Genomic DNA, 111263 nt, shown 5'->3' on the forward strand with positions numbered 1-111263 from the left:
CTTTCTTTTCTTTTTTTACATTTCCCTCATACAACCCGAGGAAATCAATCATACAAGAGCCTTGTGAAAACCACTGTTTAGACTCATGCAATGCATGTATTTCATTTCAGCAACTTTCAAACATTTATGTGGATAAACCCAATGCAAGGCAACACCAACATTCAATCATGGCAAGTCTTTTATTCCAACGTTAAAAAAAAACCAAAAACCTGCACAACAACAGATAAATGTCTTGCCTATTCAAATAATCATGTTTTATTAATCAAGGCTTCAACTTACAAACAACTACTTTCTGATCATTTTGGACTTTTGGGGGCCAGCAGAATTCATGTTCAGGCAAGTGTTTTGCAACAAATGAAAATCTGCTTGCCCAACCAGGCAAGTGGTTCAAAAAAAAAAAAAATGTATCACCCTGAAGATAAACATTGTAAACATGTTTTTGATGTGTACTGTATGAGTATTTCTCTCTCTCTCTCTCTCTCTCTCTCTCTTGTTCTTTCCAGAAAAAAACAAAACAAACAAACTATAAGGTAAGGCTCCTACGAACTACAGCTAAAGCACAGCTTTCAAAGTCACTGATCATACTGTACATACAGTGTAAGTATGTAAATGAGGTCTTAAAATGGAAATGTTCTTTTAGTGTGTTACAGTGCATGGATATCAAACTATTACAAACAGACTGGTTTTGTAATACAAATATTCAGATTTTTATATGCATGATTTGTTTTAAAAAGCTGCACTTGCCAACCACAAAGCTTGTCCTATAGTAATTGTTGTACCAAGCAACAACTACACGAAACAGTGAATTCCTTCCTATGGGAGGGAGCTGGTGAATATAATTCATGCTCTGTACGAGGCTGTAGTAAACTGAATATCCATAAATTCAATACCTTACAGAATCTGTGAACTGAGCCCATTTCATCCAAATGAATTGTGTATTATGCACCATATTGTATTTCCTATTACACTTGAATACATTTGTCTTTGCAGACAGATGTACAATGTACATGTACATTGATCAGGTTTTCTTCATAGATGGCAAAGTATTACACGACTTCACCTCTTTAATACAGAATTGGCTTTCATTTAAAAAAAAAAATAATAATAATAATAACCTCATTGTCCAGATCAAAATACGAGTACATTGTAGATTGCACCTTGCATCAGCTGGCACTCCTGCAAATTATTAGATGACTAATAATGGCCTGATCATCAAATTGCAAATTTCATTCTTGCAGTGATCAAAAGCCAAATTGACCATTCAAGTAGATACACAGTACAATTGCACAATAAATTTAGTGTAGTTTGATCTCATACACTGTATGACCTACAAAATACAAAAAATAAATGTACAGCTGTACTACAACATTGTATTTAAAGAGACATGTATACACATGTATCAAACCCAATGATATAGCATTGGCACATAGTATCGACTGTATGATGTAAACTACAAGTTTCAGTTTGATCAAGAAGAATTCATTATTGCAACACTAGTTTGAACATCTGCCAGTTTCCCTCGGATCTGAACTTCAAATCTACTTAGTGTACTGTGAGCTTCTTTATTATCATCTAACACCAAAAAAATAGTACATGTACATGATGTACACTGACTATACAGGACCCCGCAGGCTAATCTGCTTTGTTTGTGGGTACAGAACAAGATGGTGTCTGAAATCCAGTTCCTCACTGGACATTGCCCTAAAACATTATCAAACGCACCTGTCTTTATTTACAAAAATAATGACAAGCTGAAAGCAAACCTTTCGAATTTATAGCAAATTATCAAAATGAACATGGTTTTATACACTACGTTGTATACCCCTTTCATATCAGGCATCCTTGGATGTCGACTCGAGTCTGGGATGAACAAGGCGTGACTGCCCTCCCAAATCCTTGTAAACACGAGGTACAGCTTGTGGTACGCTTTCATATTGATCTCGAACACGGCACGAACTCGGCACACGTTCCCATAGCAACCCGCTTGGGAAACGGTTCCGTGATAACTTGCAGCCAGCTTCCCGCGCTTTTTGTCATGAAAGCGACAGTCTGGCAGTCCACCAAAATGCCGAATTCACAAATTTTTCAAAATGCATTACAACAATACATTTTTACAACTGAGAGCAATCAGTACAGTGTATGCATAGCCACTGATGGCAGTCGTCAGTAATCATGTTAATTACTAGCGCAGACTGACCTAATTCTAAGCAGGCACAGTGGATGAACACAGCGTGAAGTTCGTGCTAGACGCTGCCCGGACACAGCATACAACCGGAACTGGAAATCTCAGATTTAACACAACTGCGAGCGCGCTAGTATGTGAACAGTTACACGTGTGTGCTTTGTCAACGTACATTGCCTTGTGAATTGAGTGTAGAAATTATTTAGATATTAATAAAGCATAAACTAATTATTTTGTAGTCGACACATATTTTATTTTTTGTATTATGTGATAATTCGTTGTTCTTACAAATTTGATACCTCTGCAAGTTGGCAAACAATTTGCCATGGCATATAATATACGATAAATAAACGATCATTGTACGTTGACAAAGCACACACGTGTAACTGTTCACATACTAGCGCGCTCGCAGTTGTGTTTATCTGAGATTTCCAGTTCCGGTTGTATGCTGTGTCCGGGCAGCGTCTAGCACGAACTTCACGCTGTGTTCATCCACTGTTCGTGCTGTTTTAAGGCTGAGTCGAGCTTTCATATTGACAGTGGTGTGGGATGAACACGGCACGTCCTCCGGAGAACGTGCTGTGTTTTTGGCAAATATGAAAGGGGTATAAGATACAGGTTTTCGAGGAAACAGAGTGGTTTACATTATGAAAGAAATACTGTAGGTTAGAATGATGATTAGAATAATGAACTGATTGTAATTCATTAATGATCACAATGAGCGGTCCATAGACACGGTACCCTGGAAACTGTGATTTGCATGGGAGTTCTAGCAAGCAGGCGAAGCCTTATTCTTTAACCCTAAAAAGACTGGGCTATTTTGGTAGCTTGAAAGACTGGGGGGGGGGGGGAGGGCCTAAAGGGCCCCCCCCCAAGATCTCAGCCGTGGATCGCGCGATCGGCGCGGAAATTTGCACAATGGTAGTGTGCAATGTAATCTACAAGATCGTATATTTAAATGTTACAAAATAGTCTTCTTTTATTTTATTTTGATTAATTATGCTAATTTATGCAAGAAATCAGACTCTTTGATCTAAATCAGTAAATAAAGCTCCAAAAGTGCTCATTTTTTCGTCTAATTATTCTTTGTGGCATTCCTAGCAAATGTACTTGAAAAAAAAATCGGTATCAAAATTAATTTCTTATTTATTTTATTGTATTATGAATTTCTTATATATTTCTTTGTTTTTTCGACCTTTTGTTTTTGTTGTTTTTTTTACAAAATTTGTGGCAGACACTTTTTGAAGCATAATACTCCTAAAACAAATTAATTTTAGCCATTGAGAGTGAAAATAAGCATATTTATATGAACCATGTGAAAAAACTCAATTTGCATCGACTTTGTACACAAAATCACATTTTTGAGCCATTTTCGGCCTCACGTGCATGTACAAAAATTATGTAACTTCAGAACCGTACCCCCTGGCGTCACAAATTTGGTGTCAAAATGTGCGGGAAACTCGAAAGAAAAAAGTCATAGAGCATCGCGGCGAGAGCATTGCATGTTGCAGAGTAATCGCGCGAAATATCGAGGGGGGCCTTTTAGCCCCCCCCCCCCCCCCAGTCTTTTTAGGGTTAAGCTTTGTTCCATGTCAATCAAACTTGTACAAAAGTGTATACTATTCACTTGCTATGCACCAACAAGCAGCTAAAGAATTCGTTGTCAGTTGTAAAACACCTTTCTAAAGACAGGTGGTGATGTATCCTTGCCATTAGACAATGAGACAGGCAATCATTTTCCTGCAAAACCCCACATCAATAGCCCCCCCCCCCATCTCCCTCCCCCTCCACTCTCAAGTAACAAGCTGTATCAACTTCCCCATTTTGCAAGCACAAACCCTTGCTGGTCGTAAAAGAGTTTGCGCCAAGATGATACTTATATGCATCACTGGCACTGCAGCCTCTCCTAATGTTGGGAGAGGTTTACACACAGTACAGTCCAGAGAGGAAGCAACCTGAACTGCGACCAACTCCAACACAGTTACACCTGTACGTTAATAGACTCTACATGTAGTGGATTGCACGTTTCACCAGAATTTAAGTTACATGTATTACGTACATTTTGAGATTTTAAAATGTGAAATCATGGTAGGATGTGTGTGACTTCGATAACATTCTAACTTTTAGTGCCAGTGTATTTTCGCACCCCTTCGTGAATTGATCTCCAAACATGCACAAGTTCACTCTTAATATCCAACAGGCACGAATAAAAATCTGCGTGAGACCAAAGTCCAATAGAAATGGAATATTCATGGTTTTAACACTTTTCATACACTCTTTCGTCTTCTTGCTTCTTCCAATCCAAGCAAGTGCAGTCAACCATCTGGTGTATTTTCGCACTGTTGGCAGGTCTGGTGTGGTGTACACATATACTGTAAAACGAGGAATTTTCGCGTGCATTTTAATTTCGCGAATTTTGCGAGCGCCAAAATTCGCGAAATTAAAATGCACGCGAAAGTTTTTGTCTACACTACATGCATTGAACGCCAGTGGCAATTCGCAAAAATTTCATGCCACGAAAAAGGCTGTCGGCTCCAATTCGCGAAAATTTCATGCCGCGAATATATCATGTTTTACAGTATGTAAAGACTAAAGTGCCATGTAAATAAACTTAAAATAACTAGTACAGTTCGACCTCGATTATCCGGCCTCCTTTTATCCGGAAATCTCTATTATCCGGACGCGTTCACGCAGTGAAGGACTTTTTTTTTTTTCATCCAAAAATTGAGCAAAAAACAGTGACTTTCATGGATCTATTTCACTAATTTCATAAGATGCGCATGATAGGTTTCTCAATATCTAATGAGGTAAAACATGTATGATTTTCACATAAAGATAAACTTTATTTTTGTGAAGAAGGGACTACAATTTTGCGCAGGCTAGCATTGTAGATTACACCACCGTTGCGGGGTACGCTACCTGCCTACATGTAGCTGCCAGTGCACTGGGACGGCAGCTTGGACGGCAGGTATATACATTAACATTGTGTCTCCCATATCCAGCCAATTCGCTTATCCGGATGAGCGCCGGTCCCGACATGGCCGGATAATCGAGGTCGAACTGTACTACGTACATCTACTCTGATCTACATGATAACTAAGTGAAGTCCAAATTGTCAATCAGTTGCAACTAAGTGAAGCTAAAACACAGCATTCAAAAATACCTGAATTCTACCCCAAGTGAGATATGTATGCTCAATACGAACGCTTGAAGAGAGGTGGCGTTTCGGACTTCAGCGGGGAGCTGATTCCAAATACATGATGCATAGTGTGAAAACGATTTTTTTCCTGCTTGAGTTTTATCTTGTGGAATTATGAGACCATTATAACTTGTGTTTCGCGCACGATATGAGTGTATGTCACCAAGGGGCGTGATGAGTTCTTGCACATATTCGGGCATGTTGCCATGAAGTGTCTAAAAGACTGCTTTACAAGTGTTCAAACGCCACCTCTCTTCAAGCGTCATCCAACGTAACCTTCCAAGCATCTGGTTGGTTGGCACTGTGTGATCCACTCTCCTTACCACTCTGGCCATTTTCTTGTGTTGTTTAAATAAATAAGCACATCTTTAAAGGGGATGGCTAGTAACTCACAACTGATCAGTGGGAATCAGTGGGAATGCTGGAGGATGGTTGTTCCAATCCTTGTGGGATTCATCTAAGGGTGCGTTCGAGCGCTCTAAAGCGAACCAAAGCGAACTGAACTAAAGCGTACCGTACCATGCCAATTTTGGTGCGTTCGAGCGCTCTGTGGAGAAAGCGTACCTCACGAGTTATTTTTAGAAAAGGTCACGCTTGTTTACGTTTACAGCAAGAATGTCATTCACCTCTCGCTTGAACTACTTAAGCTGTCCCGAACAAAGAGAATTATGTTTTTGCATTGTGACGTATGCGCTTGATACGCGCATGCTTTACAACAAACTTTTGGTACGCTTTGGTATGCTTTTGAGCACATCGGGAAGTGGTCCACTTTTGGCTCGGTACAGTACGGTACGGTACACTTTAGGAGCGTTCGAACGCTCCTCTGGCGCGGGTACGGTACGGTACAGTTCGCTTTAGGAGAGCGCTCGAACGCACCCTAAGAGTACACTACCGGTATATCTATTCTTGTGTGAAAATTGTTTGCTTCAGAATGGTCTCATTCAAGTAATGTGCAGTTTAATGTTTCCAGGTAAGCATCCCTGGTCAGTGACGGGGCATTAATCTGCACATTACTTGAATATGAGACCGTTCTGAAGCAAATAATTTTCACACAACAGTAGATAAATAATGTACTCTTAAATAAATCCCACAAGGATTGGAACAATCATCCCTCAGCATTCCCACTGATTCCCACTGATCGGTTAATAGCCATCCCCTTTAAGGGTTTGTGAGCAGTTTGACCATGCACAAGAACAATAATCAAAATACGGTAGGATTAATGCGTTTGCCAGGATTTTAGCGCTACTTTCGGCTAAGTACTTCCACAGGCGTCTCAGCAATGCTAGTTGTGTGGCAATTTTTTTACAACATTCTTCCACTTGTTATTATTAGGCCTAACTATAGCTAAAAATAATAACAGGCATGATTCATGCTGTGCATGCTGTGCTTGTGTGTATATCAGATCTAATATCTCTGGGTTCAAGTAAAAATTGATTAGCAGTGTCAGTCTACACTGCATAGCTTGTCATCAGCTTTGAGTTTAAGCCGGAAGGCTTACACTGATGGGGCTGATTATGTAACAAGGCATAATTTACCATTTGCAGATGAAATCATTAGTGCTTTAAAATTGTAGTTCTAAAATGTGAGTTAGGGATAGAAACAACCACTGTCAAAATTTGAATCCGTATAATTGATGTCAAGTGTTGTTAAATACACAAAATGTGAACAATAGTTATAATAAAAATGTTTCCAGACTAAACCGTATACAGTTACGGTTTGTTGAGAAAAACCCTGATATCTCCTTATATTTTAGGTTTTATTGCAAATAGGCCTATTTCATATGGTAGGATGTTTTATGATGCAACAGACCTAGGCCTACACATATGCATCAAATGTGATATCTTGAACATTTTTGAAATCACTGCTCCCAAAGGTAAACTGGACCTTTATGATGTCAGGGGGCAGTGAGTTCCAAGTCCGCATAACTATACACAGCCCAGTCGTTCAGCGTACAGCATCTGGTCGGGCTAAAGTTCGCCATTCTTTTACTTACATTGTAGATCTAACATTACCGGGTATGTTCCAGCAGTTGATGACTTGATTCTGTGGAATTTAAAAACACGCAAAGCCAAAACTCTTCTAATCCCGCCGAGCGCGAAAAATTAGTTGCACAAAATTTTGAGAACATTGCTAACATAGGTCTAACGTTAGCAGTAAATTCCTGAAAACATTTTAGATACGACTGTATAACTAGAAAATAACACAACAACAACCTGCAAGTAGTTCTTGACCTTGACCAAAAGATCGGTCTGTATGTTCCACGGAGACTGCGTCTGGCTTCACGGATCCCCTCCTTATTGACCTTACAGTATTTTTTACACAGAGGGGTAGAGTGATAACGTCCAAAAAATAAGACTCCTCCGCTCCGGACAGATGGATCTTTCTATCTTATTCTTGACCCAAAATTCTTGGTGAAACATCCCCTGCCCAGCCCGCCCCTGGCACTATATCTACTAGGCCCTACACGATTTACTAACATGTCATAACACATATCTAGACTCTAACAAGTTAGACAGAAAGATCCGTCTGTCCGGAGGAGTCTTTCATATTTTTAACGTTATCGCTCTCCTCTGCGGGATCCGTGGTCTCCGCGGAACATTCCCCGACGACCAGATACAGACCGATTTTTCATTTCAGTCAATTACACACCGCCACGGTTTTATTGTACAAAGCTCGGCCCGGCGCTCCGGCTGCCAATGGGCTTTAATACAATCACCCATCCACCTATCCACTCCTAAGCCCTGTCCACGTCCACATCATCAGTGTCAGCTTCCCTCTGAATAGCCCGAGCAGACACTGTTATGTTACGCTATGCGAAAACAGCCCATGTACAGCGACTGGGCTGTGTATAGTTACCCTCTGAAGTGAAGTGTGTGGGGCCAGGGGGACATTAACCCCGTCGCGGGGCGCTGTAACACTGGTTCACATGCAAACATACTAACCTCTTGTTATGTTGAGAGTCTCCAATGTAAGATCGAAGTAAATTACTGCACTAAACAAAAACGGTGGATCACCTCACCACCACGAAACAAAAACGGTGGATTACCTCATCTCACTGCACTGGACGTCTTCAAAGTTTCACTCGTCGATCGCGATGCGTATCGTACAAGCAGTACAGTAACACAGTACCACAAGCCCACGTACGTACATGCACAGCCATAAAGCCGGTAGCCAAGCGCACGACCTGCGAGCTAGCTGCGTGCAGGATGCGGTTTTTTTTTTTTTAAGACGGCACAGATTGGGGCATGGCGCGTGTTTAAACCTATGGGAAAAACGTTGGGTTAGGATTTTTGGTTAGGGTTAGGGTTAGGGTTAGGGTTGGGGTTAGGGCTTGATGGTTAGGGTTAGGATTAGGATTAGGGTTAGGTTTAGGGATAGGGTCCTCAATAGATTTTTAAGGTCCCCAATCTGCGCTGTCTAAAAAAAAAAAAAAAAAAACACGCGTGCAGGATACTGGTACTCAGTGCTAGTGTAGTGCAGCTAGATGGCGCTGGCCGCAAGCTGGCTATCTAATCAATGGAATTTTGTACATGGGGAAGGGCGCCGCCAATACGTTATGTAGGTGAAACAGACTGTATTTTGAGGTGAAATTGCTCACCGCATCCCGCTCGTTTTATTGAGTACATTTTGGGGGAATCCGAAAGCTTGTCGACACCACTGATATCTATAAAATTAATATTGAAATCAGGGATCGAGACTTTTTGTTTTTTTGAGTAATATATACACTTCCAATCAAATGATTGAAAAAAAAAATCAATTCTATTCACTCTGGTGTAAGTGGTATTGCTGTAAACATAAGAGAATTATTATTTTTTTTTTTAAATAACTGAATAACACTGATTAAACATTTTCATATTTCTATGATAGAAAAACATCAATTCTATTCACTTTGTTATTACTGTTCAACATAAGAGAATTATTCTTTCAAAATTACCTGAATAACTGATTAAGCCTTTTCATATTTCAATATAACAAATAAAAAAACACATCTATTCACTTATTCAAATATACAAAGAGAGAATAATTCTTTTAAGCCAGGCTTGAGTGTGGTCAAGTGGCCCTATCTTTCCCACTTCCCTCATTGACTTGCTTCAGGAAATTACTGAGAAGATGAAGAAGGATGAAGAAGAGGAGCTAGACACTTATTACGATGATCGTTTTGATAATGACTATACAGAAGTGTGAAATGAAAAGCAAATCTTTATTTGTATATTTAGACAGGATATGAATTCAAAATACTTTTGACAAAGTGAAGTCACATTGCGTTACTATGAGCATGATGAGTATTTTTTTTTCAATGTATACGTTAATTCCATATTTCATGGAAAACAATACATACACACCTCACACAATTTGTAAATAACCACTTTGTTATTTGATCATAGCTCAAAGATTATGTCTTGTAGCAAACAACACTCTAAGAAAAAAAGGTTCTCAAATGGTTCTCGTCGGCTCCAAAATGGTTCTCATCAGATGGTTCTCACAAAATGGTTCCGATGAGCACCTATAAATGGTTCCCAATCGAAATGGTTCCGTTCGTCACCATTTGCTAGTATGCGACCCAGTCCCCGAGTGTTATTTGTGGTACTCTTGCAGGTCAAACAATATCTTTAGGTCCACTTTCATTTTTCCCCTTGCTGTATATTCAAATGCCAGATGTAAGAATCACCAAAACTGTGGTACCGGTACAAAAATATTGTATGTGTTTCTACTGCTGTGATAATAAAAAGTTCATATTGTTTTTTATCGTAGACTAATGACTTCTCTTGGCTGCGTGCCAACTGACAGCTGCCACGATCCAATTTTAGCGCTCGATCAGATATGCGTACGCGTGCGCGTAAACGTACACATACTAGTACTGCACTGTAGGACTATGTAACCGCCGCGGCACGCGCCGCGGCTATATTTAGCCCTGTGCTGCCTGGCTGCGCCTATGCAAGCCACCACAGCGGCAGGAGAGTGCCAATGCAATACCATGCATGCAGCTAGCTATGTACGTGTGGCGGGCCCGGGTAGACACTTACACATTTAGGTCTATATGCATCACCAGTATCACACCCATAACGAACGGCACCTGGTAACGTTAACATTATAGACATTAATTTTGCCTGAAGTGGACTGGAAACGTGTCACTGTCAATTCCATTCTCGCCATGGCAGTCATCACAATTTAGGAGAATAGGTAAGATTTTTAGTTTTAATGTGGTTTTATCTCATTTTTAGATGATCGACAGTCGTTGGTACAAAATCAAATTAGATTCATCACTCAGTTTTCGTTTTCAGTCAGTGATTAACCTTTAACGGTTAGCTAGATCCTAACGTTAATGTTTTAGATCTAATTTGATCGAAGCTGCTATCTTGTGTAATGTTTACCAGGTACAGTAGATCCAGATCTAACAATAACATGTTAGGCCTAACACGTTTTACAATTAGAAATTTGGCATAGCAATAGCCCATGGGCTAGCCCGAACAGACGCCGTGCGGGGCCGGAGCAGGGCTGTCGCGTTTTTACAGCGACTGGGCCGGGCTAAGTTACTTGGCTAGGCCTGCATATGTAACGTGTATGCCTATTAAAAATAGAGTCTGCTAACTCCGAAACACAGCCCGAACGCCGAAGGCAAAGATAACTGTACAAGGAGCGCCCGGGGTAAGGTCTACTACCGGTAACCGTTCTACATGCAATAACTTTTGTTCTATAAGTTATAACTGTCATTGTTAACGTTAGAGCCAATACTAGCAATAGAGGTCTGTCTACAGCCCAGTAGGCCTAACTTTTAGGTCAAAATCTCTTCAATATGTTTTCAGGCTTGTTCTAAGTAAGGAGTCACGTCATGTAATGCCGTGTTCTGTTTATCGAATTATAGCATGACTTTGTTTTATTAACGCGGTGTAGGTCTATTGTTTCTTTCAATTCATATGTCAGGGAAGTGGACACACCAACATGCACAGAAACCACGGAACAAGAAACTCCGGCCGGGACGATGAAGCAGAACGTACGTGTTTGGGAAAAAGGTAGACTCTACATTGATCAGAGAGACAGCCTGTGACAGACCGTTGACAACATCGGCCAGAACCGTAGGCTTAACACTTGCCATGAATGAGCTGGGCGGCCACAAGAATTCATCGATCAGAATAAGAGCCCGGGATAGCCCATTTACAGCATCAGCCAGAAACCGGACCTAGGCTAGTCGAGAATGAGCTGTGTGGCTAAGACGATACATCGATCAGAATGACAGCCCGTGATAGCCCGTTGACAGCATCAAACAGAACCCTTGGCTAGTCAAGAATGATCTGGGTGACCAAAAGAATACATCGATCAGAATGACAATTTTAGCCCGATAGCCCGTTGACAGCATCGACCAGAAACCTACGCTAGCCAAGAGTGAGCTGAGTCAAAGAAAAAACGCTGATGCTGCCAGAGAAAACCTTTGAGAAATATGTAGATAGGGTATAGGTAAGTCCGTTTGCATTGACTTATAGTGTATTTTATAGCTGCTCTTTCAGAATCTGCCGTCAACCAAATATTCATGTCAGGCGACTTTTTGTTGGTTTGTGTGATGGAGGGTCACATATGTTTTGTTATGATCCCAATACAGTATTTGAAGAGTTTGTTCGCAAAAACCGATAAGTCCATTTTTGAAGATTTTGAAGTACGGTCTCTGTCATAAAGTACAAAATAATACCTTTTAAATGATATTTTGGTCACTACATATAAAGGTACATTTTTAAAGTTATGGTCAAAAGAAGCAAAGATTTTTTTTTATTATTCTCTTTATTTTTCTTGACCTTTAATCGCAAATATCTCCATTTGGCAACTATGGACTTATCGGTTTTTGCAAACAAACTCTTCATTTCCAACTTACAATGTACCAGTGATAATGTTTCACTATAATGTGCATTTAACAGCTTTGAATCAACTGTATTGGGGGGGGGGGGGGTAGACATAATGAGATCAGACCAGATGCCAATCTGAGAAGTGGAGTCATTCATAAACGGAAAATGCTCGTTATACTTCTCCAGTCATTGTGTGGTCGATTTCTGCACACTTTTAAAGTTTGCACATAGACTAGTAAAACGTATTGCATTTATACCCACGCAGGAATTACGTATTGTGTATAGAGAATTGAAGATTATGTAATTTATTTCAAAGCACTGATGCACCTCTTGTCACCAGTTTATATTGCTTTTGCAGACATACAAAATGTACATGTACGTGGTGGTGGTGTTTAAAAGACTGTTGGCAAATTTGGTGAACAAAATGACAAATGCTAACAACATATGAAGAGTTTGTTTGCAAAAACCGATAAGTCCATATTTGCCAAATGGAGATATTTGCGATTAAAGGTCGAGAAAAATAAAGAGAATAATAAGAAAATTTTTGCTTCTTTTGACCATAACTTCAAAAATGCATCTTTATATGTAGTGACCAATATATCATTTAAAAGGTATTATTTTGTATTTTATGACAGAGACCCTACTTCAAAATCTTCAAAAATGGACTTATCGGTTTTTGCGAACAAACTCTTCATATTATTGTCATAGGCAGGTTATAGGACAGCAAATTCAAACCTCAGCTTTAGGCCTGCATCATATATAGTTTACTCTAATGAATTTGTTGCTCTGCTTTAAAAAAAAAAAGTAATTTTTTATTGATTCCAAATGTTACATATTTTAGATCATGGTTGAGGAATTTTGTTCATTCATGCTTGTGAAACTGTGTGGGTGTGGTATCCTAACTCTTTTCCCCTTGGGATTCTTATTATCCTTCACATTATAAACAATGTGTTCTTTTCTTCTTTTTGGGTGTGTGTGTGTGTGTGTGTGTGTGTGTTTTCGTAGGATATGCTGTAAATTGTCAGAAGTCATGATTAACCTGAATTGATACTCTTCTTGTATTTACAGTTGTATAGATGAGTCTGTGGTGCTTTCAAATTGCAGAACAGCAACAAAAAAGGTCACTCGTATACAAACAAAGATAAGTTAATTCAAGTACTCGACGTTATGAATGTGAAGTGAAGAAGTGTAAAGCTTATCCTATCCCAAGTATCATACCAGCAATATAATGTATGTTTTCTGTGACAATACCAAAGGTCCTGTTTAATGGAATTTGGAATTGTTTTCCTGCCCTTTGTAGTTGCTTTTAGGACAAGCATGCTTTAAAAGAAAAACAGCAACAACAACACCGAACAAACTGGCAAACATGTGGAAAAAGTTCCTCATACTTCTTAAGTAATGTACTTGACTTCTGCCTATCTTAAGACTGACACAATTACTGTATCTCATCCATGCAGGAATTATTTCACAGAGAATTAGAAATTTTGTTATGTATTTCAAAAGCCTGATGCACCTCTTGCTATTTCATATCATCTGTACAGAGATGTGAGATGGTGTTTCAAGAACTGCTCGGTACACAAATGACAAATATTGTTGAAAAAGAATTAGTAAACAAATGAAAATATTTTGTTAAGAATATTTGACAGATTATAACATGACAAATACAAACCTCACCTTTAGATTGTAAAAGTTAAGGTGAATAAATACATTTCTGCGAATTTGTGAAAGAGCAAATTTCTATGGTTTTCAATTATTGAGTAATGTTTCATGAAAAAATATTGGTGAATGTCATGTACATGTATTCATGCTTGTGAAACTGCGTGTGCATGGGTGTGTTATCCTTGCTCTTTTTTTTCCAGTGTCAATGATAATGTATGACATGCTAATGTATTGCTAATGTACATGTTTTGAACGTATGTTTGACTGATGAGATGAAATTCAGATGAATTCATTTCATTTCAAATGAGTTTGTGATGCACATTTTCAATGCAGATAGGTAATGTACCTTTAAGAATGGTGCCAGTGAAGCACCTTACCAGCACTGCATGTGAAACACACCAAAAATACACAGACATCAATTCACATACTACATTCTAAGAAAAAAGAAAAAGGTTCTTTTGAGCACCATTAAATGGTTCTCAGCACTGTCACAATAGCGACACCTTTTTTGGAGCCTGTGAGAACCTTTTTTAAATGGTGCCTGTCAGCACCTTTTAACATTGGTGCCCATTAGAACCTTTTCCAATGAAATGGTTCCCGTGAGCACCTTTTGAAAAAGAGTCAAAAAGGTGCCCATCTTTAGTCAAAAAGGTGCCCATGAGCACCTTTTAAATGGTACTCACGAGCACCATTTCATCGGGAAAAAGGTTCTAATGGGCACCTTTTGCAAAAGGTGCCGACAAGCACCATTTCAAAAAGGTTCTCACGAGCACCTAAAAGGGTGTCGCTATTGTGACAGTACTGAGAACCATTTAATGGTGCTCAAAAGAACCTTTTTTTCTAAGAGTGAACTTTTAGCAGAATTTGAAAGAAAATTTAATTCCAATAATTTAAACTTCCTTTTGTTGAAATTCAATACAGAAATGTGAGCACAAAAGCGAATCATAACTATGATGCTAATATCCTTAAATAAACGTCGCAGTAATCCACATTATAATACTAGTCTTTATTCGCAGAGTGGATTCCTGGCTACAATCAAGTGCAATTCATCTCTTTGTTTTCCGACAAGGGTTTAAAAAATACATTTGAATGGACCACTTAAGTTTTGGGCACCTATTGTTGAAATCGACTGAATATTTTGACACAGTGATTGTTTTCATGAAAATACCCCCAAATTTGTTCGCAAAAACCGATAAGTCCATTTTTAAAGATTTTGAAGTACAGTCTCTGTCATGAAGTACAAAATTATAATACCTTTTAAATGGTCACTGCATATAAAGGTACATTTATGAAGTTATGGTCAAAAAGAAGCAGAATTTTTATTATTATTTTCTTTATTTTTCTTGACCTTTAATCGCAAATCTCCATTTGTCAAATATCATGGACTTATCTGTTTTTGCAAACAAACTCTTCAAATCTTTAAATACAAAATGACACACGGTAACAAAGTGTTCAATTTAATTTCAAATGCTATTTTTGTCCATTAGTCACTTTCACATGTTGTAACCAACATTAGTATCATATTTGACCTCTTTTGATCTTTTATTTTAAGGTATTATATGAATTACCATGTGCTTACATTCTTCATTCGATTTCACCAAGTGAGGCGTCAAAATGCTTGGAAATAATGTTGTAAATATAATAGGACAATGTGCTATAGACCCCCAGTATATACTTACCAGACTATACTAATCTAAAGACAAAGTCACTTTTGTGAGGTGTGTATTATAGTTTGTCATGTAGGTATACAGACTATTTGGGTACTTTACAGTGTAAACGACACTGAATTTTTCATATTTTTGGACATTTCTTGCATTAAACTTGATTCATGTATGTCAATAAGCATCTCAATCGATTCCTCGTGCCACAAATACTCTGACGAAATGTTTTATTTGTCCCTGTCCATATTGTGTATTGTTCAGAAGTTAAACTATTTAAGTATACTTTCCGGTGTAAGCGACGCTGAATTTTTCATATTTTTTTGACTTTTTTTTGCATCAAAATTGCTTTAATCATGTCAGTAACCATTTATATTTACATTGAAGAAATGTTTTCTTTGTCCCTGGATGTATAGTTCAAAAATGGGGGAAATTAATGATTTTCGTTCAAAGTCCAAAATGGTTGCCAGTGACCCCCATGGGACACGAGTTTTACTTGGTAACAAAAAAAAAAATAATAATTTACTAGACATCTATGAGTTACAAAGGTTACAAAAAAAAAAATGTGTTCGGAGGGTGCATATGCACCCCATTCCAATATATACCAGACTATATCGACCACTCGATTCTACATGCAATGGCAAACATTCTCAATGGTATAGGGCCTATATCGCCTTTTCCAAGCTTTTTTTTTGAGTGAACACGCCTGTTCTCCCATTATAGTGTTGCACGTTACGACTCAGGTATAATGCCAAACATACAGGCCTCCGATAGTGTGATAATGACCATGCCAAATTTATATACATTAATCATGCGCCCTCTTTTTCGCCTGTAGTCTAACTGAGAGATGTTAGGGATAGGCATAAAAAAGTGGTCTTTTATTATTCTTACAAGAAGGCTTGTCGCGTCTTCTTTGCTCCCCTATACAGTTTGAATGGTGACCATAATACCAGTGGTGAATCCAGAGGGGAGCGCACCGGGCGCACGCCTCCCCTTTTATTTATTATTACTATTATTTTTTTTTTTTTTTTGTCGAAACAGAAGAAATAAAAACAATGGGGGAGGGGCCCGCCCCTGCTGCATACACAGTCTGATCGTAATTGTTCATTGTCATTTATTTCATTTATTTCATTTCTAACAACATTTTCATACACAAAATAACACAACATCAATACAACGTAGTAACAAAGAAAAATACGTGACGTTAACAATAATATACGCGTTACAAAAGCAAATGAAAACTGAATTAAAACTAAAGTTGCAGGAAATGGAGGAGACATGCTAAAAAGCTAAGCTTGTATTTTGCTGTCTCCTCGTGGACAAAAAGACTAAATAACATTAAAAAGTAATTAGCTAGACATAATATAAAAGGTGCACAACACATACAGACCTATACAAACAAACAAACAGACGGACAAACAAACACAAGCAACCTCTCTTGTATAAAAGAGAAAGATAGAGAGAGAAAAATAAAACAGTGAAGAAAAAAAAGAGGAAAAGAGGATTTTTCCAAGATATGTCAATAAAAAAAACTTTAAAAAAATTATAATTTCTCATCCAAATGTTAAAGGACCTTCCAATAATTCCTACTGAACAGTTCACACACACACACACACACACACACACACACAAACAAACAAAAGAAACGACCACACTGATCGAGATATCAGTTTGGTCTAAATTGTAATTAGGTCATTATATTGGAGTAAAATAATGATTAAAATTTACATTACCCATAACACACGGGAGGTAACTGCATTTTATTGTCAAAAAGCACACACTATTACCGCATTTTTTCTTTTTTTTACGGGGGGGGGGGGGTGGTGGGCGTTTGTCGAGCTATAGCAATGTATGCCCGAACAAGACACTTTCAACAGTCTTTTGATTACTGAATTTCTGTATATGGTTTACTGACGTTTCCAAAGTGGGAAGGGGGGTCACTTCCGGGTTCATGAGCTAAGAAGCCCCCCCCCCCCCCCCCCAAAAAAAAAAAGAAACACAAGCAAACAAAAAACAAACAAACAAACAAAAACAAAAAAAACGCACACAAAAAAAAAGGTCTTCACCGAAAGTGCCACTTCCGGGTTTCTTCAGCTGACAAACAATAATAATGATAATAAAAAAAAAAAAAAAAAGGTCTTGAACAGCTCATCTTTCTCCTTCGTGCATTCCACTTCCGGGTTTCTTTAGCTAAAAGAAAAAAATAAATAAAAAATAACCTTTCCGCGCTCACTCTTCAAGCAGGTTCCAAAGAGATTTCTTCTCCCTAGTAATACATGCACACGTATAACCACAAAATCTAATCACTGAGTGTACATCTGAAGCTTGCGGTCAGAGCCTTGAAGGCTCTGTTTGCGGTTGTGATCTGACGCCATCACCTGACGCCGAAACAACAATTTTCACATCAGCCCGATAAAAATCCAAGCTCGAGATATTTTTCGCGATATTTCATTTCTTATTCACATCAGCCCGAAGAGAATTAGCCGGATTTTTTTTTTTTCGAGCTAATTCGGCAGCTGAGCATGTGCGAACAACATCAGTAATGTGTGCACTTTCACAAATTAATACTCATGCTTTGTGTGCAGTTTGCCTCGATTGATCGGGTCACACCACAGAACTCTTAAGAATTCTGTGGGTCACACACGCCGAGAAAAGTAGGCATGATGGGATGCATCGCGCTCACATTCAGAGACTCCAACTCTCCCGTTTTCGACGGGAGATCTCCCGCCGAAAACCCATTTTTGCAAAATCTCCCGTTCTCCCGTTTGAGATTTAATTTCTCCCGCCCTGGCTCTTTGTCTCCCGTTGGAAAGGATTTCTTACATATTTCTATCGTATGTTGAAAAAATAAGCCTTAGATAGCACCAGACAGCATCTAGAACCCTAGGAACTTCGCGCTTCGCACACATCAACTTGGAGTCTCCCGTTTGCTAGGGGTTTCAGGCGGGAGAATCTCCAGATCAGAAGGTGCTTTGGGTTGGAGTCTCTGCACATTATCCTGTAGCGCGCTAGTTTGTCAATTATCCCGCTATTTCAGAAATTTCCGTTGGACTCGCGAAATTTTCTGGACCAGAGCGATACAATATCGCGCTACTTTGTGCTCACATTATCAAATAGCGCGGTATTTCGTGATCGGGTTAATTTCCCAAGTCAGAAAATAGCGCGCGATTTTGAAACATAGGGCTGATGTGAAAAAGCCTAAGTTTAGTGGTGGGGGAGGAGAAAAAATAGGTGTTTAGTACATGCATCAGGGCCAGGGCGCCGTTTACACCGAGCACAAACCAGAGTGCAAGTTCTGGTTTGATCCACAGAACTCGATAACCTGATCACAGAACTCTTGTGGGACGTCAAGGCCACGGAGTTTTGGGTATGGTACGCCAAAAGGAATCATGTCTGGTTTCTGCTTTAAAAAAAATGATCAGCAATTCAGAATAAAAATGTTATTCTTATCTCAAAATCAGAAGTAACAAAAGCAAGAGCTGAAAATTAATTTTGCGGCAAAATCATTAGCGGGTAAGTGGTATTGTAAAAGAACCAGGCATTTTTTTTTTTTTTTTTACACCGTTGTTCCGTCAATTTCGCTAAAAAGGGTAAATCACCACATGATTGAATAATTCACAAGACTAGCATGCAAACTTTAGGCTCTTGGTTCGGGCGAGTGTTTCACCGCATGATCTTCCAACCCTAACAAAAAGTTCTGTCGCATGAAAATTGAACAGGTTTCTGTTAGATGAGACACAGGACAGCGACGTGGAGCGTGTGTGTGTGTGTGTGTGTGTGTATCGGGGGGGGGGGGGGGGGTCAATCACCGAACTAAAACATAGTGGAATGCGTGTTCACCCAGGAAATACGCAACCACCAAAACTTGCTACCACCGCCATTTTGTTCCGGCAATTTTTCCTTATATGGAGTGCGGGCTGTGTCTCCGAAGCGCAAGACCATTGTCATATTGTACAAACGTGCATTGTTACGTCATAATCACTAGCCACTGGACGGCGTATTCTTGCTTGCGCGCGTACCAGTGGCCCAGTCTGACCGCGCTTAAGCGTGCACTCCATATAAGGAAAAATTGCCGGAACAAGATGGCGACGCAACACGGTAATTTGGCTGCACGGTTTCGTGTATGTTGGGAATAGGGACACGCATTCCACTATGTTTTAGTTCGGTGGGGTCAATATGGAATATAATGATCCCATTTGACCCATTTTATTTTTTTGAACTAGAGGGGGACTAGAACATCTGTTTTTAGTATATAATTTTAGGTCGGTTTTTAAGTACCTGCATTAGTTTTGATAGTAATAATGGTAATAATAATAATGCTAACAATGATAATGATGATCGAACAATGAAATAAAATGATTAATGAAGATGAAAAATAGAATTACATGAATAAATGAAGAGTTTGTTCGCCGCAAAAACCGATAAGTCCATTTTGAAGATTTTGAAGTACGGTCTCTGTCATTAAAGTACAAAATAATACCTTTTAAATTATTGGTCACTACATATAAAGGTACATTTTTGAAGTTATGATCAAAAGAAGCATTTTTTTTATTTTCTTTATTTTTCTTGACCTTTAATCGCAAATATCTTCATTTGGCAAATATGGACTTATTGGTTTTTGCGAACAGACTCCTTCAAATTGAAATAAGAATTTATAAATACATACTTTATTACGTGAATTATAAATTAACCAAATGAATGATGTTGTTGGTTTCTGAGGGAAAAAAGGGTCAAATGGGGTCGTATATCTTATATTTGTCCCCCTCCCCTCCCCCCCCCCCCCCACACACACACATACACACACATGGTATTCCAGGGGCCACGGAAGGGTAGTGGGCTGCAGTCCTCCACACTTTTGGTTCATTAAAAAAAAGGGAAAAATCATAACACCCATGAACTTGAATTTCCAAAGATTTCACCCTTACATTACACCTAACACCCTGATCTTGACCCCTCACACACACACACACACACACACACACACTCACACACACACACACACATACACACACACACACACACACACACACACACACACACACACACACACACACACAAGCGCTCAGCGGCCCCTGTACAGGACGCCGCCTTCTGTGCGCTTGTCACATCCTGAAACAGATTCAATTTTCGTCTCACTTTGACGGAACTGCATGGGTAGAAAAAAAAATCAATGTGATTCCTCGCACGAACAAGAGCCTGTATAATGATAGCCTCAATTCCAAATGAATTGAAAAAAGATACCATTCAGTTTTCTTAAAATAAGATTTCGGTATATAGGTATACAAAGTACATGTATACAGAAAACAGGTACATAAGTGAGGAAGAACTTATAGTTTTGATCACTGCAGTAATCTTTCCTAAGTAATCTAAAGCCTGTCCAGAGACAGGCTTCTGTGTTTCCACCAATTAAGAGAATACTGTTAAGTTGCTGAAGTTTTGATACAAATTCAACTAAAAAAAAAAAAAAAAGAAGAGATATTTTACGTTTAAGTTGACTGGGTACACCAACCCAAACCTTCAGATTTAAAAGGCTGAAAGTCACTGTCTTTCATTCTGCCAATATGAATGGCTTCTGTTTTTTTTTAAACATATTAAGTTTACATCCAGAGAATTCTGAAAACGTTAGTAATATTTCAAAGACAGAATTGAAAGAACTACCCTTGCCATTCAAAAAAGAAAGAAAGAAAGAATAATAGTATCATCAGCAAATTGGCTGATCTTTTTAACCGAACCATCAAAAGAAATACAGCTTAATGTTCTATTGCTACATAATAAGAAGAGTATTTATAGAGGAGAAATTGGACATCCCTGAAATATTCCCCTTGATAAAGACAGTGGCTTTGATAAAGAAATACAATAATTACACATAACTCGTCCTCAGATTATAAACGTCTTTACCCACTGAATAAAGTTATCCCCAAGATTGAAACGTATCAAGACTTCAAACAGATAGTTATGCTCCACTCTGTCGAAAGCTTTTTCAAAATCAAGCAACAAAATTGTTGAATCAATATCATTCATATCAGTATACATCAATTTGTTCGAATACTTTGCAACTGATATTCTGCCTCTCATGAATCCTTGCTACTCAGAGTGTACTAAATTTTCCGACACCTTTTTCGAACGGTAATTGCCTTAAGCTTAGCTATGATATGGATATAGTCAGTTGTCAATAATAAAATGGGTCGATAATTTTGAACAAACAAAGGGTCATTATCTTTTGGGGGAATTAATGTGATTATCAATAACAAGCACAAAATGCTTTCAAAACAGCTCTACAAAAGCATTTGCATTTGAACTAAACGACACTCCAGTCACAGTCACGATGAGTGATGCGCAACCTGAGCTTTTCAGAGTAACAGATCCAGATCTAGATCCAGATCCCACTCTTTGTGAAGGTGACAAAAGTCCATTTTCAAAAGAAAGAATCTATCACTTTGATGGCAATGACCGGGTGAAACGGTCAATTCTCTGTAATGAGTATAGATGATCAGTGTGGTTTGCGCATATAGATATAGATCCTGAGACCTAAGCTAAGTAATGCCCAGAAAATGGTGTTTGTGACCCATTATTAAACCATAATTACATTGTCAGTTACAGGAAACTATAAAAGTTTAGTATCTGTATAGAAAGCACGCTGTATTCTTGATATGAATTTGCAAAATTATCATTTACACGAGTTTTTACGGTGAAACAAAGGTATACGCTTAAAACATGAATCATATTTATATTATCCGATTTGGCTAGAAAAGGGTTATTTAAACTTTTTCAGTTATACACTGGATCTATAGGGTCAAGCTCTTTGAAGAATTAGTAATCGAATATGATATTTCAATCAGAGATCGAAGGAAATATAATAACTCCCTATAATGAATTATTTATTTTTATTTTATTATTTTTTTTTTTACAGTAGTTTGACTTCCTCCAACATGCATAATGGGATATTGGAAATTTGTTTACAATAATATTGTCGCACAATTACCTTGTATACATTGTACCTTGTATAGTAGTTATCCCCGAAGACCTCCGCTAGGAAGGGTAACTCAGGGCTTACGAGAGTGGTAGCACAAGTTTATTTTGCTTTAAAAGCTTTGGCGTTGGTTTTGAAGACTTCTGTACTCTTGGATAATAATAATAATTACTGAAAAAAAGTTCCATGTCAATTCGTATGGTGTATTGCAACTTCAAAACAATGCAGGCTATATGAATTCATGCAGAAAATAAATGGAATGATGTATTTTAAGAGGAATTAAAGGAGAGGACTAAAGGAGGTATAGATTGGACTATTTATCATACAAATAATTTCTGGTGTACAATCGAGACTGAGCTATATACGAGCACTTTATTCTGGATCAATTCACCAAATTGCTCTGTTTGCAATGAACATCCTGAAACCTTGGACCATTTGTTTGTCAATTGCCATAAAGTTGAACCACTTTGGCACAATTTGATTTATTTTTTATTTCAAAAGAATCCGGTATGGATGAGGATTTTTCATCATTCCATCTACTGTCTGGTATTGATGAGGAAACAAAATATAAGACATGACTATATCAGTTTTCTGTTTTTATGCTGAAGTATTTCCTATCATTATGTATTGTGTGCAAATTTCAAGATCGCCATCCAACTTTTGAGGCATTTCTGTTTTTTGCAAAAATGAAACAAATTATTGAAAAGAAAATTGCAGATAAGAAAGACAAATTACAGAACCATCCGAATAAATGGACAATCCAACTTAACCCTCCTTTATGTAGTTTTTATATATTGTATGCCCGCTTTATGAAATGATATCATTGTACGCCTAGTATTTATTATGATAATCTTACAAATAACACCCAATTCTCAAAAGATATTGACAGTCGAAATTTCTAATAATATTCTGTATTCTTAGCATGTGATATGTTGACCTTGCTGATATTGACTTTATGTGAACAGTACCTTTTGTAAATATTGTAAATACATACATCTACCTGTTGGTTTAGACATCCAATAAAAAGTCTTAAAAATTCTGGCGGTGTCAAATTTTCGCACTGCCCGTACACGTGTACAAGTACACGTACGTACACACACACCCCTAGTCTAGCTTTGACTCTTTTTACTCGTAGTCGTTGTACGCGACGAGCCGTATGAGGGCGTGACACCCGAGGATTGCGATACGCCGAGAACTGCGATACCCGAGAAAAAAGTTTTCGTTGGGCGCGCAGTCTCTCGATTATCGCAATCAGAAAATTTGCGCCCTCTCTTGGTTTGTAGCACCAAGGAAAAGGGGACCGAGCCCAGACCAGAGTTCTGTGGCCCAGACCACAGAACTCACACCCCTAGGCCCTGCATGCATGTACCTGTTCCCCGTGTACCTTTGTGCTCGCTCGAGCTCGGTAGTCGGTGTACAAGCCGCCATTCATTCCTGCATAGCACATGCAGCGGCGCATCAGCGCTATTAGGGAGCTTGACGCGCGGACGTTCAAAGAGAAAAAAAAAATGATCTGAGTGTGCGCAGTAACTTGATCCGCGCTACTGCGCACGCTCAGAACATGTTTTTTTCTCTTTGAACGTCCGCGCGTCTAAAATCTAAAGCTCCCTATTAAACGCGCTATAGCGCTAGCTCCGATCCGTCGTCCGATATACTGCGCTGCCCTGCATGCCCCCGTCGCATGCAGTGTTTACTACTAGTACATGTACAGTCAAACCTGTCTATAGCGGCCACCCAAGGGATACGGGAAAAGTGACCGTTATAGACAGGTGGCCGCTATAGACAGGTAACATGTATCATCGTTGTATACATCCATATATACTTACAGGTACATGTATGTGTGTACGTATACACATGTGTGTATCATGCTTAGAACAATGCCGGTGTTTATGAAATTATTGTTGCACAGTACATGTAGCATGTTATTGTGACTGAATAAAGCCCCCGTCACACTAGAGCGTATCTAGCCAACGAATGCCCAGCGGATCCGAAAATTTGGAGATACGCTCACATCCGTTGCTCATCTTTCGTGACCCGCTTGGCGTTCGCTGTATCCGCTAGCTGTTCGCAGAGATTCGCAGAGATCCGCCGGAGACAAATTTTGATTTTGGACATGTCCAAAATCTTGAGCGGATGACGAAGGGAATGACAATACGCTTTGTGGTCGCTTAGCGCCCGCTGATCGAAAGTTGTGGTCGCTCTGCGTTCGCTTCTCATTCGTTCGCCGTTCGTCCAAATTCGCACAGCAATTCTGGACAGCACAGGTAGCATTTATCAGTTGGTCATCAGAAATGGAGGACGCTCAGAGATTTCAGATGCAATATCTTCTAGCTGTTCATCAACATGAGTATGACCTATAGACCAGCTGGCAATCGCCAAATACATCCAAGACAAGAGAAAACGGAGGAGAGAAAAACATCGAAGAACGATGTGGACCAGGGCCTGGATCCGAAGACGAGGGCAGTTCGGGTTGTATAATCAGCTTCTCATCGAACTTCCGGGATATTAAAGTCCCGGCGTTTGCCTCTGGCTTTTTTTTTTTTTTTTTTTTTCGCTGAAGGTCCAGGCTAGAAACACTTGGAGGCACCAGACGTAATGGAGGATGTTGGACTCCCCACATCATCGTCAACGTGATCATCAGAAGGAACACAGGAATCTTGAGGACTGTCGAGGGTAATGACATCAGCAGCACTTGGTGGTGACTTCTCCTTCCTTCTTTTGGGGGCCATTCTCACAATCACAACGTTACTCGACACTGTCACTACTCAAAATGATTTGGGAAAATGTGCATCAGTCGAGATCCGTCACGTGACTGCCGCAGTATCGCTCTGCATATGTTGGGCATTCGCTCCTCATTCGCTTTGTCCGCTCAGCATCCGCTGGACGGACTGCACGCATTCGCTTTCATTCGCTACTTAATCCGCTCGTAACACGGTTAGCATATGCTCATCATTCGTTAGGCGAACGTTCGAAAACGACGTTTTGCTTGCGGATTCGAGCGGATTCGAGCGTATCTGGACTTTGCCAAATGTTGCTCATTCGCTGATTTATACGCTGTAGTGTGACGGGGGCTAATGTGATGAATGCAACGGTGGCGATCACTGAACGTTGCCCAGGAATGACTGGCACGGCTAACAAGCAGAAAAACACTCTGAATTATCGGCTCGGCTACGGCTCCATCGGGTTTTTGGCCGCTATAGACAGGTTAAAATCTACCGCGGGAAACAAAATTTGTGGCCGCTGGCCGCGTTAGACAGGTGGCCGCTATACACAGGGTATTTAACATTGCTTTTCTCTCGGGGGGATTTTTCAGTGGCCGCTATTGACCGATTCTAGTGACGCGCTATGTGTATTTTTGGCATGGGCGCAGCCATAGTGGGTACATCAGCCGACCCCCCCTCCGCACTCCCCCACCCCTCTCCCTACATTAGCACGCGCGCAGAATGAAAAACTGCTTTAGCCAATAGGCGTCTCGTACTGAGTGCGCGAATGCTTGCTTAGTGCGCGAACCTTTGTTACAAGTGCGTGTAAACATGTTGCCCCGGGGTGGGGGAGAGCGGGGGGGGGGGGGGGGGGTCGGCTGATACACCCACTATGGCTGCGCCCTGCTGTGCCGTAAAATGTCTTGAAAGTTGAAAGTTGAAAGTTTATTTACTCACAACCCAAACTCTGGGTATCGGAGTCCAATAAAAAACACATAGCACATTATAATATCAATAAATAATAATTGCAAATAACTCTGAAAAGTGTACAAAACAACTATAACAAACAAAATAAGAATGAAATGCGATTGATGAAAAGAAAAAAAATGTACAGAAATATACAATATATACACGATATATGGTAAAAAGAACAAAAAAAAAAAAAAACCAAAACAGAAAAACAAAGAAAGGAAAATATGACGAGAGAGAGAGAAGGGATATGGAGGTGAAGAGGGAGAGTGAGAAGGACACAAGACTGGTGAATTAACAAACGATATACGAGTGACTTTTGGTTCAGGAAAAAAAAAAAAGGAAAAATAGAAACAGAAAAAGAAAAACGCAAAGACATACGGAAATGAATCCATACGCTAAGTGAACAAGAATGAAGGAAATATGGAGACGGGAACGAGAAGAAGAAGAAGTAGAGAGGGGAAGAAAAAAGGAGGAGAGAATGGAAAGACAAATAAGTTACATATCAATTGTAAAGAAGGCACAGCCTGTAAAAAAGGCATGTATAGTATTTGCAAAAAGGATAAAAAAATACTAATAATCTAAACATGTGTCATTATATAATTACAAAACTTGGATAAATTGGAAAGGATTGTTTTCTTTTGACAATTAAATAATTGATCCATCTTCATAGTGTTGGGGTATTTCCAGTAATATTTTTTTAAGTATTTCTTCCATTGTTCATTAAAGAGTCTACACTGAAAAAGGTAGTGGAATTCATCACCAATTTCCTCTTCATTACAATGGGTACAAAACCTTTCGTTTCTTGGAATCTGATTGTATCTTCCAGAAACAATTGGCAGTTTATGATTTGCGCAACGGAATTTACATAAAATTTTTGCCTGTGAATCATTAAGGTGTCGAAAATACTTCTCAAAATGAAGATCCTGTTTAAAGATTCTGCTGCCCTCAACGAACCCGAATCGGTCAATAGACAGGTAGGTACAGGTACAGGTGGCCGCTTAAGGCAGGTTTGACTGTAGTTGTAAGCATGCACCGGCCTGGACGCCACTCCACCGTACTCACTAGTAAAGTCTTCCATCCTGAGGTGTACCTCTTTAACTGTGGATTATCTATGGTGTGACAAACAGTATTCCACATAATTAGTGTCTTTGATAAAACGATCTTTTGTACATTAGAACATCTATCTCGTATTCGAGTCTTCCGCCGACCATGGCATGCATCGCACCAACGACCCCAACCCGTACCGATCGCGAACGGGGCCCCGCTCCGGTGTTACCCTTCCGCCAGCTACAGTGAGTGACTACAACACGCAGTGCACTGCCCTCCCTATACTGTCGACCGTGTGAGAAGCTGAAATCAGTATGACGAGTGAGGATCTAAGGTCTAAGGAATAGGTAGGCGAATAAGAATTTAGGATAGCAAAGAGACGGCGGACCGCGTATCCGGACGACACCACACGACAACAAAAATAAAAAATGGCTTACTACGATCCGACAAAGTGTGTTATGTGCATGAACCCCTTTGAAAAAACCTCCCGTGGTTATAGAAGGACAAGATTAAGTCTTATGACGACTCCAGGAACAGCGTTTCAACTCTGTGGGCGAACAGTATATCTGGATAATTTCATTTGCCACACCTGTAGGAAGATCTTCAACAAAAAGACGATCAGAAAAGGCTGGGGACATAAGAAAAGAGAGAAGGATTTCAGAATTCTTCCGTCAGAGTATAGACCTCGACCTAGTAAAAAAGCCTCTCCAACAGTGAGAGCTCTACCACAAGCTGAAAGATCAAAAACAAATCCAACTGTATCTTCTCGGTTAACACACAGCTCATCAAAATTGCCTAAGCCAAGTACCGCGACTGGCACTACTACTAGGCATGGAGAATCTACTTTGTTGCCAGGTGGAGGTGAAAGTACATCTAGAAATGGGTCTGTAAAAAATATCAGAAATGATGAAGCGATGGAGACAGAGTCAAAGATGGATGTGGGAAGGGACGTTGCGGGTGACGTGACCAGCACAGATCAGGAGGATGACATGGAAGAAACGGAGCTTGAACACAACGAAGAAATGGCGGCCCAAGGAGACAGGAGAGAATGTCCACTCAAAAGAGCTCTCTCTTATTTTGCTGAATATCAATACCTTAAGGGAATACGTGCCCTTTTAAAAGTGTCGCCCAAAGTAAAAGAGGCTGTCATCGTTGTGTTTGGGGACATTATCAGAAATGAGGTAGGGGGTCTAATTTACTAAATTAACGGGGTCATCCCACAAGACAGACACCCATGAGTCATAGTATACAGCTCACAGTGACACACAACTAGTCCTTCACTCAGGACAACCCATGACTGAGTTCAACACTGTAGACCAGGTAAAAGCAGCCTGTGAGACCAACGCTATATCTAGTCAGAGGTAAAAGCAGCCTGCAACTTCGACAGATATTGTACAGCCTACTACAGGTTGTGCAACAAAACGGGGTTTATCTTTAATGTGCTAGGGCCAAGGGCCTTAGTGTTGAAATCACGAGCTGCATGACTCATGGGCTGTATAAAACTAGTGCAGTGGGCCATATGAATGATCCATGGATGTCGGTCTTGTGACGTACACCCTGATTAACTAGACTAATCAAAGTTCAAAAAGTAAAATTTTACTGTGGTGGTGGTAGACAACCTTCTATCAATGATATAGGCCTGGCGATACAGTGCAATTGTCGCTGGGTTAGGCACATGGCGACAGTGTTCGGTTGTATTCGGTCCACCTGAGCAGGCAAGAGACGAATCCTGCAAATACGCATGCAACTTCTTTATGCAGCAAGAAAACTGATACATCGGACTGCATATGCTACCGGTATGTATTTTACTTGGGTTGCAAGTCACAGTGATCTTGATTTTCTTTTCCCAGCATAACTGTGCGCCAAATGATACAGAAGAAATATTTTGGAACACAATATGGAGACTACATGTACAGTCCTACCAAAGTTTCATTTTTGGGCTATGAAGGAAAACGTGAAAAAATAGCACTTGTTAAGAGACCAACATTTTCTGTAAATTGGAAGTCAAGTTTCAACATTATTTTCACATTTCTGTCCTCCATAAAACCCCAAATAACTAATTTGACGAGTTACAGAATAGTTTCTCCTTCAATTTGCTGTATAGATTTAATCATTTGATGACTTCTGAGGTGAGATATTACCATTGTCCTGCGACACTTCCCCAGCGGTTTTGTGACCACAAGCTGTTTACTTCGTGAGGTTACATGTCTATTTAATATTTTCCTTTCCAGTTCAGTTGACCTCAGGGAGGAAGGAAGAAGAGCACTGCTGGTTCATTCTATTTCTTTGAAGGGAAAATCTAAATTTTGTTTATTTCTATTATCTTTCATAACAATTTTAATATTGGACATGTTGATTACTCGATTGTCATTTTCAACTTTTCCTCTGTACAAAAGGAATTGTCCAAAGAAATGAATTCTCTATAAATGTGTCATACTGAAAACACAGCAGACTGTTCTTCATGTGTACAGCCTAGAAATGGAAATCATCACAACTGTGCTGGGAGGTGCCATCAATGACAACATCGAAGGTCTTAGTGACAATCCATTTGAAGTAATAACAGGCAACTTTGTCATTACTGAATTTTATTGCAAAGGGAAAATCCTGCTGGAACAACTTTTTTTTCTTTTGTAGGAATTTTGATATTGAATTTCAACCGCAAACTCCCAAATATGTCATGGCTTGTCAAGGTAATGAACAGGATTTCTCAATATCTTAATATCCTCAATGTCTCACTTTTACAGGATGCCAAGTTCAAAAATTTTTTATATATGTGTGAGATTTTCATGACTCGGCATCTCGGCATGCAAATGTGCGCGCGAGCGAGGGTGTGGGAGGTTTTTCCCCCCTGTGGCCTCCCAGTATGGAGCTTTTTCAATTTTTAGCTCTTAATGATGCGATCAGGTGCATACTTAAGTGACTATTTTTATGCCTCCGCCACGAAGTGGTGCCGGAGGCATTATGTTTTCGGGTTGTCCGTCCGTCCGTCCGTCCGTCCGTCCGTCCGTCCGTCCGTCCGTCCTTCCGTCCGTCCGTAATGAATTTTGTGGACAAGGTAACTATCGAAACCTGTTGAGGTATCCTCATGAAACTTGGCATGTATGTGTATTAGGGGGTGAAGTTGTGCCTATCAACTTTTGGGTGCACATGCTCAAGGTCAGAGGTCAAAAGGTCAAGGTCAAATACATAAAATTTCACTATTTCCACCATATCTATTGAATGCCTAAAGATATTTTCTTGAAACTTAGTGTATACATGTATTACCCAATTAAGATTCTCTGGTGAAAGTTTGGGTCATGAGGTCAAAGGTCAAAGGTCAAAAGGTCAGTGTCAAATACATAAAATTTCACTATTTCCACCATATCTATTGAATGCCTGAAGATATTTTCTTGAAACTTAGTGTATACATGTATTACCCAATTAAGATTCTCTGGTGAAAGTTTGGGTCATGAGGTCAAAGGTCAAAAGGTCAAGTAAAAATATTAAAACTTCTTTTTTTTCTCCGTACCTTGGAAAATTGTTCAAGGTATCTTCATGGAACATAGTATATACATGTACTGACTGGAAGTGATTATCTAGAGAATGTAGGGTTCATGGGGTCAAAGGTCAAGTGCAAGACTTCAAAATTTTACTATTACCCTCATATTCATGCAATGCCAGCAGGGTTATTTTTTACACTTGGTGTATGCGTGTGTAACCTAATAGAAATTCTCTGGAAAGTTTTTTTTTTTCTCTTTTTGCCTCAAAGGTCAAAAGGTCAAAGATCAAGTGAAAGTGCTGAACTAACTTTTTCCTCCATATCTCGGAAGTGGCTCAAGTTACCTTGAAACTTAGTACATTATGCATGTTCTACCTGAAAGTAATTATCTTATGAATTTTAGGGTCAAGGGCCAGATGAAAATGGTAACAATTTACTATTCAATTCAGAAATTGCACTTTTTCTCCACACCTGTACCTTGAAAATTACTCAATGCCTAAATGTATGAATGGGTCAAAGTCAAGTTAAAGTCCTTAAATCCCTAGATACATACTCTCTTATTCATCCAATTAAACCTACGTCAAGGAAGGTGAACATTCAACACATTTGTGACAAACTTGTCATTCCAATATTTTGCCAATTTTGTGAAAAATGTAATCACACAGTGTCCACATGTACTATCTAGACCTATTGGGAAAATCATGCATTATGGCGGAGGCATACCAGTCGCCAAAGCGACATTTCTAGTTTTTCTTATTTTGAAGGACAAAAGGGAAATATACCTTCAATTGCAACTATCACTTTAATCTTTTGAGCTATGCTCATTGTTATATTATAGACCCAAGTTGCAGACTTCGCCCGATGCATGAGAAAAATGGGTGCCATGCGTGAGATCGTGAATGGCCCCTAAATGCTAGCGTCTCACGCAGAGACTTGGTAGCTCTGCTTTTACCATGAACCACATACATGTAGTTCTGTGGTTGAAATGCTAAAAACACAAATTTGTGTGAATGAGAAATATTACATGTAATTTTTATGCCTATGCTGCAAAGTGTGGCCAGAGGCATCATGTTTTTTGTTTTTTTTTGTTGTCTGTCCATCTGTCTGTCCTAACATCTGCTTGTCCTTCTTTCCGTGACCAATTTTGATAACAGCGTAAAAAAAAAAAAAAAAAAAAAAAAAAAAAAAAAAAAAAAAAATGGGGTACATGTACCACTTTGGTATCCTAATAAAACTTGGCAAATTTATAAGTATGAGGGGGCAAAGTTGTACAATACAACATTGGTGCACATGCCCAAGGTTAAAGGACAAGTTCACCTTCATTATATACATGTGGATTGTGTGAATGCAGCATTATTAGTAAAACACATCAGTGAAAGTTTGGGGAAAATCGGACAATCTGTTCGAAAGTTATGAATTTTTAAAGTATCTGCGCAGTCACTGCTGGATGAGAAGACTACTACAGTGTATGATGTCATATGCATACAACGATATAAAGAAAATAAAAAGAATTTCACAAAACCTCACATTTTGAATAAAGTGCACATTTCTTTGACTTGTTGCTGACATACATGTTGTATGTTAAGGGTACTCAGTAATATTATTCAACCTGCCTTCTGAGCTACAGAGAGAGAAGTCAAGTGTTCTTTTGTTATGTGAGAAAAGTGAAAATAAGTTGAATCTTCTTTATTCTTTCTTTATATGCATCGTTATACACACGTGACATCACAAGCTATAGTACGGGTAGTCTTCTCATCCAGCCTTGAGTGAGCAGAAACTTCATAACTTTTGAAAAGATTGTCTGATTTTCCTCCAACTCACACTGATGTGTTCTACTAATATTGCTGCATTCACTCAACCTACTGTACATGTCTATGAAGGTGAACTTGTCCTTTAAAGGTCAAGGTCAAATGCTCAAAATTTAGCCATTTCCTCCATTATTATCTGTGTATCGCCTGAAGGTATTTTCTTGAAACCAAGTACATGTATACCAAATAAAGATTCTCTGACTATAGAGAGAGTTTTGGGTCATGACGTCTATAGGGTCAAGTTAACATTATCATTTTTTTTTTATCTCTATATCTTGAAAATGGTTCAAGGCATCTTCATTTATGCGTACTGACTGGCAGTGGTAATCTAGGGAAATTTGGGGTCATGGGGTCAAAGGTCAGGGTTCTGTATAGATTGATCATATGGGTGATTGGTTACTAATACTATACACACTTGCTCCATATATCGTATATCAGGAGTAGTAAAATCAGTTGTACAAATGTGTACACGAGACAACACGCACACCTACACACACACACACACACACACACACACACGTTTCTAAGTTTCTAACAAAGGTAGTAGAGATAACAAGATATGAAGGACCCCGATAAAAATGGACACATTGGCTGACCCTACATGACGATACAAAAGAGATCTAAGTACAAACTCGTACATATCGAAACAGTCATTTCCAAAATTAAGGGCATTATTTTGAAGAACGAGATTTTAAAGTACCGGTAATAAGGATTATTTTGTGGAGGTAAAAATATGGCAACAACCTGATCTCACAATCAAAACGCTTAATAAACAACATTCTAAAATGGGTTCAAGAATGTAGCCAATTGGAAGCGCTGAAATGAGTCACGTGTGCTTGTATTAATTCTCACTAACATGCATGGCTTGACGTCACAATGTTTGCACTAGCAGTGCGCACTCAATCAGTTGTTACAAGTGCGTCGCGCGCTACTATACGCGCTGTCAATCCTGTAAAACAACTTCTATTTCAGGCTGCTGGCCGGCCTTTATTGTGTGCATAACATGTGTGGCGTACGTATACTCTTATACGTACAGTGCTTATATGTGCGGGATTTCAGAGTGCGACATGTGTAAATGTTTGGGACGAACATCTTCAGACATCTTGATCCACAAAGGTACGTGAAAAATGCTGACGCACTCTATCCTGTGCATCATTTCAACATCTGCAAAGACAGCACGTCTCGGGCAAAGACACTCATCACCTGAGACGCGCTGTCCCTGGAGCCGCTGCTGCTACAGTATTTATATCAAGCGTCAAGGCAGCGCGTCTCATGTGATGTGCGTATACGCTTGAGGACCGTGCACTTTCCATTTGTTTTCCTGTCTTATTAGCTAGCATCTTTGGTTTCTAATCTCGTTTAGGACAGAATTTTCAAATCTTTTTAAGATAATAAGAATACCACTACCTTTGGAAATGAATGATGTTTCCAGGTGTACTGAGTTTGTATGGTAGGTGTTCAACACACCAACCGGGTCCATATCAATCGACCGCGCACTATAATAGCATTGCGCGTACAGAAAGAAAATGTACGCATGGGACTACGCGCAACGGTGTTTGATTCTTCACTGGGCTACGCTACAATACCGAGTAAAATGAGGCGAAAACATAAGTATTCCCTCTAAATAAACGAAATTTAGCAAAATCGAATAAGATTTATCATGTAACTACACATAACTAGGTCTACCTTTGCTGACTCGTTGTAAGATGTAGAGTATCCTTCCGTAATAAATTTGACGATTTTGACCGCAAAATTGTCAACGCCGCTTGTACGATTGTGCACACACGTTACACATACACATGACATAATTATTTTCTCGCCTGCTATGACCGTACAAGTTGAAGCAGAAACGAGAAATGAATGTGAAAAAACAAACCGACTCATCTAATTTATTTCAATTACGATGAAAAGTTTCCTAATGAAAATCAATTCAAATTCATCAAACAGTCCTTCACATTCAGTTCAAAAGTAATATCGAGGGATTGAAAATATATTCAAATATTATTCGGGGAAAAATGACGGCTAGAAAAACAGCGGCCTGTCGAAACAAACGCATTTAAGTGCCCTTTATACGTATTGTCAGGGTGGTCGGTTGAAATAAACAGGGCAACTGAGTGCGGAAAAAATGACACCCCACACGTCCGAAGCCGCCGCCATCTAGAGCGCGTACCTCAAATCGCATTTTCAGTGCGCGCTTGTGAATCCGGAGTATTTTCTCCACATGTGAGTAAAATTTCAGGCAAATTGTGAGATTTTTCACGTTTCTATTGATAGAAAAACGTTAGGTGGCCGGTACTATGAACACCCAACCATACTTTAAATAGCTCTCTTTTGTATCACCATGTAGGGTAGCCATTTTGTGTCCATTAATTGTTATCGAGCGCCTTCCTATCTTGTTATCTCTACTATCTTTGGACAGAATGTAGTGACAGGGGCGCTTAGTCATGCATATTCGCGAGATGATATCACAGGGTTATGAAAAAAAAAAAAGGAACTTTGCGCTCGTGATATGCGCTTCGCGCACATCAAGTTGGAGTCTCCCGTTTTCTAGGGGTTTCAGGCGGGAGAATCTCCAGATCAGAAGGTGCTTAGGGTTGGAGTCTCTGTAACATCGCCCTCTACACTACCGGGACTATGCCCCTTTAATGGATGAGGGAAGCAGAGCCTTCTATTCAAGGCTCTGAAGGAAGCGTTAAAAGTATTTTTGTGGTCGTTGTGTGGCGAGGTAGGATGTTCACAACCAGCATACCTTGCGCCTTGATCATGGCGATTTTCTGCAATTTATATACTACGTAAGCCCAACTTATGTAAAGATCAATAATCCAGCAACAACGGAGATGATGAAGAGCAAAGCAATCCTGTATCGCGCTGTGTTCGACGCATGCACCGCGCCATTATCGATGTGCCAAGTAATCACACGCGGTTGCCATGCTCATGTGAGCTCAACTCGCGCAAAGATGAGGTAATGTTATTTTTTACCAAAAAAATCATTACAAATCAGTCAAGTGGAAAATTGCCACCTTTGGCAGTGTTTGACATTGCTTGCGGACAGGAGCTTCTGCAGGCTATGAAGAAGTTGAATGAATCAGGGTTTTTGTATTTTTAATGAATTTTTATTGATATATGAGGTAATTTGCTATTTTTATCGTTTTTGAGAGTGACTGGATGACTAGTCTCGTATGGAGGCTCTTAACTTTTTTTAGAGCTGGAAAACATCCCAGAATATGTTGTTTGCTTGAAAGCAGAGAAAATTTCCCTTCATCTGCTTCAATTTTAAAAAATTCTACGATTCGATTGATTTTTTTTATGATTTATGGAATATGCTGCATTTAAAGGACAAGTTCACCTTCATAAACATAAGGATTGAGAAAATGCATCAATATAAGTAGAACACATTAGTGAAAGTTTGAGAAGAATTGGACAATCGATGCAAAAGTTATGAATTTTTAAAATTTTTGTGTTGGAACTGCTGGACGAGGTGACTACTACAGCTTGTGATGTCATTTGAGTACAACAGTATAAAGAAAATGTAAAGAAAATTCAACATATTTTCATTTTTTTCACATAACAAAAGAGCATTTGACTTGCCTCTTTCTAGAGGTAGTAGTCCATGGGCCAGGCCAGTTATTGGTACAGTGTACCTCCTGAGGTGGCAAAACCTTTTTGGTATTTTATTTGTTGGGCATTTCCAAATGAGTACATGTAGCTTAGTCATAATGAATGAATTTTTAACCAATTTGGTCTCGTTGTTATAGCCCTATACTTCTGAATCGAAACTAAACGCAATACAAAGAAGAGCACTGTCTTCTGTAGGGCTCACACCCATAAATATTTCCCCATAGGGATGTGTGTTAAAAATCAAATTTCAAAAAATTCTGTAAAATAGCTGGGAGAAATGAGGTGTTTCAGCTTCACTAACCTGGATAAGTTAGATACGCTTTCATCCATCAAATTCTTAGGGTGGATAATTCAGTTCAAATTCTCTCCAGGGGTCCGCAAAGCCAGACTACGAGTTCTTGTCACTCAAAAATCACCCATTTTCTGTACACGTACCCAATGAAATATAGTCCCCTCAAATTCCACCAGAATTTGCACCTAAATGCAATTTGTAGAGGAATTCATACTCAATATCTGAAGCTATTCAGTTTTTTTTTTCCAAACTACATGTACATCATTGATTTTTAATTAGTTTTTTTCTTCATTTATTTTGGTATCTTTGGTACGAATTTGTGAAGGGGTCTGGGATATTCCATTGTATTTACGGGTGTGAGCCCTGTATGTTCCATAGAGCTGTAAACTGCTGCTTTATGGTATGTTCACAGGTGTTCTGTTGTAAATGCGGCGCACTTAGTTTTTATTCAAGGCAGCGAAGGGAATATCCAAAGGTTATGATGTCCACAGTGCTGAGTCTTTATTCTAGATGGCGAAGGGAATAACCAAAGCTTATGATACAGTGTATATCCTTTTATCTAAAATTAACAACACCAAAAAACCAATTCCTCGTGAATTTTACCGTATTATTCAATTATTCATCATTTTCCGGCGAAAACGCTACAGTGAAAACGCTAACATCATGCCATTGTCGCTTTATTTCCATCCAACAATAAAAAATAATTAATGCAAAAACAATGTACCAGTACACTATGATACATTATAATGAATAATATTGTAAATGAACAGAGTGATTTTTGATTAAAACTGATGTATTTGTTGATAGGGTAGTATAAAAACAGAATCATTTTATGAGGAATTGTAGATATGATAAAGGTACATGGGTCTAGATAAAGACTAAGTGCACCGTGTGACAGCTGTGGACATCATAACCCTTTGGATATTCCCTTTGCTGCCTTGAATAAAGACTAAGCGCACCACGTTTACAACTGCACACCTGTGGACATTCGGAAGACAGTGCTCTTCTGGGCTCACACCTGTAAATAAAATGGGACTGTCCCAAACCCCTTCAGAAATTCGTACCAAAGATACCCAAATAAATGAAGAAAAAAATTGATTAAAAATCAATGATGTCGTTTGGCAAAAAAACTGAATAGCTGTAGATATTGAGTATGAATTCCTCTACAAACTGTATTTTAGTTGGAAGATGAAAGCTTTTCTGATGGAATTTGAGGGGACTACAATTTCACTGGGTACGTGTACGGAAAATAGGTGATTTTTTGAGTGACAAGAACTCGTAGTCTGGCTTTGCGGACCCCTGGACAGAATTAGAGCAGAACAACCCACCCTGGAAATCTGATGGATGAAAGGTAATATCTCACTTGTTCAGGTTAGTGAAGATGAAACACCTCATTTCTCCCAGCTATTTTACAGAATTTTTTGAAATTTGAATTTTAACACACATCTCTATGGGGAATTATTCACCCGTGTGAGCCCTTCTCTGTATACTGGTAGCGGTTAGTTTCGATTCAGAAGTATAGGGATATAAAAACGAGACCAAATTAGTTAAAAAATCATTTATTATGACTAAGCTACTCATTTGGAAATGTTATCATAGCTTGATAAGCATATCTATGCCTGACAAACAAACTGACACCAAAAAGGTTTTGCCACCTCAGGTGGTACCAACAACCCATTTTTCAGGTCTTGGCCCATGTACATAGGGGCGGCGCAGCCGTGGGGGCTCGGGGGCCCCCACACTTTTTTTTCAACCGTACGTATGTTAGTGGCACTAAAATGGGAGGGGAGAGAATGAGGTGAGGACCTTTTTTTTTTTTTTTTTTGCTTGTTAGCACATGAAACCCGGAAGTGGGCCCCTACACTTTTGAAAACACTGCGCCAGCCCTGCCATGGACTGTAGGGGGAATAATATACCCATGACATTTCTTGGTAATGAGTCAAGGGAATGTGTACTTTTTTCAAAAGATGAAATTTTGTGAAATTCTCTTTATATTTTCCTTATATTGTTGTACGCATGTGACATTGTACACTGCAGTAGTCTCCTCATCCAGCGGTTACTGCACAAAAACTTCAAAAATGCATAACTTTTGAACGGATTGTCCGATTTTCCTCAAACTTTCAATGATGTGTTCTACTAGTATTGCTACATTTTCTCAATCCTTATGTTTATGAAGGTGAACTCATCCTTTAAAGGTAGGGAATCCCATTTGCATGCCTTAAATGAAGAGTTGTATAAATACAGTGGTATGTTGAAGAGAGTATCATTTTAGAAACTCCCATAAAGTATTGAAAGTGGAAGGTAACATTTAGTACATCTTTATTGACCGTTAGATTTTGAATTGAATTTTTTTCGGGGCTCACCGTAAATTCCAGTACATTACTAGGCTACCTTTGCAGACCCATGCACTGCATGTGTGTCCATCATGTATATTTTGTGAAGAAAGTTCATCAAAACTTACAAACATTTCTATATACATTCTTGCCACACACTCTATATGTTATTACATCAGCTCTTATACTTTTAGATTTGTGTTTATAGATAAAAAAAATACAGAAGACTGCAACAAAAAGGCTTAAGTGTGGCTGACACGCAGAACTACTGAGTTCTTGAGTTTTGTGCATTATTCAAATTGTAGATAACTGTTGACTTCCAAATTTCTCAGCAGTGGCCTAAACAAGTCCCCCGAGGTTCATATTTAATGTTTTGCTGCATTTTGGGAGTTCTGTAAAAGGTATCCCCTACCTTTAACACAGGTTTCTATTGGAGCCCGGAAAAGGAGCGTGAGGCCTATAACTGGAGGGCCAAACCCCCAAAACTCCTTAACGAGTGAGTTCCACTCTCTCTACAAACTAAGTAGACCATGCTTATTTTCAAGTTTTTATTGTAACAAACAAAATTCCACTGGTCTACCTCAAAAAGTTTGTTGCGAAAGCCTCCAAATCCAAGATGGCGTCCAAGATGGCCGCCATAGTTACTGAATTTGTTATTTGAAAGATAGAATTTGATAGAAACATCAGATTTCAACACATTTAATGTCATATGAAAGAAAATAAAATTTTTTACAAGTTGATACCATTTTTGTGGGTTATTGTGATAACTGGATGGAGATTTTAAGGAAAAAACACTTATTTTTTGATATTTTCTTGAAAAAAGGAAAATCATGAAAATGCTTGATTCAGCATAAATCAAAGAAAGAGTGAAGGATTATCTTGAAACGTTTCAGGAATTTTGTTTGACATGTAATTGATATTTGGAGAAAATTAGAGGCCCGTAACATTTTCGTTTCAGGACTTATAATGTCTCAAACTTGAAAACTCACTATGTAAAAATTGCCACTTTAGTTGTGAAAAGACCCTGTTGGTCGTAAAAAAAGTCTGCGCGTGTCAAGACTACTACACGCACTTCTGGCACTGGCGCACAGAACTGTGGACTGGCCAAAGAGATTATACCACAAGAGGGCGTAGTCCAGTGGGGAGGCAGCCGCATGAGGGAGCTGCCATTTCGCGTTGTGGGAGCCGCCATTGCACGATCCTGTACAGTTATTAATCAGTAGATGGCAGCGCACTGTTTAGTGCGCTCGACTTGAATATTCGGCGCAGTGACCTTGCGTTGTTCTATTGTGACGTCACAATGGCCATGTTTAAGCGTCATAATGGTGCTGATATTGTTTGAGTTTATGGCGTGAGTGGGAATGTACGCGAAACAAACGTCATAATGCTCAAATACTGTCTAGTCTACACCCAAGTTCCCACTGTTTATTTTGCGAACAACAAAAAGGTCTGGACTCTACCAAATGGTTCAAATGATATGATATAATTGTAGAAACTAATATTTAAACAATTAACCACATTGTGATTCTGAAAATGAAAATGTGTAATGAAGAATAACATATCATTCCAGATATATACCTATGAGAAGATATGACTTGAACGGAGACTTAGATCCAGTGCCAGGAGCCAAGTGTGCGCTCCCTCTTCAATTTTGGACACACTATTTGTACGCACGCGTATGGCAACTACTTACTCTATAGGTATAATCTCTTTGGGACTGGCGCCTGGCGTGCCAGTGGTGCGTGTAGTAGTCTTGGCAAACGCAGACTTTTGCTTTGACAAACAAGGGTTTGTGCCTGCTGAGTAACTTTTCATACAAAGTGGTAGCTCAGGTGACGCTGATCGCTATTATTTCAAAGTTAGATTGTTCTGAAGCAGATGAGATGAAGCAAAAATATCTTTCAAATAGAGGTAGAAGCTTGAAACAGCCCTGCTATCGAAAGTTTACAACAGAATTTTGGTCAGTCACTCAAAAAAATTCAAGATTGCAGGCCATCAAAACTGACATACTTCGTAGTGTATTGCGATGAAGTGAATGTATTATTTCGATTTTTTTCTGTTTTGCTGTCTATTTATATGGTTTTTATATATTCTGAACATTGTAATGCTATTTCAAACCATCTTGGGTTTTTATAGAGACATTTTTGTCCCCGCCGAATGAGTTCAAGCAGGGGACTATGAAACGGGCTCCGTACGTGTGTGTGTCCGTGTGTCTGTCTGTCTGTGTGTGCGTCCGTGTGTGATCAAAATCTTCAATTTGCTACTTCTCTGTCATTTATGAGCCAATTTGATTCTGTTTGCTTTATATGATAGCACTACATGGGAGCTTTGAAACCTCTACACAGAATTTCAGTTGTGACCTTTGACCTTGACCTTTGACCTTTGTTGTACATTTTGCTACAAAATGCTACTCCTTTGCCATTTCTAACCTGATTTCGATTCTGTTCGCTTTATGTGATGGCACTAGTTGAGGGCTTCAAAACTTCTACGCAGAATTTTGACCTTTGACCTTGATTTTTTGACCTGTATTGTACATTTTTCTACAAAATGCTACTCCTTCACCATTTCTAACCCGAATTCGATTCCATTTGCTTTATGTGATGGCACTAGGTGAGGGCTTCAAAACTTCTACACAGAATTTTGACCTTTGACTTCCTTGACCTTTGACCTTGATTTTTGACCTGTATTGTACATTGGCTACAAAATGCTACTCCTTTGCCATTTCTAACCTGATTTTGATTCTGTTTGCTTTATGTGATGGCACTAGCTGAGGGCTTCAAAACTTCTATGCAGAATTTTGACCTTTGACCTTGATTTTTTGACCTGTATTGTACATTTTTCTACAAAATCCTACTCCTTCACCATTTCTAACCCGATTTCAATTCCATTTGCTTTATGTGATGGCACTAGGTGAGGGCTTCAAAACTTCTACACAGAATTTTGACCTTTGACTTCTTTGACCTTTGACCTTGATTTTTGACCTATATTGTACATTGGCTACAAAATGCTACTCCTTCGCCATTTCTAACCCGATTTCGAGTCCGTTTGCTTTATGTGATGGCACTAGGAAAAGGCTTCAAAACGTCTACATAGAATTTTGACCTTTGACTTCTTTGACATTTGACCTTGATTTTTTACCTATATTGTGCATTTTGCTACTAAATGCTACTTCCGGCAGGGACATATGTTACGCATCTCGTAATTTCTACTTTTCCTTGTTCAGAATGCACCATGAACATTTCTCTAAAAAGTTAGAAAAAAATAAATGTAAAAATGTTTATGAAAACCATGTAGAAATTAACATCTTTCCCATACAATTAATATTTGGAGGAAATTAGAGGTCAGTATTGTATTTGATTCAGGAGTTATAATGTCTCTAATATCACATTTTACATAATATGTATTTACACGCGTCTGTTCCCAAAGACGTCACAGAGGGTCAAATCCAAGATCGTGCTTACTTTTCGAGTTCCACTCTCTCAATAAACAAGACCATACACAGTATTAAACATACTAAGCAATGTTCCGTAAGTACACCTCAGTAGATTTGTTGCAAAAACCTCCAAAGTACAGAATAATGCGGTCAAATAGGGCCCCCATTTTTATTGAATTTAACATTTTAATGAAATTTGATAGAGACATTGGATTGCAACAAATTTGATGTCATATGAAGAATTGAGTAAACTTCCTAAAGTTGATACCACTTTAGCTGTGTTTGTGATAAATTGGGGGGGGGGGTGTTTGCTTCTCTTTTATTTTTTTTGGGGATACATATTTTCATATTGTTTTGAAAAAAGGAAGAAATGTAAAGATGCATGATTTAATATTTATCAAAGAAGAACTGAAGAATTATTTTGAAACCTGCGATTGTAATTGAGGTTTACTGAGATTGAGACATAATTCATATTTATGGAATTACAGGCAATATCATACACTGTTGACAAGTTAACATCTAAAACTTAAAAAATATCATATTTATGCATTATAGATTTTGCATACAATGTGTTTACATGGTCACATGTAATACTGTAGGGCCTAATGGTCTAGTGACTTGCAAGTGCCTGCAAACTAACTTTTCATGCCAAGTGGTAGGTGGCGCTGGTCGCTATATTACTGTAGCATTTCATAGTAGATTATTCTGAGGCAGATAAGATTGAACAGAAAGTATTTTCCAAAAAGAGATAGGAGCTTGGAATTTGGCACAAATTTTGCCAATATGTCATATTTAGCGACAAAAATAATATCCACACAAAATTCAAGATGACAGTAATCAATTGAGGTTGTCGTTCAAGGCATTATTTGCCATTAGTGCACGTAAAACAAAAACCCAGCTTTAGTTAATTCCTCAAACTAGTTCTAAACTGTGAGTTAAGGGATACAGCAACTAATGTACAAACTTAAATCAGTATAATTAATGCTAAATATTGTTAGATATACTAAATGGTTCTGATAAGAAGGTTATATTTTTATACTGAGCTGTCGCAGTTATCATGTTTATGGTTTCTTAAAAAGAAATGGTGGTATCTCCATATGTTTTAGGCTTTATTATAATTGTTTTACATGGTAGAATGTTTTGTGATACAACTAACCTGCACATATAAATCGAATGTGATATCTCTCCCAATGGGAAACAATACCTTTATTGCGTTGCGTGAAAGTTATATTCTCAACTTATAATTTGATATATTTTTAAAATCTATTTACATTGCTGTCTATTATATGTTTCTATACATCCCAACGATATTGTACTTGTGTAAACCATATTGAGGGTCTTTTTATTGGGGGGGGGGGGGGTGGAGCTCATTCCAGTGTTTGGGTAAGGCCTAATCTTTGATAAAAAAAAAAATGCTTCTGTATCAAAAAGATATGCTTTTTTACTTGTATGTTACTCTGCTGTTGTAGAAACGTGGATGATGATTGTATATATGTGTAATAAAGTCTGATCAGTACATGTCCTAATTGAAAGCCCTTCTGATCCGAACCCCCTCCCCCCACCCCCCCCCCCCGAAAAATCTGACATGGCGGCAGTTTCTCAAATTTGCTCTTAAATGTGTTGTGCGAAATTACTTTTCAGTATATTGTTCAAATAAAACTGTCCAAATTGATTATTCAAGCTGTATAATCACATTTACAAATAAGCATGCTGAAACTGTATTTACTGTTATTAGATTTTTCATTCATTGCTTTTAGGCTGATTTCATGCAGGTTATAGTGTCACAATTGATCTGCTGAACTTATGCCATTGGTGTTGATGCTTTCCCATATTAGATATCAGGATCACTCGAGAGTGAAAATGCTAATTTTCATTCATTTTAGAGTGACCTCAGGGATCACGAAGAGTGACGAGTGAACCCTAAGGTCACTCTAAAATGAGTGAAAATAAACATTTTCACTCAAAATTCACTCTAAATTCACTGTTTTCTGTTATTCACTCCTTCAAAAGTGAAAACTTCTACTCGATTTTTTTTTTCTTTTTCGGAGAGTAGAATATCACTGGTTTTAAAGGAAACACAAACCCAAAAGAGCAATGTGGATTGAGTGAAAGCAGTAACATTCTATAGTATAACACATCAGTGAAAGTTTGAGGAAAATCGGGCAATCGATGCAAAAGTTATGAATTTTTCAAGTTTTGGTGTTGAAACTGCTCGGTAAGGAGACTACTAGAGGTTATGACGTATGAGGGGACTCCAATATAAAGAAAATATAAAGGGAATTCAATAAAAAAACTAGAAATGTCGCTATGGCGACTGATGCCTCCACCATAACGCATGATTCTCCCAATAGGTGTACAATACAATGTCTTCACAGTGTGTGATGACAGTTTCACATAACTGGCAAAATATCGGACAGGCAACGGCGTAGCCAGGATTTGATCTTAGGGGGGGCGGTTAGTCTGCGAGGGAGCGAAGCGACCGAGCCCGAGCGAGCGGAGCGAGCGAGGGGGGGGGGGAGGGTGTGGGAGGGGGTTTTCCCCCCTCCCACGGTAAGAACTTTTTGCATTTTGATGTTGTAAATGGTGCAATTTGATGCATGTTTTGCGCGTTTTATCGATGAGAAACAGTCCCACTTGTTTAAGGTAGCAGTATATTTTAGTGTAGATTATTATTGAACAATTTGCCTATAAAATTGTATAATTTAAACACACTTCTCAATATTAATTTTTTTCACTGAATATCATGAACGCGACTGAACCCGAGCGAGCGGAGCGAGCGAGGGGGGAGGGTGTGGGAGGGGGGTGTCCCCCCTCCCACGGTAAGAACTTTCTGCATTTTGATGTTGTAAGTGGTGCAATTTGATGCATGTTTTGCGCGTTTTATCGACGAGAAACAGTCCCACTTGTTTAAGGTAGCAGTATATTTTGATGTAGATTATTATTGAACAATTTGCCTATCAAATGGTACAATTTAAATACACTTCTTGTGTTAATTCTTTTCACTGAATATCATGAACGCGACTGAGCCCGAGCGAGCGGAGCGAGAGAGGGGGAGGGGAGGGTGTGGGAGGGGGGTGTCCCCCCTTCCATGGTAAGAACTTTTTTGCATTTTGATGTTGTAAATGGTGCAATTTGATGTATGTTATTGCGCGTTTTATCGACGAGAAACAGTCCCACTTCTTTAAGGTAGCAGTATATTTTGATGTAGATTATTATTGAACAATTTGCCTATAAAATGGTACAATTTAAATACACTTCTTGTGTTAATTCTTTTCACTGAATATCATGAACGCGACTGAACCCGAGCGAGCAGAGCGAGAGAGGGGGGAGGGGAGGGTGTGGGAGGGGGTGTCCCCCCTCCCACGGTAAGAACTTTTTTGCATTTTGATGTTGTAAATGGTGCAATTTGATGCATGTTATTGCGCGTTTTATCGAAGTGAAACAGTCCCACTTGTTAAAGGTAGCAGTATATTTTAGTGTAGATTATTATTGAACAATTTGCCTATAAAATGGTATATTTTTAAATACACTTCTTGTATTAATTCTTTTCACTGAATATCATGAACGCGACTGAACCCGAGCGAGCGGAGCGGAGGGTGTGGGAGGGGTGGGAGGGGGGTGTCCCCCCTCCCACGGTAAGAACTTTTTGCATTTTGATGTTGCAAATGGTGCAATTTGATGCATGTTTTTGCTCGTTTTATCGACGTGAAACAGTCCTACTTGTTTAAGGTAGCAGTATATTTTAGTGTAGATTATTATTGAACAATTTGCCTATAAAATGGTATAATTTAAACACACTTCTCAATATTAATTCTTTTCACTGAATATCATGAACGCGACTGAACCCGAGCGAGCGGAGCGAGCGAGGGGGGAGGGTGTGGGAGGGGGGTGTCCCCCCTCCCACGGTAAGAACTTTTTGCATTTTGATGTTGTAAATGGTGCAATTTGATGCATGTTTTGCGCGTTTTATCGACGAGAAACAGTCTCACTTGTTTAAGGTAGCAGTATATTTTGATGTAGATTATTATTGAACAATTTGCCTATGAAATGGTACAATTTAAATACACTTCTTGTGTTAATTCTTTTCACTGAATATCATGAACACGACTGAACCCGAGCGAGCGGAGCGAGCGAAGGGGGAGGGGAGGGTGTGGGAGGGGGGTGTCCCCCCTCCCACCGTGAGAACTTTTTGCATTTTGATGTTGCAAATGGTGCAATTTGATGCATGTTTTTGCGTGTTTCAACGAGTTGAAACAGTCCCACTTGTTTAAGGTTGCAGTATATTTTAGCATAGATTATTATTGAACAATTTGCCTATAAAATGGTATATCATTTAAATAATCTTCTTGTTTTAATTCTTACACTGAATATCATGAACGCTGTCTGCAGTTCAGCAATCAAACAGAAAAAGCATGCACACGAGGGTGTAGATAGGGGCATATCCCCTCCCACACGAAGGTGTTTTTGCGTTTTCAGACCTGAAATTCAGCGATCTGGTGCAAATTTTTGGTGCAATATTATACTTTTTCATCGAAGTGTTAAAATCACGGAATTTAGCTCTTATTCCGAATGTGCACCATCTGTGTGTATGTATAAAGTCTAGTGAGAAGGCGTGGGCGACTGTTATCTCCACCCTTCCCTTCCGATGGAGCTTTTGCCTGAAATTGAGATATCTCGTATACGCATAATTGATGGAATCAACATTTGGGAAATCACCAAAAAAAAAAAAAAAACAAAACAAAAAAAAAAACTGATGGGGGGGGGGGCTGAGGGAGGAAAGGGTCGATTAAAAGGGGAAATTCCCCTTATACATGAGGGAACCTTGAGTTTTCGGAATATAAGTGATAAGTCTTGCATGTGCACTCAGAATTATTCATATTTTTTTTGTGTGTGTAAATCTAAAAAGTGTACTAAGCTAGGGAAAGAGGCACAGGGGGGAGAGTTTGGGAGGGGGATACCCCCTCCCAAGCACGAGAAATTTTGCATATTTTGAATTGAAATTCAACGATCTGGTGCACACTTTGAGTGAAATATTCAAAAAAATATCTTATTTGATGAAAGGTTGCAAAGGAGACCCGCTTCATGTGCATGCAAACAGTATACACGCATTTTTTTTTTCCGCCTCCCAAACCCCCGGTCCAAATCTTAGGGGGGGGCGACCGCCCCCATCGCCCCCCCTGGCTACGCCAGTGCGGACAGGTTTGTCAGAAATATCTTGAATGCTCACTTTCCATGAACTGGGTTTGCTATAATTGTCTATTAAGGAGTGCAGGTACACATATTTGGGGAATTGAAAATTTTTACTTGACTTCTGACCGACCTTATTATAAGTTAATGCATTGAGTATAATTTTCAAGGTATGAAGAAAGAGTGTAATTACAGTACATATATATATTTTTTTTCCATTCAAACCTGACCTTTGACCCTTAACCTTTGACCTTTGACCTTCTGGCTAGAAATTTCCAAGAGAATCTCCATTAAAGGGATCGTACAGTTTTGGTTGAGACCTAATTTCAAGTTTCTAACTTTTTTGGTGAGATAATGAGAAACCTCTTATGAAATATGAAAGAGCATGTAATTCTACGAGGAATTCAACGTTTATTTGATGAAAATTGGTTTTAAAATGGCTGAGATATCCAAAAAAGAGTGATTCTTATAAAGTGTGGGACCCACATTTTATTACGATCGCTTTGTTTTACTTTGTTTTTGGATGTTTCGGTCATTCCAAACCCGATTTTCATCAAATAAACTTTGAATTCCTTTTGAAATGGTATGCTCTGTACTTTATCATAAGTGTTTTCTTGGTATCTCGCAAAAAGTTAAAAGCCCAATTTTCATCTCCACCAATACTGTACTGTCCCTTTAAGCAATACATGTACATATATCAAATTTTAAAACTAATAATGCAATCATTGCATTTACTAGTATATGAGGGAAATAGTAACATTTTTAGGAGTTGATCTTGACCTTTGACCCCCTGACTATTGACCCATGACCCCTAAATTCCCTAGATAATCCCTGCCAGTCAGTACATGCATATGTACTAAGTTCCATGAAGATACATTGAACCATTTGCGAGAAAAGTGATATTGCAACATTTTCCCCTAACCTTTGACCTTTTGACCTTATGACATGAAACTCTCTCTGGAGAATCTTTACGCAGTAGTACATGTCTACACTAAGTTTCAAGAAAATAACTACTGGCATTGCATAGATATGGGGGAAATAGCAACATTTTTAGCATTTGACCTTGACCTTTTGACCTTTGACCTCTTGCCAATGTCACTAAAATCTACTCAACTAATTGTCCCATCATACATCATCCTTGGACCGAGTTTGGTGAAAGCTGCTTCATCCAGTTTTGAGTTATCACGTAAACAGATAAATTTTAGGATTTGACCTTGATCTTTGACCTTTGACCTCTGTCCGATTCACTGAAAAACTAATCAAGTAATTGCCCATCATACATCATCCTCCAACAAAGTCTGGTGAAATTTTCTCCATCCAGTCTTGAATTATCGCGTAAACGGATACAATTTCATGATTTGACCTTGACCTTTGACCTTTAGCCGATTTCACCCAAAATCTAATCAAATCATTGCCCCATCATACTTCATACTTGGACCAAGTTTGGTAAAATTCCAGTAAACATTACTCAAGTTATCGCGTAAACAAAAGCGGACGTACGGACGGACGGACGGACGGACAACCCGAAAACATAATGCCTCCGGCACCACTTCGTGGCGGAGGCATAAAAATCATTTTTTCATTCCATCAACTTGATACTGACATGATTATGTTAGGGGTAGGACTTATTCCCCCTGCTTTCTGAAAGTGGTTAGTCACGTACTCTTTCATTTTGCTAGAAAAGTGAATTATTGTATCCCCCGAACAGAGTTCGGAGGATACTATGGATTTGGCCTCGTCGCGCCGCGTCCGCGTCCGCCCCCGCCGCCGCCGCCGCAGAGATTTCCTTGTGAGCGCTCTCTACCAGGTGCGTTTCTTTTTCGATCATCTTCAAATTTGGCATGAAGGTGTATTATGGTTAGACGAAGACACCTATTGTTTTTGGTGATGGCGCCCTCGCTTGTTCCGTCTGTATACATGAAAAGGTAAATCCAATAGGGTCTGTTTGTGAGCGCTCTACTGGCTGCAGTTCTTCGATCATCTTCAAACTTGGCATGAAGATGTATTATGGTTAGACGAAGACGCCTATTGTTTTTGGTGATGGCGCCCTTGCTTGTTCCGTCTTTATACATGAAAAGGTAAATCCAATAGGGTCTGCTTGTGAGCGCTCTACTGGCTGCAGTTCTTCTTCGATCATCTTCAAACTTGGCATGAAGGTGTATTATGGTTAGACAAAGACGCCTATTGTTTTTGGTGATAGCGCCCTCGCTTGTTCCGTCTGTATACATGAAAAGGTAAATCCAATAGGGTCTGTTTGTGAGTGCTCTACTGGCTGCAGTTCTTCTTCGATCATCTTCAAACTTGGCATGAAGGTGTATTATGGTTAGGCGAAGACGCATATTGTTTTTGGTGATCGCGCCCTCGCTTGTTCCGTCTTTATACATGAAAAGGCAAATCCACTAGGGTCTGCTTGTGAGCGCTCTACTGGCTGCAGTTCTTGTACCTTGTACCTTGTAGAAATAGACCTCCGGAACACATCCTCTAGGGAATATAACTGGAGGTTGACGAGAGCTGGGCGGTGGTTATTAATTTAATCTATTTATTTAATTAAAACAGTCGGCGGTCTTAATGCATTTTTGAAATTTTGGTTTGATGTTGAATCAACGGCAGTCTGGGGTAGCCTGTTCCAGGCGGAGATTACTTCTGGGAAGAACGACTGTTGGTGTGGCTTGGACGTGTAGTGGTTTATCTGGAACTGCTTTGTATGCGAGCGTTTTGATCTGCTAACTTTAGGTCTTGTGTAATTTTCTGGATTGATGTCTATTTCCCCCGTGAACATCCTGTGAAATGTGATGAGTCGGTGGTCCTGGCGTCTTTGTTCCAAAGACCCCGTTTATAGTGCAGGGCCGGGCTCGGCCGCGGCTCGGCCGCGGCCGAGTCCGGCCTCAATTGCGCGGCCGAGCCTCGCAATTTTGTCCGTTTACACTGCTAGGCTCGGCCGCGCTTTTGATTGAAACCTTTCAATATTTTGTCGTAGTGGCGCTCTGCTTGTAAACAAATGTAATTTGGTATTGTCTGGTTTTCAGACCCTTTGCCAAATGAATTCCGTGGCGACGAAGTCGCCGTTCGGGCAAAGGCCTTTGCCGAAGGAAAAAATCCTTTGCAGGACAAAACCACCTTAAACTATACTAGTTTTCCACGTTGAGGGGGTTAATATCGTGAATAGCGAAAGATACAGGCAGAGGGTTTGGAAGCCAGACTAAAATTGGCCGCGCAATTGGCCGCGCATTTGGCCCAGTTTGCGTTTACACCAAGAAGAGGCCGGGCTCGGCCGCGGCCGAGACCACCTCCAGAGCGAGGCCAAATGCGAGGCCAATTTTGGCCTCGCATTTGGCCTTTTGCGCGTTTACACTGAAGCGGGGCTGGGCTCGGCCGCGGCCGAGCCTCGCACTGTAAACGGGGTCAAAGTTTCCCACTTGAGATCTTTTAACATGTCACTGACACTAGCATGCTTTCTATAATCACCTTGAACAAATCTAGCAGCCCGTCGTTGAACTCGCTGAAGAATTTCTCTATTCATTTGGGTTCCCGGGTTCCAGGCCGATGTAGCATATTCGAGGTGAGGTCGGATGATGATTTTATACAGATTTTCTTTAACTGTCTTAGAACAATGTGAGAAGTTTCTCTGGGTGAAATTCAGCATTTTTGTAGCCTTTGCAGCTGCATACTGGGTTTGTTTGTCCCATTTTAGGTTGTTTTGCAGGATGACTCCCAAATACTTGTCTTCCTTGACTTCTTCAAGTTTTTCACCATGCAGTGAGTAATCAGCACTCCCTGGTTGCCTCTTTCTAGATATTCTAAGGACTTTACATTTTGATACATTGAACTTCATGCCCCATGTTTCGGACCAATTTACAAGACTATCCAAATCATTCTGGAAGGAAGTTTCATCCTCTGAGGACATGATGGGTTTGTAAATGATGCAATCGTCAGCAAACAATCTGATGGTAGCCTTGACGCATTCAGTGATGTTGTTGATGAAAACAATAAATAGGTGTGGACCCAATACACTCCCCTGGGGTACTCCGCTGAGTACCGGCCTCCATGATGATGTTTTTCCATTTACGACCACTCTTTGGAACCGGTGGGTAAGAAAAGCCTGGATGCACTTGAAGGTCTTATTGGACGACATCAAAGGCTTTGCTGAAATCAAGGACTCCAATGTCAGTTGTTAACTTCTGGTCATGGTTGGCTGTGAGGTCATGAATGGTAGTGATGAGCTGTGTATCGCATGATCTAGCTTTTCTAAAAGCATGTTGGGTATCAGAAAGAATATTTTGATTGGTTAAATGCTTCATGAGATGGCTGTCAATTATGTGTTCCATGAGCTTACTGCAAACACACGTCAGTGATATGGGCCGGTAATTCTCTGGGTCTGATTTGGAACCTTTTTTGAAGATAGGACAGATGTTTGCCTTCTTCCAGTCCTCGGGTAATTCACTCCTATCCAAGCTCTGTTGGAAGATGAACTGGAGTACAGGCGCTAGTTCCTTTGCGGCGAATTTCAACGCAGCATTGGGAATCTCGTCTGGTCCGATGGCTTTGTTTGTCTTCAAAGTACCAAGTAGTTTCTGGACCCCTTCAACAGAAATATTCATTTCTGGCATGTCAGGAAAAGGACTACCTGGCAACGATGGAAGAATTGGATCTTCAGTGGAGAAAACACTCTGGAATTGATCGGCCAGTTTTTCAGCCTTGGTCTGATTGTCTGTGATGATGTCATCACCTATTTTCAAAGTCTGTATGCCCACATTATCCTTTTTGCGTGACCTGATGAAGTTCCAAAACCTTTTTGTGTCTTCGGATTTGGATAAGTCAGAAATGTATTCCCTCCGTGCTTTCCGAAGTTCCCTGTCAACTTCTCGACGAATTTTTCTGAAGGAGTCCCACTGCTCTTTACTCCCTTCCTTCATGGCCCTTTTGTAGTATCTCTCTTTCTTCCTACACAGTCTTTTGTGTCTGTGCATAAACCATGGGGGCTGTTGTTTTCCCTCAGTTTCTTTCACCGGAACATGTTTTTGGACGAGGTTGGTGATGGTGTCTCTAAACAGGTTCCAATTTTCATTCATGCCCCTGTTTTCCGGGTTGTTGTTTAGAAAATCTTTGGCGAATTCTCTAGAATCCTGTTTATATGCCTCTTCATCCATTTTGTTCCATCGATACACATTTCTAGGTGGTTTGACTGGCTGTGGTAGTTTAGTATTAATATCCACCATGACAGTACTGTGGTCAGCAATTGGTGTACGGGGATAGACATCGTTCACTAATGAAGGTCTGGTCGTAAAGCAGAGGTCAAGAATGTTTTCAGTTCCATTTGCATGTCTGCGCGTAGGAAATTTTACAAGTTGATCCATACTGTAGTCGTCGGCAATAGTTTGGATCTTCTCCTGGAGCAGACCGTGCACTTCAGTTGTATCCCATGTCATGTTCAGTACATTCAAGTCCCCACCGAGAATAATATAAGGCGATTTAACTTATTGTTTGATTTTACTTAAGCTTATGTCTAGTTGATCAAGGTTGTCTCCAGAGGTCTGTGGTCTATAATAACAGCCAATAAAAATAGTTTCACCCTTCAGGAGTAGTTGACTTCAAATTTGTTCACTACCCTCCTGATATAAATCTGTCCTTTCAATGCGGGAAATTGTGTCTTTAATTGCAATAAAGACTCCACCTCCCCCTCTGGTAGTCCTATCTTTTCTCGTGACTTGATAGTCCGCAGGAAAAATTTCAGCAGAACAGATGTCCTCATGCAGCCACGTCTCTGTCCCCAATATAACATCGGGGAATTTGTTGCTACAAATGCGTGGAATTCCGCTATTTTCCCTTTAATGCTTTGAAAATTGATGATGGCAACCTTCAATTTTCTACGCTTTAGATTTGACTTTTGAGTTGCTTTAGGTTTTGTTTCAGTATCTCCTTGACAAGCAGCATCAGTTTCATTCAGAACCGGAGAGTTGTCAGTACTGATAGTGATGGACGAGTTAATACACCATGTACTTTGGTTTGGTTCTTCAATCATCTTCAAACTTGGCATGAAGGTGTATTATGATTAGACAAAGACGCCTATTGTTTTTGGTGATGGCGCCCTCGCTTGTTCCGTCTTTATACATGAAAAGGTAAATCCTATAGGGTCTGCTTGTGAGCGCTCTACTGGCTGCAGTTCTTCTTCGATCATCTTCAAACTTGGCATGAAGGTGTATTATCGTTAGACGAAGACGCCTATTGTTTTTGGTGATGGCGCCCTCGCTTGTTCCGTCTTTATACATGAAAAGGTAAATTCAATAGGGTCTGCTTGTGAGCGCTCTGCAAGGCTGCAGTTCTTCAATCATCTTGAAATTTGGCATGAAGGTGTATTATGATAAGACAAAGATGCCTATAGTTTTTGGTGATGGCGCCCTCGCTTGTTCCATTTTTATACATGAAAAGGTAAATCCAATTGGGTCTGCTTGTGAGCGCTCTACTGGCTGCAGTTCTTCTTTGATCATTTTTTCGATCGTTTTCAAACTTGGCATGAAGGTGTATTATGGTAAGACAAAGAGGCCTATTATTTGTGGTGATGGCGCCCTCGCTTGTTCCGTCTTTTTACATGAAAAGGTAAATCCAATGGGGTCTGCTTGTTGAGCGCTCTACTGGCTGCAGTTCTTCGATCATTTCCAAATTTGGCATGAAGGTGTATTATGGTAAGATGAAGAGGCCTATTGTTTTTGGTGATGGCGCCCTCGCTTGTTCCGTCTTTATACATGAAAAGGTAAAATCAATAGGGTCTGCTTGTGAGCGCTCTACCGGCTGCAGTTCTTCGATCGTCTTCAAACTTGGCATGAAGGTGTATTACGATTAAACGAAGAAGCCTATTATGGTGATTGCGCCCTCGCTTGTTCCGTCTCTATACATGAAAAGGTAAATTCAATAGGGTCTGCTTGTGAGCGCTCTACTGGCTGCAGTTCTTCAATCTTCAAATTTGGCATGAAGGTGTATTATGATAAGACAAAGATGCCTATGGTTTTTGGTGATGGCGCCCTCACTTGTTCCGTCTTTATACATGAAAAGGTAAAATCAATAGGGTCTGCTTGTGAGCGCTCTACTGGCTGCAGTTCTTCGATCATCTTCAAACTTGGCATGAAGGTGTATTACGATTAAACGAAGAGGCCTATTATGGTGATGGCGCCCTCGCTTGTTCCGTCTCTATACATGAAAAGGTATTAATTCAATAGGGTCTGCTTGTGAGCGCTCTACTGGCTGCAGTTCTTCAATCTTCAAATTTGGCATGAAAGTGTATTATGATAAGACAAAGATGCCTATGGTTTTTGGTGATGGCGCCCTCACTTGTTCCGTCTTTATACATGAAAGGTAAAGCCAATAGAGTCTGCTTCTTGATGCTGTGGGTTCGGGGGATACATGTGCTCGGCTGCGCGACCCGCCGAGCACGAAAGTTCTAGTTGTGGAAGTCCTTTTATATTTTCTTTATAGTGTTATATACGTCATAACCTCCAGTTGTCTCCTCATCCAGCGGTTCCGACACCAAAACTGTAGATATTCATAACTTTTGCATCGATTGTCCGGTTTTCCTCAAACTTTCACTGATGTGTTCTACTAACGTTAATGCTTATACCGGTAAGCAATCCACATTGCTCTATGGGTTTGCGTTCCCTTTAAAAATGTCTCCATAAAAACCTAAGACAGTTTAGAATTGTATTACAATTTGTTCAAAATATATAAAAACATATAAATAGATAGCACAACAGACAAAATTGTATCAAAATCAAAATAATACATTTTTACACTATATACACAATCCACTATGTCAACTTTGATGGCTGTCATCTTGAATTTTTTTTTTTTAGTGGTTGATCTAAATTCTTTCTTAAACTATCTATAGCAAGATTAGTGTCAAGTTTCAAGCTACTACCTCTATTTCAAAAATATTTTTTGCTTCTTCTCATCTGCTTCAGAACAATCTACTTTCTTTGAAATAATAGCGATTAGCATCACCTGAGCTACCACTTAGTATGAAAAGTTAGCAGGCACAAACCCTTGTTTGTCAAAGAAAAGTCTGTGTTTGCCAAGACTACTACACGCACCACTGGCGCTGCTACAAGCGCCAGTGCGTGTAGAATCTAGTAGTCTTTTTTTTTTACGACCAACAAGGTCTTGTCACAACTAAAGGGGCCATTTTTTCATAGTGAGTTTCCAAGTTTGAGACATTTTAACTCCTGAACTGAAAATGGTACTGGCCTCTAATTTTCTCCAAATATTAATTATATGTCAAACAAAATTCCTGAAACGTTTCAAGATAATCCTTCACTCTTTCTCTGATTTATGCAGAATCAAGCATTTTCATGATTTTCCTTTTTTCAGAAAAATATCAAAAAATGAGTGTTTTTTTCCTTAAAATCTCCATCCAGTTATCACAATAACCCACAAAAATGGTATCAAGTTGTAGAAAATTTTATTCTCTTTCATACTAGTATAACATCACAATTGTTGAAATCTGATGTTTCTATAGAATTCAATCATTCAAATAAAAAATTCAGTAAATATATGGCGGCCATCTTGGACGCCATCTTGTTGGATTTGGAGACTTTTGCAACAAATTTTTTGAGGTAGACCAGTGGAATGTTGTTTGTTACAATAAAAACTTGAAAATAAGCATGGTCTTGGTGTCTACTGTTCTTAGTTTGTAGAGAGAGACTCGACCTCTGTACACGTTGTATTTAGCTCTTGCCCCCCCCCCCCCCCCCCCCCCCCCCCCCCCGGTTATACACAAGTGTACTGTAGTTCGGCGTCATATTGGCGAACCTCGGCGTAATACTGTATACTGTATTCAATTTTGGACGTTGCTGAGTACCCGGTACCCACGTAGAAGCAGAAGTAGAAATGTACTGTAGTTGACTGTCTCTCCTGTGCATGCTATTTGTGTGCGCGGGTGTCACACGCGGCGTTCCATATACAGCAGGTGTCGCTTTACCCCCCGAAATATAATAGGGCCGAATACGTATGCCGCCTACTACTAGTATCTTGACTCGATGTCTAACAAGTTTAGACCCTCGATCGCATCGCCCTTCGATATGAATATGCAGACGACCTCGGGCGAACGACCTACGACAACGTAAGAATAGTACGAATATGCTGTGAATTTGTGCACAGTGTGTGCATTAGTACTAACGTTAGACCGAACGCCTACCACTACTACTGACTCGGCTGATCACTTGATCTGCTCGATGAATATCGAGCGAGGTATACCTGCATGGAGGCGGCGCGGCCGGCTGTGTGAGAACCCGTATAGCCATCGGCCTACCCGATCGTGTTCTTCATGTAAGCTAGGCCAGGATCGAGCTGAAGACATTGAAGGCAAGTCAAGTCCACTTGTGAGTGAGCGAGCACCATATGTCGCAGGCACAGTACGGACGCCCACCGGAGATACTGGTGCTCGTGGTGACGGTGGTGGACTAGACTGTGTGGCCATACGTGGCTGTGCTGTGTATAAATTTAAATTTACACTATGATGTTAACAGTTAACAATTAACGTTAGAGTAGACTCTATGGGCGCCGACTCTATGTTCTACTCAGATCAATACGAGTACGACTTCGAGGATCTACTTGTACTATCTAGCTTAACTGGTGTTGGCTAGGAACGTACGCGTACGGCGTTGGACGACCACAACAAAAGTCATAACACAAAATGGCTCACTACGATCCGACAAAGTGTGCTATGTGTATGACCCCCTTTACCAAAGGAAGTAAAGGGTATGGAAGGACAAGATTAAGTGTTTTAACAACGAGTCCAGGAACAGCATATAGACTCTGTCAGCGGACAGTATATCTGGACAATTTCATTTGTGGCAAGTGTAGGAGCATCTTCGTAAGAAACACCGTCAAAAGAGGCAATAAGAGAATTCATCCGCGAGAGAAAAGACGCACTGTTAGGCCTAAGGTTAGTACTACAGTGAGGGGTCAGGCTAACTCGGCCCACGGGACATCTTGTCCCACCCGTCGAAGGTGGGCCGAGTTGTCCCACCGGTTGGTATCGATAGTGATCGTGAGCGCTTGTCTGTGTTTGAGTTAATTTTGTCTTTATGACGTCTTTTCTAACAGTAATTTTTATGGAATTGTGTTTCAGTGGTTTCTTTAAAGAATATTTCAACTACCCGCCCGTATCCATATCGACGTTTACGGAGTAGCTGGCTGCTCCCTCTGCCTTTCGCCTCGCCGAGTGGGCATGGCGCTGCTAGCTCAGCTCTGCCACTGTGTGTGTGAGCGAGCTGCAGTGGGGAAACCAGTGCGGTGCGGATACGACGAAGATGGAATCATGCGAACAAATATCGAACATTTCACCAAACATGCGCAAAATTAAACTTCCTCGAAGATGAAATTAGTTGAAGGTACCCTGAATACACCTTCATACTTGGTAAAATTGATAGTTTTTACCGAGATTTTTTTGACAAAACACAACTAAAAGTAAAACTTAGTGGGCCGAGTTGAAATGAACATGAACAAATGGCAGAAATGAACGTGCGTCTACGGGGACCGCGAACCGCGATAAAAACATCGGAAATTTCATTTTTACTTCGTATCCCCCAAAAGTAGGAAAATATTCTTTAAAGAAACCACTGAACACAATTCCATAAAAATTACGGTTAGAAAAGACGTCATAAAGACAAAATACACTCAAACACAGACAAGCGCTCACGATCACTATCGATACCAACGGGTGGGACAACTCGGCCCACCTTCGATGGGTGGGACGAGTTGTCCCGTGGGCCGAGTTAGCCTGGATCCTACAGTGAAACCCCGTTATAACGAGGTCCGTGGGACTGGCGATATTACCTCGTTATAACCGGTACCTCGTTATAACCGTACGCATCAAAAACAAATATACCCATCAATCAAACTAAAGAACATCCTTTGCGTTGTTTTTACACAATTATGGGTCATTGTTATTGAGAGAATTAAATGAAATTATTTGTGAATTGATACAAAAAAGACGGACAAAAGTAGGGGTTGAAAATGCCTTTAATTCTTGATTATTCTTCTGAAAATCGCTTCACATTATACAAAATGTTCTTGACAAGTAGGCCTATACAGTATTATATTCGTGATTCTTTCTACACCTTTCTCTTTTGTATTGAACCATTCTGGAAGTATTCGTTTGTGAAAAACAGCGTAGAATGATTAATGAACAAAAACAGATTGTATAAAATTAAAACACCAGCGCAAATAGTAGAGTAACATACATGCGTTGTTTACCGTAACTTTCGAGGAATTTTGCGCTTTTGGTTTCCAGCGGGAATGCAATGATTTCATGAATCATTTCGGCTGTAATCTTATTCAATGTATGATCGTTGCGTCCGAAGGAATTAAAATGCGTTCTATATTTTCTTCCGAAAATTTCTTCGCGTTTTCTACATCCGTTTTGGAAAAATATGCAACAAGAAATTTGGAAGGTTGTGATTCTTTTTACGCAAAACTGTACCTCGTAGCGCATTCTGAAGGAAAGAAAAATGTCCGTTGTGAAATGCAGTATTGAAGGATGATGAACAAACCCAAATCTATTCAAAACGTTGAATGCGTTTGTTTCTTTTTCTGAACTCCGACTCAAGTAGATTAATACGTGTTATTCAACTGTTTTTACGCTATTTTCACTTGGCGGGACCGTGATTTCATTAATCATTTCGGCTTTAATTGTAAATACACATTCATATTTACATTATCATTTGTTAAATGATAATGAACAAACCCAGATCTATTAAAACCGTTGAATGCGTTAGGTGATAAGCACAATCAGGGTATGCAATCATGACTTTCTCACTTTAAAAAATTTTGTAACTTCAAAAGAATGCACCAACTGACTTAAAAATTCACATGCAGCATGCTAAGACATCAGTAATCACATGTGGTAAGACAATAGCTAATTTCTTCTCATGTACTGTTAATTACCAAAGATTAATTACCAAAAAGTCCCCCAAAACCCACGTAATGCGTCAAAAAAAGCGTTTTACAACTTAAGTAAAATCAAGATTTGAGGTCCATATTTTAAGTCTACCCCTATGTGTTTGGTATCAAATTAATGGATTTTTTCGTGGCATTGCTTGCATGCAATATAAAAAAAAAAACAGTGGTTCTTTCAGCTGGAGAAAGTTATAAGGTCTGAAGTCCCATCCTGGTAGGAGTGTAATGCTGGCTTATTTTTGTGACATTGTGACCTTTTAACCCATGCTGTACAGCTATACATGGAGAAACATCTTATTTTTCTGCTTTTCCTGAAAGTACTGAAGACACACTACAATATGGTGCGCTGTTCGCCAATAAATGTTCAGCCAGTTTTGAGTTTTGAGACATTTTCAAATGCTGAGTAAAACAGGTGCAGCCGTTTTTCAGTATTTTCAGTGAGGTATATCCTAGTTTGACTACTTTAAAGAATCTTTTCCCCTTATTGAATATCCTTGTTTTTTTTAACCATGAATTGTCACTATATGTAGAAATCTATTGTGTGAAAATTTGAGCAGATTTGAGCAATAGGAACTTATTTTTATATTTTTACAAATTGCTGAGCATAAAAAAGTGCGATACACGCCCATGTTATACTGCATGAAGGTCATATGATGAGTGTTCATTGTTCATATTTCAATGCTTGTTCAATTTCTAAAGATGATATAAGCAAAAACATAGTATTTTGGCTTAATATGTCATTGTTTGAGTGTCACAGCTTGGATATCGACTCAAGTCATCATAAATCTCACATTCATTCTTCTATCTGTGTTTACAAATATGAGAATTGATCCAAACACTGTGCGCACATTCAAGGTCAAACTGTACAGATAATTTTTTGATGAAAAATATAATATCTTCCAAAGTACCAGCCCTAATTTCATAAAAATTTGTAATAATGGCCACTATATGTCTGTTACCTATTCCTGAAAGTTTCGCCTCTTCAATCTTTGGCAAAGGTGAGATATGATAAAATATGTAAAAGTGGTTTTATTTGAATTCAAAATAATGCCTACAAAATTGATCATCCATTTCGAGAAGTGAAAATATGAAATTCATTCATATTTTGTGATATGTCATGGCTATGTGCTGGTGGTGAATGAAAGGGATATATATCAGGAATATCTAACAGCAATATCAGATGAAAAAAAAATTCTTTTTTTTAATGAATTTTTCCAATATATTAGTCATTTCAATGTAATTCGACACCCCTAATTTGAATGCTAATATATGCGCAGTTTAATGCAAAATTTTGACTCTTTCTTTGCATGAAATGAAAATTTGAACACTCAGCTACAACAAACAACAAAAAAAGCATTTTCACTAAGTTTTTTCATTTTTGCCCTGTTACACAATTGCATACCCTGATTGTGCTATTGACCGTTAGTTTCTTTTTCTGAACGCCGACTCAAGTAGATTAACATGCGTTATTCAATCATTTTTACGCTACTGTCATCTGGTGGGATCGCGTTGATATCATTAATTATTTCGGCTTTAATTATACACATTCATATTTACATTATCATTAGTTATGATAATGAACAAACCCAGATTTATTGAAACCGTTGAATGCGTTAGTTTCTTTTTCTGAACACTGACTCCGGTAGACTAACATGTGTTACTCAACTTTTTTACGCTATACTGTCACCCGGCGGGATCGCGATGATTTCATTAATTATTTCGGCTTTAATCATACACACTCATATTTACTAACTAGCAAAACACACGTAATTCAGAACGAAAAATGGAAAGGATATAATAATGAGTTACACACGCATTCCATATGTCCATTTTTGGTCACGATTGTCGCTACATGAAAAGTTTTTGAATGCATTTTTCCCCTCTCTCTTGTTGCAGTGTGGTCTGATCGACCTTCTAATCATGCAAGCGTATCTCGCGAAAAAGGAAAATAAAATGATAATATTAATAACTTAGTCGGAACATCGGAAGGTACTGTATTCCTGTGTCTCAACGCGTGGATTAGAAGAAAACGTGGAAGGAACGGTACTCTGCTAAACGGGAAAGAGACATGGATAGCGTGAATTCGGATTTCAATGTTTCGTTTGTCGCGTGTATGAAAGCAGCAAGTTAAGAAATGGAACCTCGTTATATCCGATCAAATTGCTTATGTTTTTCTTTATCATGATGCACCGAAATTGTCCTCGTTATAACCGAACTCGTTATAACTGATTCGTTCTGCCATAGGTTTACACGCAAAGGAAAACGGGACCGACGCGATCACCTCGTTATAAGCGGTTCCTCGTTATAACCGAACTCGTTATAACGGGGTTTCACTGTACTAAAGCTCTAACAGTGAGTGCTCTACCACAAGTAGGTACGGTAGTTCTAACATTACTGAACCATCTCTATTCACACAGAGCTCATTGACAGTGCCTCAGCCAAGCACTTCTTCCAGTTCTACTTTTGAAACTGAAAAGGTTGCTACTTTGCCAAATGATGGAGGTGGAAGTACGCAAGAGGATCGTGAATGTCATTCTACTGATGAAGCAATGGAGACAAATGTGGAAGTGGAAAGTGAGAGGGAGGATGACATGGCCTGCAAGGATCCAGAAGGCGACAAGGAAACAGAGCTACTTGAGCATGAACACGAGGAAAAAACGACTTCTCATGAAAACTCTCCGCTGGAAAAAGCTTTTGCTTATTTTACTCAGTTCCGATACCTGCTTGGAATTCGTGCCCTTTTGAAAGTGTCTCCCAAAGTAAAAGAGTTTTTGATCATAGCATTGGGGGAAATTATCAGAAGAGAGGTAATTAACACTATCATTACTATGAAACATGCTAACATATTAATTAGGTGGTGTATCAGTGGCGGATCCAGGAGGGGGCGCACAACCAGTTAAAAACAAAAGAAATAAAAAAGAAAAAAAATTGAAATGAAACCCGGAGGTGGCAGAGGGGCGTCACCAGCTTTTTTAGCTCACCTGAGCCAAAGGCTCAAGTGAGCTATTGCGATCACCCTTCGTCCGGCGTCCGTCGTGCGTCGTCCGTCGTGCGTAAACTTTTTACATTTTCATCTTCTTCTTGAAAACCCCAAGACCGATTTTCATCAAACTTGGCAGGTAGCATCCCTAGGGGGTTAGGAACTCAATTTGTTAAAATGGGCACCATGCCCCACCCAGGGGGCCCCCAAGGGGGCCCAAACCCCCCAAAATTAAGGAATCTGTAAAAATCTTCTTCTCTAGAACCAGAAGTGATAGAGCTAAGTTAATACTATGAGTTAGTACATTGATGACTGTAGTTTCAAGTTTGTTCATGGCAGAATCAGGGGTGCCCCCCTTGGGACCCAGGGGAGGGGGGTGGGGAGGGGTCCTAATGGGGAGTAAATTATACATTTTCATCTTCTACTTGAGAACCCCATGACCAATTTTCACCAAACTTGGCAGGTAGCATCCCTAGGGGGTTAGGATCTCAATTTGTTAAAATAGGCACCATGCCCCACCCAGGGGCCCCAGGGGGGCCAACCCCCCCCCAAAAAAAAAAATGAAGGAATCTTTAAAAATCTTCTCTAGAATCAGAAGTTATAGAGCTAAGATGATACTATGAGTGAGTACATTAATGACTGTAGTTTCAAGTTTGTTCATAGCAAATCCAGGGGTGCCCCTCTTGGGGGCAGGGGGGGGGGGGTGTTGGGAAGGTCCAAATGGGGGCCTGAATTGTACATTTTCATCTTCTTCCTGAAAACCTCATGATGGATTTTCGTCAAACTTGGCAGGTAGCATCCCTAGGAGGTCAGGATCTCAATTTATCAAAATGGGCACCATGCCCCACCCAGAGGGCCCCAGGGGGCCCCCAATCCCCCCAAATTAAGGAATCTTAAAAAATTTTGGCCCTTATTGTACATTTTCATCTTCTGGGCAATTCCGCGGTTAGTAACGTTACATTTGAACAAATTTAGATATTTGTTTTTACCACTAAATTACCATTTATTCACTTCAAGTCAAAATTATGTCAAAAACATGTTCATCCTTCCCAGGTTTATGATACAGAAAAGAATGAACACAATCCAAGAAATATTAGAATTGCTATAGCAACTTAAAGGGCTGGTTAGTAACGTTACGAAAAAAGGACATGACAAAAAAATCAATGTCTTGTAACAAAAAGTGTGCAAAAATTCAAGTTACTTCAAACAAAGTGTTGCATTAATTTCAATTATTGCATCATAACAAATGTTCATGCAAATTTGTTTAGCAGTTCGACCAATAATTTTTTAGCTAGACCCCCAAAAGCATGGTTAGTAACGTTACGGTTAGTAACGTTACATTTGTCCAGAGTAATTCCGCAGGTCATTTCACCCTTTTGTAATTGACAAAATGTCACATGACTTCTGGAGTATTTAAATGTATTCATCTTTTACCCTTTAGCAAAACTTTGAGGAAAAAATTTCAAAGGAACCCACTGTAATTTGCATTTAAGTGAATTTCAGCGTCCCCAGTCCCACATGTACATTTTAAATGATGGTTTTAGATCTCACAAAATCAATGAATACGAAAAATAAAATCTACCGAATTTGAAAGACCCTAATGATTGGTGAACATCCATTGCATTAGTTGATACCTAGATTAAAGGGTAAGATAAAGAGGCACATTTCTTTTATCCATGTCATGTCCACCTAACTGCGGAATTGCCCTTCTACTTCAGAAGCCTGGTGAAATTTTAGTAGAGCTGTGAATAATTTAGATTAGTGACTGCGTGAAAGGTGAACTTGTGATACTCGGGTGAGCGCTAGACCCGCGGGTCTCTTGTTTCAAGGGGGATGCGTTTTGACAGTAAATGTAAACTGCGAGATTTTTTTTCGATATGATTTATTGGCTCCTGTGTCATCGTGTACATTTACACATACTCCTATTGTACAAATTATACATGTGATTGTATACATACACAAATCTTTCGCTATGAAGGACTATACGGGGGTACATTATAGTGACGGTGTGAGATCCTCGGCGATGATCCATACCGCTCCTTCAGTGCGGAGGGTGTAGGAGGGGGATACCCCCTCCCACCGTAGGAACTTTTTATAAAAACAAGAGTGTAAAAGTCGCATTTATAGAGCATAGTGAAAATAAAAATAACATGGAGGACTATTACGGGGGTACATTACATGTATGTGATGGTGTGAGATCCTCAGCGAGGGAGCAAAGCAACCGAGCGGGAGAGGGTGTAGGAGGGGGATACTAGTACCCTTCCCACGGAGGGACTTTTTGTAGAAAGAAAAAAAAAAGAATTGCATAACAATTGAATGTGAGCGAGCGGAGCGAGCGAGCTTGAAAGTTTTGATATTTTACAATACCAAACTGCGGTTTGTAGCTATAATTATTTTTTCGCTTTGGAAATGAAGGGGGGTGCACCGGGCGCAACTGCTGGCAATTACTGGCAGCAACATGAGGATAATGGCATAACGATTAAATGCGAGCGAGCGGAGCGAGCGAGCTTGAAAATTTTGACATTTTACAGTTCAAAACTGCCGTTTTTAGCTCTATCTTTTCACTTTGGAGATTAAAGGGGGGGGGGGGGGTGGCGCACCGGGCACAACTGCTGGCAATTACTGGCAGCAAGGTCAGGAGAATGGCAAAACGATTAAATGCGAGCGAGCGAGCATGAAAATTTTGGCATTTCACAGTTAAAAAAATGCTGATTTTTGCTACATCTTTTCGCTTTGAAAATGAAGTGGGGGGGGGGGGGGGAGCGCACCGGGCGCAACTGCTGGCAATTACTGGCAGTACAACATAAGGAGAATGGCAAAGCGATTAAATGCGAGTGAGCTTGAAAATACAGTCAAAAAATTACCGTTTGTAGCTATATTTTTTTGCTTTGGAAATTAAGCAGGACGCAACGATTATATCATCGGTATTCAGTCAATCAATTTTCCTCACAACATTTTTGTTACCCCATGGGTGCCATAAAATTTTTTTGCTTTGGAAATTAAGCAGGACGCAACGATTATATCGTCGGTATTACTTCAGTCAATCAATTTTCCTCACAACATTTTTGTTACCCCATGGTTCCACAAAATTATGTTTTCTCAATTTACTTTTATTCTATGTTACCAAAGAAAGTGAAATGTTTATGTTCTTTTCAAAAAATGAAATAAAGTTTTAATTAAATTGAATTTATTAAAATGCGAGGGAGCGGAGTGAGCGAGCTTGAAAATCTTAAAATTTTAGCGTCTAAAAACTGCTGTTTGTAGCTATTCCTTTTCGCTTTGAAAATTAAGGAGGGGTGGCACACCGGGCGCAACTGCTGGTAATTACTGGCAGCAACGTCAGGAGAATGGCACAACGATAAAATGCGAGCGAGTGAAGCGAGCGAGCCTGAAAATTTTGGCATTTAAGAGTTTTAAGAAGTGTCGTTTTTAGCTACATCTTTTCTCTCTGAAAATTAAGGGGGGGGGCGCACCTGCTGGCAATTTACTGGCAGTAACATGAGGAGAATGGCAAAGCGATTAAATGCGAGTGAGCTTGAAAATTTTGACATTTTACAGTAAAAAAATTACCGTTTGTAGCTTTATTTTTTCGCTTTGGAAATTAAGCAGGACGCACCAGGCGCAACTACTGGCAATTACTGGCAACATCATCAGGAGGATGGGATAATGATTAGATGTGAGAGAGCGGAGCGAGCGACCTTGAAAATTTTGACATTTTACAGTAAAAAAAAAAAACTTCCGTTTGTAGCTATATTTCTTCGCTTTGGAAATTAAGGGGGGTGCACAGGGTGCAACTGCTGGCAATTACTGGCAGTAACATCAGGAGAATGGCATAACAATTAAATGCGAGCGAGCGGAACGAGTGAGCTTGAAAATTATGACACAGTCAAAAAACTGCCATTTGTAGCTATATATTTTTTCGTTTTCGAAATTAAGGGCGGGGGGGGGGGGGGGGGGGGAGGCATGCACCGGGCACAACTGCTGGCAATTACTGGCAGCAACATCAGGAGAATGGCATAACGATTATATCGTCTGTATCACTTCAGTCAATCAATTTTCCTTTACACAACATTTTTGTAACCCCAAGGTTCCACAATTATATTTCTCAATTTACTTTGTTTTGATTATGCAGCCTTATTCTATGTTACCAAAGAAAGTGAAATGTGTATGTTCTTTTCGAAAAATGAAATAAAGTTTGAATTGAATTAAATTGAATTGATTAAAATGCAAGCGAGCGGAGCAAGTGAGCGTGAAAATTTTGACTTTTTACAGTCCAAAAACTGCTGTTTGTAGCTACGTTTTTTCGCTTTGGAAATTAAGGGAGGGGGGGGGGCGGTGCGCCACTGGTATAGTCGAGGATGTCGGTTTATGTTCATGATTGGGGGAGGTATGACCAGCGAGGGGGCGTCGAAGTGACCAAGCGGGGGAAGGATGTCCAAAATCTGCACTTTAGAGCATCCCCTAATTGTTTGTGTTTGTGTGTGTTATGTGTGTTATACATGGAAAAGTTGGGAAATAGCCCAGGTCAAGTCTTATTATTGGCAATTCAAGGCATTTTTATATGGACTATACATGTAGTATGCAAAGCAACACTCAGTGATCTGGCTTTGATATAACGAAGTGTAAGGTACAGATATGTACATTCTACATTGCAGCAACTCTTTGCTGTTCGGATGTTCGGAGTACACTGCTCCATCCTGCTTATCATTCAGAATGCCAACCAGGAATCGCGCTGAATCACAACATTTTGTTGGCTCCAGGCTTTTTGAACAATGTTCCACACTATTGACATGATTGATGCCTCTTCAATTAAAAGAAATCTTAGAGAAAAAAAGAATTCTTGCTCACCCTTTCATGTCAATTTCAAAAGCAGTTTACTAACCCTTGAATTTGCCATTTTGATATTTTTTTTTTTTTTTACCAGCGGTTGGGGGTGGGGGGGGGGGGCACGTGCACCCCCCTGTTTAATATGCCACTGATTGGAGACAGTGGGCGGGGTATCTCCCTCCCATGCGACGGAGCTTTTGCATTTTCTGAATTAATAATCCGTTGCACAATGAATGAAATATACCTTACGTATGCAGTACGGTCGATAGATAGTAAACACTGTACGTATAGCATCAGTGTTGCCAGAGCCAGGGTGCGATTGTTTTTGTTTTTGGTTTATTTTGTTTTTTGTTTTTTTTCCTCCTGGTGCAAAATATGAAGAAAAATAAAAGAAAAAACCAATTATTTAGCGCCCGATGTTGAGGTCGCTTGCAGACTGAAGCTTTTTTTTTTTTTTTTTTTAAGGTTCTTCAAGGTGGGTGCTTTCGCACCCAGCGCACCCCCCCTGGTGACGCCCATGTGGCACCAGAAATATTAGTCATGCCCCCCTTTACAGAATTCCTGAATCCACCCCTGTGTATGGTGGTGGTATCTGAGATGAAGATAATCTATACTAAGAGTACCAATATATGGCTAGATGTCAAATAGTGGGCAATTCCATGATAAAGTAGACAATTCCATGATAAAGTGGACATGACCATCAAATTTTTGAAATAGTCAAATCTCATTCATTTTGGTATATGAAAGTTTAAGGACTGAATTTTTCATATTTGACCATCTTTTTAAAAAATTACATCATTAACTTTGCTAAATATGTGCATAAAATCAGCATTTATATTTGACATAAATGTCTGAAAAATATAATGAAGTTAAATGAATGTAGCATAAGAAAATGAAAAAGGAGGTAAAAACTTTGCCTTTGTTTTCAGAGTTTAAGGGTTGAACATCATTACCAAATCATCAAAGTGCAAGATTTTCTGTGTTTTAAGTTTCAGCGAACATCGCATTTTATACGATCATCTATGATGTCACGGTGTTATGGTAAAAACTGATGTCTTTTGTATTGTTTGAAAATTACAAACCCAAAAGGGTTTATTTTGATAGCCCAAATCATGACCACATGTAGCTACTATCATGCGAGTCCCAAGTGAGTACACCGTTAACTCATTTTGTTAATTAAGGCTGATTAAAATGTGTCTCGGTGTTACAGTGACTATAACACAGTGACTATAACACCGTGACTTGCATTGCAATAACACAGGACACTTACTGGTACCAGATTACACATGATAATTAACTGTTGAAGTGACCATCTGATTTCTCTGTCACATTTACTCAAAAGATAGAGATTTTTCAAGGATTGTTCATAACAGATGGGTCAAGCTATATCCACAAAGACTATCACTTGTACTTGTTGCCAGCATCATGCAATTTTAACCCTTTCTGTGCCAAAAATTGAGAACTGTGTTTACAATGCAGTGGGGTTTGATATGCCAATCAACACTCGGAGCACAGGGTGGGTTGAAATGGAAGCAGTCCACTCACAGTGTGCCACCTAAAGATTCATAACTATCCACAGCAAACCTTTCTGAACGTTATGAACTTTTAATTACAGTAAAGGCAACTGTTTCAGTTGAGTTAATACCCTTTGTTTAATATTTTTATCATAATTGACAATTTTATCACATGGTTTGACTCTTCTTTTGTAGACTAAAATGTGTTCCTAACATGATAAACAGTCTGAAGTCTTGCTGCAGCTTGCCTGGTATCCTAAAGAATTACTTAGGGCATACTGAAACTAGATTGATGTGTCCACCCAGAGTTAATCTTTGTGTGCATGGTGCTGTGTGCAGTCTTACAAGTTTCACCATTAAACGAGCCAACACTCACTAGGATTTATTTGTATGAATGAGAATTTGCATTGTAATCATTTTTATGTACAGTTGAACCTCTCGTATCCGGACAAGTCGGGACCGGGGCTCATCCAGATAAGGGATTTGGCCGGATACGTGAGACTCAATGCTTTATACATATAATACACATACGTGCTGATGTAGCCCATTGTAGTACACATAGTAATGTGTATGCTGCAACCTTTTCATTGTTACACTCAGTAACAGACCCCAGAATAGAGGTTCGTATTTGCAAGAATGAAATCATTTTCTTTTATAAATACTTGGGATGATTTACCTAAATAATTATTAAGAAATATACGGTTGTATCAAGTAGATCTTGAAACTTAACAGTACGAGTCGACAAAACTGCGCTTCAAAATTTTGAGTGTTCAATATCATTCGTTGCTCAGCCAATGACTCAAAAGTGTCACAGTGTTATCGTGGAATTGCCCATAATGTACTTTTCTGATCAAATTTGCGTCACTGCTACAAATGTTACAATAACTATATACGGTTATAATCCCTAAATTGTCCACTTTAAGAATCCGGCGCCAAAAGTTTGCTTCTTAAATAGTTTAAAAATTATGGCAGATTTTGTGGAAAGATGCGTCAATTTTTTACCCTTAGGCTTTTTACATGTTGTAGCGTTCGCGCGGAAGCGCGGTTTTGCAGATGACCGAAAGTTTTCAATATCTGCAAGTAATTATGTAGTTTAATGCCCCCTCACTGTACATGCATGCTAGCCTGGAACCATTAAACTCAGGTATGCCAAGTTCAAAACAAGTTTATTAGTGAGATTTTCATGAATCGCCATCTCGGCGAGAGAATGTGTGCACGAGGGAGGGTTTGGGAGAGGTTTTTCCCCCTCGCACAAAAGGGAACTTATTCAATTTTTAGCTCTTAATGGTGCGATCAGGTGCATGTATACTTAAGTGACTGTTTTTTACTTATTTTGGCAGACAACAGGGAAATATACCTTCAGTTGCAATTATCACTTTAATAATCCTTTGAGCTATGCTTATTATTATAAGCCCAAGTTGCAGACTTCGCCCGATGCGTGAGAAAAATGGGTGCCACGTGTGACATCGTGAGATGGCCCTTAAATGTTTGAGTCTCACGCATTTGTGCGTGAGACTTGGTAGACATTGCACATTCAGTACTTGAGACCATTCTGAAGCAAAGAATTTTCACACAACAATAGATACATGATGTTCTCTTATATGAATCCGACAAGAATTTGAACAATCACCCCCCAGCATTCCCACTAATTCTCACAGATCAGTTACTAGCCATCCCCTTTAACCCTAATCAGGCTGGGGGGGGGGGGGCGGAGGGCGGAATCTGCCCCCCTAGATGTTTCGCGCAATATCTTCACAGTGCGATAAGCTCCCGCCGCGATGTTTCATGACTTTTTTCTTTCAAGTATCGCGCAACTTTTGAGACCAAAATTGTTGTGCCCGCGTGTACCGTTTTGACGCGACGCCCGTTCGAAAAAAATTCGTCAACCCCAAAATTGCTCCAAAACGTGATTTTGTGTACAAATCCAATGCAAATTGTGTTTTTTCAATTAATTCACAGAAAAATTCATATCTTGACTTAGAATGGATGAAATTAATTTATTTTAGCATAATAAAGCATCGAAAAATGTCTGTGACAAATTTTGGCCAAAAAAAAACAAAAACAAAAGGTCGAAAAACAACGAAATACATAAGAAATTCAAAAAACAATCAAATACATGAGAAATTAATTTCAATACAAATTTTTTTTTATCCTATGTCTCAGGAGAATGATACAAGAAACATTTTAAAAAAGAAATTAGCTTAATTAGAGCATTGATAAGTGATTTAGAGCCCAAAACTGATTTTATGCATAAATTACAATAATGAATTAATATAAAATATAAGAAAAATTTTTCAGAGAAAGCAACCATACATTTTGATAGTCTACGTGGCGGGCGTCGTGTTTGCCGATTTTCGGCGCGATCACGCGTTCCATAGGCGAGATCTGAAGGGGGGGCGGAATCTGCCCCCCCCCCCCCCCCCCAGATATAGCATAGCCAAAAAAGCCCAGCCTGATTAGGGTTAAGCATGTCCAAAAACATGCAATTATGCAAGAATCAGACAAATGGCTGCTGTAATGGTTTAGCATAACATGTACATGTACACGTAGACCTATTATTCAGCAGACAATGGAATATCTTTAGAATTACTACCTGTACATTGTGCAGGTTTGTAGCTATTTTTATGCCTCTGCCACGAAGTGGTGCCGGAGGCATTATGTTTTCGGGTTGTCCGTCCTTCCGTCCGTCCTTCTGCCCGTCCGTAATGAATTTTGTGGACAGGGTAACTATCAAAACCTTTTGAGGTATCCTAATGAAACTTGACATGTATGTGTATTAGGGGGTGAAGTTGTGCTTTAGGGTGCACATGCTCAAGGTCAAAGGTCAAAAGGTCAAGGTCAAATACATAAAATTTTACTATTTCCATCATATCTATGCAATGCCTGAAGATATTTTCTTGAAACTTAGTGTATACATGTATTACCCTATTAAGATTCTCTGGTGAAAGTTTGGGTCATGAGGTCAAAGGTCAAAGGTCAAAAGGTCAAGTAGAAATATCAAAACTTCACCTTTTTTCTCTGTACCTTGGAAATTGTTCAAGGTATCTTCATGGAATATAGTATATGTACTGACTTGCAGTGATTATCTAGACAAGGGTTCATGGGGTCAAAGGTCAGGGGTCAAAGGTCAAGGGCAACACTTCAAAATTTTACTATAATTTCCTTCATGTTTATGCCATGCCAGCGGGATTATTATTATTTTTTTTCACTAGGTGTATGCATGTATTTACCTAATAGAGATTCTCTGGAAAGTTTTGTTTTTGCCTCAAAGGTCAAAAGGTCAAAGATCAAGTGAAAGTGCTGAAATAAGTTTTTCCTCCATATCTCGGAAGTGGCTCAAGTTATCTTGAAACATACTACATATTTATGCATGTTCTGCCTGACAGTGATTATCTTATGAATTTTAGGGTCAAAGGCCAGTTGAAAATGGTATCAATTTACTATTCAGTACAGAAATTGCACTTTTTCTCCATACCTTGAAAATTCCTCAATGCATTATAAACATATGAATGGGTCAAAGTCAAGTTAAAGTCCATAAATCCCAAATACATGCTGTCCAATTCATCCAATTAAACCTAGGTCAATGAAGGTGAACATTCAACACATTTGTGACAAACTTGTCATTTTAATATTTTACCAGTTTTGTAAAAATGTAATCACACATTGTCCACATGTACTATTTAGACCTATTAGGAGAATCATGAATTATGGCGGAGGCATACCAGTCGCCATAGCGACATTTCTAGTTGTGTTTTCATTCTGTTTATTTTTGCTGGAAGCCTTTGGTAAATTTGTACCCCATTCCCTTTTCATTATTCATGCAGATGAAGCAGCAACCAAGAGTACATGCTTTTGAGCAAGATGTCAGTCTGTCCGCACTGAATTCGTTTTCCTGGGAAGGAGCATTGGCGGAAGCACGCCAAAGCATGCCAGCAGTCGTCGGCTGCCTTTGGGAAATGATGCCGTACAGGAAGAAAGGAGTAGACGAGAGGTCATTATGAATTCTTCTAGTTTAGTTTTGGATCTTACAGTGAACCTATGCCAAAGTTGACTCAGTGTGCCATGGTGTAAACACCCTGTGTGCCAGATTGCCTTGAGACTGCAACATTTGTACAGTGTAGTCATGTGTTGGGAATACATTCTGGTGCGAATACATTCTGTTTTTCAAATCTGTGTAACTTTCATAGATTTTTGTTGCCATAAACATACATGTAAAAGTATAATGAACAAAGTTGTAGAAAAAGTGCCAAGCTATGTATTGATGTGAATTGTACAAAAAGCTAAGATTGTTTTCTTTTAAACGATCATTAACTACATTATTGTCGAGGCATGGCTTTTGCATGGAAACCAGTGACCAAAGTCTAAATTTACTGAATTTGCAATGTCAGTAGGGAACACTGCTTGATAGTCAATCACCACATAAAATGAAAGAGCCAATGACGGGAATCGAATCGCTTGAATGCTTCCATTGTACTGTCACATTTGGCAATTTATCAATTGGTTTGTGTGAGTTTTTGTGACTGAGCAAAATGTGGCACATACATGTATAGTGTTTAAGAAATGTCTTTGACTTTCAGAAAATTCGATGTTAACATTGATTGAAATCAATAGAGAGTATAAATCAATTGAAATCAATAGAGAATTGTACTGTCACATTTGGCAATTTATCAATTGGTTTGTGTGAGTTTTTGTGACTGAGCAAAATATTCGAAGTTGGCATGCTGTTGACTGATTCGGTTTTTGCGAATGTGGCACATACATGTTTAATGTTTAAGAAATGTCTGACTTTCAGAAAATTCGATGTTAAGATTGATTGAAATCAATAGAGAATATAAAGAGAAAAGGACTTAAAAAAAGACCTTTGACTGAGGCAGTTATTCAACTTACATACATGTATACGAGGTTCACTTGTGCAAGGTTGATTGCATTATATGGAATTTTCCTTCCAGCATGGTGAAACTCCAGTACAAACCTAGGAATGTCAAGTTGTTATTGTTTTTCATGTGTCATTAAAGATAGAATATACAGTAGAATCTTGTTATAACAAAGTCCTTGGGACCTGCAGTTTGGTTTCATTATATCAAAATTTGGGTATAACTGTAACAAACAAAAAAAAATATAGAATGCATAATGTTGCAGCCTGCATTTTTACTTTGTTGTAGCTGGAATTTCAGTGTAACCATGTTAGTTATAACGGGAGTGCACTATATTCTACTTTATTTGCAGCAACCTAACTCGAAAGGCTGGTCAAATGCTTGCAATTGCGCTCCATGCCAGAAACCGGAGAAGGTACAAGTTTGTGCAAGCTGCAATGGGAATAGAGCTGTGGAGGCAGCGGGCCAGTCAGAAGGTGTTCGGCATTTTGAACGGCTTGGGGATATCGCAGAGCAAGACTACAATGAAAACGTATGCCAATAGCATCGTGCAAGAGTATGACAAGAAACTCCTGACATGGAAAGAATCACAGGTACCAGTATTTAAAATGAGAAAAAAAAAAAGAGTGCTTCACTCTGGACGAGGGCATTACTAATATGACAACTTCAGTTAAGTCTGAAGTACCTTAGTGTATAAAAAATCTTTCTAGTTCGAAGGACTTTAAACTAAGAATTTGAATTTCTTTAAACATTCATGTTTTCAATTTTCTATTTCAAGGAATAAGGGAAATGTCAATGTCTTGGGTGGGTACAAATTGTATGTGATATCACAATTTATGCGGTATTTTCAATGTAAGTTCATTGACCTTTTTATAAATCTGTTCTCTGACTTCACCAAAATTCAAATTTTACCGGCTTTCTTGGGTGATTTACAAATTTTGTAAATGTGTACCTGTGGTGTGGGTTTTATAGTCAATACCTAAAAGATGTTGAAAATCATTCAGAGCCCATAATGCTAATCAGGGAAAATTCATAGTATATTTTGACATTAGCCTTGCCAGAATTTACTCATCTTTGAGCTACAGTAGACCGAAATCTTTAAGAATACAAAATATACGTACACGGCTCTATGTACCTGTGATGTGAGGTTTAGTAGTGTTCTGAGCTCAGTTCAGATCTGTGAAAGTTAATGAGAGTACATCAAAGTACTGTGAGTGCAGTGCTTATAAAGGCAAATTCATTGACCTTTTCAGGGTGCTACTTAACTATTTTTTAAACACACTTGCCCAGTTGGGGAAGCATATTTTCAAGTTGTAACAAAACACTTTCCAAAACAAATAGATTTTACTTGCCCCCCCCCCCCCAAAAAAAAAAAATATATATATAGTATACAGAAAATGTCTTTTATGTCAAGGGCTTAACCCTAACTAGGCCGGGGGGGGGGCCTCCGAGGCCCCCCCTCGACATTTCGCGCAATGTATCGCTATCGCCACGACATTTTGTGACTTTTTAGTTAAGGAGCAGGGACCCAGAAAAAATGACTTCGTTCAACCCACCCCGGAGAAAAGGTTTGACTGCATGGGGTGGTCGGTTGGACCCTCTGGAACACCCCTAGGTAGTATGTGACTCCAAATTGTGGTACAGTGAAACCCCGTTATAACGAGGTCCGTGGGACCGGTGATATTACCTCGTTATAACCGGTACCTCGTTGTGACCGTACGCATCAAAAACAAAGAAAAACATAAGCACGGCATCATAATATACCCAACAATGAAAGTTAAGAACATCCTTACCGTTGTTATTACACAATGGATCATTATTATCGAGAGAATAAAGGGAAATTATTTGTGAATTAGGCGAAAAAGTCGGGGTTGAATTAGGTTAATTCTTTATTTTTCTTCCGAAAATCTCTTCGCATAATAGTGCACGTTATGTTCTTGAGAAGTATAAGCCTATATTATATTAAGATCACATTGTATAAAATGTGTTGTTTACCGTAACTTGCGAGGTATTTTTACGCTCTTGGTGTTAAGCGGGAATGCGATAATTTCATGAATCATTTCGGCTGTATTCTTATACAATGTATGATCGTTGCGCCCGAAAGGATTAAAATGCGTTGTTTATTTCTTCCGAAAAATATTCTATTCGCGTTTTGTACATCCGTTCTTGAAAAATAAGCGACAGGATTGAATTTAGAAGATTGTGATCCTTTTTACGCAATTCTGTTCCTCATAGACCATTCTGAAAGAAAGAAAATCTTCATTGTGAAATGCGTTGTTAAAATTGTGATAATGAACAAACCCAGATCTATTCAAATTGTTAAATGCGTTTGTTTCTTTTTCTGAACACCGACTAAGTAGCGTAACATGCGTTATTCAACTATTTTTACGCTACTGTCAACCGGCGAGATCGCGATGATTTCAGAGTAACATTCGTGCGTCGTTTAGCGTAACTTGCGGGGTATATTTACGCTGTTGGTGCCCAGCGGGAATGCGATGACTTCATGAATCATTTCGGCTGTAATCTTATATAATGTATGTTCGTTGCACCCGAAGGGATTAAAGATGCGTTGCTCATTTTCTTCCGAAAATCTCTTCGCGTTTTGTACATCCATGCTTGAAAAATAAGCGACAGGATTGAATTTAGAAGGTTGTGGTCCTTTTTACGCAAATCTGTTACTCGTAGACCATTTTGAAAGAAAGAAAAATCTTCATTGTGAAATGCGTTGTTAAAATTGTGATAATGAACAAACCCAGATCTATTCAAATTGTTAAATACGTTTGTTTCTTCTTCTGAACACCGATTAAGTAGCTAAACATGCGTTATTCAACTATTTTTACGCTACTGTCATCCGGCGAGATCGCGATGATTTCAGAGTAACATTCGTGCGTCGTTTACCGTAACTTGCGAGGTTATTTTACGCTGTTGGTGCCCAGCGGGAATGCGATGATTTGATGAATCATTTCGGCTGTAATCTCATACAATGTATTATCGTTGCGCCCGAAAGGATTAAAGATGCGTTCTTTATCATCTGCCGAAAATCCCTTCGCACTGTATACATCCGTTCTTAAAAAAAAAATTGCGACAGGATTGCGTTATTCAACTATTTTTACGCTACTGTCACCAGGCGAGATCGCGATTTCATTAATTATTTCGGCTATAATCATACACTCGTATTTGCTAACCAGCAAAAGAACTGGAAGTCGGGACTACAAATGGAAAGGATATAATGGTACCTCGTTATATCCGATCAAATTTCTTATGTTTTTCTTTATCATGATGCGCCGAAAATGTCCTCGTTATAACCGGAATCTCGTTATAACCGAACTCGTTATAACCGATTCGTTCTGCCATAGGTTTACACGCAAAGGAAAACGGGACCGACGCGATCACCTCGTTATAAGCGGTTCCTCGTTATAACCGAACTCGTTATAACGGGGTTTCACTGTATCAATAAAATTTTACAGGCCATTTAATTCGCGACAAGACCTTATTCTTCGAGATAGAGTCTGCGAACGCTAAGACTACTACACGTACCACTAGCTCTTCTACAGGCGCCAATGCCAGTGGTGCGTGTAGTAGTCTTAGCGCATATAGACTTTTTAGGTCACAAACGAGGGTTTTTGCCTGCAAACTAACATTTCACACCAAGCTGGGGTCGGTGTAGTGTAGTTTCTAGACGTTTTTATTTCGTGTTTATTTCTCCGAGTTGAAGTAAGCAGAGTGAGAGCACATACCCAGTGATTGCGACGCCACAACCGTTTTTGTCGCAATCACTGGGTATGCACCCTCACTTGGCTTAGCGCAATACAGCGGGCTTCTGCACAATACACAAGCTGCAACTCAGAGAAATAAAGATGAAATAAAAGCGGCTAGAAATTAAGACTAGCGTCAGTAATGCTTGTCGCTATTGGGGCACTGAAAATGACAAACTTATCACAATTCTTGCACTTATATCATGAAAAATTCATCAAATCTGCATAAAACTATATATGTACATTGTACATGTTGCTAGAGATGTCAGCAAAACAGTGGGATTCATTGTAAGTTATAATATTGTGCATGGTAACCATGGTAAAGGGATGCCTACAGGTGATTGGTAACCCCCAAAATGCCTCCTACTGCTGCAAGCTTTGATTTTTTTTTTTTGTATTTTATAGATGCAATAAAAAAAAAAAAACTTTTTATTGACTATTGTAAAAAATAAAAAAAAAAATCTTCTGCTGCCAAGATAACTAGTATTTATTACCTTACCTTACCTTACCTTATTACCTTGTGATCAGTAACAATGACCATATCAAGAAAAAGTGATGCCTGCTATGTACAAATGTATGCCTCCCTTCAGCTACAGAGACGAGACCAGTTGAGAGAGAGAGGAAAAATGTACAAGTAATTCAAGAATTGCAGGTTGTCATGGAAGCATCTCTTTTCTTTGTATACAGGAAAAGCTACAGCCAGAAGACCAAACCAGAACGTGTGCAGTCATGGAAGACTTACCCACTTATGGGTTCTACATCAACAGTACTCTGACAGGAAAAGAGGCAAAGCAGCAGAAGGGAGACCAACCAAAGTCGTTCCAGACTAAGTGCTACGCGGTTCAAGATCGTGTCAAATATATGGTATCTCTGAAGCAAGTTCCAGCTTCAAAGCTCGACCCATATGCATTCCTTCCATCACCAGATGTGTTCGAGCGCCAAAGAGAAAGAGCAGAGTTTGTTGTTGAGCAGATTCTCGTAACCCACTTCTCAAAACTGATAAGTCTGAAGAACAAACTGCCATCACGAATTCGTCATTCTCAGACAAAGAGAATGGATGAAAAATCACAATGTGTACGTGTAACTGAATCTTATATATCTGCCATGATGCACTTGCATTTATCCCCTGTAAAAAGGGCAAATACTACTGTATGAGCTGAAATTTTCGCGTACAGATATTTTCGCGAATTTCAACTTGGAGGACATTTTAGCATGTTGTTAATTTCGCAGTTGCGAAAGCCTAACTGAATTTACTTATTAGCACGTTGTTATTTTTGCGGTTCAAAGGCGATTCGCGAAATTCGCAAAATAAAACCACCGCGAAAATTTCAGCTCGTACAGTACTAGAACATTGCATCTGTGCTCCTGAATTGCATTTATTAGCTCACCTGAGCCTTCGGCTCGGGTCCGCTGTGCGTCGTTCATCGTCCGTTGTGCGTAAACTTTTTACATTTTTATGCCTCCGCAACGAAGTGGCCGGAGGCATTATGTTTTCGGGTCGTCCGTCCGTCCGTCCGTCCGTACGTCCGTACGTCCGTACGTCCGTCCGTACGTCCGTCCGTACGTCCGTACGTCCGTCCGTCCCGTTTTGTTTTTGTCTATATCTCAAGAACCGGGTGGTGGTTTTACATCAAACTTGGTATGAGGGTATATCCTTGGGGGATAATACTTTGTGTGGATTTTAGGGTCACAGGGTCAAAGGTCAAAGGTCACAGGTTATTTTGTGAAAAAAGATTGAAATTTCATGTTTTTCTCCATATCTCGCAAATGGTTCAAGGTATCTTCATGGAACTTAGTATATATGCTTGTACCGATGGGCAGTGATTATCTAGAGAAGTTGGGGGTCATGGGTCAAAGGTCAAGGTCAACTTCTCAAAATATCACTACTTTCCTTATATTTATGCAATGAATGAAGGTTTCTTGTTTTTTTTTAGCTTGATGTATACATGTATTACCCAATATATATTCTGTGGGAGGTTTCTTGCCAAAAGGTCAAAGGTCAAGTGAAAGTGCTGAATTGCACTCTTTCCTCCATATCTCAAAAGTAACTCAAGGTATCTTCATGAAACTTACATATTTATGCATGTTCAACCTAACAGTGATTCTCTTTGGAACTGTGAGGTCAAAGTTCAAAGGCCAGGTTTAGATAATGCTATTTTCCCATTTGATACTGAAATTATACTTTTTCTCAATACCTTGAAAAATTACTCAATGCATTAACTTATAAAAGGGTCAAAAGTCAAGTAAAAATCATCAGTTCCCCAAATACCTGTACTCTGACATTTTAATCATTCATCCAATTGAACCTAGTTCTAGGAAAGTGGACATTCAGCATATTTGTGTCAAACCTGTCATTTTAATATTTTGCCAATTGTTTGAAACTGTCATCACACATTGTCAAGACATTGTACTATATACCTATTAGGATAACCATGCATTATGGCGGAGGCATATCAGTCGCCGTAGCGATATATCTAGTTATCTTCTCAAAAACCCCAAAACCGATTTTCTCCAAACTTGGCAGGTAGCATTCCTGGGGGGTAAGGAACTCAATTTGTTAAAATGGGCACCATGCCCCACCCACGGGGCCCTAGGGGGGCCCAAACCCCCCAAAATGAAGGAATCTTTAAAAATCTTCTTCTTTAGAACCAGAAGTGATAGAGCTAAGATAATACTATGAGTTAGTACATTGATGACTGTAGTTTCAAGTTTGTTCATGGCGGAATCAGGGGTGCCCCCCTTGGGACCCAGGGGAGGGGGGTGGGGAGGGGTCCTAATGGGGCCTACATTGTACATTTTCATCTTCTTCTTGAGAACCCTATGACCGATTTTCACCAAAATTGGCAGGTAGTATCCCTACGGGCATATGATATGAATTTGTTCAAATAGGCACCGTATCCCACCTGGAGGGGCCCAAAGGGCACAAAATGAAGGTATTTTTAAAAATCTTCTCTAGGATCAGGAGTTAAGACTGTTTATGATTGTAGTACTTATCAAGTTTATTCATAGCAGATCCAGGGGTGCCCCTCTTGGGGGCAGGGGGAGTGATGGGGAGGTCCAAATGGGGGCCTAAATTGTACATTTTCATCTTCTTCCTGAAAACCTCATGATGGATTTTTATGAAACTTAGCAGGTTGTATCCCTAGGGGGTTACGATCTCAATTCGTCAACATGGGCACCATGCCCCCCCCCCCCACCCAGAGAGCTCCAGGGGCCCCCCAATCCCCTCAAAATTAAGGGATCTTTAAAGATTTGGGCCCTTATTGTACATTTTCATTTTTTACAAGAATGCATGCTCAAATTTTGGTACAGCTGTGAATAATTTAGATTATTGACTGCGTAAAAGGTGAACTTGCGATACTCGGGTGAGCGCTAGACCCGTGGGTCTCTTGTTAGAGTTGCAGTGATATGAATTGACAAGAATGATACTAGTAATAGACAACCGACATTGTGAGAATGCCAGTCTTGCAGAGACACTATAATTGCAATTGCATGACAAAATTTGTTAAATGGATTTGCTAAATATTTAGATCCAATTCATTTGACATTTTAAGAACTTGTTTGCAGCAAGTTTTGTTATACCATGTACATAGTTCATAAAGGCCATCCTAAGTAATCCTAAAGGTAATCTTCCATCGGGCTATTAATACACTCGGCAAGAAAAGAAAGTAGACACTTTTCCAGCTCATATTTTTCACAGAAGATTTAAATAAAAATCATTGGTGTCATTTACCATATTAACCCTATTCTAACTGGGCTATTTGAGACCAAGTTTTTACTGGGGGGGGGGGGGTCAATTTGACCCCCCCTTCAGATCTCGGCCGCCGATCGCGCGATCGCCGCAAAATTTTGCCTGAACATAGAGCCGGATGTCAACTACAAGATTACATGGTCATACAATAGAAAAATTTTGATTTCATATTTTTTGATAAATTAATTATGCAAATTAACGCATGAAATCATATTTTCACCTATAACTCCATCAAAAAGACTGAAGGATTATTACATTTTTGTGTCAGAGTTCCTCAAGACACATCAAACAATTTTCTAGTAAAAAAATAGCGCAATCAAAATCATTTTCTTTTGTTTTTTATTGTTTTGTTAATTTCTTATGTATTTTATTGTTTTTTCGATCTTTTGTTTTCTATTGTTTTTTTGCCAAAATTTGTTGGAGGCACGTTTTCAAGCTTATCTACATTAGAATTGATTTATTTCAATGGTTAAAAGTTGAAATAATCTAATTTATATCAATTAAACAAAAAAACACAGTTTGCATTGGATTTGCACACGAAATCATGAATTCGAGCGTTTTTCGGGTTGACATGCATATGCAAAACATTGCATAACTTCAGAACGGTGTACCCGGACGTCGCAAATTTGGTCTGAAAATATGCGGGAGACTCGAATGAAAAAAGTCATGAAACGACGCGGCAAAATCTTTGCGCGTTGCGGAATCATGGCGCGAAACGTCGAGGGGGGGGGGGGTCAATTTGACCCCCCCCCCCCCCAGTTAGAATAGGGTTAAAGGTTCTTTAATTGTCTATCATCTTAGTAGGGTGATACAAAGGGAAACTTTATACGCCATATATTTCGCGAGTCTAAATTTTCACGAATCGGTACTTCCCAACAATTTTGCGAGTGGTTAAATTCGCGATCGTGGAGTCCTGTACTGAACGGAGAAATGTGTACGCGTACATCACATTCATAGCGGCGTCAGAGTCAATATTTTCGCATGTTTTTAATCTTGCGAATAGCTGCTGCCTTGCAAAATTCGCGAAAATAAAGACCTTGCGAAATATTCGGCGTATACAGTATCACTTCCTTGGCGATCTGAATGTGTATGCTATCTCTCCTCAGCTGCGCTTCGGAAAGAAAGCTACATCCAGGTCGACTTGGAAGTGATAGTTTGTCCCATCACCTTCACCAACGTTGATTATTTTTTTCTTACTATCATATTAGTTACTTCAAAGATAATCTTTATTCCTTTAGCTATTAATGTTTCTATAACTGCTTATTCAACACAGCTATTTGCATCTATGTGATGCCTTCTATCATAAAAAAAAAAATTAAAACAAAAACAGCTTATTATTCAAGTGTACTGAAACATATAGGTTTCTCTGTCAATAATTTAGATCTCTCTTGGAATCATTGATGCTGACCCGGAAACCACTCACGGGATGATGACGGTCATGGAGCATCTCCAGAAATACATTCCAGTCGTGCAGGACAAACCAACACCTTGTCTACTCAGCAGTGGAGTAGCACAAACCGGCGAGTGCATTTTGCATGCACAGAGGGCCTGTAGCCATGCAGAGCATTGGAAGGACCGTCTTGAAGCACTCTATGCATGCCCAGAGGAATCTCACAAAGAAGTTCTCCACATGCAGGTAGTTCAGAGTACAGTGCACTCCCGTTAAAACAAGCATGGTTATAACAAACTTCCAGTTGCAACGAAGTGATAATTTAGGCCACAACATTATCCACTCTATGTATTTCTATTGTTTATTTGTTTGGTTACAACGAAATTTCAATATAACGAAAGAAAACTGCCGATCCCGAGGACTTCGTTATAACGGGGAAGTCCACTGTAATACTGAAAGGAGTGATATTTTGGGCTGAGATGAAGAGTTTGTTAGCAAAAACCAATTATTCCATATTTGCCAAGTGGAGATATGTGTGATCAAAGGTGAAGAAAAATATAGAGAATAATAAGAAATTTTTTGCTTCTTTTGACCATAACTTCAAAAATGTACCTTTATATGTAGCAACCAATATATCATTTAAAAGATATTATTTTGCACTTAATAACAGAGACCATACTTCAAAATCTTCAAAAATGGACTTATCTGTTTTTGCAAACGAACTCTTCAGATGGGTCGTCAGGTATCCAATGTTTCTGTGAGACAATGATAAACCACTTAATGAATGATGAGCATACAATTCTATTAATGAAAAAAGATATTTCTGAAAATGGAAAAAAAAATCATACATAAAAAAAAAAAGAAACTTCATGTATGTCATTATGGTGTAACAACTAGAAATACTCTAAAGATTGCCTCTGTATTATTTTGCTCCTATAATGACCAGCTTGTATGTGAACTACAATAAATTGTTCAATTCATTAAATTGTCAATCAGTTGATACAATACTTATAATTTGACCATAAAAAAAATGTCTCTGAGAATCAATTTCAATTTGGTATTGCTACACACACTCTGCACTATGCAGTTACAGTACATCAGCAGACAAATTGATAGATGACCTTATTTTTCAAGTACCAAATATACTATAGAACAATATTTTCGCAGCACAAAAAATTTTCTCTTATGAAATCTGACGGCCTTATTCGCAGCATGAAATTCTTGCGAGTTGCCTCTTACATTCAATGCATATAGTGTAGACAAGATATTTAGCGTGTGTTTTGATTTTGTGAAATTCAGGAAATCAAAATGCATCAAACATGCCTCGGTTCACAGTATGCTCCAATGAATATTTCTACACAATATGCAGGACTCCAGTGACCGCTTCTACAGTGCTTCCAGTATAGCTGATAGAGGAACGGTAGCTCATCTACGGAATGAGTTCAACCACAAAGCGTTCATGAGGAGTGTTGCGTACAATTCCAAGCAAGTGTGGGATTTTTACAAGGTAAATAAAGCCAATTCATGTGCATGTATGTCACAAATTCCACTAGGTAGCACGGAAGTAGAAGGGTTATCATCCTGTTATTTGTTCCAAATCAATCCGCAGCTAGTGCGGCTTGGTAAAGATTATTGCTTGCATAGACTCTGAATTCTTCAGAGCCTCTTTTCTTGGGTCACTTTTATCCAGAGTTTGTCCTTTCTTTCCAATATTTAAATTTAGGTTCAGAGAATCCATTTGGATTGAGTTCTAAAGAGGATGACTATTAACTGATTAGTGGGAATGCTGGGGGATGATTGTTCCAATCCTTGTGGGATTCATTTAAGAGTACATTATATATGTATATATTATATATATATCGTCGCTGGGGCGATAAGACCTCGTATCTACAAAATGTCAAATGTTCAGGAGAGCCAAACAACATGGCGGCCAAAGCACTGTGGCGAATGGGATAGCCTTTCCTTTGACATGCCGTGGTGGCTTCATTTTTGGAGTAAGACAGTAAGGATTTGGACAGGACATCACTTAACCCATTATTTGACCATTAATCCAAAAAACTCATTTTCACCAAAATTGCAGATACAAGGACTTATCACCCAAGCGGCGATATATATATATATATATATATATATATATATATATATATATATATATATATATATATATATATATTGTGTGTGTGAAAATTATTTGCTTCAGAATAGCCTCGTATTCAAGTAATGTGCAGTTTAATATTTCCAGGTGAGCATGCCTCTACAGTGACGGGGCCTTAACCCTATTCTAACTGGGCTATTTGAGACCAAGTTTTTACTGGGGGGGGGGTCAATTTGACCCCCCCTTCAGATCTCGGCCGCCGATCACGCGATCGCCGCAAAATTTTGCCTGAACATAGAGCCGGATGTCAACTACAAGATTACATGGTCATACAATAGAAAAATTTTGATTTCATATTTTTTGATAAATTAATTATGCAAATTAACGCATGAAATCATATTTTCACCTATAACTCCATCAAAAAGACTGAAGGATTATTAAATTTTTGTGTCAGAGTTCCTCAAGACACATCAAACAATTTTCTAGTAAAAAAATAGCGCAATCAAAATCATTTACTTTTGTTTTTTATTGTTTTGTTAATTTCTTATGTATTTTATTGTTTTTTCGATCTTTTGTTTTCTATTGTTTTTTTTGCCAAAATTTGTTGGAGGCACTTTTTCAAGCTTATCTACATTAGAATTGATTTATTTCAATGGTTAAAAGTTGAAATAATCTAATTTATATCAATTAAACAAAAAAACACAGTTTGCATTGGATTTGCGCACGAAATCATGAATTCGAGCGTTTTTCGGGTTGATATGCATATGCAAAACATTGCATAACTTCAGAACGGTGTACCCGGACATCGCAAATTTGGTCTCAAAATGTGCGGGAGACTCGAATGAAAAAAGTCATGAAACGACGCGGCAAAATCTTTGCGCGTTGCGGAATCATAGCGCGAAACGTCGAGGGGGGGTCAATTTGACCCCCCCCCCCCCCCAGTTAGAATAGGGTTAAACTGCACATTACTTGAATATAAGACCATTTTGAAGCAAATAATTTGTTACCTAGTTCTTTATATTGTTCACACTTTCTAACTTAGAAAGAATGAACAAAAACCAAAGAACAGTCTTTGCATAGGTGAAGGGGGTGGAGAGAGGTATAAGTGGAGTTACAGAAAAGCATTGCATGATCTTGTGTTTTAGAAACCATTCACATTGAAAGAAAGATATTATTCAGAGGGGTGAAGGCTCAGGTTGAACCTTTCACATTCTTTCCTATTTCTCTTTTTATCTGACAAGTTTGTCACAGAAGCCCACATCCTTCTGTATGCTATGAAATTGTGTGGGATGACGTCAATGACCGATGAGCCTGCAGGATTTTTACGGGAAAGGGCTGGAAAGGAACGGAGGAAATGGTTGAGAAATTTGGCGCAAAGAGTAGTGGACTTCTGCTGGGCACCTCCAGACAGAGGCGATGTGCAAATAGCAGCAAGTACCTTTGAAGAAACAGTCAGAGATATTCCGGATGAAGCGCTTCGATACTGTATTTGCCGATCAACAGGTAATTAGTGAATAAGAGGAGAGCATCTATTTGGCTGAAGGATTTTGAATGGTGTTATTGAAGCCCATAATGGGACTGGTCATCTAGCAGGGGGTAGCTCCAGCAAATAGTTCTTTACAATATTATTAACAAAAACATTAAGAATTTGAGATTCTCCTGATTCAGAAACTTCTGTTTGATATTTACCTTCACAACTAAATTGTTGGGATGGGACTGCTTGATGGATGGCCAACTTCCATAGGCGAGATCACCTGAATTTGGAGTGTTTTATGCCTCTGCCATTTAATGTCGCCCGAGGTAGGCCTATTTACATTGTATGTTTCAGGTTGTCCGTCCGTCCTTCATCCGTCCTTTTTTATGTGGACTCACCAATTCGTCCGACTTTGGCACAGACTGGTATTGTGGGAAAATGTAAAAAGAATTCTCAAAATTTTACTCTGAAAAAAGTGTACATTTCCTCAACTTGCCACTGGTATTGATGTTAAGAGGTAATATTGTTCCCCCTTACCTTCTGAAAGAGGGAAGTCAAGTGTTCTTTTATCATTTGAGAGAAGTGAAAATATGTTGAAATTATATTTTCTTTGTATTGTTGTACACACGTGACTTCACAAGCTGTAGTAGTCTTCTCATCCAGCAGTCACTTCAGGAGCAGAAACTTTAGAAATTTATATTAAACTTAGAACAGATTGTCTGATTTTCCTCAAACTCTTGCTGATGTGTTCCTTTTATATTTGCTGCATTCACTAAATCCATATGTCTATGAAGGGAAACTTGTCCTTTAACAAGTACTTTTGGGTCATTAGGTCAAAGTTCAAGGTCAAATCCTCAAATTTGCACTCTATCCGTCATATCTATGCCATGCCTGAAGGTATTTTCTTGAAACTTGGTATATGTATGTATTACAAGAAAGAGATTTGCTGAGCAAGTTCATAGCAATGGGATCAGAGGTCAAAGGTCAAGTGAAAATGATAAAATTGCATTCCTCTTTTTTTCCATACCTCCAAAAATCCAGAAGTAAGGGGCTGTGGGGTCTAAGAAATGATTAAAAGAGAGGTTAAAATGCCAACATTTTACTATTTTATGCTGAAATTACACTTCTCCTCCATACCTTGGAGACTTCTCAGTGTGTAAACTTAATAAACCTAGGAAATACAAGTTTGTACACGCATTCTGTAGGGAAAGATTTTGCCCATGGAGTCCAAGGTCATGGGAAAATGTTCAAGAGTCGCAATTTTCCCATATTTTGAGTACAGTTGAACCTCTCTTATCCGGCCTCCCTTTATCCGGATCTCTCTATTATACGGACGCAATCTCGCCGTGATTTTTTTTTTTAATAATTACGGGAGGAAAGAGGGATTCCCAACTCCTTGAGAACTCCTACACAAACACACATGAATTACACATTACTTCCAACATGATTAACATACATTACATCAAATTTCCTTCCAAATTGCTTACCTTCAGACATTTTAATATCCCCAAACATCCCCAAATGTAACAATCCCTTATCCTTAATGTCCCAAATCCCTTATCCGGATGAGCTCCGGTCCCGACTTGTCCGGATACGAGAGATTCAACTGTACTTTCATGAAAAGTGGATATTCCCTGTTAGGGATTATTTGAAGAATTGTGGGCCATTGGATCAAAGGGCAAGGGTCAAATGTGAAGTGAAATGCTCAAATCCCCAAATACCTGCTCTGTTAAACAATTCAGCTATCCATGCAAAGTAAGCCTAGTTTGAGGAAAGTGAACTTCTAACAATTTTGTGATAAACATTGCCTTTTTAAATTTTTCACCTATTATGTGGAACTGTCGTCTCACATGTTGGAAAAACAATGTATTATGGTAGAGAATTCGAAGTAATGGTGAAATGAAAACAAAAATAGATAGGCTACAACTTAAGTGAGTGGACTATGCAAGATGTATTCTAAGTGCCATGAAGTAAGGCTATTTACCTTGATTATTTTTTTTGCTCTTTGACTTTTCAGACAAGACGGATGAGATGGTTGTGTGCTGTTCCAAGACATGCAAACATGCACGTTTCCACCTAAGCTGTGTTGGACTCGAGAAGGCACCAGACTTTGGCTCAGACTGGTATTGCAGTAAAGCCTGTGAGGAGAGTGATTCCTACATCTACTGCTTCTGTCACAAGAATGTGGAGGATGAGATGGTGCAGTGCCACCTTGCAGAGCATTGCAAGAAGCATGAGTGGTACCACAAAAGCTGTCTAAACATGCACAGCTATGATCCTGTACCAGGTAACTTATAGATCGGGTTGCAAATGACAGTGATCGTGATTTTCCATGCAACTTATATGCTGAAGATTCATTCATGGGTAGTGAAGAATAAAGTGAGAATCTTTATGCCTCCGCCAACGAAGTGGCCGGAGGCATTATGTTTTCGGGTCGTCCGTCCGTCCCGTTTTGTTTTTGTCGATATCTCAAGAACCGTGTTGTGGTTTTACATCAAACTTGGTATGAGGGTATATCCTAGGGGGATAATACTTTGTTTGGATTTTAGGGCATGGGGTCAAAGGTCAAAGGTCACAGGTTATTTTGTGAAAAAAAAGGTTGAAAATTCATGTTTTTCTCCATATCTCGCAAATGGTTAGAGGTATCTTCATGGAACTTAGTATATATGCTTGATCCAATGGGCAGTGATTATCTAGGGAAGTTGGGGGTCATGGTTCAAAGGTCAGGGGGTCAAAGGTCAAGGTCAACTCCTTAAAATATCACTACTTTCCTTATATTTATGCATTGCCTGAAGGTGTTTTTTTTTTACTTGATGTATGCATGTATTACCCAATATATATGCTGTGGGAAGTTTCTTGCCAAAAGGTCAAAGGTCTAGTGAAAGTGCTGAATTGCACTTTTTCCTCCATATCTCAAAAGTAACTCAAGGTATCATCATGAAACTTACATATTTATGCATGCTCGACCTAACAGTGATTCTCTTTGGAACTGTGAGGTCAAAGGTCAAAGGTCAGGTTTAGATAATGCTATTTTCCCATTTGATACTTAAATTATACTTTTTCTCAATACCTTGAAAATTACTCAATGCATAAACTTAAAAATGGGTCAAAAGTCAAGTAAAAATCATCAGTTCCCCAAATACCTGCACTCTGACATTTTAATCATTCATCCAATTGAACCTAGTTCTAGGAAAGTGAACATTCAGCACATTTGTGTCAAACCTGTCATTTTAATGTTTTGCCAATTGTGTGAAACTGTCATCAAACATTGTCAAGACATTGTACTATAGACCCATTAGGAGAACCATGCATTATGGCGGAGGCATATCAGTCGCCGTAGCAATATATCTAGTTTTTTGTTTTTTTTTACACACCAAATTTTTCTCTTTAATTGTCGAGCCCACGGGAGGTGTGGGGAGGACTAAGGGATCGCCTCCGGCGTCTGTCCGTCCGTCGTCCCTCCGACCGTAGTCTGTCCGTCTGTCCGTAATGCTACAAAAACTTGAATAACGCTCTACTGAGGATTTCAATTTCAATTGAACTTGGAGGGAAGAGTGGTTATACAAAGTTACACATTTTACCAAACATGAAGGGCTCCTCAAGGTTAAAGGTCACAGGCAGAGGTCAATGAACTTTAGGGCCCAATGTTAAGTCTTTAGGGCGCGTTTCGTTTATTTCTCGGAACTTTTGATGTATCTGTCTGTTTGTGATCAAACTTAGGTAGTAGATGTCCCTTGGGGAGGTGAAGGTCATCACAAAGTCAAAGGTCACAGAAAGGGGTCAACAAGCTTTTAGGGCTCAATGTTAATTTTTTATGGCGCGTTGCGATTGTGGCTCATAGCTTTTGATCCCTTTGTCTGTTTGTGACTAAACTTGGATGGTAGATGTCCCTTGGGGATTTGAAGGTCATCACAAGGTCAGAGGTCACAGAAAGGGGTCAACGAACTTTTAGGGCCCAATGTTAAGTTTTTATGGCACGTTTTGATTGTGGCTCATAACTTTTGATCCCTTTGTCCATTTGTGACCAAACTTGGATGGTAGATGTCCCTTGGGGAAGTGATGGTCATCACAAGGTCAAAGGTCACAGAAAGGGGTCAACGAACTTTTAGGGCCCAATGTTAAGTTTTTATGGCATGTTTTGATTGTGGCTCATAACTTTTGATCCTTAAGTCTGTTTGTGACCAAACTTGGAAGGTAGATGTCCCTTTGGGAATTTAATGTCATCACAAGGTCAAAGGTCATAGACGGGTCAATGAACTTCTGAGAGTTAGAAAAGTATTGATTTCTTGTACGCGAATAGGCGAGACACAATTTGGCACTTGCCTTGTTTTTGTAGGCATGGGTTGGACATTATTGTATCCCCTGAACAGAGTTCGGAGGATACTATGGATTTGGCCCAGTTGCGCCGTGTCCGCCGCAAGGATTTTCTTGTGAGCACTCTACTGGCTGCAGTTCTTCTTCGATCATCTTCAAATTTGACATGAAGGTGTATTATGGTAAGACGAAAAATAGTTTATGATGATGGTGCCCTTGCTTGTTCCATCTTTATACATGAAAAGGTAAATTTAACAGGGTCTACTTGTGTGTGACACTGGCCATGTTTCTCTATTGATAATGCTGCCCTCACTGTTCCACCTTTTACAGGGTCAAAGGTCACCCTGATCATGTCAAAATTTTCAAAAATGCATGCTTATTCAGGCAATAACTTGATTGTTACTGGACTTTACTCAGACTTGCTAAAGAGGTGTATGGGTTGTCATTCTTCATGAAGGACACAACAGTTTGTAGTAACATCGCCCTCAGTGTTCCGACTTTGAGGCCATGTCACATTTCTTAATGCTCTATAAGCCGCATTTCTTGTCAGATTTTATTCAAACTTGCTATGGAGGTTTATGGGGAGTTATTCTAGGTAACAAAAGTTTTCATTACCAGTGCTCTCATTGTTCGAACATGTCATATTCCTTGTATGTGCTATATATACTAGCCTCATTTCTCATCAGATTTTATTGTATCCTGCGACAGCTGCCATATTATACAACATTCTGGCCTAAAAAGTAATCCTGGGCCCCGTTGCTGGAAACTTTGCATTTAAACGCAACTTGCAACTGATTGTCACTGGCCAATCAAAATCATTGTTGCATGCATGTCTTATTAATAGGGCAGACCCTGAGCAAATCAGAATGGTTGTTTCAAAATTAGCAATTATTTGCAATTGATTGCAACTTTCTTGCAACGGGGCCCAGATGAGGTATGGGAGATGGGTTCGGGGGATACATGTGCTCTATTGCGAGTGCTCTAGTTTTCATACATTTTTGTAGGTTTATTCCCAATAACACCCAAGATAACTGACATTGTGAGAAACATTAAGAGAGTAGTTTCTCCTTCAATTGTCTGTATAGATTCCATTATTTGATGGCTTGTGAGACAGAAAATTGTGATTGTCCTAAATACTTATCTAGTGGTTTTGTGTAGACAAGTTAATTGATATGCAGTTTAGGCAGGAATGGCAAAAATTTGGGAAGTTGATTGCTCCCTATGGCCGAGCCTGTGTACAGGAGCTAAAAATTAATGAAGAATTTAATCGTCGATGAAAACTTGGGTGTTAAATCTTCATGTACCGGTATATTAAAGGTAGACAATCGTCATCCCTAATGGTACGTAAACTCCGAACGACCAAAGTTTGTGCATGCAATTGTGCAATGCCAGACTCGGTGCTATGTCCATAAACGTGTGGGACAATGCTGCCACTGAGACGTGTGTGTGTACGCATCATACACAAACATTGTCACGGCGAGCTGCGGTGATTGGAGAAGAGAGGCCAGAAGACGTGTGGCTCTTTTGGCCTCTCTTCATGTGCATGCGCACTGAGAATGTGCGTCCATTCGGAAGCTCTCGTGGCTTGCTCGGACAGCCATTTTGGGTCAGGAGATTTGTAGCACAGAACTCTTGTAGTCTAGAGTGTTGTTCGCTGACCCATTGAGCCAGCGCTATTCTCATTCGGGGTCACTACATTTGATACAGAATGGGGGAGGCAGCGAGTTGCGTTGCTGCACAAACCACTCGCCATGATTGTATGCCTTTAAGTCAAAACTTCATTGAGATACATTCTGACTTTCATTCAGAGGTACATTCTTATCTGAATTCTCTTGCATTCATTCTCCAGATGAATGGTATTGTAGTGAAGACTGTGAGTTTGGAGCAGAGAAAGACGATGATGTCCTCAATCACACGAAGGCACTGATGTACGAGGGACTGTGTCATCTCGTCAGAAGACTGGCTGTAGCAGAAGGCGATGGACCTGCTATGATCGATGACTGGAAAGCGGATATGGTTACCTTCTACACAAGAAAGCATCCAAATTATCTGATCAATGGACACTACTTCCTTGCCTGTGAGTTTCACATAAAGTGGTACCTTCAAATTAAAAAAAAGAAAGAAAATGCATTCTGTTAAGAAAATATCTGTAATAGTGATGGTTTCCTTAAATTTTGTAATCATTATGCCTCCGCCACGAAGTGGTGCCGGAGGCATTATGTTTTCGGGTTGTCCGTCCGTCCGTACGTACGTCCGTACGTCCGTCCGCTTTCGTTTACGCGATAACTTGAGTAATATTTACTGGAATTTTACCAAACTTGGTCCAAGTATGAAGTATGATGGGGCAACGATTTGATAAGATTTTGGGTGAAATCGGCTAAAGGTCAAAGGTCAAAGGTCAAGGTCAAATCATGAAATTGTATCCGTTTACGCGATAACTCAAGACTGTATGGAGCAAATTTCACCAAACTTTGTTGGAGGATGATGTATGATGGGACAATTACTTGATTAGTTTTTCAGTGAAATCGGACAGAGGTCAAAGGTCAAAGATCAAGGTCAAATCCTAAAATTTATCTGTTTATGTGATAACTCAAAACTGGATGAAGCAGCTTTCACCAAACTTGGTCCAAGGATGATGTATGATGGGACAATTAGTTGAGTAGATTCTAGTGACATTGACAAGAGGTCAAAGGTCAAAAGGTCAAGGTCAAATGCTAAAAATGTTGCTATTTCCCCCATATCTATGCAATGCCCGCAGTTATTTTCTTGAAACTTAGTGTAGACATGTACTACTGCGTAAGGATTCTCCAGAGAGAGTTTCATGTCATAAGGTCAATAGGTCAAAGGTTAGGTGAAAATGTTGCAATATCACTTTTCTCGCAAATGGTTCAATGTATCTTCATGGAACATGGTACATATGCATGTACTGACTGGCAGGGATTATCTAAGGAATTTAGGGGTCATGGGTCAATAGACAGGGGTTCAAAGGTCAAGGTCAACTCCTCAAAATGTTACTACTGTATTTCCCTCATACATGTATACTAGTATATGCAATGATTGCATTATTAGTTTTAAAAGTGTTTAATATATGTACGTATGTATTACTTGATGGAGATTCTCTTGGAAATTTCCAGCCAGAAGGTCAAAGGTCAGGTTTAAATGAAAAAAAAAGAAACATTTTGTACTGTAATTACACTCTTTCTTCATACCTTGAAATTATACTCAATGCATAAACTTATAATAAGGTCGGTCAGAAGTCAAGTAAAAATGTTAAATTCCCCAAATATGTGTACCTGCACTCTTTAATAGACAATTATAGCAAACCCAGTTCGTGGAAAGGGAACATTCAAGATATTTCTGACAAACCTGTTATTTCGATATTTTGCCAGTTATGTGAAACTGTCATCACACATTGTCAAGACATTGTACTATACACCTATTGGGAGAATCATGCATTATGGCGGAGGCATCAGTCGCCGTAGCGACATTTCTAGTTATATTATATTGGATGGCTATGAATGGGGTACCAGGGAATATTGCATGAGTTAGGGCCAATACCATGCATTCCCGTTTTAACGAAATGCTCGGGACCGGCAGTTTTCTTTCATTGTAACGAAATTTTGTTATAACCGAACAAAGTCAATATATAATGAAAACAAGGAAGCCAAGCATGTATGATATTCTGTTTGTTGAGTACTCGTCATACACTTGAAAGCTCTGTGAACAATAAAACAGATAGTTATTCAATTACATATTATTGTATTATTTTAATGAAGTTCCCCTCGGAAACTGTGCGTGACACACCAAGCGAACACACAGTTACATGTATGTAGCGCGTTCGCCCAAAATCAATGCAGAGATGCTATAAATGCTTGTTTCGCTACATATTTTCGAAAGCGATCCTCGGGTCGTTATAAAGGAGCACATTTCTTTTGTTTTTCTTTGTCAGTGGTGCTCGGAAAGACTCCGTTATAACAAAAATTTCGTTATAAGTGAATTTTGTATCATAGACTTTAATGGCGATAATTATGGGACCAGAAGTTTTACTTCGTTATAACGAAATTCCGTTATAACCGTGTTCGTTGTAACGGGAGTGCACTGTATTGCACAAATCGAAGATGAGTGCAATATTGACCCTAATGAGTGCAATATGCCCTGGTATTCCATGAATCAAGGCCATCCAATATAATCATTATATTATTATCATCTATACAATCAAGCAGTGCAAGCATAAACTGCACAAAATTACCCGGCTTCTACTCGTCTTGGAAGTTGACTTGGCAGTCACATCCCAGCGCTGAAAAGGGGAAGCCCTTAAAACTGCATATGAAACAAACAACTAGCAAGATGTTTGCGCACTTGTGAATTGTAACAAAATGACGCGCACTAGTAGCAAGCGTTTGCGCATTCAGTAAGCGCTTGCACAATACATGAGACAGAATTGAATATAGTGTGATCTTGAACGGCAATTAACAGCGGTAGCCTATGGAGAATTAATATGTTGGCCTATGCGTTTCGTTCAATATGCTCTGATATTGAACGGTAAAAAGTGAGTGGACTACAAAACGTTTTTTTTATACGCCGCTAAAACGTCATATGGATAATAGCCAATACTGTACGAACTGAAATTTTCGAAGTGGTTTTATTTTCATGAATTTCGCGAATAGCCTTTGAACTGCGAAAATAACAATGGGCAAATAGCTAAGTTCAGTTAGACCCACATGAAAAAGTCCTCCAAGTTGCAATTCGTGAAAATATCTGTACGCGAAACTTTCAGCTCGTACAGTCTGTTTTGATTTGATTCTTATCCCATGATATTTGTGTGTAAAGTCATAGCCTGTGTTCAAAACTAGGCCTGTTTGAAGGAATTTGAAAGTGCTGTGGTTTGATTAGGGGTCTGGTGTGGAAACCTACAATAGCGGTCGAAGCAGAAACAGAGGCTTTGATCTGTTCTCAGTATTGGGAGGGTTAAACCTGAAGGATAGGTTCGTGCTGTAAATGTGTGAGGGAACAGAAAGACTGAGGAGGGGAGCTGAGAAAGTGCTGTATACAGCGAAATAGCGAGGTTTATATTTTCGCAAATTTCATGAGTCAGGTGTCATTTGTGAAATTATAGACTCGTGCACGAAAATATTGACTCTGATCCCGATGTGGATGTGATGTACACATCGTCGGTTGAGAATGATAAGGGTGTTAAGTTGTCACAAAACCCATAGTGTTCAAGATGACTTAACGCCCTTCTCATTCTCAACAGACGACATGTACATTTTGCGTTCAGTACAGGACTCCACTATCGTGAATTTAACCACTTGCAAAATCATTGGGAATTCCTGATTCGCAAAACTTTAGACTCTAAAAATATATGGTGTACACAGTATTATAAATTCTATTGTCTCTGCAAGAAAGGTGAAATCGTATTAATGTTATATTCTCATTTGTTTTTTTCCTCCTCCATAATTCACAAAAATTGAGTATTCTGGTGTGAAGGTAATGCAACGCCCCCCCCCCCCCCCAACCTCCTCATCCAAATTGACAAATCTGCTACTTAATGCTTCAACTGAATAGCTATTCTGTCCATGCTGTGATATCTTTTGTCATTGGTTGTTTCTATCTACTCCAAGGTGTTGGGGGATTTGCTGATCCCGAAGTCCAAAGCAGCTATGTGTGGAACAGAGTGGCAAATCCGAAGGGAGAGCCTGGAGGAAACGTTGGACTGGAGTGTGTGGATGAATTTGTCAATGAAGACTTTGCAGGTAAGTACAATATCACATCGGAATATTCACATCGCAATCGGCAGAGGCCGCAGAGGCCGCAGAGATTTCCTTGTGAGCGCTCTACCGGCTGCATTTCTTTTGGGATCATCTTCAACTTTGGCATGAAGGTGTATTATGGTTAGATGAAGACGCCTATTGTTTTTGGTTATGGCGCCCTCGCTTGTTCCGTCCTTATACATGAAAAGGTAAATTCAATAGCATCTGCTTGTGAGCGCTCTACTGGCTGCAGCAGTTCTTTGATCATCTTCAAATTTGGCATGAAGGTGTATTGTGATAAGATAAAGATGCTTATGGTTTTTGTCGAGCCCACCGGAGGTGTGGGGAGACTAAGGGATCGCCTTCGGCGTCCGTCTGTCCGTCGTCCGTCCGTCCGTTGTCTGTCCGTAACGCTACAAAAACTTGAAGAACTCTCTCCTGAGGATTTCAATTTCAATCAAACTTGGAGGGAGGAGTGAATGCACAAAGGTTCACCTCAAGGTCAAAGGTCACAGGCAGATGTCAATGAACTTTAGGGCCAAATGTTAAGTTTTTAGGGCGCATTTTGTTTATAGATGGCTTGTAACTTTTGATGTATCTGTCTGTTTGTGACCGAACTTAGATGGTAGATGTCCCTTGGGAAGTTGAAGGTTACCACAAGGTCAAAGGTCACAGACAGAGGTTAATGAACTTTCAGGCCCAATGTTAAGTTTTATGGGCGCGTTTCGTTCACTGGCTGCATTGTTTTTGGTGATGGCGCCCTCGCTTGTTCTGCCTTTAATTATGAAAAGGTGAATCCAATAGGTTCTTCTTGTGAGCGCTCTACTGGCTGCAGCTCTTCAATCATCTTCAAATTTGGCATGAAGGTGTATTATGGTAAGACGAAGACGCCTATTGTTTTTGGTGATGGCGCCCTCGCTTGTTCCGTCTAAAATCATGAAAAGGTGGATCCAATAGGGTCTTGTTGTGAGCACTCTACTGGCTGCAGTTCTTCTTCGATCATCTTCAGATTTGGCATGAAGATGTATTATGATAAGACAAAGATGCTTATGGTTTTTGGTGATGGCGCCCTCGCTTGTTCCGTCTTTATACATGAAATGGGAATCCAGTAGGGACTGCTTGTGAGCGCTCTACTGGCTGCAGTTCTTCGATCATCTTCCAATTTAGCATGAAGGTGTATCATGGTAAGATGAAGACGCCTATTGTTTTTGGTGATGGCGCCCTCGCTTATTCCGTCTTTAATCATGAAATGGTGAATCCAATAGGGTCTTCTTGTGAGCGCTCTACTGGCTGCAGTTCTACTTCGATCATCCTCAAATTTGGGTGTATTATGGTAAGACGAAGACGCCTATTGTTTTTGGTGATGGCGCCCTCGCTTGTTCTGTCTAGAATCATGAAAAGGTGAATCCAATAGGGTCTTCTTGTGAGCATTTGGATTTCATTGTATCCTGCAACAGTTACCATATACAAAATTCTGGCCTAAAAAGTAATCCAGACGGAGTATGGGAGACAGGTTCCGGGGATGCATGTGCTCGATTGCGAGTGCTTCTAGTTTATAATTGTAATTATCGGGAGAATGCTCTCGCATTTTGAAGTCGCGTTTCTTGTTTTTCTGTTCATCAACATGACGTTGAGATATTATTTAATGCATGTACACGTAACTCAGTTTTTATCAGAGCATGTTTATATAAAATGTACTTTCCACATGTGTTCGGATACAAAGAGAATCCAGATATAACGAAAAAATTATCAGGAACCTATGATCTCGTTATAATGGGATTCCCCTGGATATAGCATGCATGCTTCAAGTTGGAGGCATTAACTCCACAAACATTCAGCCACATTCTCCTACTCGTAAGCAGCAGATCAAACTTAACTCCTTACTTGCAGGGGCAGCTGAGAGCCGTACAACAGCCAAATACTAATACACATTTCATATCTGATCTAGTGTGCCATCTTGAGTGTTTTTTACCTTCCCTATAGGCATATGCGACCTGCGATAACATCCTGTAAAATATGCTACATTTGTTTGCAGCAATTCTCTTGCATCTCCGCACATCACCGTGTATCACTGCATATTTATCACTCAGTAGAAAAAGTTCAGGGGGTTGTATGATACTGTACGAGCTGAAATTTTGGCGCTGGTTTTCTTTTTAGGAATTTCATGAATCGCCTTTGAATCGCAAAAATAACAATGTTCAAGTGAAAACAAAAATATGCGAATAAAACTACGTTCAGTTAGACCCTCGCAACTGCGAAATTAACAACACGCGAAAATGTCCTCCAAGTTGCAATTCGCGAAAATATCTGTACGCAAAAATTTCAGCTCGTACAGACCACAAGGTGATGTGGGAGACAAAAATTCACAGTGATGTGAGGTGTCCCAGTAGAAACGTGCTCATTGTGGTACAGACCCTATTTTTATTTATTTTTTTTTTTGTCACTGAATGAACGTCTTCATCAGAGTAAAACTTAAGCAAACAGAGACATAATGTGGTTTCACACTGTTATATTCAACTTATTCAATAACTTAGTAAATTGCAGATGTATGGTTTGTAATAGTTACCTTTCCGCGCCAGGAGTGCCACTGTGTGACAGACGTGACGCATTGCAAGAACGAGTTCGAGCAGGAGACTATGAAACGGGCTCCATACGTGTGTTTGTCCATGTGTGCGTCCGTCTGTCCGTGTGTGCATCTGTGTGCGATCAAAATGTTCAATTTGCTACTCCTCTGTCATTTATGAGCCAATTTTGATTCTGTTTGCTTTATATAATAGCACTACATGGGAGCTTTGAAACTTCTACACAGAATTTCAGTTGTGACCTTTGACCTTGACCGTTGACCTATATTGTACATTTTGCTACAAAATGCTACTCCTTCGCCATTTCTAAACCAATTTCGATTCCGTTTGCTTTATGTGATGGCACTAGGTGAGGGCTTCAAAACTTCTACACAGGATTTTGACCTTGATTTTTGACCTATATTGTACATTTTGCTACAAAATGCTACTCCTTCGCCATTTGTTACCCAATTTCGATTCCGTTTGCTTTATGTGATGGCACTAGGTGAGGGCTTCAAAACCTCTACACAGAATTTTGACCTTTGACTTCTTTGACCTTTGACCTTGATTTTTGACCTGTATTGTACATTTTGCTACAAAATGCTACTCCTACGCCATTTCTAACCCGATTTCGATTCCGTTTGCTTTATGTGATGGCACTAGGTGAGGGCTTCAAAAGTTCTACACAGAATTTTGACCTTTGACTTCTTTGACCTTTAACCTTGATTTTTGATCTATATTGTACATTTTGCTACAAAATGCTACTTCCTGCAGGGACATATATTATGCACCGCGTAATTTCTACTTTTCCTTGTTATTATTATTAATCTTGACCATCAGGTGATATACAATCATATTTCTGCATGCTTGATTTTACCTCAATACGTTTGATTCTTACAGAAATGATGAGATTTTCAGAAGGATGTCCCCAAATGAACGGACCCTACAGACTCGACTATAGCTCTTCGGATGCTGGACCAGATGATGACGAAGAGAACACAGGAGTGGAGAGAAAAGATGAGTATGAGGAGAACATTGAGCGCTTCACAAAAGAGTTCCAACCTGATGCTCTTTTTGACTACATTCCAGGCAGACAGCACTCGGCGCTTGGTACGTTCGAAGTAAATCTACCGATGGAGAAGCCTAAGAAGTTTGGCCGGAAGTTACAAGCTTTGTCGGAGATTCTGGACGTGTGGAAAAACATTAATGTTACTTACTCTGATGTATCTGCTGTGTCGGATAATGATGCAGTTTGAAACGGAGTTACTGAGATGAAGCAATCCAACTGATCCAAATTAAATCGAGTAGTTGGTTGCATGAATGATGGCTGAAACTACAAACTTTTTGGTGCAGATTGAATTAGGCTATCAGTTATGTAGAAGACAGATTTTGTGTCTTCTAAACATTATTCATTGTAAAAGAGCCCAGTTTATTACACAGATTCGTCACAAACAGTTCAACAGTCTGAATTTTGCAGTGGATGCTACTAATCTTTTTCAGGGACAAGAACTTCAATATTCCCTCCTGGAAACATTTAATCCTCTTCAGCTTATCGTGGATGAGCACTGTCAGCGCCATGTCCACTCTCCTGTAGTCCAAAGCTGCAGGATACAGGGTACATTTTGACCTGTGCATTTCTCCCATGTCTTTCGGCTTGGCCAGTAGGCCGTGATGTCTGTAGCTGCACCGCAGTGGATGACAGCATTTGATTTCTTGAGTATCTATTCACATGCCAAATGATATTGTAGCCACCACACAACAAAGTTTATCTACTTTTGACACTGATTTTGTGATACATCTCTGTGATGTATCGAGTATCTATTCCCATGCCAAATGCAATTTTGTAGCTTTCACACAAAGCATGCAATCTACTTCTTGTGTGGATTCTTTGATAAGTCTCTTGAGTATGATAGTCTGTACTTTCCATCGTACATGCCACACAGTATGAGTTTTGCCGTGGATGCTGCTAATCTCTTTCAGGGACAAGAACTTCAAAATTCCCTTCTGGGACATTTAGTTCTCAGTACACTGTGGATAAGCACTATCAAGGCCTTGTCAACCCTCCTTGAGTCCAATGCTGCATGGTACAGATAACATTTTGGCCTGCGCTTTTCTCCCATCTCTTTCGGCTTGGCCAGTAGGCTGTGATGTCTGTAGCTGCACCTCGGTGGATGACAGTATTTGATTTTTTGAGTATCTATTCCCATGCTAAATGCTATATTGTAGCTGTCACACAACAAAGTGTGCTATATACTTCTGGTGTGGATTCTTTTATATGTATGGCAGTCTGTACTCCCATGGTACATGCGTCACAGTCTGTGTGGTTATGGCATGCTGCCTAATTCCATGTAAAAGCAATCCAATCAGTTGGACATGATCAATGTTGCTGATAGGTTTAAGAATTTAAGTTAGAGATTCCAGTTGCTTGAAGCTAATTTTTGTGAAGAATACTTTCATTTATTACATGTACTGTAGAAGTTAAAGATTTCTTCAAAGAAACACACCGAAGAGGGTGTTTCTTTTTACCCTCTTCAGTTGCAGCTCCTCGAAAATCACGACCTCAATCTTGGTGTCTTCTATGTCTCTCTCATCATGTAGTGCAGTTGAGAGTTGTCATCTAGATCTCGTTTGACTAGCTCTAGTTTTTGCTGCTTCTTCAGTTGCTATTTTTTTTCACATGCTTCTTTTGCCCCTGAGGGCAGGCAACTAGTGGTTGATGTCGCACCATGGCATTATCATCTTGATTTATATGGACATATTAAAGTGGAAGTGTTCTTTTATGCCGTTTGACATTCATTAGAAATGCTCATCTTCTTGAATTGAAATATTCACGTTTTGTGTGTTGCTTCTTTCTGTTTAACTTTGAAGAACTTTGGCAGTGATTTTCAAAATAGATCTTGTCATGTGAAGGAGCTCTAGAATCTCATCTACCATCTTTGTCCGTAGCAGTAACTGCCAAAAAATAAGTTAGGACTGCGAAATGTCTCATAGCTGCTTGATACGAAGATAGTCTGGTCTGAGTGCTATGCCCATAAAGATAGAATGACTTGAAATCTGCAGTTAATGAAAGTTTTAGCAAATCATTTTGGGGAATATGTTTGTTGCAGAGCTGCCAAGTCTCCCTGATTCTGCAGGAGTCTCCCTGAAAATGTTAAAATCTGGTTATGTCTGAATAAGAGAATATTAAGATCTCCTTGATTTGGGAATTTTTTTGCCCATTGAAATGCATGTAAGAAACAGATGTCTCCCTGATTACTGTGTGGAATTTCCCTGATTTGGATGCGCGAATGTTGGCAGACCTGTTGTAATATTTCCACTTAAATTTGTATTGTTAAAAAAGAATATAGATTGTTCGAGGTGATGTAGGTTATAGTAGGGTGGTACATCCAATTACCGGACGCTTTTTTTCGTGGCTTTGAATTCCGTACTCAGAGGATGAAATTTCGGCTAAAAATAACATCACTTATTCACAGACTCCTGGAAATTACGAATTCAGCCAACTAATGTCAATTGTTCACTCCAGTTTTTAGAAAATATGCTTTAAAAAAAAACCCTCTCAAAAAGTTGTCTTTTTGCGTGGTGCAAAATCGCATTGTATTACCGGACACGATTTTCGCAATGAAATAATCGACATCTTTCGCACCTAATCCTTGCACCAGAATCACAATTTATCCCACAAATCACCGTACACATTCTCACCGAGCGGATGACAAAGAAAACATCGGCAAATGAGGCTCAAATTTTGTATTTTACGGTAAAATGTCTGTCTTGAACATTTCGAACAGTTCACGCAATTAAAACCTTGTGAGAAAATCGACAACTGGTTAGACTCTACTTCTAGTTTACGTGCTTTGTCTATGAGAGCTGCACGCGCGGGTGATGAGTTGCGGGCCCCTTAGCGCACAACTATTCTGCATCGCTCGCGTTTGAGGACGATAGCTACAAATTTCCGATATCGATCAGTGAACTTTTGGTTCTATTGGAATCTTCAGCATTTTTCCTGTATGTGAGTGGGATTTCATAGAATTTCAGTCGTGAAATGTGATTCAAACATGCATAAATATTAACTATGAAGAGGTGCGGGTCATTCAGCTATAAATTTGAGGTAAAATGTGAATTTTTTCGTGTTTTTACATTTTTATGTGGCGTTTTTTGCGATTTTGGTCCACACAAAGTTCTGTGAGGCTAATCTACGAAGTCTTGCGCGTACAGAATGTCATTAGTACGCAAAAATGTGCGTGTCCGGTAATACCATGGTGTCAGGTGACACCATGCTTGCCCCTACTTTATACATGCTCTTGTTTTTTTATCATCCAAAAGAAAGTGATTTGGAGGTCTAAATGGTCATTAACACCTTGTATGTCAGATGTGTCTATTTCTTTTGTAGGCACAAGAGCTACTGCACATATCTCGCCATCTCAAGACTTGATTCATCATGAGACTTTTCAGTGGGGTAATGACCAGTGAGTGTAATGTGGTGCTTGGTTGAATTGATCTAATTAAAACGGTTCCATGACATTTGCTCCTGCCACAATTGCTCCCATAAAATAACTGCACACTAAACTAGGTGTAAAACCAACCCTACAAACCTAAATCTAACCCAAATCCTAATTTTCACATTAAACTAAACCTAAAAACCCTACCACAAGCCTAACCCTATCTGTAAGTCAGATAAGAAAATAAGACTGGAACAATTGTCGGAGGGGCAAATGATGTGTCACCAGTAAAAAAGGATGAGTAAATGTTGTTAGTGGACTTTATAGTTGACTTGACTTCAGTGCATGGGGCAGAATGTCCCTTTACTCTTCTTCGAGTGACAATATGTACATGGTACCTTCCTTAGTTCTTCCTTTGGCTTGGCATTCAGCCTTCCTCATTATGGTAGTCTCAGGTCTATATGGATTTGATCCTTGCAGCAAGTTGGTGGACAGCTAGGTGGCATTTGTTTTGTGAAGTCACTTTTTCTGTGCTTTGAGTGGGAGACGATGGTGTGGCATATGGAAATTGTGGCCCAACCATTTCCTGCATTGTTTGGAGACTTCTTCGCATATTGTATTTGGAATGTTGAGCCTCTGCCTCATCTCATTCTTCACACGATCCGTCAGGTGTATTCCTAAAGCGGTTCAGAGGCCTCTCATTTTTAACATCAAGCTGACATGCATTGGCTGAGGTCCATGATTCTGCCCCATAGATGATGAGGATGAGGATTTTTGAATGACCTTAAACTAGGATTGATCCATACAGTATTCCTAAGCCTGCCAAATGCCCAAGATAAACATCTTGTGCACCTTTTAATGTCAGCCCCATCAGATGGGACATTGCTTCCGTGCAAGATGAAGTCCTGCACTTTGTCAATGGGAGAATTATGTGTTGCGATGTCTTGACTGTCCTCGGTCATAATGTAACATTTCATTTGGTTGGTTTTCATTCCCTATTTGCTACATGCCTCTCCAATTCATCATTAGAGATATCTAGCCTATGAAAGAAAATATACATGATGGTGGCGTCATCTGCAAAGCAGAGTTTGTTGATGCTCAACTCACCCATTTGGATGCTGTTGACCAGATTCCTCAGCTCTTTCATGTCAAAGTCCTGCAACAGGCTGAAAAGTCTATAAAAGTGAGAATAAGCATGCTAATCTAATGGCAGCTTCTGCTGAGAACCATTTGGTGATGTTTTCATTTATCACCACAGCATATTCTGTCTGTTTGTGCACAACCTCGATCAGGTCAATTAGTGCTTGGTCTCTTCAAATGGGGTGTAGGCATTACCAGAGGGCTTCTTGTCAGATGAAGACAAAATGCTGTCTCGATGTCCTCAAAAATCCAATGTACAATAGATTTATGTGTCTTTCCGTAGCCTTTTCAAATATCTGTGCTGTCTTGATAATACGTATGTGTGTAAATATTTATTCGTATGAACTCTAGAATCTTGCTACAGACATGTGCAAGTATGTAAAAGGACACATGAGCTCTTAATGACTACCAAAATAAATAGATAAGTAAATTAGCACATTCAAGATTATGATTCACATAAGATGCTTTTAACACATTTGCACATTTTCCCGGGTTTTTTTTTTTTTCATCTTTGTTGGTACCATAATACTGTAAAGAAGCAAAGAAGATATTGCTCTTTAGAAGTTGCACCAATATTTTTTGAAAATGCCAAACAGAACACATCTAGTTTCAAATTACTATTCAATCAATAGATTTGAAAGGAAATTCAAATTATGAATCCAAGAACTACAATGTATGAAAGTGATGGGAAATTTGGAAATTATAGCTTATTTGGAAGATTTTGTTAAACAGCGTATTCATGTATTGAAAGAACTGTCATGAAATTGTGATTACGTCACATATTTCATGTGTAAAAATTTCAGAGATGAAAATGTGTTGCCATGGTTGTGACGTTATGTAAGTACATTATGTAGATATCCATGAAAAAACAGTTCCTTCCACTGTCTAGTGGTCCTTGTGAAATTTGACGTATGATTTTGTGGGACTTTATTTAGAATTCAAGACTCATTTCTCAAGGTAATGGAAATTGCATGGAAGGTAGTGGTATAAGTTATTTTTTCGTTTAACAGTAGTCAAAACACGAGGAAGAATGGTCCTTGTGAAATTTGACATATGATTTTGTTGGACTGTTTGAAAATGCAGACTCATTTCTCAGTGTAATGGAAATTGCATTGAAGGTAGTGGTATTAAGTGTTGTTTTCTGTTTAACGGCAGTCAAAACATGAGAAAGAGTGATTGCCACCAACATTATTTGTAACCATGCTGCAACAATAACTACGTGTACATCTATTGCTGATACCCAAGAAAAGATGTGCAGTTTCAAAAACTGCATTGCATTAAATTAAAAGGTTTTGAATAGAAAATATTCACACAGTGAGATGTTAGTTTTCTATATATTGCCATTGTTACATCCATGTATGCATACCTCATTTCAATCTGCACAAGATTATATGGATGATCACCACGTTGAAGCCTGTATTGAATCATTTTGTTTCATGAATGAACTATGTAAGTTAATTGTTGTGTCAAGTTTGATGTGTGCAGTGCAAAGTTACCAACGTCGTGCTTGATACTTGGGCTGACAAAAACAAAAGCAAAAAAGAAAAATTATAACTGGAAATTGAGAAATCAATCTGATGGCCTATATATTACAACTGAGGATCATACATTAAGAAATAATGATTGGTAGTTAACTTTATTTCAGTGCCTACAACGTATCCGCAATGCTACGTAAACATGATTAATTTTGCAGTGATGATGGTAGACTCTTCATGCCGAGTGTCATATTCTTTTTTTCATCAGTTGCAGGTTAAAGATCACTTGCAAGTTCCAATGCATTTCAGAGCAAATGTTGAACATTGTACATGTATCAAATGACCAGAACTCAATAGGAGTTCATTACTTGTGATAATCAGTTGAACGTTAGACCCACTGGGTCTCTAGGTTGTTGGTTTTTTTTCCTGTTCATTTTCTGTTCATTGATTTTGGTGACTTTAACAAGAGAATGCTCACTTCCTTGGAACCCACCAGAATGGGTGCCTGTGACATTTTTTTTTCCTTATGTCTATTTTCAGTCTTGTTGTTTTAGCCCTTATGAAGAACTTGGTTACGTTTTCGAGGCATACCTCAGAAACATAGGCCTAATATGCTTATGATAATTCAGTTTAGCTACTATGCGTTTGATTGGCTTGGAAAAAGTGTATTATTAAAGGTGCAAAGCTAATGATCGCTTTAACTAGTGGAGCCTTGTACAGCATATTGTTTTTTATAAAGAAATGTGTGTTAAAAGTGTTTCAAAAATACATTTTGTAAGGACTGTTACTGTACATATTTTTCTTGAACTGTTTTGTTCGATGTTCACGAGTATTCATTTGAATCAGTTGGACAGCAAACACAAGATGATGACTGAAGCTGATGTGCTTTGTCACCAAATCTCAGTGCCTCAAATTGGGCTGTAATGACCGGTGGGTCAGCCAATCTCGAGATTCTTAATGCAATAAACAGGTAACGTGTCATCAGATGTATGGCTCTTTGCATTTGTTTCATCTTCTTTTTATACCTCTGCTTCAAAGTGGTGCTGCAGGCATGATGCTTTTTTGGTTTTCTGTACTTACCTCCTTCTGTCCGTTCATGGATTCCAATCTTCTGTGATCAGTGTATCGGAAAAACAGTGTGATGTGCCCAATGAAACTCCGTGTACTATATATTTGTTACAAAAAAGGTGGGCTGTATTTAGGTAATTTTGCTCATCCATTAAAGTAAGTGTTTTATGGAAAACTCTGTGCCATGTAGTGATCTTGTTTCTTTCACCAATATAGATGCTAGTTCAAAGTTTTGTCTGACTACCAACTTGCAAGGTCTGGTGTCAAATCAGATTGATGTATACTCTTGCTGTTGTTTGTTTTTTGATCATACATAAATTGAAAGTTGGGCGCATGATCCTGATGACTACCATAATGGATGGATGTGGAAAAACCCTTTTCGTTCTGGCAACACAGAATTCTTGTCAAATCCACTGCCTTGTTAAAGAGCAACTAAATTTAGAATGTGCACTTTGTGACGCATATTTTCTATTTTGTGCAAGGCACCTTTTCTGTCAGTGTCATGCAATGCGTTGTACAGGGAAATGAATGGAGATTTGGCACATTTATGTGACAGCTATGTTTTCAGGTGCATGGCCCATTTTCATTTATTGTGATGAGTGTGCCATAGCAAAATCTTTTTGATACCCATTTTGCAAACCTCATGTCCAGTACAATGCTTCTCCAGTTCTTTTCAACAATTTACCTGAAACTTGATATACAGTGTGTGTGAGCAATATCATGTCATTGCTGTATATACAATTCATCACGGTTAAGAGCAAAGTGTTTGTTACCTGCTGTTTACAATGGATATGACCAGACACTTGCTAACGATGCAACCTTACCTGTCTACTAGTGAGGTCATAAGTTTTTTGTTTTTTGTTTTGTTTTTGTTTTGTTTTTTTCAGGCTGTGCTGACAATACACAAGCTGTTATTTTGATCCACTTCAGTGAAGTGCATTCTGTGATCTTTGGCAGTGAGATTGCTTATACCAAGGGTCTCTTGGAAATAAACAAAGCAATGTGTGTATGCCAACTGATTAGCCTGTCTATATTTTTCTTCATTAATGTATGATTTATTACAGCTATATTCAGACTGTACATAGACATAATGTATACTGTATGTAAATGTACCGTATATATATATATATATATATATATATATGTATCAAAATATGAAAGTTCTGCGTCGGCATGTAGTGAATAGATATCAAGTGTAAAAACAGTCGTATAAACACCGCAGGAGCCAAAAAATTGGACTGACGTTTCGGTCAAAGACCTTTATCAAAGTCTTTTATCAAAGTGACTTTGATAAAGTCTTTGACCGAAACGTCAGTCCAATTTTTTGGTTCCTGCCGTGTTTATGCGACTGTTGTTACACTTGATATAATATATACATACATGTATATATATATATATATATATATATATATATATATATATATATATATATATATATATGTTGATAAGGTAGTCCACGTGTTGGCAAGATAAAAAGATAAGTAACAAAGCTGCAACAAAGTTCATGCTGTATTCACCAACGGTTTATTTCTTCACACAAATTTTCGAGAAAGGGCGGCGAGACGCTCGAAAATTTGTGTGAAGAAATAAACCGTTGGTGAATACAGCATGAACTTTGTTGCAGCTTTGTTACTTATATATATATATATATATATATATAATTTATTATGAAATGCACTCCCATTATAATGAACGTCATGGTTATAATGAAATTCCGGTTACAAAGAAGTAAAAGTTTGGGTCGCGATATTATCCAGTCTATGTATTTTTTAATTGTTTATTTGTTCGCTTATAACGAAATTTCGATATAACGAAAGAATCGTAAACTTACCCGCACAAAGGCCGCTATCTGCAAATTTGGTATATACATGTACTAACTAATTGTTATCCCTGTTGTGCGATAGCAGCCTTTGCGCGGGCTAGCGACAAACTGCTGGTCCCGAGGACTTTGTTGTAATGGCAGTCCACTGTATACACACACACACACCCACACACATACTATACATGCATACATATACATACATACATACAAGTAAGTACATAGGCCCTATATTCGTTGGTTGAGAATAAAAAGGGCTTTAAGTTGTCTCGAACACTATGGGTTGAGTGGGAACTTCACCCTAACTAGGCCGGGGGGGGGGGGGGGGGGGGGGGGGGGAGGGGATCGCAATCGCATAAACCTATCGCCGCGACGTTTCATGACTTTTTTTTTTTTCAAGTCTCCCGCATCTTTTGACACCAAATTTGAGACGCCCGGGCGCGTGGTTCCGAAGTTACGCATAAATATGGGGTCTAGGACTTGTCCCCCGGAGGACAACTCCCCCGGGGACTACTCCCACCTGACAACTCCCCCGGAGGACGTCTCCCCCGGAGGACTACTCCCCCGGAGGATGTCTCCCCCGGGGGACGACTCCCCCGGGGGACGACTCCCCCGGGGGACGACTCCCCCGGGGGACAACTGGCCCGGGGGACAACTCCCCCGGGGGACAACTCCCCCGGGGGACAACTCCCCCGGAGGACAACTCCCCCCGGGGACCACTCCCCCGGGGGACCACTCCCCCGGGGGACCACTCCCCCGGGGGACCACTCCCCCGGGGGACCACTCCCCCGGGGGACCACTCCCCCGGGGGACCACTCCCCCGGAGGACCACTCCCCCGGAGGACCACTGCCCCGGGGACGCCTCCTGGGGGACAATCCCATACTGAACAGAGATTTTTTTTTTGTGTGTGTGTGTGTGTCCTAGAAATTAGAAATAAATTCATCTGTGTAAAAACAGTATTCTTTTTAAATAAAATGTAAATTAAAGTTGGCGTTACCTAAGACACGTCCATCTTTATAACAAAGTTTTTGAAATCTCAGTACAAAGTTTTTACCATTGTACACGCTACATGCAATGTCGAAAAAAGTAGAAACGCAGGTCCATTTTATCACTGAAAATTATTGGTCAAGAGATAAACACATTGACGGATACACGCTTTTGAGGGGAGAGTTCATTCCTTAGCATGTACCTGTTATTCTTCATTATTTTATAATATTTTAAGAAGTCCACTCTTTGATGATTTTCTTTTTCTTTTTGCAATTCATGATTATGATAAGGAATATGTTAAATGAAAGAAAGATATCATTCAGAGGGGTGAAGGTTCAAGTTTTTGAGTTTCTTCAGTTTGTCTCCCTCTACAAAGGAATATGTTGTTAGAAATACCCTTTTAATGGGGTTATGATTTTTATCTTAGATTCTTATGATAGTTACTATCCTGTATGTCACTGTCAGTAATTTCATTGTGCAATTTTCGTTTGTTATGTTGACTGTGAATTTATCTGAACATCATTACAATTCTTAATGTCGGAGAAATAATTGACAGAAAAAAAAAAATATGAATATTCTGTTCCTGAAAAGACTTCAACGTGTAAAAAGGTAATATCTTCCAACCGGCATTAGGCACTATAATGCAGAAACAGTATTAGCACTGGTTGCACAGTTACCATGCATCCTGAATGCACCAGCCACATACCGGTATCTGCATGACACACGTATAACATAACCCTTGCTGTACTATTGTTGGTAGAAAACACCAGATTGATAGCTAGAACTTGTTATTAAGAGTATGGTAGTCAATACTACTTGAAAAAATACAGAAAAAATGCAAAAAAAATGGCAGTTGGGGTAGGGGTAAAAGGCAAGGAAATGTTATGCCTAAATATGGGCAAAAGGTTAGTATCATGTGGAAGATTAGGTTTTACACTAAAATTATCATTATAATCCATTTCCTTGACCCCCAAAACATGGGGTTAGACACCAAAACCATCACAATTGACCAAAAAATAGCCTAGTTATAACCAGAAATGTATTTTTAAAGCCGAAACGGCGACCAGCTTTTCGGCCGGGGCACCCTGGATTTCGCATTTTTCGTTCTTTTTTTTTTCAAAAATGGTGTCAGTAGGCACAAAGTCATCAAACTAAGGTGTGATGAGCATGTTCTGAAAATGTCATCCTCTTTATCCCATCTCTAAGAGATATCAAGGGATGACGACTGTAATATTTAGCCTGTTATTTAGAGAGTTCCTTAGTTGTTTCCTTTAATCAGTCAGAATAAGCACACGATCTTGGCAGTAATTTGTTGTATTACAATCATGACGAGTTTGAACAATGCAAATGCTTTAGCGATATCGATTGCATTGGATGCCCAAGGGAAGAAACGGACACTGGTCAAAAAGAATATGTGCACATTTTGTTAACACGCAGGTGATAGGTTGATATGTTTTTATTCTTCTAGGTCTTGGGTGCAAGTAAGGAAGTTTGCTGAGGTAGTACATCTACCTCGGGGGTTTCTCGAGAGGGGTAACTATAGAGCATAGCAACAGCATCATCTCTGTGGGGATTGGTTGGTGCTGCATAGCTAGGCACTGTGCTAGTCTCTGCGTTCAAACTGTACTAATTTCAAACATTTGGCATCTCTCTGTTTTTAGAAAAGTAAAGTTTCTCTTTTTCACACAGATTTTTTCATTTATCAACTACCACTGAAACTTGATTAATAAGCCAT

General features: G+C 39.3%; 1 protein-coding gene across 2 annotated transcripts; it reads left to right on the plus strand.

Moving 5' to 3' along the window:
- The first annotated feature begins 27082 nt into the window (after positions 1-27082).
- On the plus strand, positions 27083-100991 carry LOC140234805 (uncharacterized). Of its 2 annotated transcripts, XM_072314843.1 has the most exons (12): positions 56573-57302; positions 61735-62124; positions 72463-72629; positions 73865-74105; positions 77955-78341; positions 82400-82654; positions 83778-83915; positions 85745-86006; positions 87995-88264; positions 92141-92368; positions 95913-96044; positions 99503-100991. In XM_072314843.1, the coding sequence occupies exons 1-12, from the start codon at positions 57051-57053 to the stop codon at positions 99856-99858; spliced, it is 3078 nt and encodes a 1025-aa protein (XP_072170944.1). In that variant the 5' UTR covers positions 56573-57050; the 3' UTR covers positions 99859-100991. The 2 variants fall into 2 exon arrangements, with proteins under 2 accessions (XP_072170943.1, XP_072170944.1); XM_072314842.1 differs by lacking the exons at positions 56573-57302; positions 61735-62124 and adding an exon at positions 27083-28403.
- The last annotated feature ends 10272 nt before the right edge of the window (positions 100992-111263 follow it).

Source organism: Diadema setosum, chromosome 11 (genome assembly GCF_964275005.1).
Source record: "Diadema setosum chromosome 11, eeDiaSeto1, whole genome shotgun sequence".
NCBI classification, from domain to species: Eukaryota; Metazoa; Echinodermata; class Echinoidea; order Diadematoida; family Diadematidae; genus Diadema; species Diadema setosum.

Coding starts and splice junctions, on each gene's coding strand:
- LOC140234805 (XM_072314842.1), top strand. CDS start 27,651: ATGGCTTACTACGATCCGACAAAGTGTGTTATGTGCATGAACCCCTTT. Junction 78,342..82,399: donor TGGATGAAAAATCACAATGT/GTACGTGTAACT, acceptor TCAATAATTTAG/ATCTCTCTTGGAATCATTGA. Junction 82,655..83,777: donor AAGAAGTTCTCCACATGCAG/GTAGTTCAGAGT, acceptor CACAATATGCAG/GACTCCAGTGACCGCTTCTA.